Below are 144,179 nucleotides of genomic sequence, written 5' to 3' on the forward strand. Positions count from 1 at the left end.
CAGGTTTCCTATACTTTAGATGTTATGACTTCTTATATTTGTTTCCAAAATACTCCATAAATTGCCCATAGGATTAAAATCCGTGGATCGGGGAGGTGTTTGAATCACTTTTGGACGGTTATATGGCATCCATTCTCGAAAAATGTGTGATTTGTTCTTGGGATCATATCTTGATACAATTGGAATGTTGTCCCAAATCCCATTTTTTCAGCGCTACATTTCAAATCATCCTTCAGAATGTTTAAATAATATATCTTATCCTTATTTCCTTTGATAAAAACAAGATTCCCTACACCGGAAGCACTCATACAACCCGATACCATAACAGAGTCTCCTCTGCTTTATGGTTGGAATTGTGTGTTTAGGGCTCAAGGCCGTATTTGTTGCACGCCATACCATAATTGGTTCTTCCGACCAAAACATGCTGTTATTTATGCCAATGGAAGCAAATTTAACCTGTTTGGTTTGGTTAGTTAAATCCAATGGTGGGCAAATTGCGAGAGACTCATGTATTTTTTACACTTTTGTGTGTGAGGCCGAGCATTTCTGCCCAACAGTGGTTAAATCTTTGCCAAAAAGGCTAAAAGCTATAAAGGATAACAGAAGATGTCATACCAAGTGCTAAAACCCTAAGAAATCCTTTTTGTTTCATAAAACTTTTAGAGTGGATACTTTTCACTGTGAGGTAGCAATCGATGCTGTTCAACAATTTTTATTTTTTTATCTAAATTTACCCGAATTTCGTTAATTTTATTTTATTATATTTAAGACCCTAATGTAAAATTATAAAAAAGAATGAAATCGTTATCATTAATTAATTCTTAGCAATCGCAGTTTTAATATATGAAATTGAAATGGATACTTTTGACTGTGATTCACTGTATAATAAAATTAACGAAATTCAGGTGAATTTAGATAAAAAAATAAAAATGGTTAAACAACATCGATTTCTACCTCACAGTGAAAAGTATGCACTCTAAAAGTTTCATGAAACAAAAAGTATTTTTTTTAGGGTTTCAGTCCTTGGTATGACATCCTTTGTTATCATTTACAGCTTTTAGCCTTTTTGGCAAAAATTTAACTAAATTTTCGGTGCACGATATCTGAATTTTTCCCCATCCTTCCTGCAAGGCATTTTTCAGGGTTCCTATACTTTAGATGTTACGATTTTTTATATTTGTCTCCAAAATACTCCATAAATTATCTATAGGATTCAAATCCGGGGATCGGGGAGGTGTTTGAATCACTTTTGGACAGTTACATAGCATCCATTTTGGAAAAATATGTGATTTGTGCTCGGGCTCATATATTGATAAAATGTTGTCTCAAATCCCATTTTAGCAGCGCCTAATGCTTGGTTTACATTTACGAAATCCACTCGATTTCAACTGTCAAATCCATAGGTTAAACGTCAAATGAAATCCAGATGAGATTTCATTTGACGTTTGAGCTATGGAATTGACAGTTGAAATCGAGTGGATTTCGTAAATGTAAACTTAGCATAAATTTCAAATTAACCTTTCAGAATGTTTAAATAATACATCGTATCCTTAATTCCTTCGATAAAGACAAGATTTCCTATACCGGAAGCACTCATACAACGCCATACCACAACAGAGTCTACTCTGTGCTGTACTTTTGAAATTGTGTGTTTGGGGTCCAAGGTGGTATTTCCCCTATGACATACCTTGATTGGTCCATATGACAAAAACAGGCTGCCAATGAAAGCAATGAAGACAACTTTAACCTGTTTTGGTCATATGGACCAATTAAGGTATGTCATAGGGCAAATACCGCCTTGGACCCTAAACACACAATTTCAACAGTAAATCACAGAGGAGACTCTATTGTGGTATGGCGTTGTATGAGTGCTTCCGGTGTATGAAATCTTGTCTTTATCGAAGGAATTAAGGATAAGATGTATTATTTAAACATTCTGAAAGGATAATTTGAAATTTGGGCGCTAAAAAAATGGGATTTGGGACAACATTCCAATTTTATCAATATATGAGCCCGAGCACAATATTTTTCCAACTGTCCAAAGTAACTGTCCAAAAGTGATCCCAACACCTCCCCGATCCCCGGATTTGAATCTTATAGGCAATTTATGGAGTATTTTGGAGACAAATATGTATACGAATTTATAACATCTAAAGTATAGGAACCCTGAAATATGCCTTGCAAGAAGAATGGGGAAAAATTCCGATATCTTGCCCCGAAAACTTAGTTAAGTCTTTGCCAAAAAGGCTAAAAGCTGTAAAGGATAACAAAGGATGTCATACCAAGTGCTAAACTCCTAAGAAATCCTTTTGGTTTCATAAAACTTTTAGAGTGCATACTTCTCACTGTGAGGTAGAAATCGATGTTTAAATTTTTTTTTTTATCTAAACTTACCTGAGTTTCTTTAATTTTATTTTATAATATTTAAGTTAAGACACTAATGTAACAATATAAAAATGAATGAAATCGCTATCATTAATTACCACTTAGAAATCGCAGTTTTGATGAAAGAAAGTGAAGAGGATACTTTTGACTGTGATTCACTGTATATGTTGGCGTCGAGCAAATACATATCTTTGTTCCAGAACTAAAAAGCGTTCCCGTACACAAGTTGTTAAATGTTCACTTCTCTGATTGGCTGATACGCCGACTTTCAAATTTTTCCAGTTTTTTGACGTATTTTCCAGTTCCCGAACTATTTTAAAAAACTTGTGTGAGAACCAATTTTTTGCAGTTCTCTTTTTTACGAGTTTTATATTAAAAAGTACGGGAACGAAGCTCATATTGTGGGGAAAGTGAGTTTATACCATATGCACCTGACCTGACGGCATTTAAAGTTACTTACCCTGGATTACTAATTTGGTTCCAATTCTCATTTCCGACTAAGTGAACCAGGGTTATAAGGCTTATACTTGCATTTAAAGTTAAAAATGTTAAAATGAACATTTATCTCTTCACATTGGTTTAACTAGCGTTTAATGTTGACCAAAGGGTAGCGACTACAAATATGAACTTTTTTTCAGGTGGTGGTGGATTTAATAATGGAGAACAAACTGCGGGTTTTGATTTTGTTCAAAATAGTTTAGATTTTAATTATGTAGATGTAGACTGTAGCTTAGCAAATAATTCAACAGAATAAAATAAAAGGACAACTTTTAAGAGATCAGATAAATTTTCTTCTAGAAAAAGTGTCTGTTCTTGAAGGGCAAAAACAGTCCCTTCAAGAAAAGGTACATTCTCTTGAAGAAATTAACAAATGTCTTCAAGACAGAGTACTTGTACTTGAAGAAGGAAATACCTGTCTTCAAGAAAAAGTTGACAACCTTAATGCGTGTGGCATATTCCCTGGCGTAAAGGCAGCATAGCATTTTCTAAAATCATATGCGACTGCTCTTCTCCACCATACAACGAGGATGAAGTCTGGATTTTGCAATACACCTTCCTCTTTTCACAGAGTTTTTATAAATTCACGATAAGTGTATTAGAATATGCCCTACCCATTCCTAGTTGTATTTTTAGCAGTCAACCTTTAGTAGTAGGTATTGATAACCACGTTATGGAAGTATTGCGCACACAATTTCTGAAAATGACTGCAGAGCAACCTCAGTGCGCTTTACAGTTTGACCAACTTGGAGTAACGGATTCGGACGACAATAATGTCGCTACACTTGCATTAGGGCTGCAAATAATAGGTTTTTATAGTGAATGGAAATTACTTGTAGGATTCGTTCTTACAAAGGAATATAACACCATGGTACTAGAGTCTATACTTCGGATTTTTTTCCAAAATATAGAGCCCTTGCACTTGTACGTTATTCTTTGCATTTTCGATAGACACAGTCTAAATTTATAAAGCAATACCAAAACTCTATTGTACCAATTATTTCTTTTCCTCCAAATTCTGAGGTTGATACACGTTGTATGTATGACATGTGGGGAATGCTAGTAACTTTAATGAAAATTTTTTTTGGAAAATAATGTTTTTATAATAAGCATGTTGGGAAAACAACGGGAAATTGCATCTCCCGCCTTTATTTCTAAAATTTTTAAATTAGATTCCGTTTTAGAACCTAGCGGTAAATTATGTCCACAATTAAGAAAAACCGTATTGCGCCCCAGCTATTATAAGGGGGGGCATCAGTTCGAAAGAGATCCTGTGGGCAGAGCAGCTGCACTTTTTAGCCAAAATGTGCTTCATGCTCTGTCCGTAGTATCATTTCCTGAAAGAGATAAGTCAAGCTTAGACGCAACAATTGTAGGACTTTGTTGTAAAAGTAAAGACAGGTTCGAAACTAGAAATATTTGTTTTAAAGCTACTGATTTTTTGCAACATGTGGATTGCGGGGATACCACCCAAAAGCTCCAAATGTCATTATCATCTTTGTCTTCCCTGTTGATGGAGTATCCAGATGTTTTATCTAGCATGTGTGTGAATAGCTCTATCGAAGGCGATTTTGTTGAGATTCGCAAACGTTGTGATGGAAGACCTACTTTTCAGGAAGTATGTAATGTTAAGGCAAAATCCGATTATATTATTACATAAACCGGTTCACTTGACCGAACATTATTATGGGCGGAAAAGAGTTTGAAGTCAAACCAAAATCTTTAGGGAACTATTTTTACAACATGCTAGCTTAATATTGCTTGCTTTTAATTAGTTACCAAATTTCGATTGCTTTTTAAATTGTTTGAATTTTGAATGTAGTTGTATACTAACTACGTTAACAACTTTTTCTCGGAAATTGTTTTGTATGTATGTATGTATCAAGGCGAATGTAACAAGATGATACAAAAGGCGAATTCATACCGTAGTCTTCATTTGCTGTCAACAAATTTTGCGCGAAATATCCACAAACCGTAGAAGAAAACTGTGAAATATTCTTCACGAAACTTAAATAAAGATATTGTACACAGATATTCTTTATAGACGAGAAATATTTGCAATTTTTTTTTATACAGTAGAACTTCGATAATTCGTAATTCAAGGGACCAGCTAATTTTTACGAATTATCGAAGATTACGATTTATCGAGATTACGAATTAACGAGGTTAAAATAAAAAAAATACGAATTATCGAGGTTATATAAAAATTCTGAAAAAAAAACAAAAACTGTTATTCATACAGCTTAAATAAGTACACTTGATTTGAAATCTAAAATAAATGAAATTAAACATGAAAAAAGTCTGTGATATGAGGTTGTTTAAGGATATTTTCTCGTATTTTATCTACTGAGTTTTCTATATGTACTAAATAGTTAAATAATGATTCGTCATGACTTGATAAAAAAGAGAGTAGTTATTGAATTGATGATTTTTCATCTTTATGTGTCACAACTTCTTCGTGATTGTCACCATCACTTACTTCATTTTGCCCTGAAATTTGTTCCAAAATATCGTCATCTCCTAAATTTCCAATAACACCAACGTCATTATCCACATTTACGTATTCTTCAAAGGTAACGACATTCTCGGAATTAAAAGGAATACGTTGAAACTCGTTATTGATATTTACAATCGATTCATCGCATAAATTGTAGATCAAATCCTTAACAAAACCGCAAGCTCGGGAGCAATTTTGAATACACGATTTGATTATGTTTACCCAACGGTAAAAGCCGTTGACAACGCTTAGTGATCGTGTAATTTCGCACGAATTTTTATGAAATTTGAAAATGTTTTGAGGTGAAAAAATTACGAATTATCGAGGGGACCAAAATGCGTGTAATTTTTACGAAATATCGCGATTTTTTCAAGGGACCGGCAGTTTGTTACGAATTATCGAAGATTACGAATTATCGAGGTACGAGTTATCGAAGTTCTACTGTACCCTCCACCATAGGATGGGGGTATATTAAGTTTGTCACTACGTTTGTAACTACTCGAAATAATCATTGTAGACCCCACAAAGTATATATATTCTTGATCAGCGTGCAATTCTACATCGATATAGCCATGTCCGTCCGTCTGTGGAAATCACTCTAGCGTCCGAACGGATTGACGTAGGTTGATGAAATTTTGGGAAAATATGTTATATTTACGTAGGACTTTTGGCATTGAAAGCGGGCTATGTAGGTCCACGCTTTCGTATAGCCCCCATACAAAGTGACGCGTCGTCGTTTTAAGGAATTTTTAAGATATTTGGCCCATTTTACCACCGAATTGGTTGTAATTTGGTACTTTGTGTCTCCAGAGGCCAAAAAATATTCCTACCAAAGTTGGGTTATATAGGTCCACGTTTTGGTATAGCCCCCATATAAGGTCCCATATAAAGTACGCGTCACTTTAATATATTTTGAATGTATAAGACCCATTTGACCACAGAATTAGTTGTAATTTGTTATTTTGTGTCTTCAGAGGCCAGAAAACATTCCTACCAAAGTTGGGTTATATAGGTCCACGTTTTGGTATAGCCCCCACATAAGGCCCCTTATAAAGTACGCGTCATTTTAATATATTTTGAATGTGTTAGACCCATTTGACCAAAGAATCGGTTGTAACTTTGTATTTTGTGTTTCCAGAGGCTAAGAAACATTTCTACCATAAAATATATATGTAGGTCCACGTATTGATATAGCCCCCATAATGCAATATCTCCCGATTTTCGACATTTTGAACGTTTTAGCCTCATTATCACACCGAGATGGCTGAAAATTGGTATTTAGTCTTCTTTAGGCGTATACAACTTTCCCCCAGAAATTTGTAGGTATAGGTCCACACCATCATATAGCCCCCATAGAACGGTACCTTCCGAATTTCGGTATTTTGAAGGTTGTGGCCACATTAATCCACCGAAATGGCTGAAATTTGTGGTGGAGGGTACAAAAAGTTCGGCCCGACCGAACTTAACGCTTTTCTTACTTGTTTTATTTAAAATATGTATGTTTTGACAGCAAATGATTATTGTATCACATTCTTTCTTGCACCATGGTAGTTATTTTTATTGACATAACAGAAAATGCCAGCTGATATAACTTTAACTGCCAAAATATGTTACTGTAAATTAAGGGCCTGTTTCTGTATGTCGAAACGAAAATGTGTGCGAATGAAACACACCCAAACTTTAGCTTTCGAAATATTATTACCTTTGCTTTTGCTTCAAAACAAAAACAAATTTGAAAACACACACACGAGTTTGGTAGTTTTTCATTCGCACACATTTTCGTTTCGACATACAGAAACAGGCTGTAAATTCTCATACAAAATTGAAATTTTAAATTTAAAATTTAAATTTTAATTTTCGAGATGCATCTACCCTTTTGTCTAAAGTTTGACATTTCTCTAACTCACAGCGAATTCAAATGACAAATATGAATTTTGACAGCTCGAATAGAAATCAGCTGATTTTGGCGGAGAACCCGGTGGTCCAACAAAATCCTGTGAAAGTGTTGAAAGAACGAACACATAAAAGTTGTATCAAATATAAAAATGTAGGAAAAAACAATTATATGGAGTAACTGTCAATATAACTTCTTTAACACACCCAGGATTATCTTAAAACTTACATTTAAGATTAATTTACGTTGGTAGTGGTTAGAGTGCTTGTTCTTACCTGCCGACGGCTTAACTTTACGCTTAAGGCTCGGATCGCGCTGAAATTGTTGTCATGGATAGATCTTGTCTCCCTGATTACGACAATACATATGTATTTTTTGGCTGGGACGTAACCGGTTATTTGATCCGCACGTTTAAATATGACATGGGTATCCTATGAAAGCTTATGAAAATACCCATCGAATAATATAAGGGTTCACACCCGTCATATAACCGGTTCGACAGATATATCAAAAAACCGTTTTTAAAACCGGTTATTTTATAACAAATTATAAAACATTAAAAATACCGATTATGAAGTACATCCAAACACCACGTAGTTGATAGACTACACTGTAACTTTTCTAATGCGATCCTTTTCGCAGCGGTACCTTATATGGAGCCGGAGATATTAGTCTGCAACTATTTGCATTATTCTTTCTATAAAACAAGTAAAAAAGTATCAGTCGGCTTTGCCGACAGATATATACCCTCAGCCTGTCCAAATTGAAACACTTTTTTCACAAAAAAATTATGTATTTGGGGGGTTTCAAAAATTTGGTCGTATGAACCAACAGAAATGTTGATTAGGATTAAAGTTCAAAAATTTTGCGGAAAAGGTAACTAAAGGAATGGACCGACATAGACCATGGGGTGTTTTTACACCCTTCGGGCTGTTGTCAAGAAGTATGGAATTGCCCCTGAAACAACTTTTGCCATCGTAATTGAGGCAGCGAATGTAAGTTGCTTCAACAAAAATCAAAGTGATTCAATAGCAGGTCTTAAAGTGAACTTATACAAAATTTTGTGTGGGAGGTACGGGATGGAGTGGACAAATGTAGTCCATATTCGAACCTCATCTATATCTGGTAGATATTATGAGAATGTGTAAAGTATGGACCAAATCGGCCACTCCCATCAAGAGTTATCGTGCGCACAATTTTTCCGAATATTTTTGAACATTTGTGGGGGAGGTACCGGAAGGAGTGGACCGATATAATCCATCTTTGAACTTGAACTAAGTTTATACAAAATATTACGAAAGCCATATTTTGGACCGAATCGGCATTTCCGTTCGAAAATTATCTTGCGCTTCCACCCATAAACATGGTGTCATAGGGTTTGTTTTTCAACTTTCAGGCTATTTTTTCAGGAAGTATGGACTTGCCCCTGAGGAAACTTGTACCTTCGTGTAGGGGACAGTGAATACAACTTGCGTAAACAAAAATCAAAGCGATTCGAGACCAGGTCCTAAACTGAACTTTTCCGAAATTTTGTGTGGGAGGTACCTGAAGGAGTGGACCGATATAATCCATCTTTGAACATGAATTAAGTTTGGACAAAATATTACGAAAGCCTAATTGACCGAATCGGCAGATCCGTTCGAGAGTTATCTTGCGCTCCAACCACTACACACGGTGTCATAGGGTTTTTTTGTAACTTTCAGTCCATTTTCTCAGGAAGTATGGACTTACCCCTAATGAGACTTACAGCGTCGTATAGAGGACAGCGAATACAACTTGCGTAAACAAAAATCAAAGCGATTCGAGACCAGGTCCTAAACTGAACTTTTCCGAAATTTTGTGTGGGAGGTACCTGAAGGAGTGGACCGTTTGAGTCCATATTGGAACCTCATCTAAGTTTGGTAGAAATTACACGATGTGCAAAGTATGGACCAAATCGGTTATTCCCTACAAGAGTTATCGTGCGCACAAGTTTTGCGACAATTTTTGAACATTTGTGAGGGAGGTACCTAAAGGAGTGGACCTTATGGCCCATCTTCGAACTTAAATCTAATCTGGACAAAATATTTCGATACCGAATTGATTGATCCGTTCGAGAGTTATCGTTCGCACCAGCCTGCTAGACAGACGGACGGACATTGCTAGATCTACTCAAAATTGTCTGAAACGGATATCGTACAAACATACTTGGGGTCTAAAACCATTATTTCGATGAGGCATAGTTTTGGTCGTATCAAAGTGTAAATACCCTCTTTAGCCTAAAGGCTGAGGGTATAAAAATTACAATATAATGCCATATTAATGCAATGAAAAAATGAATTCAGTAAAACATTGAATTGCGTAGCCAGTTTTTGGACATACCCCAGAAGTGAAAATCTTAAGCCCCGGCCGAAGGCCGGCAGTCTAGAAATACTTTAAGATATAGGAAAAACTTGGACGTGGTAAAACATTGGATCGCTTAGCCGTTTTTTGGACATACCCCAGAGGTGAAAATCTTAAGTCCTGGCCAAAGGCCGGCAGTCTAGAAAAACTATAAAATATACATAGGAAAAAACTTGGATGTAGGAAAACTTTGGATCGCGTAGCCGCTTTTTGGACATACACCAGAGGTGAAAATCTTAAGCCCCGGCCGAAGGCCGGCAGTTAAAAATTTCAAAATATAGGAAAAACTTGGACGTAGGAAAACTTTGGAAGTAAATCGATCCGTGGGATGTCCCTAAACGAAACTTAACTTACATCCCCATTCTGTCCACGAATAACCAAGGCCACCGCCAAAAAAACAAAAGCTGTGTTCCTTTACTTACCTGAAGTTACCATTTTTCCCATTTGTTACCATTTTTAACCTGCAAAGCGTTCCTTAACCCCGAAAAGTGGCAAAACTGGAAGCAATTTTTCAGAGAGTGAGAGTGGAGAGGGAGCGAAAATGGCTTTCTCTTCTACCACAGGCTACCAGCAAAATTTCGGCAGGTAAAAAATGGCAGAACTGATTTTTCGACTTTTGTTTGACGATTATTTCACAAATAGACGATATACAGAAGAAAAAGTCGAAAACTAAATTAAAAACTGTGAAATAAAATACGAAAATTGATTTTTTATGTTTCTTTTTGACATTGCTGCCAGATATACCATTTTTCCGTTCCTTTACTTTTCTGGTAAAAATGTTCATGAGAGAGCAATTTTGAGCAACTTTGACACTTTTCTCTTTTACCACCCTTACCATTAAAAAAGTAAAGGAAAAAAACCTAAAGGTACGGCATAAAATGTCGTACTTACTACAAAAGAAAGTAATGCGGAATACTACCCAGTGAATAGTAAAGCTATAGGTGTGTAGCAAACGATACGATACCGCTTATCTTTCATTTACCGGAAGAAAAATTTGATAATTTTAACACAGATAGTGCTTTTCATACCGATTTCAACGATGTATTACTTTTGTTTCTAAAATTTATACTTCGCGAGATATGGGTTCCACAAAGGAATGGCAGGCTATTTTGAGCAAAATTACGATTTAAAAGACAATTTTGTTTTCTGTGAAGAGTTGGTAAAGGAAATTTACTTACTTAGCTGGCCTTTTACAGAACATTTGTTCCATAAGCCGAACTAAGAAAAAATCTCCAATCCTCTCGGTTTGCTGCTGTATTTTCCCAATCTGGGATATGTAGCTTTGTGATATCTCGTTTCATTTGTTCGCTCCAACGAAGCTTTGGCCTTCCAGACCTGCGAGAACCTCCATGCGCCTTTTTAGCGGGTTCATCATCACTCATTCTTATAACATGACCTAGCCATCGCAATCGTTGTATCTCGATTCGTTCAACTATATTGATGTCATTGTATAGTTGATACAGCTCGATGTTGGGTGACGTAGGGGATGGAAGTTACCAAGGAACGGTCCTGACCGGTTTTAACATGGCAAAGCCCAGGATTTATCTTGGTCCCTCTTTCATCTCAAGTGGACACTGACCTCCCCGTGGTGTCACCTGGGGAACTGCCTTTAACACCCGTAAAAGGTAGTGAGCTAACATGTGCCGCGCGTTCACCCATAAGAACGTTAAAAACTTGGGTTTGGGCGTCGGGTTAGTAACCCTCCCCTAGAAAAAAACAGCCTACTATGAAAAAACGAAAGAAAAGAAAAACAAAAAGGAAATTTACTCCAACGATATTTATATTTGGTAGTATCTATGTCAGTAATGCAGGTCTAATTTTAATTCTACTTCCATGATTTAACAATCCATTCAATATGAATTCCGTCAATACTCCACCACAATTAACAATAATATTTATGAGAACGGTTTGAAAATATTTTGTGAAGAGAAATTCTTCGTAGATAAAATTGTAAGTCAAATCTACTATGAAGAGCTATTATGACCTTCATATCCACCTTTATACATGTTCAATCGGTTCAAATATGTCTCTTCTGTTCTCAAAGAAACGGACACGATAACATGTTGTCGATAACCAAAAATTAATTAGAGAATCCCAATTATAGATTTTAAACGCAACCCACGCTACGTTTCTCATTATTGAAGTTAAATTACATTTTATTAATAAAAAAGTAACTCTATTGCCATTTTTCGTGAGAAATAAATATGGACATATTGCTCATTTACTCAAAGAGTAACATAACTCAAAAAAATATGTTTTCTGAGTTAGCAATTTCTATTTTTTCTACAACTTCTACTTTATCATGTGTCAAATTTGCATGCTCATACCTCTTAAAATCAACGGTAATTCAACAAAGAAGTTTTTAGTTTATGAAGCAATGAAACAAATCTTCAAATCTTTTTCAAAATATGGTCCAAGTAGTTATTGTATTTTTTATGTAATAATCTTTTTAAGTTAAGAAGTCAAATTTTAAACTTAGTGATTGAAATTCGTGTTTTACTCGAAACTCAATTTTTGAGATGTTGCATTCTTTGAGTAAGTGAACGATTTCCTTAATAAGTTTAGCAATATTTCGGTGTATTTAATATTTGTTTTATTTGTATTTGTTATTAAATTTTACAGTAGTGTATTATCATTGTTTATTTAAAACTGTTTATTGGTTTTAGGACATTGTATTTATATGCATTTAATTTAATTGATTCCTATTGAAATTAACTTCAAATAAAGTAAATATTCTTTTTTCATTCATATTTGCTTCTTTAAGATAATTGAGTTTTTTCGCCGCTTTACTTTTTGGTTTATGTTCTAATAAAGCTTTATAATAATTATACATATGTAGTTCTTGTTCTTTTTCCACTATGACTATAATGATGACCCGAATTATTTGTTTTTTTTTATTGAACTCCATTTTTTCTAAATATGTCAATTCTGAATGTGAAATTTGTTGTTGGTATACATTACTGATTTTAAGCTGTTCTAAACTAAAATGGACGTTATTTATTTAACAGAAATTGCTAAGAAACCAGAAATGTGCGAAAAGCCAAAAGTTATATATCAATGAAACTCTTTGATTTATTTTTTATAAATTATATTTTTATATACATACATTTATTTACTAAATTAAATTTCTGAAACCAAACAAATTTATAATAAATAAAAATAAATCACATTAACATCAAAATTTTAGAATTGTTTTAGAATTTTTAAATAAATTAAATAAAATTTTAACTAATTTTGGTTTGTGTATATAAAAAACATATAATAAATACAATAACAATAAAGGTGTGTCTGAGTGTTAATCATACACAATCCCTCCTTCTCTCGTTTTTTAAATAAAATACAACGACAATGTGCCACAGAGAAAAAATAATAATAAATTACACTAATCAACTTTGTTTATTACATTTAATTTAAATAACTTCTTTTAGAATTTTGTTAAGAAAAAATCTTTGGTTGAGGACTTGTAATGTTTTGTTTTTTGCTTTAACCTTTGAATTAGTGTTAGAGTTTAAGGAACACTTTAACATTGATTATGTTAAAATTAGTGGTGATATCTCCTTTAGTTTTTAAAGGGCCCCAGAAAGCCTATCACTAATGAAATGGTTAAAGATAGAGGTTGCCAAACATTTGGTACAAAAAAAAAAAACGTAAAATGCTTTCCATATAAAGAACCTGCTTTGAGTTTTATAAACTATGATTATATCTTACGTAGTGGTGATCGGGAAAAGGGTCTCATCTATGGTTGCTGGAACCACGTTGACGGAGTTGTTCAATCTTTTGGTTGGGGTATTTATGTTAATTTGGTTGTCATGTTGCCTACAAACTTCTACAAAAATGTATTATATTTATTGGTGAATTTGAATCGAATGGTTTAATTTCTATTTTACTTTGTTTGCATTGCTAAGATTATTGAGTTGAAATTTTAAATCAGAACTGATGAAATCAAACTTTTTTTATTTTGCATATGTGTGATAAAATCGTATTTTTCGTTTCTTGAAATTATTGCTTTCGTTTGTTTTATGATATAAATGTGTGTGTGTGTGTAATTGTGTTTCTGTGTGGTGAATGTATTTCATCTCTCTTCTCTTTTAGAATTCTATATTTTAAGACTTCTCCGCTTTCTTAACATATCATCTATTTAGTGTTAAAAGAGGTACTAATTTAATTTATTATTATTATTTTATAATTCTGTTACTGCTCTTGTTTTATTATAATTTATATGTTGTTGTTGTAGCTATATAGTCTTATCGTGTATATTTTTTCAGAGAAAAAGAAAAAAAGGAAACAAATGAAAGAAAAGTCGATTATTGAGAATTTCTAAAAATTGAATATTTGCAGCCTGTTTTCTGGTTTTTGTTTTTTTTTTCTTGATAGGTCATAAAAATAGTTTACTTTTTATTTCTTCTTTAGATTATTATTATTATTAAAATTATTTGTAATTATTGTTTTATAATTTCTATTTTTTGGTTTTTAAGTTGATTATAGTTTAAACAAGGATTTGACAGCCTTAGGCCAGATGTTTATACATATCCTCCAACTGGGGTTTAAAGTAACTCTTCAGTTGTGGCCGTTTCGATTTGAAGGTAGGGGTCAGCAAGCCATTTTGCACCGAGAATGGATCGGGATGTAGATAAATGTCTTTAACCTGAAAATAGTAAGAAGAACGTAATAATATTAATCGAGATTAAACATGGAATATATAAACGTATGTATTTGATAAAGGTGCGCTTCAACACTCCTAACTTGTTCATGACAAATAGACTATGAAGCTGATCTTGAATACTGCTACTGCTTTCAACTCGCTCATAAATACTTCCTTCACTTCGTCTTTTAGACTTCTATTACTTCGTTTGCAAAGAGACTCTGCCGTTCGCCAGTAAGGACTCAGTTAAGCTCCTCTAATAAAACTGCAATCATCAGCTCATATGTACAACTCATTTTTATGCTCGCTTTAGCTGCTCTATAAGACCTCATTTTATTTGCTTATAAGAAATCCTTTCATCAATAAAGACTCCATACATGCTTTCCTAGGTGGACAGTTTGTAACTATAAACATTCCTTATAGCTCTTCTATGCAAAGAGTCCCAAACCACCCTAAATGTCGTCTATATAAGGATTTCTTTTCAGCTCTTCCAAAAAGATTCCCCCCAGAACTGCTAAAAAAGTTTCAAACAGCTTCAGCTCGTCCAAAGTGTTTCTATAGCTCATCACAAAGTTTCCACGCAGTTCGTCTATACAAAGGATATTTCCATTCTGCATTTATAAGAACTCCCTGCAGCGCAGCCTTATAAAAAATCCATACAACTCTATATAAAGACTCCCAAATCTCCTCTATAGATGTTCGCTAGCTCAACAATAAAAACAGATTTCAATACGTTTAAAAATAAAATACTTTTTTCATTGATTGTTGTCTGGAGTACTACCCCAATGGCTTAAACTTCATCATTACTTTCTGCTACAGAGAGTTATGTTTTTCAAAACGAACTGACAGGGTTGCAAAATTGTACTGATCGCTACCAATATCATGATTTCATCCCGGCGAAGGGAATTATCAATTGGCTTTTCAGCTTTTTGAAATGATGCCTTTTTTAGCGAAAAACCGAACCGAGCTCTTTAAGTGTCTCGTATTCTCAAATAAAAGAATCACACTCACTTTTCGGCTTTCCGGCTTTCCCAAAAAAACATCAGAACAAAAATATTTGCAAACAACTATCATTTCATTTTTCTCGCTAAAAAAGTATCCTTTCAATTCATTATAATGACAGCTCCTTCTCTTTACTTACTTGTTCAAATGATTTCAATCCACTTTGTTTACCCCATTTCAGCATATCCGTCATAATGAGTTCTTTAACTTGAGAATTATTGCAAAGTACCGACAGTGTACCACGTACACCATTTTCCATGGCCCATTGTTTCAGAACTTCGACATCGGGCACAACCACAGCCACAATACAGCTCTGCAAAAAAACGAATAATTTTAGTAAAAACAATCTAGGAAATATATACCATCAGCAGAACTCACCTTCAGACTTTCGCCGTAGACAAAGACTTGATTAACGTACTGACTTAAGGTATAAATATTTTCGATTTTCTCGGGTACAATATATTCACCCTGACTCAGCTTGAAGATATGCTTACGGCGATCAATAATGCGTAAAGTGCCATTTGGTAACCACATACCTACGTCTCCGGTATGATGCCAACCCTCAGGGTCAATGGCTTCGGCAGTTTTTTCAAGATCTTTGTAGTAACTGGAAATGCAAAGTCAAATTATTACAATATGTGTAAGTTCTCAAGAAGAAACACTATATCAATGAGGATACAATAGTCATAAACTTTTTTTTGACACCTAGGACTCTACACATTTTTTCAGCTGAGAGAATCCTTTAGATAATTATTCTAATAAAAATGAGAATTTTTATTTTAAGCCAACATACCCATGGAACACATTTGAACCTCGAACACAAACTTCACCCGTATTTTGATTAGCGTAGTATTCCATTTCCGGCACATCTACCAACTAAGAACAACAATTTAAAAAATATGTGTTTTTTTTAATTTCACCATTCTCAATTTGATTACCTTAATGGCATTACAGGACACTGGTGGTCCCACATGATTGGGTACATAGTCGCCTTGTACAGTTAATGTTATGGCACCGGTACATTCAGTTTGACCATAACCTTCTACTACCAAACATCCCAAAGCACAGCGCATAAAAGTCAAAACATTGCCAGCCAAGGGTGCTGAACCCACCACCATTAAACGAAGATTTCCACCAAAAGCTAAGAATGAAAATTAAATAAATTATTTATTTTTCAAAGCGAGTGTAACTTGTTATCTTACCTTGATGCACTTTTTTGAATACCAACTTGTCCCAGCAACCGTTACGTCTCAATATACCTCTGGATATTTCTTTCTCCTTGGCTTTTAAAGCCATATTAAATAAGGCTCTCTTTATGGACGAGGCAGCAATTTCATTTTGAATTTTATCGTAGACACGATTCAATAGACGAGGCACAGCCGGCATAACAGTTGGCTTTAACATCTTCAAATCATTGTTCAGTTCTTTGATGTCGCCCGAATAGAAGCCAACACTACCTCCGACATAGTACATGCCATTCTCACAACAGCGTTCGAACATATGAGCCAACGGCAGGAACGATATCATAACATCACCAGCACGAATGCGATGGTCACCTGTAATGGAGACAAAAAGTAATGGGATATTAAGAAGGATTATACAAAGGGTGTGTTGTTTCCATATAAAGTTATGGCAGAAATCTGTTAACTGTACAAACATATTCTTTTTCAGATGCCTACGCCCATTCCATTTATGAAATGCCCTCAATTTGCTAAATTGTGGACATATTAAAATGGACAGTGGATATATTCCACCGATATTGTGGAATCCAGCAATTTCAACTACTATTTCCGGAATATTTTACTTACCCAACTGTAATATTACCGCACATACTCCGGCCACAACATTGCCATGTGTCAGCATAACACCCTTAGGATTGCCCGTAGTACCAGACGTGTAACACACCGTACACAGATCTTCTGAGGTAGGCGGTACTTCCGGATGATTACTTTTGGCACCCAATTTTTCTACATCGATAAACGAAAGGATTTGTATGCCTCGACTACGAGCACTCTCCAATGTGGCTGGCCTTACAGGCTTTATGGCCACCAGAATTTTCAGCGAACGTGGTGCTTTGTCCAGAAGCATGGTTGCTTTGGCATCATCCTCCACCACCACAATTGACATTTCAGTCTGACGTATAATAAAAGCACAGGCATCTGGTCCAAGAGTGTCATAGAGCGGTACTACCACCAACGAATAACAGTAACAACCCTGCTCATACAGAATCCATTCTGGACGATTTTGTGAATAGATGCCCACCAATTGTTTGGGACGTACACCCATGGCAAGCATGCCTGAGCCAAAGTTTTTGGCCCGTAGCAATGCCTCATCATAATTGATCCACTAAAAAAAAAATTTCCATTAAGGGAGATGTGTATTCCTTTATTTTCATTCCTCTTACCTGATATGGAGATGTTAAGGTTTCACGCCATCCCAGACAGGGTCCATTATTTGAGGCATAGGCACCTTCACGAAATGTTTGATACAAAGTCCGCACATTCTCTGTGATGTATGAAATGAATTTGCCATTTTTTGATTCTTTGTAGAATTTGGAAACGTGAATTTGTTCAGGACCCTGTAAGCAAAATGGTGTTCGAAACGACAAGAAAAAAAGAAGAGAAAAAATATGGAAGAACAAGACAATGATGAGTGAAAGGTGGTGCATAAAGAAAATCATGTACGCTTTGTTGTTGTTGTTGTGAAATGTAAATTCAATTATATATTGGCATATTTTAATACGCGAGAAGGTTATCCCCATTCCACAGACACACACACACACATGTCGCAAGGCATAAATCCTTCGTGTAAAGACATTAATCGGTTATTTATCGGCAAAAATTCTAAACTAAACGAAAATTTATGACCAGCCAACGTCAGACGCATGAAATCAATTGTTGTTTTTTTTTCGAGCGTGTTGCGTCCAAGTATTTGCTTCTATGGTGGTCTGCGCAATTAACAATCAATACTTTTATTGACTTTTGGTGGCAGTTTTATTGTTATTTGCCTTTGACGACGATAGACAATAACATGACGTGGCTTTGAATAGCCAATTTTCCTTGCACACAGCCCCAGTCAAGAGATATAGCAATAGTAAGAATAATATTGGATCAAATTTAGATAAATTATGCTACTACCACTTGGTATGCCAAATACGGTGACGTTCGAATGCGCCCGCCCCCTTCAGATTATTACCAGGCACTTAGCGTTTCTGAGTCTAAAACGCTTTTAAACAATTTTGATGTGCTTAGTGTTGAAAAATTCATTCCATTTAACGGCATTATGTTAATATTCAACAAGTGTTGATGGATACGGATGCCAAGTGATCAAAAAGATTCGCCTATTTTTGTTTTTATTTTTCGATTTAATTTGCTGGGTTGTGGTTTGGGGTGGTGTAATAGCACAAAAGGGGCGTCGCACTGTCCATCGGCATAACGGCAAATTAAACAACTGCTATATTTTCAAAGAATAAGTGTATTCGCTATTTGGGAATGTGAATGTATGTGTGTGTGTGTGGTGTATTCGTAATATGGAATGCAGACCGGTATGCAAAAAATGTTTATACCTGTCAAAAAGTATGAATTCATCATCACCATCATGAATATGATCGATTTATGGGCACTCTTCAGGCAAGGAAGTGCGGGGCAAGTCATCGATTTTGAATGATTGACAATAACAAGTAATTCATGCCATTTATGTTTTCTTTTGCCTAAACGTATTTTGTTTACGTTTTGTGCTGTGAAACGTAACGAATTCTCTTTGAAGGCAACAAATGATTTGAAATACCCGCTGGGTGTAAAAGGGTGGGTATCCGGGAAGTGGTATTTTTTCCCCAATTTAAAAAGAAAACAATACAAAAGGCATAAAGGAAATACATTATGTGTTCTAATTTTCCTCTTGTTAACAATGCGAGATGTCATTTTATCAATTTCTATATATTTTGAAAATTGTATACAATGTTTGGTGATTAAACATTACAAGCGAAACACTAATTTGACGTCAACATCTAAAATCTTTAGACTCTTAATGGATTTCTCAATGTTAATTCCAAAGAAAAAAGACCGCCAATATTGTTTTGTAAATTAATTTGCATTAAAACACAAGCAGCATCTTTACATTAATTGAATTTTTAAACAAACAATTTAAAGTGTTTTTTTATAGAATGTATCTGAAATGCTTCAATATGATATTGACCACATGTCTTGTGATGAAACATTTCCCATCGATGGATTGCTAACAAGTGGAATTTGTATTTTTCTCTCTTTGAGAATGTCATAATACAGCCAGCTGTTGCAAAATTACATATTTCATATCAGATTTTAAAATTTAAAATTTAAATACATAATATTGAAAACTACACACTTTTACAAAGTATATTGTTGTTAAACAAATAACAATTGAACGTCTATATTTATTATTAGAATATCATGTGAGATTTTCCAGAGCATTATAAATCAATTTTACCCCAAAAATATTTGTTTATTATAGTAATCTTTGTATTTAAAAAGAATCAATTTTACTCTTTGTAAAATTTGTTATTTACTATCATGAATGGCAATGTTAACAGATCGGGTTGCATTAGAGAAGTATCTCCTTATTCCCAGAAGGAATTTGCGAGGAATATCGTAGTAATCTTGTCAACGATCAGCATCAACGAAATTTAATATTTTCAGATTGCTTTTAAGCAACATTAACAAATTCATCATATTCTTCATCCTATTCCTCGCTCCATCATTGTGAACAAATGTTGACTCAAGTCTATTAACTCATTTTTAACACAGATGCAGTTGACCAATCGAACTAAAATATTGTACACTGTTCAGATTTGGATGACAATACATGAATATGTAACCAAAACCAATATGCGTCTGTTTTTTCCTATAGCCCCATATAGCGGTGCAATCCGATTTCATGTATTTTGATGTTTGTATCTACATTTTTAGTCCGAATTGGCTGTAAATTAGAGTTTCCATTGGTCCAGAAAACTTCCCCACTAAAACTTCCCCACTAAAACTTGTACGGTTTCCACCCGTTTTCAGGTAATTTGAAGTTTTTATCTACATTTTCGGCCTAAATTGGATGTAATTGGGTTATGGGGTTCTCAGTGGCCAAAAAATGCATTTACTAAAAAATAAATAATTAAAAAAAAAGTAAGGTGCAGTGTTTTATTTATAAATGCACACGGTGCGCCTTAACTAATCTGGGAAGTTTTTGCAGATTCTAAAACTACAATGCTCATAGATGAGAAATATCAAGAAACAAAAAATATCGCCGGAGGGATTTTCAAATAAATCGCGATTTAAGTTCACATTTTTAGGGGTTCTTTAGGTTTTCACGATTTTGCTTGGAAACCGCGAGTCCTTACAAAATGGGCCTAAAGAAAATGTTGTAGCTGTGAAAATTCTCCACAAGATTGACCTTTACGATATTTTCGTAGTTTTATCGTTTTTGAGATATAGAAGTTCAAATTGAGACAATGCACTGACTGTATCGCCTCCTTATAAAACAATGACATTACTGCAATTTCCCAAATTAAACTTATGTATCTTGAAGATAGTACAACCTACGAAAAAATAAATCATACAATCTTGTAAAGAAGTTTCACAGCTTCAACATTTTCTTTAGTCCCAAGTAAAATCTTGAAGACTTAAGATAAAAACCTAAAAATTTGAACTGAACCTCTATATCTCAAAAATGGTAAAACCTGCGAAAATATCGTAAAGGTCACTCTTGTAGAGAATGTTCACAGCTACAACATTTTCTTCAGACTCATGTCGATACGACTTGCGGTTTCCAAACAAAATCGTGGAAACCTAAAAAACCCCTAAAATTGTGAATTTTCATCGCGATTTATTTACAAATCCCTCCGGCGATTTTTTCTGTTTTTTTATTTTTCTTATCTACGAACATTGCTGTTTCAGAATCCTTGAAATCTTCCCATGTGTAAGCGGTTTTCATCAAAAGTTAGTTAAGGCGCACTGAGCATGATATTGTTTTGTAAGGAGGCGATACGGTCAGTGCATTGCACAGTGGATCCACTTGTATGGAGAAAGTGGCCAAAAATATTTAAAGTGTAAAAATCAAGCCAATGCCCCGGTTACAGCTTTGTGCTGCTGCGAAGAGTGTTTTAAGAAACCACGAGCGTGACATTCTCCCCCCTTTCCCCTCTGGAGGGGGTATACGGTAAAAATTTTTTTAGGCGGTTAATACAAAATGACATGAACAAAGGTCCGATTATCTTATGATGCAAAAATAGGCTTAGGGAAACAAAAAAATTTTCTCAAAAACAACATAAAATCCAACCAATTTAGCGGATTAAAAAAATCAATATTTTTATCTAAAAATTGGCAAAATTTCTAATATAGATCTTATAGCGTTCTTACTGGAAGGCACGTACCGCCAACGTAAGTCTAATTTGGAAGAAGATTTCTTCATCTTGCCACTGATGCCAATAATGTTAATGTACGTGGTCAGATAACAGAGTTATACCCTAATATATCCATAGAAACCCTATTATAGGGCAGCTTTAGTCAGCGACCCACCATTTATAGTCTGGCACTAGATGGCAGCTGATTTTAATACTGAATAATCTTTAACGCATGACCTACTTTGGAAACTTATTCCCGAGGTGGGCACTAGTGGGCACCATGAATAAAACCTTAGGTCAAATTTAAGTATATGATCGAATTGGCATTACAAAATACACTAAGAAAATATGCAGCTAACTAGAATTCCACACCACGCTAAAATACTATTTTTTAATCAAAATTAAGCTATTACCTCATCCTTCAAAATCCACTGTAATATTTTGCTATACGTATTAGTTTCGCGATATTTTGAATATATTTACCTGCACTTAAAAATAGGTCGTACTCACAACAAAAAATTTTAGTCAACTGCTCCGTCTTTTGAAGCTATTCTTAAGAAGATCGCGTTCGAATGAAACAAAAACTAATATATTTTAAAAAGGTCCATGTCATAGCGGATGTTGTACCAAAAAACCAGAGTTGCCAGATGTTGTACCAAAATTTTGACATTAATTTTTTTATTTTTGGCCAATGTTGTTGTTGTAGCAGCATTTTATGCTGGGTTGGCAGCCGCTGGCCGAAACACTTTTGGTTTCGGGTCAATCCGGTACGTAAGAACCCGCTGCCGTGGGATTGGTGGCCAATGGGTGGATCCACTGTGCATTGTCTCAATTTGAACTTCTATATCTCAATAACGGTAACATCTACGAAAATATCATAAAGGCCAATCTTGTGGAGAATTTTTACAGCAACAACATTTTCTTTAGGCTCATTTACATAGGACTCGCGGTTTCCGAGCAAAATCGCGAAAACCTAAAGGACCCCTAAAAATGTGAACTTAAATCGCGATCCCTCCGGCGATTTTTTTGTTTCTTGATATTTCTCATCTATGAGTATTGTAGTTTCAGAATCTGCAAAAACTTCCCAGGTGTAAGCACCTTTCATTTAAATTTGGTTAAGGCACACCGTGTGCAATCTTTATACATAAATATCAAATATCGTTCGTTGGTAATGGCATTAGTTGAGAAAATTTGACCATGCCCACTTTTACGCCCACTTTTTTCATTTTTCTATTTTTATCTTTTCTTCAAACAAAAACTTCTGAACCGATTTTCCTGAAATTGCCAGGGAATGTAAGGGCGGGGAAATTCCCCTATACCCTACTTTTTTAAAAATGTTATATGTATTTACAATAATTACGAATGTATCTATTTGGAAGTTAATTTGCGAGACAATTGTGGTTGTGTCTCCGACTTTACCTACTTTTTTAGGAACCACAGACTTGACCATACCCACTTTTTAAAATATGTTACATCTACAAAACTACTGAACCGATATTCGTGAAAATGTCAGGGAATGTACAGGCATATTTTCTTGAATTTTGAAGAGGGCATATTTAAAAAAACGCCTTACCTTTATGAATAAAAATCAAATGCCGTCATAACCCAACTTAGGTTTTTTGGAAAGAAAAGTTTACCACGCCCCCGAAAACAGGTTACATATTTTATTGAATTCCAGAGGGGAAGTACCTTCCCTATGCGATATTTTTAAACAAAAACACGTTATATTTGCAAAAATTATGTATGTATCGGAATAAAAATTTACGGATTAATCTACAATCTAGGTACTTCTTTGGGGCCTATAGGCCCGACCAAGCCTGTTTTTTTGTAGTATGTCATAACTCCAATACTACTGAAGGGATTTCCATAAAATTTGCAGCAAAAGCTCAATGTTTGCCGTTGTTATGTGGGGTACCTTCTCCATGCCTTTCTGTTAAACGCTATATGTATAAGCCAAACTTATGATTATATCGGTTTCAGCATACATTTTGGTAGGCAATGAAGTTGTGTGAACCCTAGGACCGGACCAGGCCCACTTTTTTTATTATGTTATATCTTGAAAACTGATGACCACGCCCAATTTTTTCAACAAATTAGTTTTCGAGACAACGGCGGTTGTCCCCCGATCAAGAAAAACTATATATTTACAAATGTACTTAAATGGTGAGGTTCAACGTTCCTTCAGCCATGAAAAGCTAAAACATATAGGATAAAGACAGTGACATGGACGATAATAAATCCTAAAAGGCACAAATTGGCGAAAAATCCGACAAAGCCCGTAAGAGAAAAGAAAGGTTACAGACAAAATCTGTTGATAAATTTAAAATCCTTCTCGGTTTGACAATGGACCGAAGAAGTGAGGTAGAAAATACCTAATTTTGAATTAAAACTCATTACGACGGGCCAGCAACGCGGACCGGGGTCTGCTAGTAAGTATATAAATATATACTTCATGATGCGATCTCTCAAATAAAACGCTTGCATCATGGTATAAGAAAGAAGGTGATACAGTAATACCAACTGATGTCTTCATTTGCTGTCAAAATAATTTTTAATCAAAAATAAATAACAATATTTTCACTTCTATCAAGAATTTGTGTTTACAACATCTTTATTTAAGCTTAATGAAGAATATTTTACCGTTTTCTTCTACATTTTGGGGATATTTCGCGCTGTGGTATGGTGTCTCTTGACGTTTTGTTTGCTGACTGTGATTCGTTCACCCCTGTCAATCCGCAACCTGCCTGTAATCCGTTAGTTTCTGACGATTCTTTCACTCCTCTTTAACTCAATTATATCACTCACGATCATTCACCGACCGACTGATCTATCGGAAACACCGTCTTTTACAACCTGTAGGCTAAAATGCATTTAGCGGTAATCCGTCCGAATTTCTGATGTTTCTTCCGGACTCGGAACCGAAATCGGACCAAATTAATGATACATGTAGAGTTTGAAATCATTTTGGAACAACATTTTGGAGAGAAATCGTATGATTTTGCCGACACTTTCATTCCAAAATCGAAAGAAAACCTTGGGTAATTCGAAAAGGACATTATTCGTACCGAATACTGATCAAATTTGAATGCAATATCTATACGATTTCGGAAAAAATATCGTATGAAAAGCGGATGTACCTTCCCAGCAAACCAAATTTTGGATGTTCGAAGCCTCTGAACAATTTCGGATGTATATTAAGAATCTTCATTCCGAATTCGTTCCGATTTCTAAGCGATTTTCTATACAATTTGTATCTTGTTTAAATAACATATAAAAAGTCACTAGACCAAATGTGACTTTATGGAAACAACTGAAAAGGGCCTAAGAAAACGTCCCATGTTAAATTTAAAGGCTATATTTCAAAAATTGACCGATTTATAGCATAATCGGTGAAGGATATATATGGAGGCTATATCCAAATCTGTAGCGATTTTTGCGAAATCAAATCAAAATCGTTAAAACTGAACAGGGGCCATGTTAAATTTGAGCGATTTATAGCAAAATCGGGGAAAGATATACAAATCTGAACCGATTTTTGCGAAAATTGGTGAAACAACTCAGGGGCCTAAGAAAATATCAAATATAAAAATTGAAGGCTATTCGATTAAAAGTGACCGAGTTATAGCAAAATCGGGGAAAGATATATATGGGGGCTATATCCAAATCAGAACCGATTTTTGTGAAAATCGGTGTAGCTATTCAGGGGTCTAAGAGAATAACACATAATAAATTTGAAGGCTATTCTATCAAAATTGAACGAGTTGTAGCAAAATCGGGAAAATATGTGTATGTATATGTGGGGGCTATATCCAAATCTGAACCGATATGGACCAAAGGTGATATTTTTCATTCCTGTGCCCTCATAAGTACTTGTGCAAAAATTCATCAACCGTTGGCCTTCTATTTTTGTTCACTTTTGTATGAAAGCGGTAACACTGTGCATCCCTTGATGAATGTTTTATACCGATGGGTGCAGCCGATAACAAAACACACGATAAATGTCATATGTCCTACTTTTGGTATAGCTTCGATACATTTAATTCGTCTTTTTTTTTTTGGAGTAGAAAATCTTCAAAGGTGTATGTTTTGGTAGTAAACAAACTATACGGCATGGTTGACGGCCTTCGATGGGTCAAGTCAAACCATTACAGTTCGGTCGCACGGCCGCTTTTGGTTCAGTCCTTGACTGATATTCGATCAACAGATATTTGCAAGAGGCTGATGATATCCCGGAAAATTATCTCAACTACCCGAGGATCTGTGAGGACAGATCTTTGAAGATGTGGTTGGTAGATTCTCTGAACATCAGCCAATCAACTTTTCAATAGTTCAGAAAAGTAGGGCGGTCAGGGGTTATGAAGTTCGTCAATTAAGGGAGATAGCCCTATAATTAAAGCATTTATACAGTGGCACAGATAAGTATACGTACACATTACAAAAATGAAGTTTATGCTAAATCGTTGGGTTTCTTATAGCAACAACTGCTCTGTGTGGTTCCTTGGGGACAAAATAACCATAATAACACAAATTTATTTTAATATAATGCGTATATTTATTACAATTAAAGAAATTCAATTTTCACATTTCAGTTTCACTAACTTAAACACATTGGGATATGTCCATTTGGTTTGTAGTAGGTTCATTTAATAAAATTTCACCGAATAGGCAAGTTTATACGTATTTTTCATGACTGGGGATGACATGTCCGGTCCCAGGCTCGTTTGAAAGCGATTTTCTATGTTTCACGGCTCCTAACTATAGATCTTGAAATCTCATCTGAAATCCATTGGATTTCATTTGACATTTAACCAATGGAATTGACACTTGAAATCGAGTGGATTTCGTAAATGTAAACCAAGCATTTGATCAGTAATAGTTAGATCTCCATGTTGTATACGTTTCGTCAATACTTATACGCAAACGAGTACCGCTCTATTCCCATTATACAATTAAAGAAAAAGCGCTTTGTTTTTATCTGTTCAATTTACAAATATAAGTATGTATGTATCTCATAAATTACAAAGCAATAAAAATATATTTTGAAGATATATCTCTCGAAATAAAATACCACTTCCGTTATAGCCCGAAAGCCTATGGTTTGTTTCTTCTACTACTGATAATGAAAGGAACATGCATGCTGATGCTACCATAACATTGATTTATGCAAATGTTGGAAAATTATGTGTTGCCAATGATATGGGCCTACCCTGCGATTAATGTCTAAAAGGGGATCATATTTTATCTAAAATAATAATGGAAAATATGCCAAAAAAAATCAAGAGAAAAAAAGAAGAAAACTCGGCATTAGTTTGGAGCAATGATTAGCAATTGCTGCTGTTGTTGTTGTTTGCAGTAACTAAAACAACAACCACTCTGTGGTATGTGTTGAGCATATTTAATTTAAATGCTACTCACTCACATACCCAGAACTATTTTTCTTTTGTAATTTTTCATAAACCCATTGAAAAGTATAAACACATATTTTTGTTAATTACCTTGAGAATATCACTCTGGCTGGCCATATCAATGGGCGGACGTATGGTGGTGATTTGACCACAGCAGGACATCTTGAATGGTTATTTTTCACAACTACTCTGTTAAAACACTTGAAGATACAAAATCGTAGCCCACATACAAAACACCCTGGCTTTCTCGCTTTGGCGAGTTGTTAATTATTTATTTCTGTTTTGCAAAAATTTTAATAATGTATTAAAATTATGTTTTTTTTGTTTATTTGAAATTAGAATTTGTTGTATTTTATGACGTGATGGTGGTTTTCTTTTTAACGCTGTTTTGTTATTGGTTTTCTGGACGCACGTTTTTTGCTTCACTTTCTCGCTTACTTTAGAATTAGAGGTAATCTCTGTAGCTTTTCAGCACATGTTTGCCAATTTGTTAAGTTGTTTAAAAAAATTGTTTTTGTATTGTAAATTAACCAAAATAAACTGCTTATTTATTGTTTTGTGGTGGCGTTGGTTTTTTTTCTTAATTATATTCGAAACAACAATTGGCTATGCAATGAAAGAGCAACTAAACCAACAAAATCGATTAACAAACTCCTTGGGGGATATATCATTCAACGCGATGTGCAATGAAACATTATTTCTGTTTATTCTAGATACAATCTACAAGATATTTAAGTATGAATGTATGTATGGCTGATTGTGAATACGGGGATTAAGAAGGGATATCTATAGCAATTTGTGTTGTATTTGTACGAAATATGTGTGTCTGTGATCTAAAGACCAAACACCTACTAACAGCAGACGAATATATCTCTAGATTACTTCTTGATTGTATCACCAAAACAATAGCGAAATGTTTTTCTTCTTCAAAAAAAAAAAAAAAATCTTATGATTTTATATTGTGGCAAAAAAATGCCAAAAATTAATATATGTGTTGTTCAACTTTGACGTCATATACATGTTCCAACTTACGTGTCTACATATTTAAGAAATTATGTTTTTCTCCTATCGTCACCCTGCTCATTTATACACAAACCTGAAGGTATAATCAATTTATGAAAGCGTTTGCAACATGAGGTAACGTATGTATGATGATCATACTTCGCTATTACCAGGTAGCGTATGAGTTACAGAAACAGCTACACGTTCTCAAAATACCATATCATGTAATAGTGGCAAAGCTTTGGATTTTAGATGTTGAAAAGCATATTTTTAATTGCAAAATTCTGCAGGTAGTCTCATTGAGAGATGGTGTATACTTTACGACAATAGTTATACGCCCTCAATCACTTCTGCAATTTCTATTTACAAAAGTTTTGAAAATAAAAATGTAAATAAGTTCCAGGAGGAGACTCATTTCAAATGGAATATTGCAATATTGTACACTTGAAGCAACGAATGTTAGAAGTAGAGGTTGTTTGCATGTCGCATATTGACAAAGCATTTTCATATCTATTTTTATCTTCCTATTCGATGATGGTGACAACAATATTTTTTTCCAATGGTCTCCTTTGGCATTATTGTTGTTTTTCATCCATTTTTGTTGTTGTTGTTATTTTAGCGAGGGACTGTGAAATTCAAGGTCAACAAATTAACTACATTTGCGCCAGTCTGGGACGTGCCCCCTTTAGGTTTTTTTCTTCGTGAATTTTACACAATTCAAAATGACAAACTTGTTTGCACGTTTTAAAACAGAAATACATAAGTTTGTCTCTTTTTTTATAAATAACAACCTTAATATTTATTTAGTTAACAAAGGCCTTGTGAAAGTTCAAATGTGTGGTTGTAAAGAGCACTTCGACAGAAGGAAAAACAAATTTACAAAATAGAAGGTAAGGTAGGAAAAAAAGTGAATTACTTGTTCATGCCAATGCGAAAAGAAGTGAATGAATATTTTAAAAACTGTACAGACAAACATTTGTATGTAGCTATGATATCGATCGATGAGCTCATTTGTCATATGATTTAGAAAGTCTGCTTCTTTTCACATCAGTCTATTTTTGTCTAGGGTCTATCGTCATACAATAATATCAAGTGTTCTGAGAGCAAATTATATTTCCTTTATTTTTGTGATTGTGGGAAGCATTTCTCTTTGCAACCAACCCATGGGAACAACGACTATATATTGCTAATCAATCCAATGAGTCAGTAAAAAATAAATTATTGATTTTTCAATAAGGAGAAACAATTCTAGAAATGTTGCGGAATTAAAAACATTTGTTTAAAATAAATCATAACTTCAATAATGATTTAGGATAAATATTAAACGAAAATATTGACAAATTAAATAGAATATAATTAAATGTTATTGTGGTACTTAAAGTATTGGATTTAACATGTCCGCATGGTCTATGGAGGTCGCGGCGCCTTTGAGTCTCGTAACTACATTTCCATAGTATTGTAGGTGTTGTAGTACTATATTCGACATCGCATTCCGAATCGGACTATCGGCCTGCACTCTTAAAAAAACATTACCCAGATTTTCTTTATGTTGTTGAGGAAATTACAACAAAAATAATTTTTTTTATAAAGGGTTTTGTCTTTTCATATTCGAACAGCTGCTGTGACACTACATTGGTAATTGTGCCATGGTGTATATTTTACATATACCCAGCCAGCATTTTTTGAAAATTTTAATCAAATTCGAGTCTGATCATAAATGACTCATTTGTCGGAAGGAAAACGTAACATCAGGCGACTCTTCTAAACAAATCACAAATGAGCCTTCCTCTCCATTGGTTTCGAGTCATTTTTGCCCATTTTTATAACCTCAGCCTTTAGGCTAAAGAGGGTATTTACACTTTGATACGACCAAAAATGTGGTTTTAGACCCCAAGTATGTTTGTACGATATCCGTTTCAGACAATTTTGAGTCGATCTAGCAATGTCCGTCCGTCTGTCTGTCTGTCTGCCTGTCTGGCTGGCTGGTGCGCACGATAACTCTCGAACGGATCAATCGATTCGGTTCAAATTTTGGGTATCGAAATATTTTGTCCAGATTTGATTTAAGTTCGAAGATGGGCCATATCGGTCCACTCCTTCAGGTACCTCCCCCACAAAAGTTCAAAAATGTTCGGAAAAATTGTCCGCACGATAACTCTTAAAGGGAGTAACCGAATTAGTCCATACTTTGCACATCGTGACATTTCTACAAGACATAGATGAGGTTCCAATATGGACCCTATTGGTCCACTCTTTCGGGTACCTCCCACACAAAATTTTGCTTAAGTGCAGTTTAAGGCCTTCTCTCGAATCGCTTTGATTTTTGTTGCAGCCACTTGTATTCACTACCCCCATTACGACGATATAATTTTTTTCATGAGCAAGTCCATACTTCCTCAGAAATCAGCACGAAAACTGCAAACAACCCATATAATACCATTTGCCGTGGTTGGAGCGCACAATAACTCTCGAACGGATCAACATATTTGGTTCAAATTTTGGGTCTTTCAATATTTTGTCCAAACGAAGATAGACCATATCGGTCCACTCGTTCCGGTACCTCCCCCACAAAGGTACAAAATTTTTTGCCAAGATTGTGGGCATGATAACTCTAGGAGGGAGTAACCGAATTGAGCCAAACTTTGTTATGGGTAATATTACTTTCAGGCATAGATCGGGTTCTAATATGGACTATATCGGTCCACTCATTTGGATACCTCCCACAGAAAATTTGGAAAAAGTATTGTTTAACAACTCCTCTCTGATCTTATTAATTTGTGATGCAGCAGGTTGCACTTGCGGCCCCTGTTTCGACGTTGTAATTTTTTTCGTGGGCAAGTGCATACTTCCTGAGATAATGACCCAAAAAGGTCCAGAAAATCCTACCGGTACCACCTAAACTGGCTAATGTGTAAAATAACCCTTTAAGAGAGAAATCGATTTAGCTCAAACTTTGTAAATTGAAAATTAAAAATATAATATATTTAAATTCACAATATTAAGTACAACATTTTTAATTATATAGTCTGTAAGGAAAATATCCATAGACTAATAAAGAAAAAAAAATTATTTCCTACAGATTTGTATTAGGTCCGAATATGTACTACATCGGATCACTCCTACGGGTACACCCTACCCAAAGTTTGGAAAAAATGCACTCGTCTTGGATCATTCTGAATATTGTTGCAACATGTAGTTTTTTGCTGCCCTTTCCATCCTGGAAAATTTTCCCAACAGCTAAAAACCCTACAGAAGTATTATGTTAACTTTTTTTTCTTCGGGTACGTGGCTGATGGTATATCTCTGTCGGCTCAGCTGACTGATACTTTCTTACTTGTCTGATGGTATATATAGTCTTTTTCGAGTCGTATTTCAATCCTTTATTGGTGATTTGTTGATTAATTTGGGACTCTTTGTCGAGTCTTTTTTGAGTCATATTTATAATCGTTTATGAGTCTTTAGAGAGTCATTTATGAGTCTTTTTATTAGACGTAATAAATTAAAAGAATTTTCTTTTTATTATTTTATGTTTCTTTCCTTTGTTTTATTGTCTTTTCTGCTTTGTTATGTCGTCTTTTAATTATCCTTTATGTTGCGCGGTGGTTAGCTTCTTCATTTGACTTGGCAAAACCTGAACATTTGTTGTGTTTGTCTATACACTTAATATTATACGTTACATTTATATCAAAGTTTTATAGAAAGTGTATATAAGAATTATTTACAACCAAACAAAAATAAAATAAAACAATCAGTTTTTAATCATTACAGGGAGTCACTTTCGAGTCCCTTTCTGATCATACAAGCGACTTAATCAATTTTTAGTCACCAAAAGGACTCTAAAAAGACTCTGCAATGTGAGTTTTGAAAAAACAATCTTCCAAATGCTAGCTGGGTAAGGTCTATGCCCCATAAAATATTAGGGGCGAATGACTCGTTGGATGAACTGCTGAAGTCAAGATTATGAAACTTTGCATGAGGGGTGATATTGATTGAAGTTGTGGCATAAAACGGGGACAATGTTAGAGTACAAAAAACGCTTGCGAATATGATATAAAATTCGCATTTTTCAAACTAGAAATAACTGAATAAATTAATAAGAAAAAAATTAAATCATTTAAGATATAGGAAATGTCAAAAAAATTATCTAAGAGTCAAAAACGTGTTGTCACGTCGTGTTGGCGTTTAGAGCCAAACACATAGCTTTCCAAGACTACGTTAAGCGTTTGTCATGGAAGTCATACAACACGGTTCTCTTAAGTCAAATTTAAATGGATGGTGCTTACACCTGTGAAGTTTTTGCGGATTCTGAAACTACAATGCTCATAGATGAGAAAAATCAAACAAGTAAGTCAAGGCTACAGTCGGACGGGCCGACCATGTAATACCCTACACCTTTCCCCTCGGAATTAGCTTTCCACATATCAAAATTTCTTTATGGAACAAATAAACTCATGGTAAGAAGTAAATTTGTGGATTCTGGTACCGTATCACACCAAGCTTAAATAATAACATAATAAATGTTTCACAAACATCCCAAAAGGGCCAACGCTCAATGATATGGAACCCACAGCTTATCTCCGAGTCCAAACGGCGTGTCCTAAGACACCAATTGTAGAGTAGTTTTACATGACTGAAATACTCAGAAAATGTCGCAAACCTTACTGAAGGATATTTTGCAACCGTTGAAAATTAGATTTTGCATGGCTGGGGAATCATTTTGAAAAAAAGTTGGCAAAGCGACCCATGCTGCAATGTATGTATAAAAATCCAATTGTACAATTAAAACGTTGGGGCACCATGTAATTTGCAATAATGCAACAACTGGGAATGGGAAAATGTAATTCTCTACACAAAACCCATTATATATTAAGCAGTAGGCCCGTTTTCTAGCAGACACTTTATTGCAATTTTCATCAGGGGGAAGATCAGTACTTCTATTAGTCTACTTTGCCGGTATATGCTCTTCAGCCCCCCTATTCTGTAACTTTTTAACAACTTTACTCATTGTTTATTTTACAACAATTTCATTTGTTTGTTTTGTAGTTGTTGCAAAAACAAAAGAAATTTTAACAACTTTTCAATCGATAAAAGTTACAGAATAGGCCTACAGGAAATAAAATATAGACCAAAAATATTTTTTTGTATTTTTCATACAAAAGTAATGGTCTATTTCACCCGCTACATAATATCAGATAACCATCCAAAATTGTAAGCATCTTCCTCTACCTAACTCCTAACCTCGTGCAAAATTTCGTGATTATTGAGCTATAATTGCGACCTCTAGCGTGTTTATGATTACACTACAAACAGATAACAGGCTACATTAGACTGTAACTCTGTTATCTTATCATATACGCCAACACAACTGACATCAATAGAAAGGTCAAGCGATCCTCTTCCAAGTATAGCTTACTTGCCAGGAATAAAGATATAAGCTGTATATTAAAAATTTCGTCACGATCGGTCCATAATTGCGGCCTGGAGTTTGATTACAATTTATAATGGACAGACGGACGGACACACATCTCAAAATCGCTTTATCTCGCCGAGATATGAAGATTGGTGTACCACATTGGGGGTCTCCGACGAATATTTCGCAGTGTTACATGAATTTTTACCAAAACAAACTTATAATACCCTTTCCACATAGTGATGTAGGGTATAAAAACAAACAAAAAATCGCCGGAGCGCTTTTTAATAAATCGCGATTCAAGTTGACATTTTTAAGGGTTGATTAGGTTTTCACGATTTTGCTTAGAAACCGCAAGTCCTATCAAAATGAGACTGAAGAAAATGTTGTAGCTATGAAAATTCTCTACAAGATTTACCTTTACTGTATTTCGTAGGTTTTACCATTTTTGAGATATTGAAGTTCAAATTGGGACAATGCACTGACTGTATCGCCCCCTTATAAAACAATGTCATGAAGGGTGCGCCTGAACTAACATTTAATGAAAACCGCTTACACAGGGGAAGTTTTTGTGAATTCTGAAACAGCAATGTTCATAGATGAGAAAAATCTAAAAACAAGAAAAAATCGCTGTAGGGATTTTTAAATAAATCGCGGCCAAAATTCACATTTTTAAGTGTTTTTTAGGGTTTCACGATTTTGCTTGGAAACCGCAAGTCCAATCGAAATGGAGCTAAAGAAAATGTTGTAGCTGTAAATATTCTCTACAGGACTGACGTTTATGATTTGTTCTCAGGCTGTACCATTTTTGAGATAAAGAAGCTCAGTTTACATTTTTAGGTTTTTTTGTTAGGGTTTCGCGATTTTGCTTGAATACGGCAAGTCTTATCGGCATGGGACCTGAGAAAATCTTATAGCTGTGAAAATTCTCTACAAGACTGGCTTATGTAATTTCTCCTAGGTTGTATCATTTGTTTTAGATATATAAGTTTAAGTTGGGAAATTGCAGTAATGACATTGTTTTATAAGGAGACGATACAGAATTGAATTGAATTGTCCCAATTTCAACTTCTATATCTCAAAGTTGTAAAACCTACGAAAATATCATTCAGGTCAATCTTGTAGAGAATTTTGATAGCTATAACATTTTTCTTTATTCCCATTTTGATAGGACTTGCGGTTTCCAAGCAAAATCGCAAAAACCTAAACATCCCCTAAAAATGTCAACTTGAATCGCGTTTTATTTAAAAAGCGCTCCGTCGATTTTTTTTTTAGTTTTTTTGTTTTTTTTTTTTCATCTATGAACATTGTAGTTTCAGAATCCGCAAAAACTTCCCATGTGTAAGCACCTTCCATTTAAATGTGATTCAAGAGCACCGTGACAATGAATAAGCAAATATCGATCATAATAAAAGACAAATTGAATTTGAAAAAGGAAAAGTTAGATGATAGCGAAGCCGCGAAGCACAGCCGATATGTCTGATGAGCCTCTACCAAAGGCGAAACATTTCTCAGGAAAGCCGACGATTCGAACTCACACAACCACCACTAGTTGTGTGGGTTCGAATCGTCGGCTTTCCTTTTTCACTCGCAAAAATCATCGGTCATTAAGCTCGACTCCAACGAGATATTAATTAAAACCAAATATTTTTTATTGCTCAACCATGTTCAGCCAGTCCTCGCATTAAGCTAAGTAAATTTTTAAATGTTTTTTTTAGACTTTTGTCCCTTCCCCTGATTTATTATAATCTCCAAGTGAGATTATTCACGAAATATTCCTCTACAATTTAAATTGTTTTTTAATCACTAATAACCGCTATCTTGAAATAGAATCATCATTAAAAATATTATAAGTGAGTCATACAATTGTTTGTATAATTTTAAATAATTACCTAAACTTTAAGCGCTTGGTAGCAGACCAGAAAAAGGTTATATCCGGTTTTCCCTCATTAGTGTAATGGAAGTAGGGTTGCTATTAAAAATCGATTACATGTGTGTTTGGCTATTTTTTTAGGTTTTATGCTTTCCATAATAATATGGTGGGTATAATTAACCTTGTCATTCCGTTTGTAACACAATGAAAGCGAACATCATAGAATTCAAAGTCTAAATGTCCGTCTGTCTACTGAAAACATGATACGAAATATTTATGATAGAGCTTTGTAATTTCGTACAGAAGCTTCTTTCACGCCTAGGATGTTTGGTATTGAAAATAGGATATATCGGTCCACGTTTCGATATAGTCCTCATAGATCGGTACCTCAGATTTTTGAGAATTTTAAAGGATTCATTATCATTATCATTCATTATCCAACCGAAATGGCTGAAATTTAATTTCAATACAATTTATGGTGGAGGTTATTAAAACATCTGTCTGGCCGAACTTAAAAACGTTTTTACATGTTTCCATTATAGTTTATTTATTTTATATTATCTCTTATTTGGGATTATGGCTTGCATATAAGTACATTAGGACACTAACAAAACACCTCGCCACTATCATTTGATAAGTAATATATTGAAGGAATTTGGCAATCGGGGCATAACAGAAAAAAGAAAATGATCTTGGACTAAATACAGCGAAACTCTAACTTTTAGTATTCACTAAGAAGCGTATGTTCCATGATTTTGTGGTACAGAGTGAAGCTACACCTCACTTCAAAATCTAAATACCTAGGTATAATGCTAGACTGTTAACTGCGATGGAAAAGAAACGTTGAGGAGAGAACGAAAAAATATGTAATCGCACTGAGCCTATCAATTATGCACTGCACCGTGGCCAATTTTCCGAAAAAGCTGACCAAAAATCGAACAAAAAATGTATAAATTTACACTAAATAGTGTTAAATATTGTTTATAGGATCCCACTGTGTGTAGTTATGAACAAATATATACGTTTCTTGTTTAGTAAGTGGGTAGATCAAAGTAACCCCATTTCAAAATTTACTCGCAATATTTAAGTTGTTTATAAAACTATTATAATATCCGAAACAAACAACGTGGTTTAAATACTAATTTTTTACAATTATAATAAAAGGTATGTGAATCGTATTTTAAATATTCAGTGTCACCAATGAAATGTGCGTTTTTTATAATTGATTTCAAACATAACCATACTTGTTGATTTATTTCAATATGTATCAATTGCCACAATAAATTATGAAAATAGTTTTGAGTAAGATCGAATTGGACTGTATGCCTTATCATTTCATAAAAAGGGAAGAGTATTTTAACAATTTCCATTGAAACATCTTGCACGAATTTGCTCGTTTTGCTTTTATGTCCTTTTTTCAAAAATTATTAAATTAAAAAAGGACGTTAAAAATTTAACAATTTTTGAAAAAGGTCCAAATTAACCCCAAATGCCTCATAAAGACCCTTTTAATGACCCGCATGAGGGTTAATTATTTAACAAAAATATTCCTGGCGTTCTAGTCAGTAAAGATGCCAAAGAAAGCATATACCTAATGTGCAAGGGTTCCAAGGAATCTTAACACAAATATTTTCAAAAATGTAGAAATGGTGTTTGGACGAAATGTGTTTCAGACAATTTGGAGACATTTTGGAGTCGTCCGTCCGTCTGTCTATCTGTCTGGCTGGCTGGCTGGAGCGCACGATAACTCTCGAACGGATGAACCGATTCGGTCAAAAATTTGGCTTTCGCAACTTAGTTTAAGTTCGAAGATGGGTTATATCGGTCCACTCCTTCCGATACCTCCCCCACAAAAGTTCGCAAATGTTCGGAAAATTTGTGCGCACGATATCTTTTAAAGGAAGTAACCAATTTGGTCCATACTTTGCACATCGTAAAATTTCTACCAGCTTTAGATCGGTCACTCCTTCGGGTACCTCCCACACAAAATTTCGGAAAAGTTCAGTTTAGGGCCATCTCTCGAATCGCTTTGATTTTTGTTTTAGTAACTTGTATTCACTGCCCACCATACGATGGTGCAAGTTTCATTAGGGGCAAGTCCATACTTCCTGAGAAAATAGAATGAATGTTGCAAAAAACCCCTATGACACGGCATGAGGTGGTTGGAGCGCAAGATAACTCTAGAACGGATATGGGGATTCGGTCCAACAGTTGGCCTTAGTAATATTTTGTCCAAACATAGTTTCAGTTCGAAGATAAGCCATATCGGTCCACTCCTTCAGGTACCACCCCCACAAAAGTTCGAAAATGTTCGGAAAATTTGTGCGAACGATAACTCTTGAAGGAAGTAACCGATTTGATCCATACTTTGCACATCGTGAAATTTCTACTAAACTTAGATGAGGTTCCAAAATGGATTGAATCGGTCCACTCCTTCGGGTACCTCCCATACAAAATTTTGGATAAGTTCAGATTAGGATCTGCCCTCGAATCGCTTTGATTTTTGTTGCAACAACTTGTATTCATTGCCCCCATACGACGGTACAAGTTTCATCAGGGGCAAGTCCATACTTCCTTAGAAAATAGCCTGAAAGATGCAAAAAGCTCCTATGACACCGTGGTAGTGGATGGAGCTCAAGATAACTCTCTAACGGATCTGCCGATTCGGTCCAAAATTTGGCCTTCGTAATATTTTGTCGAAACATAGTTTAAATTCAAAGATAAGCCATATCGGTCCACTCCTTCAGGTACTTCCCCCACAAAAGTTCAAAAATGTTCGAAAAATTGTGCGCACGATAACTCCTGAAGGGAGTGACCGATGTAATCCATACTTTGCACATCCTAATATATCTACCAGATATAAATCAGGTTCGAATATGAACTATATTTGTATACTCCTTATGGTACCTCCCACACTTTAAGACCTGCTCTCTAATCACTTTGATTTTTGTTGAAGCGATTTGCATTCGCTACCTCCATTACGATTGTAAAAGTTTTTTCAGGGGCAAGTCCATATTTCTTAGGAAAACAGCCCGAAAGGTGTAAAAAAATCCCTATGTCATATGTGGCTGTCGGAGAGCGCGATAACTCTTGAACTGTTCAACCGATTTGGTCCAACATTTGGTCTTCGTCATATTATATCCAAACTTAGTTTCATGGGGCAATACCGGTCCACAACTTCCGGTACTTCTCCCCAATATTTAAAAAATGTCACTAAAATGCTAGGACGATATCACTTGAATGGGGCAACCAATTTCTTTCAAACTTTGGATCTCCTAATATTTTGTCAAAATTTAGTTTAGCTTCTAAAATGTCCCATACCGGTCTTCTCTAAGGGTACCTCCCCCACAAACGTTCAACATTTGTGTCTTAGTGAAGTTAATTCCTAATCCACATTTTTGTCGGCAAGTTCGAATGTCCAAAAAGGGCCACAAAATTCTGAAGAGACCTTAAATACATTCGATTTGTCCGTAGGTGAAAGTTTCACTTCACATTGGCTGAGGGTCTATATCTGTCGGCAAAGCCGACTGACACTTTTTTACTTGTTTTTTTTTTCTGCAAAATTGAAACTGATATTTTCTTGATAATGTGAGAAATGAAATCAGCGACTCAAAAACATCGATTCATTTTGGCCGGGTTTTTCGGGAAATTGGCCACTATGCACTGTATTTATAACACTGTGCTACGGTCCACATATCCTGCGATTGTCTACTCTGGTGGCACTCATGACGCTGCAAGTCGATTTTTACCAAATTATGAAAACGTCCAAGTTTGGAGTTGGCAAAATTAAACTGTAAAAGTTTATAAAACTATGAACCGACATTTTAGTGGGTGGAAAATACTTTTGGGGATCCACCATGTATCTGACCACATTTTCGGTTTTATGAGAATTCAATTTATCTGATATTTCAAATTTTAATGTTCTCTCGGAAGCCGGTTTTTCATATTCACAAAGTATTCACTATAGACAGCTTTAAGGTATTACTGGGCTAAGTCTAAATACCTAACGAATTATGTCTGCATTCATTACTTTTAGCCCGATATAATAGGGAAGAATATAATAAAATAATAAAACTTTTTAAACCACTAACCTAAATATAAAAAAATACTATCAACATCATTTTTATATTTGTATTTTTTAGCAACCACTAAAACCGACTAAACAAAAATAAGTGTTAAGTATTTTCTTCGCTATTTTTTGTGACAAAATATTTTTATATGTGGTGTATACATATAGAAAAAATAACAAACAAAACACTAATACAGTAACATGGGCGAAATTTTCTGATTTTTTTAATTCATAACTGAGTCATTTTGTAAGATAATGAAATCAAGAATAAAATCATTCGGAAGGAAATTTCGAAAAACAAAAAAATGGTTGTTATTTTCTTGAATTTGTCTTCATTTTCACTTTTTCGCTTCTAAATGGCAGACAATTTAAATTTATTCATTCATATATCAAAAAGTATTAGAAGTAGAAGAAAATAAAACACAACAAGCCATTCGGTGGAATTCATTCGCTAATGTTTTTGTGCTGGTTTTTTGTCAAGGAAATATTAAAATTTTTTTAAGTTTATGAAATATTTTCTAGATACAAATCGAATTGTTATGGAACACAAAAAATCCCGCAGCATTAAAAATGTAATTGTTGATTTTATTAAAATTGTTTTTTTTCAGGTTTGCAAAATTGTTTATGGTCATTTTTTATTAGATTTTTATATTTAGGCGACAAATTGTCAGGTTGTTTCGCAGAGATTTGGTCGAAATAAATAGTGGCCAAAAGCAAAGGCCACAATCAATTACGTTATTTATGGTGGTCATTTCTTGCTTTGTTGGTTGGTTGCACTTTCTTGAGGTTTTACGTAATAAATAAGATGGCAAAGCAAAATTGTCACATCCCCATATAAAAATGTATTGAGGCTTGATATCTTTTTTCTAAAAATGTTTTGCATAGACAATGGATTTTTTTTCATTTTCTTCTCTTGAATAAAAATAAACCACTTTATTTGCCACATTTATTTTGGAATTTACATTTTATTTTATTGAAATACAAAATACTTTTATTTTTAATTCTTTTGATTTCTTTATTTTAGTGCAGCGTTCGAAATTTTCTTAATTTTCCGTTTATTTGAAATTCACAAAAGATTTTTACGCGCGTCTCAGCAGCACAATAGGAAAATTTCGCAACACCGTAGACGTTCAAAATAGTACTGAGCGGAAGATCTTTTGGTCTATCGTTTTGGTCTGTCTGCCAGCCAGACAAACTGTTTACCGCCTCAGTTCATCGTCATCTTCTTTTTGGCCCAAAATGATCTTCTTTGAATATATCCAAAGAATATTTAAAAAAAATAAAGAGTACCCGTAAAAGAGATGATTGTTTGAAAGCGAGAGATGGAGAGAGTGAGAGCAAGGCGATGAACGCCACAATCAAATCCCTCAATACAAGTGAACATTTAATAATTGCATGAAGATCACATGCAAATAACTGGGGAAATCCTTAACACCCCAAACACAAACACACCTACATAAGAACACACAAATCATTCGCATGTGACTTAAGTGGCAGGTGGTAAACGTTGACCTGTAAGATACCTTTCCATACCAAAATAGTGCAGATTAGTCAGTTCCTTAATTTTAATTAAATGAAGTGATTAATTTATTTCTTTGGGCTATAATGTTTTGAACAAATTAAAATTGAGAACTTCATTGATGCCAAAGTTTGAACCACCACAAAGTTTCCCACCACAAATTGTGGACATGGAACCACGTTTTGGTTTAGCAGTATCACCCGATTTTTTTGGGTATTTTGAACGTTTTTGCTAAGGTTTGTGACGGAATTAGTTGTAATTTTATTTGCGGTTCCTAACGTTCAGAAAATGTCTCCACCAAAAATTTGGCCACAGCTCCACGTTTTGGTATAGCTCTTATATATCGGTCCCTTTTTCGTCCCAAGTGGACACTGACCTCCCCATAGTGTCACATGGGGAACTGCCTTTAACACCCGTTAAAGGTAGTGAGCTAACATGTGCCGCGCGTTCACCCATAAGAACGTTAAAAACTTGGGTTTGGGCGTCGGGTTAGTAACCCTCCCCTAGAAAAACAGCCTACTATGAAAAAACGAAAGAAAAGAAAAACAAACCCCTCTAAAGTTGACGAACCCCGCAAACGTTTTAAGGACCATGATCTGCGAATCTGCACCTGGAATGTTCGCACTCTTTATAGAGAAGGTGCAGTCTTCGCATTGGCAGACGTACTTGAAAAGTACAAGGCCGATATTACTGCCATACAGGAAATACGATGGATTGGGAAAGGCGTCACAACAACACCTAAAGGTGACGCACTGTATTATAGCTGCCATGACGTAAAGCATGAGTTTGGTTGCGGATTTGTAGTTAGTCGGAGGCTAAAACATCTGGTATCAAGCTTCACCCCAGTGAATGAAAGACTTGCTGCAATTCGAATAAAAGCTACATTCTTCAACATCAGCTTTATTTGCGCTCATGCTCCCACTGAAGAAAAGGACGAACAGACCAAAGATATATTTTATGACCGTTGTCCCGCCCATGACATTAAAATTATTCTTGGCGATTTTAATGCCAAAATTGGAAAGGAAAATATCTTTGGCCCAACACATCTGACAATGGTATGAGGCTGATAGACTCTGCAAAAAACATGGTAGTTAGCAGTACAAGATTTAAGCATCTCGATATTCATAAGGGCACCTGGCTGTCTACAGATCAGAAAACAAGAAATCAAATTGATCATGTTGTGATAGATGGAAGACATTCATCGAGCGTGTTGGATGTATGATCGTTCCGAGGCGCAAACATTGATTCGGACCACTACCTTGTTGCAGCAAAGGTACGCACCCGCTTAAACGTAGCAAACAAAGTACGAACAGACACAACACGAAAGTTAGACATCGGTAAGCTGCAATCACAACAGATAGCCACAGCATATTCCACTCAACTAGCCCAATTGCTTAATCAAAGCACTCCTCATCCCGATAACATATCAGCGCAATGGCAAAGCATTACCCACTCCATGCAAACAGAAAAAATCCATACTTGGATACCAGAGACCTCCACCAAGGAATCCATGGTATGATCAGGAGTGTCGTGCTGCCACCGAAGAGAAAAATGCGGCATATATGGCTACTTTACAATCCGTAGCAAAGCGTAGCGCACGAGAGAGATACAGGGAGAAAAGGAGAGAGGAGAAACGTCTTTTCCGCAGGAAAAAGAGAGAGATGGAAAAGCGGGAGTGTGAAAAAATCGAGATGTACAGGAGCCAGAATGAAGTCCGAAAATTCTACCAAAGCATCAAACTGATGGCTGTGGTACAGGCACATCCTCCTGTAGAGACCAGCAAGGTAATTTGGTAACTGATACAGATAGTGTACTCAGGATATTGAAAGAACATTTTTCAAAACTGTTGGTATCCAATAGCAGCGAAGACGCGAAGATACCACAGATCCAATCCCAGAAGATGGCATTGAATGTATACCGCCCAGTAAAGACAGCTATAAATCGGCTGAAAAATAATAAGGCAGCAGGAGCTGATGGCTTACCAGCCGAGCTATTCAAAAGCGGAGGCGACACGCTGATAAGGTGTATTCATCAGCTAGTTAGCACCATCTGGCAGGAAGAACGAGTACCCGACGATTGGAACCTGAGTATCCAGTGCCCCGTCCACAAGAAAGGAGATAAGACTGTATGCTCTAACTATAGGGGCATAAGTCTACTCCCTATTGCCTATAAGATCGTGTCAGGGATATTGTGCGAACGACTAAAGCCAATGGTCAACGAGATAATTGGACCATACCAATGCGGCTTTAGACCTGGCAAGTCCACCATTGATCAGATATTTACCCTGCGGCAAATCCTGGAGAAGACCCAAGAGATGCAGATCGACACCTACCACATTTTTGTCGATTATAAAGCAGCCTTCGATAGCCCGCTGTGTTCAAAGGAATTCCAAGCCATGTCTGAATTTGGTATCCCCTCAAAGCTCATCCGGCTTTGTAAAATGTCTTTAACTGACACGAGGTCCTCAGTTAAAATAGAAAAGAACCTCTCCGAAGAGTTTTGTACCAAAAGAGGTTTCATACAAGGAGACAACCTTTGTGTGATCTGTTCAACATCCTGCTGGAAAAGGTTATACGAGAGGCAAACGTCAAAAGAAGTGGCACAATCTACACCAATAGCCACATGTTACTTGCTTATGCTGATGATATAGACATCATGGGACGATCAGTAAAAGAAGTAACTGATACCTTTATGCATGTCGAAGGAGAATCTGCTAAAGTGATTCTGGCGGTAAACGGTGAGAAGACCAAGTTGATGGTGTCGACGCGCAATGCGTCCATTGAGCTCGGACCAACTGTGGAAGTTGGTTCCTATAATTTTGAGGTAGTAAAAGATTTCGTCTACCTCATCACCTCCGTAAACACAACAAACGACATCAGTTGTGAAATAAAAAGAAGAATTGTGTTGGCCAACATATGCTACTTTGGTTTAAGTAAGCAGTTTAAAAACAAAGCCTCATCTCGTCAAACAAAAATAACGCTCTACAAAACACTGATACTACCCGTGCTGATGTATCGCTCCGAAGCCTGGGTACTTGCGCAAGCAGACATGGCAGTGCTTAGCGTGTTTGAGAGAAAAATTCTTCGAAAGATCTGCGGACCAATCTGCGTTGATGGTGAATATCGGCGTCGCATGAACCACGAGCTGTATCTGCTATACAACGACATCAATATAGTTAAACGTATCGAGATGCAGCGATTGTGTTGGCTAGGCCATATCATAAGAATGGGCGAAGATGAACCCGCTAAAAAGGCGTATAAATACGAACCGCTTGGCTGTGCACGCAGAATTGGCAGGCCAAGTAATAGATGGCGCAAACAAGTGGATGAAGAGATGAAAAGGCGCGGTATTCCAGAGTGCATAGCAACAAATAGAGAGAATTTGAGATCTTTTCTTAGTTCGTACAAAAATTTTTAAAATCGAATCGGATTTTGATATCCAACAATCGGCCAAATATGCATATTGGAGCTATATAAAAATCCAATCCGATTTTCACGAATTTTTGTAATAGTCGTATTTTAGCCACAACAATGAACTGGTAAAGTTTTTTCGTTGATTGGACCATAATTGCGGCATTTAGAGAATTTTGGTGAAAATGCACCTTTGGCCCCATACAAATTACTATGGAAACAACGATCGCTAGGTTGGCACGGGTTAACCTTAACCGATCGTTCGTCATAAAATTTCATATATTAGGGTTTTAGGGGGTAGGAAATCCAAACAATTTTTTTTGGTCACTCTAATACCCCTGTTAAAATAATTGCCCAGCAAACCAATCGTACCGACTTCGTAACGAAATCGGAACAAAATGTCGGACGTATCGTCCGAAATCGTAACAATATCTTAACGAAAGTTGTATGAAGTGGTTGACATAATTTCGGAACAAAATGTCGCAGCGACATCGGATCGATTTCGGTCCGATTTCGTAACGAAATCTGAAGAAAATCCTTAAGAAATTCGGAAAGGAAATTTCTATCCGACATTCGTTCCGAAATCTGAACGAAATCGGTACAAAATCTAAACTATTTCCTCTCCGAAAAATCGTTTAGAAATCGGAACGAAATCTGAACGACTTTGCTTCCGAAATTGTTCAGACGTGTCGGACATCAGACATTTGGTTTGCTGGGTGGTTACTGGATCAGTAGTGGGATTTTTGGTTAACGACAAAAATCGGTAAAATTAAAATGCTTATTTTATTTCGGGAATAAACGAAATTTGTCGGTAAGTTAGCAACTAACATAAAATTGTCGTTAAGTCCTACCGATAGCAACAGTGATGCCAACTTTTATTCATACTTTTCATTCATATTTTCGCGTTTTAAATTGGCCGTTTTTTGTAGGTAACCAACAATTGGGATTCTCCCTCTACAGTTTATTTTATAAAAAGTTGTTGGTTTGTGGGAACATTTTTTATCGATAAATATCTATTTCATTTGATATGTAATGACCTAATTTTCATAGGATAGGGACATTGGAAACATACCGATAGGGGAAACATTTTTTTTTTTGTGGAAATATTGAATCTTAATATATCACAACAAGTGGTAGTAACATACATATGTATGTGAAAATAACAACATAAAATGTCGCCCATGCCTACATAAAAATATGCATTTATACATATATAAATATGTATATATAATAGCTCTGTTCCAGAACTAAAAAGTTTTTACAATTTTTACCACTTTTACACATTTTGCGTTCCCGTACACAAAATTTATATGAAAATCGTTTACGACTTTTACAACTTTTACGACTTTTACCACTTTATAAAGTGCGGGAACAGGCCAAATATGTGTAAAACCATAACAATTAATTGCTGTATTCGAACATCTTGGTATTTTATTTATTTTATTTGTTATTTGTCTAAAATGGATGGGCACAGACATGTCGTATAAAAATAGCCCCCCCGGGAAAACGTAAACTTTTGCGGCGTTCAACTGTCTGTTAGGCAACAGCAGGCGATTCAAGAGAATTTCCTACATTTTACACATCATCTTCACGATGAATTGGGTTTTTCATCATTTTTGTATTTTGTGTGGTGTTTTTCTCATAAGGTTGTTGTTTTTATTTCGCATCTTCAACATGAAAACTAAATTCAATTTAATGTACAATATTAGTGGACCGCCTTACATAAAATTCATTCATGCAAATTTTTGTGCAAAAGTGTGGTTGTTACAATTTCAACGTCATCGAAATGATGATGATTGTGTTGTCTATTCAGCTCTTGTTTGCATTAGAAAATATTTCCATAAATAAATCGAAATAAAATTTAAAACAATTTTACATTTATGGACAGAGTGGAAACAGCGTATTGTTATTTTAATGGTTATAGAATATGGAGTATTAGGGTGACTAGTGATATGTGGTTCTTAAACAAATAAAAAAAAAAACAAAATAGTATTTGGTTTAAAATGATCAAATCTATAGGTTTCATTTTATTTAAAAGCCATAAAAAATTATGTTTTGAATATGTTTTGAAAGCCCATATACATATATCATGAATGTATTTTTTACTCATACACCCACCTAATACCAGATGTGATTAGCTGCAGTACTTGATTTAATATGCAAAGTAAACATGTAATAACATTTATGAATATTGTCTTGTCAATTGCAATCTTTTAATGAATTGACGTTTATTTGTTGTTATGTACGTATATAAATATACCCTGGAGTAAACAAATATATAAACGTACAGGCTGTTCCAAAACTGCTACATTTTACTAATTCTAACAAAGCAATAAAACAACGAAATAATAAAATTTGCAACAAATATTTTCAGTGCTAATAACGACATGACCTACTTCTCTCCCCTAACATATGGTTTTATACATCTTGTAATGTTAATTATTGTCCACCCTTTAACTTTTTCCTACATGCAAACTCATTCGTATGCATTCGAAGAACTTTATTCATAGATAGCAAATGAGTTCAGTAGTCCGACAAGTGAACACACAATTTTCGCATCACATACCAAATTACATTATAAATATTTGAGGCGTATCATGATTGATGCAACTATATGCTCATTAGTATTTTACATGAGATCCCTTGTCGTATTTGCTCCTCTTTTTGTTTTTTATTCTTTTCAAGAATATAACAAAACAAATTGTAATTATTTGTACAAGAGCAAGTGTTTACTCATAAAATGTAATTCACTTTGAATTTTGGGTATACATTGGAATTAGCGGGAAATAAAATGTCTTGAAGAGGAACGGAGATGCACACCAATGGATCAAGTGTAAAAATTGATTTTGTTTTAGTTTTCTTGAGATCTAAAATTGTATCCGTCAGGACAGAGTATCATTAAAAATGTTTAACAGGCTCTCCCATTAAAATCGTTAGTCGATTCATGTCTGCAATTCTGAATACAAACTTTTTGCTGGGTATTTATTTTACCCTCCGCCTTTATGCGGCTCATACACTTTGGGCATGCAGGACAGCCTTTGTAATATTATTAGTAAATTTTAAAGTATTTGTCAATGTATGTGTGAATATTTCAAGCAGGATAGAAATCAAAATGATTTTGAAAATGAAACCATTTCAATCCAATGAATTTTGTTTATTTTTCAAGTAACAAACAATTTTGCAAAACAACAACTATTATTTGTGAGGAAATGAGACAATAAACTTCAACTCAAAATAGAGTTTTTAGAGGAAGAAATATATTTTCTGAAAAATGGATTGAAGCGATGTCACACGCGTACACAAGGGTTCATCGACAGCTGTCATGCATGCCCATAGTGTATGGGCCGCATTAGGCTAACGAGGGTATACACTAGGGTGACCCAAACAAACAAAATTTCTTTTTATACCCTCAGCATTTTTGCTAACGAGGGTATATGAGGAAAAGTCAAAATTTTTTAGTTTCCATGAAGCCAAGGTTTGCACTGTTATAATACGCGAACTATTGTAGTTTACCAGTAACTATGACTATTGCTGGATTATTTTAGCTGTTTTTGTACAAAGCTCAAAAATTTAGCAAAAAAATGTAATTTACGTGGTAGTTACGACCGCGTAAAGGAAAAAACATAGGTAAAAACACATTGAAGCTAAACAGGTTTTTTACATTGCTATTCGATTTCTGATTAAACCATTCAAATGACGGACATCTGTCCAAAGTAAAAGTAGGAGAATACAAAATGAAGATAACACTTCTAATGTATCACTTTCCAAAATTTCCACTGCATCCACCTTTTATGGATGCTGACATTTTGAAGCCGGATTTCAGGTGTTTTTTTTATTTTTTATGTAACTGGGACGCGCATTCGGATATTTCGAAAAACCAATTATAGGATTAAATAACTCGCGATTTCGCATAATCTGATATGTATATTGAGTATGTAGCCCACACAGCAGCCGAGTAATCTACTGCCAAAGGCCAAAATTTAGTGTGATATTTTTTCTAAAAAACCTATTTTTTGGGTACAGTATTTACAATATCGTTTTGAGTGTGCTGGTACCCCACGATATTTTAGTTTTTCGACGATCCGGATCATATGAATCACAGATCATAAAAATCCATCTACTAGAACGGCGGAAATGGCTACTGCAAAAATTGAAAAATTTGCGAAAAATGTTTTTCAAAATATCGCTGACTAATTCGCGTTTTATGTGGATCGTTTCCATTTCAATGAAGAAAGTGAATCATCACTCGCGTTTGTGCGAAAACAGCGGTTTGAAAAATTTAGTGGCGTGGGAGCTGTATCCGATTTATCCAAAAAATACTGTGTGATGCTACATCCACGGTTCTTGATGGATTTTATTGAAATATGTTTAGATCGATGTATTTTTTCACGGTTGATAGTGAAATCGGATGCGCATAAAAAGTGTATGCACTTTGTGCAAAATATAAGCGTTATATAGTTTGTTGCACACTAAACTGCAGACGATGCTACATCTTAGCGGCCAAAGTAAATCCTGGCAAATGTGTACAAATTAAAAGAGAAGAATTCGCTGTATTGGTAAACCGCATGCGCATCAAGTGATTTTGAGGATTTCGCGATTTACACGCATTTCAAAATGAACATTACCCGATACAATTTTATTTCAAGATTATACCCCATTTAAAGGAACCCAACATTTATTTGAAAGATATCCATATCTTCTGCTAGATGTTAGCGTGTTTTCGAGAAGTGATTAGAATAAAAAATGTGATTTATTGCATGAAATTTAACTAAAATAGAAGAAAAACTCCGACATATTTTTCTTACATTTTGTTCAACTAACTCACAAAATAAATTTTAATAAATATTTTCTCTTACAAAAATTTTATAAATTTCCTCAATATATTTTTTTTGTTTTCGCTATAATATGAAAACCACTAAACGGATTTGTATAGTTTTGGTTTCATTTGAATCATCGCGATGTATAGATTACGTACATATTTTTTATATATTTTTCAGAGGCATAAGCAGGTTGAATTTTATTAAAACAAGTTGCAAACTACCAATTGTTTGGAATTCTTTCCTAATTTCCGCGAAAATGCACAACTTTTTCACTAAAGTTATGGGACCTCAGTAAACATATAGTATGTAGGGAGCCCCTAATTAAGAGATTTTCTCAATATAATGATTAGAGTCTTTTAAAGATTTTTTTCTTTTTATCAGAATTGAAACCGCCATAACTTTTGCGCGCAACAACCAAAATTAGTATCACGAACAGATTTAAGAATGGCATTTTTTTCCCAATCTATGTACCAAAAATCTTTCATGTAGTTAAAAAAAAAAATTAATTTTTTTTTTATGGAAAACTAAAAAATTTTGTCTTTTCCTCATATACACTTTCATACGGGCAAAATGTGCCACATCAAATTAATGGTTTTAGACCCCAAGTATGTTTGGACGAAATGTGTTTCAGACAATTTGGAGTCGATTTAGCAATGTCCGTCCGTCTGTCTGTCTGGCTGGTGCGCACGATAACTCTCGAACGGATGAAGCGAATTTTGGCTTTCGCAATATTTTGTCCAAACTTAGTTTAAGTTCGAAGATGGGTTATATCGGTCCACTCCTTCCGTTACCTACCCCCAAAAAAGTTCGAAAATGTTCGGAAAATTTGTGAGCACGATAACTCTGGAAGGCAGTAACCGATTTGGTCCATACTTTGCACATCGTGAAATTTCTACAAACTTAGACGAGGTTCCAATATGAAATCAATCGGTCCACGCCTTCGGATACCTTCCACACAAAATTTCGGAAAAGTTCAGTTTAGGACTTGCTCTCGAATGGTTTTGATTTTTGTTGTAACAACTTGTAATCACGGCCCCCAATATGGCGGTACAAGTTTCATCAGGTGCAAAACCATACTTCCTGAGAAAAGAGCCTAAAAGGTGCAAAAAACCCCTATGACACCGTGTGTGGTGGTTGGAGCGCAAGATAACTCTCGAACGGATCTGCCGATTCGATCCAAAATTTGGCCTTCATAATATTTTGTGTAAACTTAGTTTAAGTTCGAAGATAAGCCATATCGGTTCACTCCTTCAGGTACCTCCCCCGCAAAAGTTCAAACATGTTTGGAAAAATTGTGCGCCCGACAACTCTTGAAGGGAAGCACTGATTTGGTCCATACCTTACGCATCCTAATATATCTACCAGATATAGATCAGGTTTGAATATGGACTATATTTTTCCATTTCTTCGGGTACCTCCCACACAAAATTTCAGATAAGTTCACTTTAAGACCTGCTCTTGACTAACTTTGATCTCTGTTGAAGCAACTTGCAATCGCTGTCTCAATTACGACGTAAAAGTTCTTTCAGTGGCAAGTCCATACTTCTTGGGAAAACAGCCCGAAAGTTGTAAAATACCCCTATGGCACCATATGTAGTAGCTGGAGAGTACAATAACTCTCGAACTGATAAACCGATTTGGTCCAAAATTTGGCCTTCGTCATATTTGGTCCTAACTTCTAAAATGGCCCATATCGGTCCTCTCCTTAGGATACCTCCGCCACAATGGTTCAACATTTGTGTCCAGGTGTAGTTTAGGGTCTGTTCGGAGATCCTTTGAAAATGTATACCGATGATGTTTTTTGTGGTCCTGTTTACCGCCATATTATATTTTCCGTTGACAAGCCCATGCTTCCCGACATACTGGTCCAACAAGTATACGATAACCCACTGAAATGACTAGTGGGCGCGATATCTATCGAAAAGATATGACTCTATCGAAAAGATATGACTCTCAAAATCACTATGTCGGTCCATTCCCTCCTCCGCAAAACTTTTGAACTATAATCCTAATCCCCATTTTTATCAGCAATTTTAAATGTCCAAAAAGTGCCACAAATTTCTGAAAAGACCCTAAATACATTCGATCTGTCCGTAGATTAAAGTTTCAATTCACATAGGCTGACACTTTTTTACTCGTTTTTTTTATTTCCTACGCCCTAATTTTTTTTTCATTGATCCAAAAATGATCCAAAAACTTTATATACGAAATTTTATGGCGATCGGTTAACGTTAACCCGTGCCAACCTTGCGACCTTTGTTTCCTTAGTAATCTGTATGGGGTCAAAGGCCCATTTTCACCAAAATTCTCTAAATGCCACAATTATGGTCCGATCGATGAAAAAACTTTTCCAGTTCATTATTGTAGCTAAAAAACGATTTCCACAAACAATTTTGAATAGCAGACTGTATAGCAGACTGGTTCAAATTCGTCAATGGTGAAGGTTCTCAATGAAAATGTGTATATTTTAGACATTTTCGTTAGTGTTCTATTGGAGATAGTATTCACGCGTTTGTTTTTTTAGAAATTGTGATTCTCCTTTAAAAAACTTTGATTCGCTTTATATACCAGGGTTAAGGTCTCAAATACTTTTTCATTTCGAATGTGAGTTTGTAGTTGAAACTATCTTGAAATTGGGACGCATTGAAATGATAGTCGCTTCTAATGCTTTGTTCGTTTTTTGCCAATCATCTGCTAGACAACATAACGCCGAAAGTAATAGGTTTATCTCAATAATATAATTTTGTTTCTACAGAAAGTATAAAATATGAAGGTTTCCCATTTAGACTGGTACCAATGAACTTTAGGTCTGAATTACAAAATGCCAGAGTTATGGAGAAATGAGGGCATGTATTAAAATATTTTTCTTGCATTTATAGGTAATCATCTTCTTGGGGACATAACCCCAAAAATATGCATATATCGCAATACGCTAACCGATAGCATTTTTCATATTATGTGAAATACTTTCATATTTTCATTAAAAAACATCTCCAAAATCCCAACAAAATTGTATTAATTATATTATCACCTAATATTCCTTGAGCTTCAAAAAGTACTTTCTTACTTGCATACATATATTGTAAACTACCCACACCATTTATTATCCTGCCAATTTGTTTACACCTTGTCATTAAAATACACTAACACAAAGAAAGCTAACCGATAAACACCCCTTATTAAGTACTTATAAAAAACAATAAAAAGTGGAGCACATCAGGTGGCAATCGATCATGGATAAATAATGTTACATAAGTATGTTTAAAGTTCACATCAACTTCCGCCAACAATTTACCTCTGCTTTGCCCTGAGAATTGGATAATTTCCAAATATTTGTTCTATTACAACAATGGCATTTATTATTTGAACATATGACGCATAGCGACATGTGCCTGCCTCCATCCCCCCGTTCTTTTTGGTGCTCAAAATAAAAACATAATAATTATGTATGCATGTACTTACTTCTAATATAGGCGATTGATTTTCCAGAGGCACTAATGGTTTTTCCGGTATCGGCCGGGATGTAAAATAATAAGCCGAGGCTGCGGCTATGCCGGTTAGTGTTAGCACACCAGCTGTACCACCGAAATAATAAAGATAGCCATCGATTTCATCAACTGTAATTAAAAAAACGAAAAAGTAATTATTAAAAAAGCTATTTAATAGACAATTGGTTTTAAAGCAACCATAAAACACAAATACACCAAACAATAAACAATACTTACACAGATATGAAATGTTGCTCATAATGAAATGATTCAAATAGGCCCAAATTGACTTTTCTGGCGACATATGTAATTGATGTTATTTTGTTCTTAGTTTTTCTTGTTCTGTTCTTTTTTTGTTTTACTACTACTAAAGTTGAAAAAGAAAAGGATTTTATTTGGCCTTTTGTTGTTGTTGTTGCTGCTGTCTTAGTTCAATTTCTTGTTGTTCTTATAACTGTTATATATAATATAATATTTTACTTAGTATTTGATTCTTAAAAATTATGCATCGATGATGTTTTTGGTTTTTTTTTTATTATTATTTTATTCTTTTACGTGTTTTGAGTTCCTGAGTTTGTTGAATTGAGATGATTAATACGAGTTTACCATTTAAAAATTATTTATTCCTATATATTAGTTGATTAACGGCAAATCTGAAAAGAAAAAACATAAAGTGGTTTTATTAAAAATATTAAAATTATTAAGTATTTATAGTATGTACGAGTATATATAGATTCTTGCAGGTTCTTGAACAGAGGAATTATAAGGGCATGTTTCACTAAGGCGACTCGAATTCAAATTTGCTCTGTTCCAGAACCTGCAAGAAGCTACTATTTGTTACTACGATAGCATTTTTTCCTTTATGTTATCGGAAAAAATAGTAAAAATTAGTAGATTCTTGCAGTTCTGGAACAGACCAATTAATTCGAATTTTTTGAAAAATGTTTGCTTCGTTTGAGTTTTCATTTACACAAACATTTTCTGCAATAACAGGAGTTTGATAGTACTTCGAACGAATTTGAATTCGATTGTCTTAGAAAACAGGCCATTAATCCTTAGTCATGGAAACCACTAAAAACCTTCTCTAACAATATAAATTTATCGAGTTGTTCACAATTTACAATTTGTGTGTTTACTGTACTTTAACTTTATAGTTTTTAATTGCCCTTGAGTTCAAATCAACCTTAACCACAACAAAGAAAGGCATGTATGTAATTTAAAATACATTGTTTTTCGTTTGTTTTCCATGAAACAACTAATGGGAACTTCAGCATGTGTATGACATTAATAAAACAAGTTAAAAAGTATCAGTCGGCCTTGCCGACAGAGATATACCCTCAGCCTGTGCAAATTGAAACACTTTTTTCACAAAAAGAAACTTATGTATTTAGGGGGTTTCAAAATTTTGGTCGTATGAACCGACAAAAATGTTGATTAGGATTAAAGTTCAAAAATTTTGCGGAAAATTTACTTAAAGGAATGGACCGACATAGACCATGGGGGTGCCATAGGGGGTTTTTACACCCTTCGGACTGTTTTCTCAAGAAGTATGGACTTGCCCCTGAAACAACTTTTACCATCGTAATTGAGGCAGCGAATGTAAGTTGCTTCAACAAAAATCAAAGTGATTTAATAGCAGGTCTTAAAGTGAACTTATCCAAAATTTTGTGTGGGAGGTACGGGATGGAGTAGATATTTGTCCACTCCATATTCCATATTCGATCCTGATCTATATCTGGTAAATATTATGAAAATGTGTAAAGTATGGACCAAATCGGTCACTCCCATCAAGAGTTATCGTGCGCACAATTTTTCCGAATATTTTCGAACTTTTGTGAGGTAGGTACCTGTAGATAAGTCATATCGGTCCACTCCGATATGGCTTATCTACGAACTTAAACTAAGTTTGGAAACAATATTACGAAGGCCAAATTTTGGCCGGAATCGGCATTTCCGTTCGAGAATTATCTTGCGCTTCCACCCATAAACATGGTGTCATAGGGTTTGTTTTTCAACTTTCATGCTATTTTTTCAGGAAGTATGGACTTGCCCCTGAGGAAACTTGTACCTTCGTATAGGGGACAGTGAATACAAAATGTTACAACAAAAACCAAGGCGATTCGAGAGCAGGTCCTAAACTGAACTTTTCCGAAATTTTGTGTGGGAGGTACTCGAAGGAGTTTACCGATTGAGTCCATATTGGAACCTCATCTAAGTCTGGCAGAAATTTCATAATGTGCAATGTATGGACCCAATCGGTTACTTCCTTCAAGACTTATCGCACGCACAAATTTTCCGAACATTTTCGAACTTTTGTGGGGGAGGTACCGGAAGGAGTGGACCGATATAATCCATCTTTGAACTTGAACTAAGTTTTGAAAAAATATTACGAAAGCCAAATTTTGGACCGAATCGGCAGGTCCGTTTGAGAGTTATCATGCGCTCCAACCACTACACACGGTGTCATAGGCTTTTTTGTAACTTTCAGGCTATTTTCTGTGGAAGTATGGACTTGCCCCTAATGAAACTTACAGCGTCGTATACAGGACAGCGAATACAACTTGAATAAACAAAAATCAAAGCGATTCGAGACGAGGTCCTAAACTGAACTTTTCCGAAATTTTGTGTGGGAGGTACCCGAAGGAGTGGACCAATTGAGTCCATATTGGAACTTCATCTAAGTTTGGTAGAAATTACACGATGTGCAAAGTATGGACCAAATCGGTTATTCCCTACAAGAGTTATCGTGCGCACAAGTTTTCCGACAATTTTTGAACATTTGTGGGGGAGGTACCTGAAGGAGTGGACCTATATAGCCCATCTTCGAACTTAAATCGAATCTGGACAAAATATTTCGATACCCAAAATTTGAACCGAATCGATTGATCCGTTCGAGAGTTATCGTGCGCACCAGCCAGCCAGACAGACAGACAGACAGACGGACAGACAGACAGACAGACGGACGGACATTGCTAGATCAACTCAAAATTGTCTGAAACGGATATCGTACAAACATACTTGGGGTCTAAAACCATTATTTCGATGAGGCACATTTTTGGTCGTATCAAAGTGTAAATACCCTCTTTAGCCTAAAGGCTGAGGGTATAAAAATAAATTAATCACCTAGGAAATTACTTTCAAGCTCATGTATTAATATTAAAGGTGTGTGGAACATTAGACATCTGCTAGCAATGGCCACTTTAAAACGTTTATTTTATTAGCCACAATTTAATGATCACTTTAGTTGCTTGTTTGTGTATATGTTGTATTTTCGACAGTCAAATTGAAAACTCATTGAACCCTTAAGAACTTTAAATACCACAACAACCATCTTTTTTAATTTTTATCAAATATCTGAGAAACACGCAATGTATGAAAACAGCATATTTTACGCTTGAGTCTTTTTTCGGCCTTTCTGTGTTTGCTGCTTATTTCACATACAAAGAACACATCCGCAACACTTGTTATGCGGACAAAGAAGATGCCAAACACACATATTTCCATGTATTCCACAGCTATCGCAATATAAGACTGGAGTCATAAATTCTGATTTAAATTTCTTATTTGCAGCTCGCTAATCATTGTTTTTGTTTTGATTCTTTCTCGTCTCACTCTATGAATTTAAAGCTAAGAATAACAGGCACTTGGTTATCATTTGATTTGACTGCTTGCAAGCAAGCGGGCGGGTTTTTTCACCCTCCAGCACCAGACGACAATAACCACAAACAAGTACATAATGCTGAAAAATGCAAACAAAACCAGTCTAAAGTTCTTTTGCGAATGAAAAATGATAAGAATTTTATTTGTAGATTTAATTTGACCTCAAGAAGGCAGCAGCTAAGAGCAAATCTATGTCAAGAGGAATCGAATGCTCTTTCCTGTATCAAAAGTCATTTGGAGATAGGAAATTAAATAGAAATAAATGATTATCAAGGATAGAAAAAAGGAGTAGAAAAGGAACAATCTAAAGAGTAGGATTTAAAAGGAACGGTCTAAATTCAGATTAAAATTCTACAAAAGTAGTGAGTTTAACACTTAGACAATAATCAAGAAACACATAACAGGGGTTATACGGGCCTATATCTTTATGTGGATTAAAAACGACGATTTTTTTTTGCAAGAAAGTCTGGTCCACACTTTGAACTCTAAATACCATTATATCGTGTGAAAAATGTGACAACATGCATACAATTAACAATTGACAATTCTTTTTTCAAAATGATGGGAAAAACCGAGTAAATTATGAAAGTACAGCTAAAACAATTAAAAAAGTGTCAGTCGGCTTTGTCGACAGATATGTATATACCCTCAGCCAATGTGAAGCGAAACTTTTACCTCCGGACAGATCGAATGTATTTAAGGTCTCTTCAGAATTTTGTTGGCCTTTTTGGACATTTGAACTTGCCGACAAAACTGTGAATTAGGAATTAACTGCCCTAAGACACAAATGTTGAACTTTTGTAGGGCAGGTACCTTAGGGAGGACCGATATGGGCCATTTTAGAAGTTAAACTAAATTTTGATAAAATATTAGGAGATCCAAAGTTTGGACCAAATTGGTTGTCCCATTCAAATGATATCGTTCTAACATTTTAGTGACTTTTTTTAAATATTGGAGAGAAGTAGCGGAATTTGGGGACCGGTATTGCCCCATGAAACTAAGTTTGGATATAATATAACGAAGAACAAATGTTGGACCAAATCGGCTGAACAGTGTGAGAGTTATCGTGTTCTCAGACCGCCACATGTGGTGACATAGGGGTTTTTTTACACCTTTCGGGCTGTTTTCCCATGAAATAGACTTGCCCCTGAAAAAACTTTTACCGTCGTAATGGAGGTGATCCAAAATTTTGTGTGAGAGGTACCAGAAGGAGTGGACAAATATAGTCAAAATTCGAACCTGATCTATATCTGGTAGATATATTACATACATACATATGTTCCCACAACATCCCTGAAGGGACAAGGGAGACTTCTCTCATATCAATGAGTGCACGCCGATTCATATTGGCTCAATGATATGGGACCTACAGTTTATCGCCGAGTCCGAACGGCGTGTCTTACGACACCACTTGTAGAGAAGTTCTTCATGGCTGAAATACTCAGGAAATGTCGCCAGCATTACTGAGGGTAGATATATTAGGATGTGCAAAGTATGGATTACATCGGTCACTCCCTTCAAAAGTTATCGCGCGCAAAAGTTTTCCGAAAATTTTTGAAGTTTTATGGGGGAGGTACCTGAAGGAGTGGACCGATGTAGCCCATCTTCGAATTTAAACTATGTTTTGATAAAATATTACGAAGGCCAAATTTTGGACCGAATCGACAGATCCGTTCTTGCGCTCCAACCACTACACAAGGTGTCATAGGGGCTTTTTGCACCTTTCCGACCATTTTCTCAGGTAGTATGGACTTGGCCCTGATGAAACTTGTACCATCGTATGAATACATGTTGTTGCAACAAAAATCAAAGCGATTCGAGAACATGTCCTAATCTGAACTTATCCGAAATTTTGTATGGGAGGTACCCGAAGGAGTGGGCCGATTTAGTCCATATTTGAACCTCATCTAAGTCTGGTAGAAATTTCACGATGTGCAAAGTATGGACCAACTCCCTCAAGAGTTATCGTGCCCACAAATTTTCTGAACATTTTGGAACATTTGTGGGGGAGGTACCGGAAGGAGTGGACCGATATAGCTCATCTTCGAACATAAACTAAGTTTGGACAAAATATTACGAAAGCCAAAATTTGAACCGAATCGGTTCATCCGTTCCAGAGTTATCGTGCGCACCAGCCAGCCAGACAGACAGACAAACAGACGGACGGACATTGCTAAATCAACTCCAATTTGTCTGAAACACATTTCGTCCAAACATACTTGGGGTCTAAAACCATTATTTCGATGAGGCACTTCAGGTGACGATATACACTTCGATACAATAAAGAGGTTACTCATCGAAATAATGGTTTTAGTCCCAACATGTGCTTAGAAGAAACGTTTCAGACAATTTTAAGCTATGTCCGTCTGTCGGTCTGTCTAGCTGGCCTAATATGTTGTTCAAAATTTCAACATTTTTGGCACAAGTGCAGTGTAAGGACATATCTCTGACAGTTTTGAAATTTTTTTCAGCAGGTTGTCCTCGCGGTCCCAATTACAACGTTGCAACTTGTTTTTTCAACTTTCATATTTCATGGGCTAATGGCTCTAAAATAAACCCTGCCTGAGTGTACGATTTTATTGAAACTTTGCATATCGTAAAATTTCTTCCAAAAGCACCTCACGCTCCAAGAATGTCTATATCGGACAAAACCTTCGGGTACTTGCCTCACAAACGATTAAAATTTTCGCTTAAGGGCTGTTCGAGGATCGTTTTGAAATTTTTACTGAATGTACTCCTGTACATAACCAACATAAATGTCTTGTTGTCACGATAATCGAAAGAAAGGACTCTCAAACGTGGATCGAGTTCCAAAAAGGTCTTTATCACAAAACAACTTCAGGTGTCACCCTCACTATAGTTCAAAATTTAGCTTAAGTGCAGTTCACTCTTGAAGATAACCTTTTTGGTGTGATTTATCTTGTACCGCTTCCAATTTTTGTTGTTTTGTTCGGTACATCGGTAGAGTATCTTCGAAAACAAAATCCAAAAGCCCAACAAAAAACATCCAAAATCTAAATGATTTGAGAGGATCCGTTGACATATCTAAAAATATTGTCTTCGCCATCTTATCTATCAAACATTTGAAATTAATGAACAAATTATTGAATTCCAAATAATTTCAATTATGTGTGCCCTTCTTGTTTAGACAGACGGTCGACCCATTGCCAAAAATAGCATCCAAAATATTGAAGGTTGCCTTATTTCGTTCGTTCGTTTGTTTGTCCTTTTACCTTACTTTCTTGTTAGCCTAAATACCATATAAGGGTCTGTTTTGTAGGCTGTGGCTATTATCTCAGTTTGTTTTCTTTTTTTTTTCTAATTCGGTATTTTTTATACAGACATTTTAAGGGAGATATGTATGTTGTTTTTTTTTTTTTTTAACAAACGCAAACATAGTGTGGATAGTGTATGGTTTGGATAGGTTAGGTTAGGAGACAAACTTGTATATAAAATCGTTAACAAATACATTAGTTATATCTTTATTTATTTGTGTGTGTCTGTATGTTTGTTTTAGCCACAGGCTACTTTTGTTCATGCAACAACAACAATATCACACATTTATACAAACAAAAAGGCTGCTGCTGCACTCAATGCGCCTTTGTTACCAATTGAAACACCCACCTCCCCTTATTTCCTAGTATGTATCCAAGTACTACCCCTATGAGAGGGAGTGTGTGTGTGTGTGAGTGTTGCTTTTGTCTTTTCTGTCGGCATTGACTTTGCAAATACAATAAGAAAAATCAATACTATTTGGTCATTTGTGTAAACACTACATTGTTAATAAGTCTAAGTAAAAGAAGAACTTGGCATAGGAAGAAGAATGAAAAATGCATAAATAAATAATAAACCGAACGCCCTCGCTGTTATTTTATTCCTCCAGAAACTAAAGGTCAAACTTATTTGAGAAATATGTCCTAGATTCAGCTAAAACAATTAAATACCAAAACAGGAACTTACCGCTATTGTTGTTGTTGTTAACTGTGGCCTAGGTTCTTATATCCGGTTGATTTGCTTGGAATTTCTTAATTTCGTTTCACTTGTTTTTATCTACATTTGCACAAACATTTTTAGCGGATATTTCTTATTATTTTTTCATTTAGGATATAACGATTTGTGTGTTTACATCAAACGTTTCACGACACAAGGTTTTGGCTTATTCGATTTCTTTCGTTTAATTGTGAAATTTTTTTATTAAAAAACATTGATTTCAATTTTCTTCTTATTTTCTAAAAGCGAGCATTGAAGTTGCAATGGTTTGTGGTCTGATTGGCTTTTTAGGCTTTGAACTGGCTAAGAAAAGGAAGGTAATAACAAACAATAGAACAAAAAAGTCAATAATATAGTATAAGGTATGTAAGTTTGTGTTAGTTTGTGTATGTGTGTATTGAGCCGTTTTATTAGTTCAAGGATAATTTTTGTCAAAAATTGTATGTTTTTCTTGTACTTTTTACACTTCTGACATTCGTTGGTACGCACAGACGACACACACACACTCAAAACTTCAATGTTTATTGGTAAGATGACTGTGCAATCATGTACATATGTATATGCGTATTTATGTACATATGTATGTATTTAAGAAGCTTTGCCATGGCAAGTTTCAATTTCTTACCAAAAGTTTCTTTGAAAGCCGACCAAAAAATATCAAAATGACAATTACAATTATTACAAGAACTGAGTACAAGAACTGAGTACTGATATAGTTGCTGAAATAATGCAATGTAATTCGAAAATTTCAGTTCGTTAGTTGCAGTTTGTCCGAAAAGGAGCAACGTGACCCATATTCAAAATAAATGTTGATATTAATGTTGTTCCCAATATTTATCCCTCAAGCCCAATTGGCTTACACATCAAGGAAACGTCCAAATTAGAAATGTTTTGGGCAAAAATTCCTTAACGGCAACACTCGATGAACATATGTATATATGTATATACAATTATATACATGTACCTGTATGTATTAAAAGTTGGGAAATTTTCTGCTGACTTATATAAAACATGGTTGGTACCATTGGCAAACACGTGAGTCCTGGCAAACAGACAATACCACTCGCTAAGCTTAATGGACAAGAATCATGCATATGTATGTATATGTATGTAGATATATGTATGTATGTACATGTGTTTTATTGCCAAAATTTCCCCCAAAACGAAAACAATTCATACGCATAGGTGTATAATCCAAGAGCTTATAACACATTTGACCGAATAACGGTCAACAGTCGTCGTACCTACAACGAATTCCAACGAAAACTATATCCAAGAAATTCAGTAATGTAAGGAGACCGACCACTAGGCACTTTTATACCGGAATACTTTTTTTAAAACAAACACATACACATATGTATGTATGATGAATATGTGTGTTATAAATAGTATCTTACATACACAGATATTTGTATCCTTTTAATTTTTAAATCACACGCGACATTATGACACACATAATTTGTTAAATTTTTTGTGCAATTTGCTTTGTCCTTGATTTTTGTACAGCATTTTTAATTTTGCCTTAATTTCCTTTTTTTATGTCTGCACAAACTGTCATTGGTCTTTCCTTTGACGGTGCGTGGTGGTGGTTCACAACTAAGCCAATTCCATTACCACAAAAGCAATCAAATACAATGATGACGTCGAGACTCCTTGTTTTTTTTGCTGGACGTTTAGAGGTGATTTTATTCTATTTCGAACAAAAATCATTAACAAAACGACAAACACAAACTGTGAATACCGAAAAAAGGAGGACACTCGCTAAAACAAAATATCGACAATAAAAATGTTTATTTTAACACCTCCACCGATTCCAGGATATAGAGAATGTATATATTATTTTTTAACACACAGAAAAAACACAACACAATCTAGTAAAAAATCCAACGTCGTTAAAACTGAGACGACGTTTTAATACTGAAATACAATTCCATTTTGTCCAGACAAAAAATACTAATTTTTTTCGCCCACAAGAGAGGGTTGCTATAGAAGCAAAACATGTCTCAAAACAATGAGTGGTGCTTGGTAGATGCGCACAAGTATACAGTCTCTCTCCCTCGTTTATTAAAATCATTGACAATTTGTTTGGGACTAATACATAGTAAACACAAGAGGGAAGAAGAAAACAAGGACAAAATACGAAAGAGAGAAAGAACCATGCTTAGGAAAAAGCCGGCTCTCGAACGTATGACGTTTCCTGTCATTGAAATCCAAACGGCGGCTGGCTTTCAGTTTGAGCGGCATTTAACGCATTTTATATTGTCAAAAATAGTTTGCAAATATTGCCACTTTTGGCCATGTATTAAATCTATAGTTCTCAATTTCCCATTGAGCCTTGATCTATGGCTAAACTTATTTACTAAAAATGATAGGAAACTACACTTGCGGCATAACATTTTAAATTCAAGTTCCAATTTTCAATTGAATCAAAATTTGTTTGTTTCGAAGAATTTGGCTATTGGAGTATTGTAATTTGTTTTATTTTTAATGCAATTTATATTTTATTAATACAAATAAAAATGTGACAAACAATTTAAACTAATTTTTTAATTAACCGAAAAAAATACAGAATTCAATTTAATATAGAATGCTTAGTTTAATATACGTATTGGTATATTAAATATTTAAATTTGTGTATATTAGTATGTTGTACATAGTATGTATTATTAAATTTCGCCCAAACAGCCAAAAAGTATGCTTTAATTTGCTTATTTTCCTAAATAGTCATTCTTTTTCTGTATTTATCAATTCACATAAAATATTGTAGAAAAGTATAAGAAGAAGCAGCAAACTTATTTTAAGATAAATTCAAATTTGAACAGTTGCCATTCAGACGTCAAACTTTTTAGACTTTTTAGGAAACGTTTACCACAATCGAGAAATAAAAGTTCTGTTTTAAATAATGTTATGTTTAGGGTGACGTAGGGGATGGAAGATACCAAGCAACGGTCCTGACCGGTTTTAACATGGCAAAGCACAGGATTTATCTTGGTCCCTCTTTCATCCCAAGTGGACACTGACCTCCCCGTGGTGTCACCTGGGGAACTGCCTTTAACACCAGTTAAAGGTAGTGAGCTAACATGTGCCGCGCGTTCACCCATAAGAATGTTAAAAACTTGGGTTTGGGCGTCGGGTTAGTAACCCTCCCCTAGAAAAAACAGCCTACTATGAAAAAACGAAAGAAAAGTAAAACAAACCTCTCTAAAGTTGACGAACCCCGCAAACGTTTTAAGGACCATGATCTGCGAATCTGCACCTGGAATGTTCGCACTCTTTATAGAGCAGGTGCAGTCTTCGCGTTGGCAGACGTACTTGAAAAGTACAAGGCCGATATTACTGCCATACAGGAAATACGATGGATTGGGAAAGGCGTCACAACAACACCTAAAGGTGACGCACTGTATTATAGCTGCCATGACCTAAAGCATGAGTTTGGTTGCGGATTCGTAGTTAGTCGGAGGCTAAAACATCTGGTATCCAGCTTCACCCCAGTGAATGAAAGACTTGCTGAAATTCGAATAAAAGCTAAATTCTTCAACATCACCATTATTTGCGCTCATGCTCCCACTGAAGAAAAGGACGAACATACCAAAGATATATTTTACGAGCGCTTAGAAGAAACATATAAACGTTGCCCTGCCCATGACATTAAAATCATTCTAGGCGATTTTAATGCCAAAATTGGAAAGGAGAATATCTTTGGCCCAACAGTCGGGAAATTCAGTCTCCACAGTGAAACATCTGACAATGGTATGAGGCTGATAGACTTTGCAGCTGCAAAAAACATGGTAGTTAGCAGTAACAGATTTAAGCATCTCAATTTTCATAAGGGCACCTGGCTGTCTCCAGATCAGAAAACAAGAAATCGAATTGATCATGTTGTGATAGATGGAAGACATACATCGAGCGTGTTGGATGTACGATCGTTCCGAGGCGCAAACATTGATTCGGACCACTACCTTGTTGCAGCAAAGGTACGCACCCGCTTAAACGTAGCAAACAAAATACGAACAGACACAACACGAAAGTTAGACATCGGTAAGCTGCAATCACAACAGATAGCCACTCAACTAGCCCAATTGCTTAATCAAAGCACTCCTCATCCCGATAACATATCTGCGTAATGCAAAGCATTGCCCACTCCATGCAAACAGCCGCAAAATCCATACTTGGATACCAGAGACCTCCACCAAGGAATCCATTGTATGATCAGGAGTGTCGTGCTGCCACCGAAGTGAAAAATACTACTTTACAATCCGTAGCAACGCGTAGCGCACGAGAGAGATACAGGGAGAAAAGGAGAGAGGAGAAACGTCTTTTCCGCAGGAAAAAGAGAGAGATGGAAAAGCGGGAGTGTGAAAAAATCGAGATGTACAGGAGCCAGAATGAAGTCCGAAAATTCTACCAAAGAGTCAAGCATCAAACTGATGGCTTTGGTACAGGCACATCCTCCTGTAGAGACCAGCAAGGTAATTTGGTAACTGACACAGATAGTGTACTCAGGATATGGAAAGAACATTTTTCAAATCTGTTGGTATCCAATAGCAGCGAAGACGACGAAGATACCACAGTCCCAATCCCAGAAGATGGTATTGAATGTATACCGCCCAGCCAAGATGAGGTAAGGACAGCAATAAGTCGGCTGAAGAATAATAAGGCAGCAGGGGACGATGGCTTACCAGCCGAGCTGTTCAAAACCGGAGGCGACACGCTGATAAGGTGTATTCATCAGCTAGTTAGCACTATCTGGCAGGAAGAACGAGTACCCGACGATTGGAACCTGAGTATCCTGTGCCCCGTCCACAAGAAGGGAGATAAGACTGTATGCTCTAACTATAGGGGCATAAGTCTACTCCCTACTGCCTACAAGATCGTGTCAGGGATATTGTGCGAACGACTAAAGCCTATGGTCAACGAGATAATTGGACCATACCAATGCGGCTTTAGACCTGGCAAGTCCACCATTGACCAGATATTTACCCTGCGGCAAATCCTGTAGAAGACCCAAGAGATGTAGATCGACACCTACCACCTTTTTGTCGATTATAACGCAGCCTTCGACAGCCCGCTGCGTTCAAAGGTATTCATCTCATCCGGCTTTGTAAAATGACTTTAACTGACACGAGGTCCTCAGTTAAAATAGGAAAGAACCTCTCCGAAGAGTTTGGTACCAAAAGAGATTTCAGACAAGGAGACAGCCTTTCGTGTGATCTCTTCAACATCCTGCTGGAAAAGGTTATACGAGAGGCAAACGTCAAAAGAAGTGGCACAATCTACACCAATAGTCACATGTTACTTGCTTATGCTGACGATATAGACATCATGGGCCAATCAGTAAAAGAAGTAACTGATACCTTTATAAAGGTCGAAGGAGAATCTGCTAAAGTGGGTCTGGCGGTAAACGGTGAGAAGACCAAGTTGATGGTGTCGACGCGCAATGCGTCCATTGAGCTCGGACCGACTGTGGAAGTTGGTTCCCATAATATTGAGGTAGTAAAAGACTTCGTCTACCTCGGCACCTCCGTAAACACAACAAACGACATCAGTTGTGAAATAAAAATAAGAATTGTATTGGCCAACAGATGCTACTTTGGTTTAAGTAAGCAGTTTAAAAACAAAGCCACATCTCGTCAAACAAAAATAACGCTCTACAAAACACTGATACTACCCGTGCTGATTTATGGCTCCGAAGCCTGGGTATTTGCGCAAGCAGACGTGGCAGTGCTTGGTGTGTTTGAGAGAAAAAATCTTCGAAAGATCTACGGACCATCTGCGTTGACGGTGAATATCAACGTCGCATGAACCACGAGCTGTATCTGCTATACAACGACATCAATATTGTTAAACGTATCGAGATGCAGCGATTGCGTTGGCTAGGCCATATCATATAAATGAGAGATGATGAACCCGCTAAAAAGGCGTATAAATACGGACCACTTGGCGGTGCACGCAGAATTGGCAGGGCAAGGAATAGATGACGCAAACAAGTGGATGATGAGATGAAAAGGCGCGGTATTCCAGAATGCGAAGCAACAAATAGATAGGAATGGAGATCTTTTCTTAGTTCGGCCTATGGAACAAATGTTCTGTAATGGGCCAGCTAAGTAAAGTAATTAATAGTATGTTTTAATTTAAATAATTGGTAAATAAAAGAAAATTCACTTGATATTAGCATTTTCGAATTAACACAAAAGATATCTGATAATTAAACATAAAAACAAACGTATAATACATCTTAACACTAATTTATTGTTATTAATAGATGTGTCTGGTTATTCGATGCTTTGTAAGAATTTGTACAAAATGTTAATAAATGTTGCAAGTGTTTAAAGGAGAAATTTCTTCTAGCAAGATCTTACAAATAAACAGACACACTTATTATTCTGACTGAGTTAAAGGTATGTTTAAATTTAAATAATTGGTAAACGAATGGAAATAGTCTTTGGAAGTATCCTAATCGAAATAAGACAAAAATATGTGAAAATTAAACGTTAATTCCGCGCGAGTTTTCTCACTTTCTCCTTTAAGTTGAAACGGCAGACAGACAAAAGTCACGGGGAATTTTCCTTCAAAATAACCCTCATAATATATTTATACCCTCAGCCTTTAGGCTAATTATACCCTCAGCTTTTAGGCTAAAGAGGGTATTTACACTTTGATACGACCAAAAATGTGCCTCATCGAAATAATGGTTTTAGACCCCAAGTATGTTTGTACGATATCCGTTTCAGACAATTTTGAGTAGATCTAGCAATGTCCGTCCGTCTGTCTGTCTGTCGGTCTGGCTGGCTGGTGCGCACGATAACTCTCGAACGGATCAATCGATTCGGTTCAAATTTTGGGTATCGAAATATTTTGTCCAGATTCGATTTAAGTTCGAAGATGGGCAATATAGGTCCACTCCTTCAGGTACCTCCCCCACAAATGTTCAAAAATTGTCGCAAAATTTGTGCGCACGATAACTCTTGTAGGGAATAACTGATTTGGTCCATACTTCGCACATCGTGTAATTTCTACCAAACTTAGATGAGGTTCCAATATGGACTCAATCGGTCCACTCCTTCGGGTACCTTCCACACAAAATTTCGGAAAAGTTCAGTTTAGGACCTGGTCTCGAATCGCTTTGATTTTTGTTTACGCAAGTTGTATTCGCTGTCCTCTATATGACGCTGTAAGTTTCATTAGGGACAAGTCCATACTTCCTGAGAAAATAGCCTGAAAGTTACAAAAAACCCTATGACACCGTGCATAGTGGTTGGAGCGCAAGATAACTCTCGGACGGATCTACCGATTCGGTCCAAAATTTGGCTTTCGTATTATTTTGTCCAAACTCAGTTCAAGTTCAAAGATGGATTATATCGATCCACTCCTTCCGGTACCTCCCCCACAAAAGTTCGAAAATGTTCGGAAAATTTGTGTGCACGACAACTCTTGAAGGGAGTAACCGATTTGGTATATACTTTGCACATTATGAAATTTCTACCAGACTTAGATAAGGTTCCAATATGGACTCAATCGGTAAACTCCTTCGAGTACCTCCCACACAAAATTTCGGAAAAGTTCAGTTTTGGACCTGCTCTCGAATCACCTTGGTTTTTGTTGTAACATCTTGTATTCACTGTCCCCTATACGAAGGTACAAGTTTCCTCAGGGGCAAGTCCATACTTCCTGAAAAATAGCCTGAAAGTTGAAAAACAAACCCTATGACAACATGTTTATGGGTGGAAGCGCAAGATAATTCTCGAACGGAAGTGCCGATTCGGTCCAAAATTTGGCTTTCGTAATATTTTGTCCAAACTTAGTGCAAGTTAAAAGATGGATTATATCGGTCCACTCCTTCCGGTACCTCCCCCACAAAAGTTCAAAAATATTGGGAAAAATTGTGTGCACGATAACTCTTGATGGGAGTGACCGATTTGGTCCATACTTTACACATTCTCATAATATCTACCATATATAGATCAGGTTCGAATATGGACTATATTTGTCCACTCCATCCCGTACCTCCCACACAAAATTTTGGATAAGTTCACATTAAGACCTTCTATGGTATCACTTTGATTTTTGTTGAAGCAACTTACATTCGCTGCCTCAATTACGATGGTAAAAGTTGTTTCCGGGGCAAGTCCATACTTCTTGAGAAAACAGCCCGAAGGGTGTAAAAATCCCCTATGGCACCCCCATGGTCTATGTCGGTCCATTCCTTTAAGTACCTTTTCCGCAAAATGTTCGAACTTTAATCCTAATCAACATTTTTGTCGGTTCATACGACCAAAATTTTGAAACCCCCTAAATACATAATTTTTTTGTGAAAAAAGTGTTTCAATTTGCACAGGCTGAGGGTATATCTCTGTCGGCAAAGCCGACTGATACTTTTTTACTTGTTTTAATCTAATATTCGCATCAACATCGGTTAAGAGGTCCACAGTGTAGTACAAAATTTCTTAATGTATTCCCGACTGCTTAAACCTTCTATGTAGATTGGGAATCTTAGTAGTGGAATTCTGCAACTCATTCTTCGAGTTACCGACAAAAATTGGTAAAATTAAATAAAAAATGCTTATAGTTTAGGCAATTAACGAAAATTTTCGGTAAGTTAACAACCAAAATAAAGTCGTCGCTAAGTCCAACAGTGTTGTCAACTTTTATTGATAATTTTCATTCATAATTTTACTGATTTTTGTCGGTAACTCAAAAAATTGGTTACAGACTTCCACTACAGAATGATGTACAATGAACATAAAACTTCTTCAGTTCCGGTGGCCTTGTTTTAATTATGTACTTATACTTTCATATGCAAAGTATAAAAAAAGTCTCCACTCCAGGTTGTTATTTGTATTATCATCACAACCCGCTAGAAGCCACAATACTATGGTTAGAAACCACAAAACGAAAAAAAAGAATGACATGCTAACAAAGAAGAACTGAAGGCACAAAACAAGGCATTTCTTTTACATAAAGTTTTTGTATTTCGAATTGTTTACATGATCGACAAGTGTTTGTTCCAGTGGAGGAAAATATTTTAAAAGTGTTATGGCAAAATTGTTAGCCGTAAAAAAAGAAGAAATGTCCACCTTATCTGCATCGGACTCAGCTTCATCTGCAGAACAATCTGTAGAAGATGATGAATTGAGCGACTCAAGTGAAAAATGTTGTAATGAAAAAGAAAGTATGGCTACTAGTGTTGGAGCCAAGAAAGGTCCGTCCAAGCAACTTGGGAATCCTTACAAAATTACAATTGAAGATCCAAATGCTGTTAATAGTTATGCTGGTAACAAAAATATAGCTGAAGGTCTAATGGATATTTCACTGTTGGCAGCAAATGCCAATCAACTGCGTTTTCTAATCACCTACAATCATGATGCCTCAACTTATTATATAAGCATGGCTTTGGTGTCGTTATCACTGATTATGCAAATAACTGTTGGTATAGCTTTAATATTTAAGGTGAGTTGAAGAAGTTATTTTTTTTTTCAAATATGACCACTAATCTATGTCTTTAACAGCGTCGTTTCCGTCGTTGCAGAAATAAACGTTACAACGAATTTATATTGGGTGGAGTTTTTGTCATTACAGTTGTGAATATTCTTTTGGCTGCTTTTACCACAACCAAGAACGATGTGAAATGATTGTTACCTCAAAGAAATCAAAATGAAAAACTAAACAAATATGATTAAAATTAAAGTTTTAAATACATTTTTATTTGTGTAAATTGTTTAATACAAAAATAAATCACTGTTACAATCCTTATTTACAAAAACAATATACAGATATCACATGGTGGCATACCATTTACAATGGACGGCCATTCAGTGATGTCCAATAAATGCACTGTTGGTATCTGTTACGATGTATTATTCTTATCGATGGAAGGATGGTCTTTCAATACTAATCACTAGATTTTACATGCACGGCATGTGTTTACCGTCTAAGAAGAGTATTCCTTCTTGATGAGCTTGGCAATTGTGCTGAGTTGCATGTTGGTGGTACCTTCATAGATGGCGCCAATCTTAACGTCACGGTAGTATTTTTCATGGGGGAAGTCACGAGTGAAACCAACACCACCCATCCAGTCGATGCACTTCACGGCAGCACGTTGAGCAACTTCGGAGGCATAGTATTTGGCCATGGCGGCTTCCTTGGCGAATGGAACACCATGTTCAACCATACGGGCAGCATTGTAGGTCAACAAGCGTGCAGCTTCAATTTCGGTAGCAACAGTGGCGATTTGATGTTGCATAGATTGGAAGCTGTAGATGTCAGAACCGAATTGTTTACGTTCCAACAAGTAGGGGATGGTGTGGTCGAAGATACCTTGGGCCAAACCAATCATTTGAGCGGCAATGCCAATACGGCCTTCGTTCAAGAAACCAGCAGCGTATTTGTAACCATGACCGAATGTACCCAAAAGGTTTTCTTCGGGAATGCGAACATTTTCGAAGGTTAACATGCAAGTACCGGAAGCACGAATACCCAATTTATCTTCGGGCTTGTTGATGGTGAAGCCGGGGGTATCACGTTCAACAAAGAATGTGGTAATGCCACGGTAGCCATCTTCAGGCTTGGCATTGGCAAATACAACGAATACGCCAGACAAATCAGAGTTGGAGATCCACATCTTGGAACCATTTAGGATGTAATGGTTGCCGTCCTTCTTGGCAGTGGTCTTCAAAGAGAAGGCATCAGAACCAGAGCCAGGTTCAGTCAAGGCAAAACTACCAGGCTACAAAAGAAATGAAAACGAAAATCAAATATAATTTCACATCCGTGTCCAGTCATCTAATGATATACTTACATATTCTTGGGCCAATTTTGGCAAATATTTCTTCTTTTGTTCATCGTTGGCTACCTTAATGATCAAGGAGTTGACCAAAGTGTTGTGAATATCAACCAAAGCAGCAACAGCTGGATCGACCTTGGACAATTCTTCAACAGTCAAAATGGTGGTCAAGAAATTGCATCCACTGCCACCCAATTCGGTGTCGATTTCAATACCCATGAAACCGTTATCGAACATAGCTTGAACAACAGAGGGTTCGAATTTGTGTTGTTCGTCCATTTTCTTGACATGAGGAGCAATTTGTTCCTGGGCAATCTTGGCGACTGTGGGAAAAAAGCATTGATAAAGTTGATTAAATTTTTAATTTTTTTTCTCTGGTAAAGAAATGTCGTTTGTATGCTTCAATATGTCAAAGTAAGTAGATAGTAATCGTAGATGCAGCATGGGAAGTAAAAGATCCAACTAAAAACAGTGGAAGACCTGACTCAACAATAGCGTTGATGTTCTTTTGAATAATCTAAAGTTAAAATACGATTTTAAAAAACACAAAACAAATATCTAGCCAACAATGTTTGCAAATCCAATTGGGTTCAATGGTTCGCCTTCGAAATGGAAAGTTGATGCGTTACTAAGGTGCATTGATATAAGTTTAATATTTTATTAGCCGCACAATAGAACAACAAACATCCAAGTCAAATATGATTGACTGACACCCAACATGTGTTATTGCTTTTCACTTGATAAGAGATAAGAAATTAAGTAAAATATTTTTTTTATTGTAGGTTGCATAATAAAAAAAAAATTATTCCCAAATGTTTTTGTATAAATCTTGAAATTGAAGTAATTAAAATTTTATGTAGTTTTTAACAAATTTGACTTAAATTATATAGTTCTACAAAAGGCTGGATCGCATTTTGAATTTTAAGAAATTAATTAGAAACGTATGATTTGTGTTAAATAAAAAATGAATTTCTATGAGAATATGTTAATAACTAATAAGTAAGATTGGGGATTATTCCAGCTTTTTTTGGGGAACATACAGAAAAAGTTTTACAATTTTATGGGAAGCAAATATAAACGTTAAATGTTCATAATAAAATGGCATGGACCGCTATTTATGCACAAGAATTGCTATACTGTTTTTACGCTAAACTAAAAGCCATATAAGAAGAGGACTAGAGTTCTTTATTTGGAGTGACTACTTCTCTTTTTTTTTTTCAAAATAGTTATTGAAAAAATAAAGTAAAACAAAGCTAATAGCTTTATAATAATGGGTCTGTACGATAACTTCGCAAGTAAAAAAGTTCTTGCAAATACGAACAGGCCTAATGATAAACATATATCGCACCTGTTGAACAAAAGGTAGTAACTCAAAATTTTTAAATGTTCCCTTTTTATTAAAAAACGATACATAATGCTCAACTCCGCCCACTGTAAAAATCTTAGTTAGTAGTAATCTATCAACAATAAATTTTGAGTTACTACCCTTTTGTTGAAAAGATGCGATGTGTATGTATTATGTATACTCGTATAGTACGCAATAAGTGCGTTGGGGGCATTCATAATCAATATTTTTGATTTCATACCTTGGGCTTGTCACAAGAACAAAGGCAAAATTATATTATGAAACAAATGATAATTTTTATGGAAAATCTTACTAAATGTTGATAAGATAAAAATGATGTGTGGTAGAAGAACGGCAGAGCCAACCAAATAAATATGTAGTTCCATATCTAACTTTTTTGCCATAGAGTATATACATTAGTGCGGGTCAATTTATGTGGAGTAAAAAATATGAAACTATTGCTAAATTATATGGAGTTAATTTCAAAACGATATTGCTTTTAAACTATCATGACAGAAAACTGTTACCCACTTTTTTTGAGTGGAACCATGGGGCATCAATTCCGAAATCTGAAATATTTTTAATTTGTGTTACAGTTTTAACGTATTTTAATACTAAATGTAATTATGTATATATGGAAATTTGTTTGAGTATTACATGTTCGGTTCATTATTGTAATTATGATCGCGATCGAGCCTGTTTAAAAAGGCATATGATTTTATTTGTAAACCTACTTTGAATCCGTTGTATTTTACCATATTTATTACGGACTCACCCTAATACATTCGTATGTAGGTAGGGGTTTGTTTATATAATAAATTAAAATAAATGATTGGAATAAATTTGTCAACTTTCCAACTAAGAATTGGGCCGATTTAATTTAAGCCAACAATTCAACTCTCTAGGAAAGTTACGGCTTTCAACATCACAATCCACGTGAGTCCACTAGAACAGTGAACGACCACAGGCGCAAAGCTGAAATCCTAATTTGTTCTATCACAAGTGTAACGCCGTTTAAACACTAAGATTCGTTCCAATCCGCAAAGAAAGGAAACCCATTTAAACCGCTGACTAGGCTTGTGAATAATTAAACATCAATCATGATGTTTTGTTTGTTTGCCATCATACAATGTACAAAACAGCCTCAAGCGTGTATCGAACCCCCAGTCACAAGAATTTAAATCGTACACACTAGCAACTGGTGCCCTGCCTACCAATTCACCCAATTCACCTAACGTATGCTATATCGTTCGAACAGCTAAGTTTCATACATCTCTTATCTTTCCATTCTCGTGCCAGCTAGTTTCTCTGTGAGTGAATGTATGTGTATGTATGTGGGCACGTGTGTATTCAAATATACCTACATAGTTTTATTTATAGCGACAGAAATCAAATTAAATAAAAAAAAAAAAACATCTAACAACAACGTTATTTATTCTAGTTAAATGCAAATAGTAATAATAATTTTTATCTAAACGAATGTCAGTCTTTTGTTGGTGAAATGTGTTAATTTAAGCTTTTTGCCCAAAATGGATAGAGTTGAATGCAAACTAACAATATGAGCGATAGTGATAATTTGGGCCTGGGTTCGAATCCCAGGTGAAGTGAAAAGATTTCAGAAAAAATATTTTTTTTTGTTATTTTTTAATGAGATATTTTTTTTATGATCCGCTTTCACCAACAAATTAATAATATAAAATAAAAATATCAGGTCAACGAAAATCAAAAGCTATAAAATCTACAATTTAAAAGAAAATGACATAAGATAATATTCAGAATATTTAATAATACAAATTTTAGGGTCATTGGAAACAATTAGAACCTCAAAAGAAAAAAATCAATAAAAAATATAACTAATAAACTTTAATAATGAGCAACCTAGGTGTAAATTCGAAAGATAAAATGAAACTGAACAATGTTTAACCATCATAGAGATTTCAGAAATTGGATAATTGAATTTGTTATATAATTTAGATTTTTTATCTTCAGATATGTTATTTGGCCGTTAAAGCTTTGTATTATGTTTGAATCCTGAAATAAATAAATGTAAAAATTATATCTATGAAATATGGAAACATTTTTATAAAAGAAAATCTTTCATTTTCAATGCACTTCAAGTAGCTACAATTAGTACTTATTTTCAAAAATATATGTAGTTAAAAATATTTAAAATGAAAACAATACATTTATCTCAAAAGCGACCTATCCTCCAGTGGGAGTTAAAGTAATAAAATAATAGCTCTGTTCCTTTACGTGCAAGAATCTTCAAGTTCTACCACTTTTTACTCGAAAAGCGTTCCTTTACTTCAGACAACAAACAATTCATATGGGAGCAGTTTACAACTTTTACTGCATTTGCCGGTTTTACCAATTTCAAAAGTAAAGGAACTGACCAAATAGCTAGTCTTCACTAACTGAAGTGTATTTGAGAGCCCAGTAGTGGAATTCTGTAACTCATTTTTTGAGTTACCGACAAAAATCGGTAACATTAACACGAAAAATTATGAATGACAAGTATCAATGAAAGTTGACTACACTGTTGCTATCGGTAGAATTTAGCAACAGCTTTATTTTGGTTGTTAACTTCGTTGATTACCGAAATTATAAGCATTTTAATTTTACCGATATTTGTCGGTAACTCGAAAAATGAGTTACAGAATTCCACTACAGGATACAATAATCTGAAAACTTTATTTTCAAAAGTAAAAGCTTGCCTCAAAAGTAACATTTTACAATAAATGCTCGCCATATCCCACATACTTTCAAAATGAAATTTCCAAAAATAATATAAAAACTACCAAAAATGTTTTCTATAGTCAGGACAATTAGGAAACTACTTAACAAAAACAATCAAATGAGCTAACCTTTTTGTTGAGTGTTACTATTTTCATTTGCGATAGGTACGGTCAAAGATAACATACAAGAATACAACAAAACAGGTTAATAATAATTGCATTCCAGTACAGAGATTAAAATACATAGTATGTAATGATAAAGTTGTTGATCGTATATTGTTCACTTTAGCTGCAGAGGCTAAAATCCATGAAATAGGAATTTAGAATTCCTTTCCATTTTCATTCGACTCCTCAAATTATGGCAGAAGTATTATTTTCTTAAGGTATTTTGTATTTACTGTTATATAATGTAATTGATAACTTTGATATTGTGTGGTTGTTATTTTCTTACTACTGTTAATTGACATTCATTGGGGCCGCCTAAGTTTCGCTTGTTTGTGTGTATATGCTGGGCATGAAAGTCGGTAGGTAGGGTAGACAGACTATGCATAAATTATTCTCTTCGATTTGATATGGTTTCGTTCTATAAATTGCCTTTCTTGAAAACCAACGAATCGGCATAACTGTTGTCTTATGTCTTCCAAGTGAATGTGTCTAGAACATTTAATTTATATGAATGGCAAAAAAACTTTACTAACATTTTAGTTTTTTTTTTTTTGTAAAATTGTAATCTAGTTACAAGAACAATAATGAATGTGTGTAATTTTATTACAACAAAAAACAAATAAAAAGTTATTCACACTTCTTTGGATTTTGTGTAGCTGGTCATTGAACTTAAAAACATAATTTTCAGAAAAAAAAAACATTTTGGTAAAAGTTATTTTCTTTAAATACGACGCAATAAAGTTTCTTGTATCCATCAGTATGAATGTATGTTTAAGTAATACAAATCCAAATTTCTCTTTCTTCTTAAGATAAACAAAGAAGCAAAGTGGAACCTAACAATAGTTACGTAACGGTTTAACGAAAAAAAACTTCTGGATCAAATTTATGTCGAAATATATTCAACCACTTTTTAAAATTCCCCTACATGCTAACTTTCTACGGCTTTACTAATCCACGTAGACATCTTAAAATTTCCACTTACCGGTTTCCTTCATCATCTTCTCATCCTCAGTAAGGAAAGTCAATGGGGTGGGAGTAGTGGCAGTGCCAGAGGACATAGCGGCACATTGTTGTTGACGCAAAGCATTGGCGATCTGTTAATAGATATAAACATAAAAATTATTTTGAATATTACATAAAATAAATGTTATGTTGTTAATTGTAGTGCTTGTCGTTATTGTTCTCTTTCCTGGAGAACAAGTTTTAATGTTGTTATTTATCTTTTGTGGAAAATTTAAATTACTTACCAAACGTGTGGGCAATTTTCTCAAAACATTCATGTTGGTATTGTTGCTGCTTCACTTAAGAATATTAAAGAATTAATTCAATTTATTGGACACACACACGATGGTGAATGGTTACGCACACACACGCGCTGTCAACTAAACGATCAATTGATGGCCTTTTTTAAAAGTTACGATGTGCCGAAACTGGAAGGCGAACCGTGCAAACACTACGACCTCCAACGTCTGACTGCTGACACAAAACTGATCTAACCAGATCCTCCAGTACACGTATGAAGCTCCAAATTCTCACTGTGGTGAATTTTATTGTTTGATGTTAAGCTAACAATAAAGCACATGAAGAACAGCATCGCCCCACTTCTCCGCCATCGTTAGCACAATTGTCCATGTTTTTGTTGCCATTTCATGTTGTTGCTAATATTTGCCTACAATTCGCTTGATAGGAATAGTCGTCGCATGCTTTCTCGTTATTAGAACTGAGCTTGTTCAGAGATATAAGAGAGCGGTAAAGCACAATCACACAAGCACACTCACCCAGGTAATGAACGACCATACCTCCCAAACACTGTCGACATAATTACTTAACTCAATCAAAGACGACTTTGAAATGCTCTACAAAAATGGTTTGCATAATACATACTCGTATATTAGACATTTATCAATTTTTATTTAATTAACAGCAATTAATGGTCATAACAACAAATATATTATTTATGTACATGCATATCGTCATCATAAATACCCGAAGTCGTATCTACAAAAAAAATCGTTTGATTGAATCTAATACATAAAACCAAAAAACGGGCTCCTGTAAAATTTCAAGCTTCTATGTTAAACAAGTGAGCCAAGGCAATAGTCGGGTCGGGGCCGACTATGTGATACCCTACACCACTACCCCTGTTCATAAGCATTTTTTTATTTTTTTTTTTTTATTTATTATTAATCCATTTAATAATACTAAAGCCTTCAAGGCCAATAAATAGTATTACAAAAACATTTTATGCTCAAAGTAGACTAAATTAACATCTATATATATTTATATTCATCAATTAATTAACAAAAGCAAATTTATTAATTTCTAAAGCAAAGGAAAAAGATTGGCTCCCCAGCCATAACTAAAGAAGTGAAAAATTATAAAACAGGATGTGAAAAGCAACAAGCGATTTATTAAAAAACGCACTCAAATATGTAGAGTACTCGAAACATACGTTCACAACAAGGATCATCGGAATCATGCTATGAGATATGAGGGCTTGGAGACAAAAAATGATTCAGTAGTTTCAATCGAAACGCATTGTTCGACTGCGAAAATATTCTTAGTTCCAACGGTAAATAATTCCAAATCCGAGCAACTCGTATCACAAAAGATTTCTCAAACCAAGAATTGCATATCCTCGGTATAATTATCTGCGTACTCCTAGGAAACAAGTTAAAAACAAACATGCTCGTCAGGAAAACTGGTGAACCCCTCCGAATAACTTTATAGAAAAAACATAATACCCTACTAGCCACAAAGTGCTCAAAATTCGCACCCAAAAAGTCCTTAACATAGTTCGAGACATGCTCACGACGTCTAATCCCATAAACATAGCGCACAATAGAATTTACAGTACGTTGCAACCTCAAAAACACCCGTTCCAGTGACCCAGAAATGACCTCTAAACCATAATTAATATGTGGCATAAGAAGAGCATGAGCTAACCTTTTTCTAACCCAAGGCGGTACGAATAAATTTGTTGAATACAACCTCCTTAAAGTCCCATACACCCTTCGCTGGACGACGTCCATATGATGATCAAACAAAAGTTTATCATCAACAAATATGCCTAGAAACTTATGACAATCCACAATACTTACTGGACACTGGTCAAGAAAAATGTTGATTGTGTGGGTCTGGCTGCCAAACATTTGACTAATAAAATTCAAAATATTAAAATTGGGATAGCTTAGCGTCTTTGCTCTGAATGTCTTCATTAACACAGGTCATTTTTTTAAACGCATTTAAGTGCATCGACAGTACAACCCAAATAAAAAATGGAAAAGTGGTATGTATGCCAACCATCAATAGGCATCTTTCTCTGTTAGACCCCCATCAAGCCCCAAAATTTCGTGAGGATGCGATCAAAATTTCGTAGTGTGATTGCACAAAAATGGAAAAAGGGATGCATTACCGTATATTGCGATATCTCCGTTGTTTGACCACCAATGACAACCTACTTCACATCCTTGTAAAGGTGATATTTTCTACTTTCCTTGCCAGGTTTTGCTTTCGATATACCTCCTACAGAAGGGAGAACTTTGAAATAAAACGTTGGTCTTTTTTCCAAATATTTTTTTTGTCACATTCCGACCCCTGAATAAAATCCGACCATTATCAAAAATCAAAAGGGTTTTTCCTCTGTGGAACCCCCAATAACACCCAAAATTTCGTGACGATCCAATTACAATTGCGACCTGTAGCGTGATTTCCAAAGAAGTGGAAAAATGGGATGTATTACCGACTATTGCGATATCTCCGTTATTTGGATACCTTCACCAACCTGCTTTACATCATTGTAATGATGGGATTTTTTACTTTCATTGCCAGACTTTGCTTTTGGAAGTTCCCCAACCGAAGCTGTGATATTCGTCATTATTATTAAAATCGCAAAAATAAAAAGTTGGGTTCTATTAGAGGCTATTGCGATATATTCGTTGTTTGCACCCCTACGAGAACCTACTTTACATCATTAGAAAGGCGATATTTTCTACTTTCATGGCCAGGTTCTGCTTTCGGTATACCCCATATTAAAGCTGAGATATTCGCCTAGGAAAAAACGTTGTATTTTTCTCCAAATAAGTTTTTTGCCCATTACGACCCCTAAATATTATCCGACCATCACCAAAATCAATAGGCTTCTTCATCTGTGTGACCCCCATTAACCCTCAAAATTTCGTGACGATCCGATCAAAATTGAGACCTGTAGCGTGATTTCCAAAAAAGTGGAAAAATGGGATGAATTGCCGACTATTGTGATATCTCCGTTATGTGGCCACCTACGCCAACCTACTTTGCATCACTGTAAAGATGGGAGTTTCTACTTTCATAGTCAGGCTTTGCTTTTAGATAGTCCCCAACCAAAGCTGTGATATTCTTCATTATAATTAAAATCGCAAAAATGAAAATTTGGGGTTTATTTGCGACTATTGTGATATCTTCGTTGTTTGATCACCTACGAGAACCTACTTTACATCATTAGAAAGGTGATATTTTTTGCTTTTATTGTCAGGTTTTGCTTTTGGTATACCCGTATAGAAGCTGAGATATTAGCTTTGGAAAAAAAACGTTGTCTTTTTATCCACATAAGTTATCCGACCATCACCAAAGTCAATAGGCTTCTTCCCCTCCGGGAAGTAATTACAAGGTTTAGATGGACAGACGGACGGACGGACGGACTGGCGGACGGACGGACTGACGGACGGACACACATAGCCATAGCCACTTTTTGGCCAAAACCAACTTATAATACCCTCCCCACATAGTGGTGTAGGGTATAAAAACGATCCTATCCAAGAAATAGCATTTCAGAAAAGAAAATGGGATAATATTGCAGATTTTGTTGTAATGACGGATCCCAAAACCACCAAGCGTTTACGCGGTTTTAGTTTCATTACTCCTCATAAGATTAATCTATATAAATAAAAATCAAATGTCGTTCTTTGGTAATGGCATCAGTTGAGAACGGCTGGACCGATTTGGATAATTCTTTCTGTGAAATGCTCGCCATAACCCGACCACTCCGCAAAGAAAAATTGACCACACCCAATTTTAAGCCCACTTTTGTCATTTTTCAATTTTTATCTTTTCTACAAAAACTACTGAACCGATTTTTCTGAAATTGTCAGGGAATGTACAGGGATGGCCCCCGGTGAAAATAGTATGCATATTTTCTTGAATTTTGAAGAGGGCCTATTTAAAAAAAACGACTTATCTTTCTGAATAAAAATCAAATGCTGTCATAACCCAACTTAGGTTTTTATGGAAAAAAGTTTACCATGCCCACTTTTTCCAATTTTCAATTTAAATCTTTTTCTGCAAAAACTACTGAAATTGTCAGGGAATGTACAGGGATAGCCCCCGAAAACAGGCTACATGTTTTATTGAATTCCAGAGGAGGCGGGGTACCTCCCCTATGCGATATTTAAAAAAATTTACGGATTAAAAAATTTAAAAAATTTACGGATTAATCTACAATGTAGGTACTTCTTTAGGGCCTAAAGATCTGATCACGCCTGTTTTTTAAATATGTCATAACTCCAATATTAAATTTGTAGGTTTCCTAGAAATATTTTTAAAAATCCACGAGCCTTTGTAGGTTTCCTAGAAATATTTTTAAAAATCCACGAGCCTTTGTAGGTTTCCTAGAAATATTTTTAAAAATCCACGAGCCTTTGTAGGTTTCCTAGAAATATTTTTAAAAATCCACGAGCCTTTGTAGGTTTCCTAGAAATATTTTTAAAAATCCACGAGCCTTTGTAGGTTTCCTAGAAATATTTTTAAAAATCCACGAGCCTTTGTAGGTTTCCTAGAAATATTTTTAAAAATCCACGAGCCTTTGTAGGTTTCCTAGAAATATTTTTAAAAATCCACGAGCCTTTGTAGGTTTCCTAGAAATATTTTTAAAAATCCACGAGCCTTTGTAGGTTTCCTAGAAATATTTTTAAAAATCCACGAGCCTTTGTAGGTTTCCTAGAAATATTTTTAAAAATCCACGAGCCTTTGTAGGTTTCCTAGAAATATTTTTAAAAATCCACGAGCCTTTGTAGGTTTCCTAGAAATATTTTTAAAAATCCACGAGCCTTTGTAGGTTTCCTAGAAATATTTTTAAAAATCCACGAGCCTTTGTAGGTTTCCTAGAAATATTTTTAAAAATCCACGAGCCTTTGTAGGTTTCCTAGAAATATTTTTAAAAATCCACGAGCCTTTGTAGTTTTCCTAGAAATATTTTTAAAAATCCACGAGCCTTTGTAGTTTTCCTAGAAATATTTTTAAAAATCCACGAGCCTTTGTAGGTTTCCTAGAAATAGTTTTAAAAATCCACGAGCCTTTGTAGGTTTCCTAGAAATATTTTTAAAAATCCACGTGCCTTTGTAGGTTTCCTAGAAATATTTTTAAAAATCCACGAGACTTTGTAGGTTTCCTAGAAATATTTTTAAAAATCCACGAGCCTTTGTATGTTTCCTAGAAATACTTTTAAAAATCCACGAGCCTTTGTAGGTTTCCTAGAAATACTTTTAAAAATCCACGAGCCTTTGTAGGTTTCCTAGAAATATTTTTAAAAATCCACGAGCCTTTGTAGGTTTCCTAGAAATATTTTTAAAAATCCACGAGCCTTTGTAGGTTTCCTAGAAATATTTTTAAAAATCCACGAGCCTTTGTAGGTTTCCTAGAAATATTTTTTAAAAATCCACGAGCCTTTGTAGGTTTCCTAGAAATATTTTTAAAAATCCACGAGCCTTTGTAGGTTTCCTAGAAATATTTTTAAAAATCCACGAGCCTTTGTAGGTTTCCTAGAAATATTTTTAAAAATCCACGAGCCTTTGTAGGTTTCCTAGAAATATTTTTAAAAATCCACGAGCCTTTGTAGGTTTCCTAGAAATATTTTTAAAAATCCACGAGCTTTTGTAGGTTTCCTAGAAATATTTTTAAAAATCCACGAGCCTTTGTAGGTTTCCTAGAAATATGTTTAAAAATCCACGAGCCTTTGTAGGTTTCCTAGAAATATTTTTAAAAATCCACGAGCCTTTGTAGGTTTCCTAGAAATATTTTTAAAAATCCACGAGCCTTTGTAGGTGCTCCAAAAACATTTTTAAAAATCCACGAGCCTTTGTAGGTTTCCTAGAAATATTTTTAAAAATCCACGAGCCTTTGTAGGTTTCCTAGAAATATTTTTAAAAATCCACGAGCCTTTGTAGGTTTCCTAGAAATATTTTTAAAAATCCACGAGCCTTTGTAGGTTTCCTAGAAATATTTTTAAAAATCCACGAGCCTTTGTAGGTTTCCTAGAAATATTTTTAAAAATCCACTAGCCTTTGTAGGTGCTCCAAAAACATTTTTAAAAATCCACGAGCCTTTGTAGGTTTCCTAGAAATATTTTTAAAAATCCACGAGCCTTTGTAGGTTTCCTAGAAATATTTTTAAAAATCACGAGCCTTTGTAGGTGCTCCAAAAACATTTTTAAAAATCCACGAGCCTTTGTAGGTTTCCTAGAAATATTTTTAAAAATCCACGAGCCTTTGTAGGTTTCCTAGAAATATTTTTAAAAATCCACGAGCCTTTGTAGGTTTCCTAGAAATATTTTTAAAAATCCACGAGCCTTTGTAGGTTTCCTAGAAATATTTTTAAAAATCCACGAGCCTTTGTAGGTTTCCTAGAAATATTTTTAAAAATCCACTAGCCTTTGTAGGTGCTCCAAAAACATTTTTAAAAATCCACGAGCCTTTGTAGGTTTCCTAGAAATATTTTTAAAAATCCACGAGCCTTTGTAGGTTTCCTAGAAATATTTTTAAAAATCCACGAGCCTTTGTAGGTTTCCTAGAAATATTTTTAAAAATCCACGAGCCTTTGTAGGTTTCCTAGAAATATTTTTAAAAATCCACGAGCCTTTGTAGGTTCCCTAGAAATATTTTTAAAAATCCACGAGCCTTTGTAGGTTTCCTAGAAATATTTTTAAAAATCCACGAGCCTTTGTATGTTTCCTAGAAATACTTTTAAAAATCCACGAGCCTTTGTAGGTTTCCTAGAAATATTTTTAAAAATCCACGAGCCTTTGTAGGTTTCCCAGAAATATTTTTAAAAATCCACGAGCCTTTGTAGGTTTCCTAGAAATATTTTTAAAAATCCACGAGCCTTTGTAGGTTTCCTAGAAATATTTTTTAAAAATCCACGAGCCTTTGTAGGTTTCCTAGAAATATTTTTAAAAATCCACGAGCCTTTGTAGGTTTCCTAGAAATATTTTTAAAAATCCACGAGCCTTTGTAGGTTTCCTAGAAATATTTTTAAAAATCCACGAGCCTTTGTAGGTTTCCTAGAAATATTTTTAAAAATCCACGAGCCTTTGTAGGTTTCCTAGAAATATTTTTAAAAATCCACGAGCTTTTGTAGGTTTCCTAGAAATATTTTTAAAAATCCACGAGCCTTTGTAGGTTTCCTAGAAATATGTTTAAAAATCCACGAGCCTTTGTAGGTTTCCTAGAAATATTTTTAAAAATCCACGAGCCTTTGTAGGTTTCCTAGAAATATTTTTAAAAATCCACTAGCCTTTGTAGGTGCTCCAAAAACATTTTTAAAAATCCACGAGCCTTTGTAGGTTTCCTAGAAATATTTTTAAAAATCCACGAGCCTTTGTAGGTTTCCTAGAAATATTTTTAAAAATCCACGAGCCTTTGTAGGTTTCCTAGAAATATTTTTAAAAATCCACGAGCCTTTGTAGGTTTCCTAGAAATATTTTTAAAAATCCACGAGCCTTTGTAGGTTTCCTAGAAATATTTTTAAAAATCCACGAGCCTTTGTAGGTTTCCTAGAAATATTTTTAAAAATCCACGAGCCTTTGTAGGTTTCCTAGAAATATTTTTAAAAATCCACGAGCTTTTGTAGGTTTCCTAGAAATATTTTTAAAAATCCATGAGCCTTTGTAGGTTTCCTAGAAATATTTTTAAAAATCCACGAGCCTTTGTAGGTTTCCTAGAAATATTTTTAAAAATCCACGAGCCTTTGTAGGTTTCCTAGAAATATTTTTAAAAATCCACGAGCCTTTGTAGGTTTCCTAGAAATATTTTTAAAAATCCACGAGCCTTTGTAGGTTTCCTAGAAATATTTTTAAAAATCCACGAGCCTTTGTAGGTTTCCTAGAAATATTTTTAAAAATCCACTAGCCTTTTTAGGTGCTCCAAAAACATTTTTAAAAATCCACGAGCCTTTGTAGGTGTTCCAAAAATATTTTTAAAAATCCACGAGCCTTTGTATGTGCTCCAAAAATATTTTTAAAAATCCACGATCATTGCACCTAAAGTTGAACTGACTGCCGAATTTTTTGTTAAAGATAAAATATTCAATGTTGGAAATCTAAATGACGAATTGAAATCTTTCAATTGGCTCAGAAATCTATGAAACATAATTGCAATATTAAAGCCCATTGCTATCAAAGACCTTGTATTATAAATGCCGAACCTTATGATGAATTGTCAGTCTGCAATTGGCCACGTAAACAAAAGCCAGTTTGTCATGCCAGAGATTTTCCGGGCAAAAGGTAAGAGGACTACTTTGTATTTAAGATTTTTTGCTTTGTATTGAAATCGTAATTGTCTTTGTAGTACAAAACCATTTGAGCCAATTTTTAAACCATTTGAGCCAATTTAGGAAAACATCGAAATTCCTATGGATTTTCATATCATTTTCTGTTATTTTCAGTTGTTCTTCAAATAATACCCTAACATCTGCAGGAATTTACGACCTGACTCAAGATCAAAGTCTTTACATGGCTCACATTCAACATGGGCATGGCGATTGTTGTGAGCTGTGTCGTCAGTACAAGGAAGTTTTTATGAGATAAGACAGGCAGATTCTAATAAAGATTTTGAAAACAACAATCGAAGTTTTATTAATGGGCCGATTCCGTACAGCGAGGCGAGTCGTGTCGCGTTGTCATATGCAATTTTTAGATTCCGTATGGCAATATCACCTGACGTCGTCAAATTTTGTCGCCGAAATGTTCATTTTCCGGCGACAACAAATTAGCTTTCGCCGTACATTTTTACTAACGAATAAAAATAAAATAAAAAAAATAATTTGTTATCGACGATTATTTTCTATCGCTGTACGTAGTGCATTTTTTAAATTTTGTCACAGAGACGATAGACGACGCGACATGACTCGCCTCGCTGTACGGAATCGGCCCATTAATAAAACAGAATTTAACAAAGAAGAAACTTATTGAAAAAGTTCGATGCGAAATAATGACGGAACATTGGAATAAAATTTCCTGCGAAAGTTTTTCTTTTCATCATTTCAAAAAATATTCCCATATAAAAAAGCTTCCCTATTTATTTATTTATTCTTCAGTAATATCAAAGCCTTCATGGCCAAAAAATATATTACATAGCATATAAACCTGAAATCATAAATTTAACATGTTCCTATTGTTGGCTCCCCAGCCTTTATTTACCTCAAGCTACTCGATTAAATGTACAATATGAAGGTCCATTGGCAGAAACATTACCATCAAATCATAATGTAAATTAGAGTCATTGAAACATACACAAATAAGTTCTAGTTCACAATTCTACGAGAGAAATGCCTTATAAGTTTCAAACGAAACGCATTGTTAGAGTGTGAGAAGATTCGTAGTTCAACAGGCAAAAAGTTCCAGCATCTAGCAACTCGGACAAGGAAACAATTCTTTTAAGAGGTTTTCAATACCAAGACAGAAATTTTAAATAAATTTGTCGTTGTGTATCAGTTGGCTTTGCCGACAGGAATATACTCTGAACCTGTAACAGAAATCGTTTACATTTAAATAGCTAAAATAACCAGCTAAAATAGCTGTTGGGCACGATAATTATCAGAAGGTCTTACTGACGTTGCACATCGTAATATTTCTCTCAAATTAAAAACAAGTTCGAATATGGACTATATCGGGAATCCCTTCAACCAAAACTTCAAAATTTCTCTCTCAAAGCATAAGGATTGCTCGATGATTCTTTTGAAATTTTCATAAAATGAATAGAATGTTTTCGTGGACAAGTTCATGATTTAATTTAATGTTTCCAAAGTTAGGACTATGTCGGGCCATTCCTTCAGGTACCTCCTTAGCAAAAGTTCAAAACTTTATTCGGAACGTCCACAAGCGTTGAGATAAACAGCACAAAAGTTCCCAAAAGCACTATAATTTTGTCGCCACTATTTTGAATATTCCGATAGGATTTCGGTTGTATAGCCGGTATTCGATCTGTCATGAAATGAAATTCTCAATTCGCATTGACTGACACACGGTACTGATACTTTTTTACTTATTATAAAGGTATGTTAAACTTGTTGGTTCCAGGACTGCGAGCATCCATCTATCTGTTCTAAATGGGATTGTCATTATCTGAAGTACAAAAAATAGTATTAAGCTATTCTTTGAAACTTTCCATATGCATCGTTTTCATGCGTAATGAAGTCAAATGAAAAAGACATTCATTTAACTGGAAGGATTGCATGAATTGGAAATCATCAGATTTAAGGGGTTACCTAAAGTCGGGCAGCCTAAAAACCAAATTCTTGTTTTTTTTTTCTTTTAAAAAATTGACAGATCTAAAAACTCACATCTTGACTCACCGGATTATAAAAAGTAAATAAGGTAAAGCAATGTGTTCAAAAAATGCAGTAAAATTACATGTTTCTTTTTTGACAATCTCAGTGTTGCCACTCATATTGAATTTGACTTCACATTAGATTGTCATCACTTGCAATGCAAATATTGCATTTAATTTATTTCACATAAGGAAACCCAAGCCTAGTCTAAGATGTGCTCATGATACAATAAGAAGGTAGCATTATCAGCCCAGCTGATGGTAACATAATGTGTCAATTGCATTGAATTTATGTCAAATTTTGACATCTTATGTTACCAAAAACGGCAGTTGCTCTACCTTCTAATTGTATCATGGATGTGCTATTTCAGTTCCTTTGAAAAGAATTTATAATTTATGAAAAACGAGTTTTTGGTATGCACAACTGGATTACCCCTTACAGTTTCTATATGCTACTATATACAAATCAGAATGAATTTCTCCCTTCCACGCTCATACCCAACCAATTTTGTCCCAATCGTCTATAAAAATTGTCTACTTGCACGTAAAATTACTTTTTTATTATTATTATTCGGGCATAAGATGAATGTAGTGGCTGGGCTCAGAAAATTTTTAAATTTTGTCCACAGGTAGATCTTGGAATGTTGATTACGATAATATATCTATTATGTTTGGGAAGTCCGTATTCCCGAGATATAGGCTTCGATAGCTCCGACAACCCACATGATTTTTGACCCAAAAAATAATTTAAAAAATATGATCGCGTTAGCCCTTTTTAGCATCTGTCCATAGGAAAAAGTCTTAAATCCCGGCCGAAGGCCTGCTATTTTCGACAAAAAATTAATTTTTGAAAACTTTCTGTGGAAAAAGTTTCAAACCCAGCCACTACATTCAACTTTCTCCGTTAAAATATGGTTGAAAAAATGCTCCCTAGTCAAACGGTAGAATACCCTCCATCAACGTTGACATACAATTCCTTTGGATCTAATTGATTTCATACCAAAAGAATATTGGGAACAAATTGAATACTCCAGCTGGGGGAAAAAATCTGAAATTTTTTTTTTAAATTGTAAGTTTTTTCTAGTTAGCCAGCCTTCGGCCGGAGATTTGTGACACGGGAATAACATTTTTTTAATTTAAATTTTTTTTCTTGCTTTAACAACGGAATTTTCGGAACTTCAGAGACCCATATCTCGGGAAGTATGTACTTTCCCACAACAAACTTTATATTTTTGTAATCAGGACGTAAAGATCTACCCGTGGTAAACATTTCAGATTTATCCGCCAGCTGGTAGAGTATTCAATTTGTGCCGAATATTGTATATACGTCTAATTTACGGAGACAAATGCCAAAGCAGATGAGCTTGGGATTGATGTAAGTAAGGGCTGTGAATTTATCGTAATGCGGAGTATCCAGGGGGAAAAGCAACCAATGCCGGCTAAGCCAGCAAAAGTCTTTCCAAGAAAACTTTATAATCCTACTTTTTCTACTCGACTCGGTTATTATATCTGCAATTCTGGTACCAGAGTTGAATCTTAATATAAAAAACATCAAATGTTTGTATCTAATGATGAAGGTTAATATAGAAAACTCCTTAATCCATTTTCCCCCTAAATTCTTTCATATAAAAGCAAAGTGATTATGTGAGATTTTACATCAATGCACTACATTAGCCAATTGCAATTGATAGGCTTACCGTTTAGCATCTCTCTGTGCATTCGTTTCCTTCCATAATACTATCCCGCCACAAAATATAATTGCTTGTTGTGTTCTTAATTTTATAAAACAGTTGCTTTCTTTATTTTAAAGAAATCCTGTGGTTTTTATTTTAATAAAAAATAAATCGATGGCATTCAACAGTCACTGACCGCAATATGCCATCATCCTCCCGATAATTGTGTTGATGGTTGTTTGTTATTTTGTTGTTGTTTATTACACAGCACAACTATGAACTAATCAGGTTTAAGCAGTTTCCATGGGTTGGGCAGCGGTTTCTTCAGTGTATTTGCCCTTGTCCTTACCCAAAGCAGCCAAACGTCCCTTGCCGCGACGTTCCAAGATAGCTTTACGATCCTTGTCCAATTTCAATTTGACAATCAAGCACTTGGAGGGATGGATGCCGACGTAAACATTGGTACCATTGGCGTTTTCACGTTGGATCTTTTCAATGTAGACGACGAACTTCTTACGGTAGGCTTGGACAACCTTGCCGACTTGGTTACCCTTGAAGTGGCCTCGTACAACTTGTACTTCATCATCCTTGCGAATGGGCATGGAGCGAACGTTGTACTTTTGACGCAATTCCTTGGAGAGGGGAGCCGACATAAGGCGACGGCGAATATGGGAGGGAGCCTGGAAATGGCGCTTGCGGTTCTTTCTGCGGGAAGAGGTCACAAACTTGTTCAATTTCATTTTGGATGTGCTTTGTTGGGTTCACTGCAATGTACAAAAAAGAAAAGAACACATTAATATATTATTCACCAAATAAATCACTTTGTATTAGGTGTAACATAAATTGTAAGCGTTAGTGAAAATGATGGATCTTTACACCATCTAGCACTTTGTTTATTTTCGTACAAGGAAAAAACATAACAAGTCAATCTCTTTTTGTTAGGCGGCATCGTTGCAGTTGGTGTTGTCTCATTTTCATTAACACTTTTCCGTGAAATTTTCATATTTTCTAATTCTTTAATTAATTGGTTATTTTTTTTAAAACGTTTTTTATTTCAATTCTTTTCGTAAGGCACGATGTTTTTTGATTTAAAAAATTCACAGGGAAAACTTACACCAAACAACTATCGTAAAAATACGAAAAAGAAAGAAATTGACAGTTGCGCTGTCGGAAGTAGCAGCGGCCAGTTGTCAAAGAAATTCGTTAAGTTTGACAAATGTCATTGGTAAAATACAACTCTTAACTGAACGAAAGCAAGTATCAGAGTTGTAATTTAGGTTGGATTTATTTTGTTTTTCAATAAATGAAAAGAATTTTCTGAAATGTTTTCAATATTTCTGTAAAAAAATGTTCGTTTGATGGAATTGTTTGATTTGTAGCTTTAAAAGTGCCAAAGAACAGATAAAAATACTTTTCTCTTCAATGTAATCTATTTACGGCAAAGATGAAGGAATAACAAAAATTTGTCAGTACAAATGTCAAAGTAAAACGAAATACAAAAAAACAAAGAAAATCAAGGTAGCAGGAAAAGTAAAAAAAATGATTTTGCTGGTAAATAAATTAAATAAATGAAAATATAGACCAATAGATTTTGTTATCGTAAAAGTAACATACTAATTATTTTATTATGTTTATATAAATTTAAAAATTAACTTTAAATCACAAACGTCAGTGTTTCCTAGGTTTGGCAGTCGTGGTTTTTGTTTTGATTTTGATCTTTATCGAGTCATTGAACATTGTTTCTTCTTCTTTCTTTTGTAATTTTATACTTTCACGTGGAACGTGGATAATTAATAAAAATTATAAATTTTAGGTTTCAGAAAAAAATTAAATAATGGCTGAGTTAATGGTGCGTAGTTCAACTAAAATACATTTACGAAATCATAATAAACTTATTTATAACTCGTTTTCAGCATGGAGCTTCTTTATTGTCAAGACCGGCTGAAGAATTTGGTAACGATGGACTGGTGGAGGAGATGTGGGCAGTAAAGGCCATGGATCATGCCGAAGTACACTTTAATGTAGGTATTATGATGGAATACAAAATTAATTTGAAAACATTTTAAACAATTTAGCTATAGTTTTTAGTTTGATTATTCTATAAACAAAGAAATTACAATCGAGCTAAACTTCCGAAACGTCAGTTGCTTTGCAATTTTTAGATTTTGACAAAATATTTCAAGTTGCACACCATTGCATTGTTCCTCGCATGCAACTAAATGCATCAGCAATATAAATGATATCCATCGATTTGGTAGGAAATTTACAGGCTCGGCAATATAAACACTGTTTCCTAAAACAAAGCAAAAAATTCTATTTATACGAATAATGTAGTCGCTAGTGGGATTCTCTAAGGCATTTTTTTGTTACCGGCAAAAATTGGTAAAATTAAAAATCGGTATTTAACGAAGTTTATTTATTTATTTCCAAATAAACGTATATCAAGATAAAAAAACCTGAGTTATAAAATAATAAATTCAATTCAATTCACTTAAATACATTAATATATAACAATTAATTATTATTTAAATGCAGATATATTTCTTCGCCTCCCCAGCCATAAAAACAGTTAAAGACGAAAAACAATAATGGGTACTTTACACGATATGTTTTTTACATATGAGTTGTCACTTCGCATATACATTTTATATGGGAGAAGTGACAACTCATATGCAAAAAACATATCGTGTAAAGTACCCATAACAAAAAAAAAGTCCAATGAGTAGTAACTCAACATGTGCTGATTTTTCAAAGACTGACTTATATATGACTTGTATAAATATAAATGGATTATTGTACAAGTGGCCTTTGCATGTATCTAAGGCAGTGATGGACACCAACAACAACTTTCCTATGCCCGCGGGCATACGACACACACGTACACTGTAAACACATTCGTTCGGTTAACGCATTGTTTACGTTTCCACTTACACTAGCGCAATTTATAATCTGCAAATGTGTGTTTTTGGCCATCACTGATCTAAGGATTTTCAAACGAAAAGAGTTATTTGTGTTGGAAAAATACGTAGTTCTATTGGTAAAAAATTCCAAAACCGAGCGACTCTGACTAAGAAAGACCTAGAAAAAAACATCTTTCCAAATCCTAGGAATAAAAATCTGAAGATTTCTAGTAGAGTTTAAACAAGTAAATATCCTTCTAAGGGCAAAAGGCATATCATTTTTAATAAGATTGTAAAAAAGAAACACACAACGATATTTGACAAACATATCGAATGAGCACCCTAGGAAACGAATGACATGGGCAGACACATGACTACTTCGTCGAAGATTAAATAAAAAACGTGTAATAGTATTCACAAAGTTTGTCGGTAAGTCCAAACTAAAGTTGGCGCTAGGTACTACCGACAGCAACCATTTTGTCAACTTTTATTGACACTTTTCGTTCATAATTTAGCGTTTTAATTTTACCGATTTTTTGTCGTTAACCATAAAATGCGGCAGAGGAATCGAACTACTGCGATTTTTGTTATGACACCTGCACTTGTTCATTCTGAAACATTTTCACCTCCAATATGAATAATTCTATACAAACTATAGATATCAAAAAGAGTGTGACTTTTGTACATAGAATTATTTTTAAAACAAATTTCTATTGCAGCTGATTACTAGTGTTCATCCCTCATGTCTCAGGCTTACACCCTACGATGATCAGATTTACCAAACATTTCGCCAAGATTTTCCAGATTTAAAAGTTGACATCTTATCGGATGAAATTTTAAAGTCTCCCGAGGCAAAGGTTGCTTGGCGTAACTTCGCTGAGAAATTCAATAAGCTCGAAGATTATTCGTATGGAACTTTAATGCGGTATGTGTGAATATTTGGTTTTATATTGCATTTATTTTTAACACATAATTTTATTTGCAGGGCTGATGCTTCAAAGGAATTTTCTCCAGAAAATTCACTACTTGTAGTTCGGATTCAATTCTTGGCTATTGAAATTGCCCGCAATATCGAAGGTTATAACGACGAGGTATATCGCAAATTCCGACCCGCTCCCAAGTCATCGCTGCCAAACGAAAACAATGGAAACCAACAGCAGGAAGTTTCCCAGTAATTTGAAAGGCATACAGTAGGTTAGCTTCGTAATAAGGATATTTTTACAACAAACACTATGAAGTGTAGTGTTGTATGTATTTTTTATAACTATTTAAGTAAAACTTGTAGAATGTAGAAAAAATAAAAGCTTGGATCTTTTTCAACAGAACAAAAAACGACACTATTCGTTAGAAACCCTTTACATATGAAATAACTATTTCACACGAATATTCCAGAATAGATCTCTTCCATTTCACGAGTGTAACGCATACTCTTTTTAACTTAAGGGTCGATTATGGATAGCAACTCAACTATAGTTGCGTTGCCAGAAGAGAAAATCATACAATTAAAATAAGTTAAATGACACAAATTATAGTCAAATTCATTAAATACTAGTTTTTGAACATTGAGCTACAAATTTAATTGTAAAAAGTATGAAATTTCAATGCGGAAACGGAAATTTCTGTTATTAAATTTGCTGTCGGCAACGCAACTGGAGTTGGGTTCCTATCCATAATCGAACCCTTAATCACATGTAACCTTCTTCTTATTACCGAATTAGGACGGCGTGTCGAAGACAATAAGGCTGACTTCCGTATCGTCAGTTGCTTTACAAAAGACTGAAAATCAGCGAAGTATTCAGTCCAAATATGAATATCGGCGGTTATCATGAATGAATTGAAGAAAGTAAAAAAAAATCAAGGGGAATTGCCGTTCATGATAACCCTCATCAACTCCCCGCGAGTTTTCTCACTTTTTCCTTTAAGTTGAAACGGCAGAAAGACAAAATGCACGAGGAGTTTACATTCATCCTTATTACGGTTGGCGTTGTCGTATCCGCAATTGCAAACTGACGTGTCGTCACGTCTAATTGGTAATATGGACATATTATGTATGTATTTTACGGCGTTTATATTATAGTTTTTTGCAGGGTTAACCTTCTTTGTGAGGATTAATTTGAAGTATACACAATGGAAATGGCATTTGAAATCCAGACCCACTGGTTTAACACGGTTATATGTAAACGGCCTTTTTGAAAAAAAAGCAAAAAATTTAAAATTTTTAAAGAATTCTTTTGCTAACAAAAATTAATAGTATTATTAGAATTATTAGTAGATCATTTTTAAACTATTAATTCAGAAGAACAACTAACGCTGCAGTTTTTACAATCAAAATAAATGTTCGGCGTAGACGTTTTTGTGGTCGTTTGCGTAGTCGTTGTCGTGGGGATATTTTTTGGTACCACCTAACATTTACGACAACGACAATTTTTTTCTGATACAAAATTAAAAAATATATATTTTTTTATTGTAAAACAATTCGTTTGTTAATTCGAATTATTCCATTTGAAATTTGAATTATTCCGTTTGTAATTCGAATTATTCCATTTGTAATTCGTATTATTCCATTTGTAATTCGAATTATTCCCTTTGAAATTCGAATTATTCCATTTGTAATTCGAATTATTCCATTTGTAATTCGAATGATTTCATGTGTAATTTCAAATAAAATAATTCGAATTACAAATGGAGTAATTCGAATTTCAAATGGAACAATTCGAATTACAAATGGAATAATTCGAATTTCAAATGGAATAATTCGAATTGCAAATGGAATAATTCGAATTACAAATAGAATAATTCGAATTACAAATAGAATAATTCGAATTACAAATGGAATAATTCGAATTACAAATATAATTCTCGAATTACAAATGAAATGTTACGAATTACAACTAAAGTGTTTCGAATTACATCTGAAAAAGGTGTAGTAAAGTTTGTATTTATTATAGTTAGTTTCCAATATATTTTAATAATCATTGCCAAAAAATCTTTTGAAATTGATTTGTTTCTATTTTTATATGCTGTCGTTTACGAAATACCCATTTGTCGCTTTACGCCATAGGTAATACCGATTTGTCGTATCAAAAAAAAAAAAAATAAATAAATAAATGTTATATATATTTAAAACGAGAAAACGACAACGTCTACGACTACGCCAACCGTAATAAGGGTGATTATGGAGATTATGTGTGTTCGGTTAGTCAAAATTCGTACAAATTGCTACTGGATGTTGTTCGTTTACTCTGCAGTACAATGCAAAAGACCTTAGTCGATTACAAGAAGTTACTGGACTTGTACAAATTGTTGAGTAAACGAACACACCTATTCATAATCACCCTGATTATGTTTCTTTACGCCGATGTACTTAACAACTGCGAAGCTACGTGTTTCAAAACATCAAAAATACGCGTTTTTAACGCAGGTAAAGAGCAAGCATGTATCACTTTTATTTCTGATACATTTAATGTAACTTCGAAGAAGAATGTATGAGTGTGCAACTGAAATATTTTGACGAAGAATTTGAAGTATTGTGGCGTTTTTTTATTGGGATATCGTTTGCAATTTTGTTTTTTTTTTTTTTCAAAATGGTCTGGCTTAATCCCATTGTTGTTGTTTTGATGTTTTAAAACAACTATTTTATTAGTGGAAAAGATTTGGCATTGTTCGCCAAGGGGTAAGGCAGGGAATACTATAGTTTCGATCCACGCCACTGGATCTCATCAGTTCCCTTGTTTCTTGTTTGTGGATATTCTCCACCGAAGTTATTTTTCAATAAATTCTTCAACAAGAAACTTTTTATACCCAAACATCAATCGTCAGCTCGAAGTATAAAGGTAAGCAAAGAAAAAAGTTCAATGAGAAGTTTTTCCTTGGCAACCTCATACAACTCCGACGAAAGTGTCTGCGAAAACAATTCAAACCTCTTCCACTTGTATGTGTCGTCGAATTTCGACGAATGCACACACCAAAATTTGGTTGGTCTGCTTTACAGCAAAAACAACACACGAAGTTTAAACAACACAAAGCAATTGACGCTTCCGTATCCGCTTAAATGTAGAAAAATTGTACATGCCTGAAATATTTATGAAATTTAGTTACAAAGATATGATACTGTTTTTCTCGCAATTAAGTCCTTCTGCTTGTAAGAAGGTCATGTTTCCTTTTGAAATTTGTTATTCTCACCACAAATAAAACCGTTATGTATCAAAGGGATAAATATGCTTTATTCGTATTATTCATGAATGGGTTAGTAGGTATAAGATAACAATGAAGTGATTAATATCAATCTTAGATGAAATACATTGGATTACATTCCATAAAAGCAGGCTTTATAAGACGCTTCTCATATTCTCGTTTCAAGTCTTTTGCAAAAGTTCTGGCGCTAAAATGAAGTAAAACGGATAACAATCAAATGTTAACCCTTCAATATAAATCTCAGTGTCTTACCCTTCCAAATAAACACGACCACGAAATGCTACTAAATGAGCCAAATATGCAGGAGCCGGATATGAAACAACCCGATTACAACGTGGAAATAAGTGGCACAAATTGTACGTAAGTTGTTGCAAAAGATTTATATCGAAATTCGATTCGTCCATAATAACATTGTAGCGTGTGGGCTTAGCTGTTCCTTGTATCGATTGATGGGAAACCATGAAAAATTGAACTTCATTCGGATGCGTAATGTGCTGGTCGACAACTGTGCCTGGATCAACATTGTTAAAATCACGATCATCCCGTGGTCTTGTCATAGGGAAAAACCTTGTGTGATGCCGCTTAACAACGATCACACAGGTCAGTTTCGGATTGCATTTCTGTTTAAACAAGGGGAAATGTATTCGAGAGATTTTATTTAGAGATTCCGCTAAATATATACTTACCAATTTAGCACAGGCTCTTTTAATAGCCTTTAGTTCAACATTTGTAATAATGGGAAATTGGCCATCAGAGACGCCATCTCTGTAGTAAATGATCTGAGACGGAAACTTTTTCATATATTGGAAATAGACCTGCAAGTGTCGGGTCGCAATCGATTCCATATCTTCGATATCTTCTCGAGTAGATGTTTGTAATCTGTATTGCATGTTGTAACATGCTCCGAACGGATCGTGTGAAGCTGTAACTCCAACAACACTTGGAATGTGACGTTGATCGGGAGAGGGATGAGTTACATCTGCACCCATATACATGACATTACTAATGGGAGTCATCAACTTTTTCATGTTGTTATCTCGGTCTAGCGATATTTTGTGATTGGTGCCATTAAGTTTTCCGTTTACCTTCAAAAGAATATTTGAGAAAACGGTTGGATCTCTTCCAGCTCGGGAAACGGTGGCCTCCTTTATGCACTGCGTCAAGATTCCAACTTCTAATTCAGCGTTCTGCTTAATTTGCGCATAAGCATTCCTACCAAGGACTACAAAAACAAGGGCATATTTTTGATTTGCCAGTTCTCTAAGTGTGGCCTGAATGTTCTGATATTTCTTAATTTCTGCATTATTTTCAAGATTCATATTTAACTCCTTGGACGTAGTCAAAACCTGTCAAATTTCAAAAGTTTCTCAAATCTTTCTTTTTTAAATTATGTGCAGCCAGTACTTACTTTGTTCTTGAATTGGTCCAAATCCTTAAAACTCAGTCTGGATCTTGGGTTGTCTTCGTATATTATACCCCATTTATGGCCTGATCCGCCTTGTGGCTTAGAACAATCCAAGAATTTTTGTCTATCCATACGCCAGGCACCGCGATTTGTCGTGACTGTTTGGCCGTTCAAGTACTCCATAAATGGAGTTGGTAAGATTCGAATTGGTACTTTAATAAAACTTGAACCAATTTGAATGCCAAATGACTGGACTATTCTGCTGGCATTGTGTTCAAAATACTGCAACATATCCATGATCTTTTCCTTACGACGATTGGTCGATGTTGCAGCGAAACGAATCATCTTCTGTACTTGTTTGGATTCGTCTTTTCGCTGCACAAATATACGGCAGATAAAAACAAAGACTTATAATCAACATATTGTATACTCACATTCAAAGCTTGGCCTTCGGCAATGGAACACAATTCCATTGGTAGAGAAATTGAACGGACAGTACTTCCTACTTTCAAGCAATTCAAATTTGGATACTTCAGCTGATATCCTTTCGATGCGAAATATGCAGCGACAGTCATCTCTGCACCGTCGTCGTTTTTGAATTTTAATCTCGATGCAGGATCTCCTATGCCTAAAACTTTATATTTCTTGTCAAAACTTCCAAATGATGCTGGTGGTTTATACACAATATCAATTCCCCTTAGATAGCGTTCCACATCTCTATATTCATAATTTCCCAAAGGTTGGTCTAATGGGATTCTTTGATTGTACAAATAATCAAGAAGGGTACATTCTCGAGGAAATGATTTATGGGATATATCGACATTAAGGAATGGTTGTTCTCCTAAAATTGCAGCCTGAAACAAACCAGTCCAAGCCTCATACCCGTCTTCCAAGTCAAATGGGTTACTGGGTTTACAAAAAAAGGAACGGCCGACACGTATGCCACGTTCATGGTTAGTAGCAGACAATATTACATCCAAAGCTTGTAAGGCTCTCATCGGCTTGTCGGAAACTTTATCATTATGATATCTGTAAAAAGAGGAAATATCACAGTAATCAACACTTCTTAATGTGTTTCCATCGACTCACGTTCGAAGAGAATTAAGGTCCACGACGCAATCATTTGTTTCCTTTATTTCAACTTTAAATTCTTTCATGCGATTTCCGGAGTCTGGAACCTGTAAAACATTCCTGTAGTTCCGGAATTCATACCTTTGAAATTACCTACCTGGACTGTATATATGATTGGACCTGGAAGACGGACTGGCGTGTAACAACTCTTTTTGCCATCATATGCCGCTTCTATACCTCCGAAAGCTTCACGTACACACTGTTCAAATGCAGGACGCAAGAATTTTTTTGGACGGTCTGGTGTTATTGTAACGTCATAGTGATATGCTTCATTGGGCATTTTATCCAAAAATAAACGCAAATAGTTTACTTCAACAGCCCCTGGTCTGCCAAGGGTACCTCTAACAACGCCGGCACAAGATTTAGGTTTTACTGGTAAAACGTTTTCTACAAGAAGTTATGTAATGATGGAGTTAACGCTTGTGAAATGGAGTTATATGGAAATTTGATATACCTTCTGAGACCGACAAGTTCTGGAATGATTGTTGAAGTCTCTGTTGTCCACCTGGTTGTGGGCCAGGCCCACGTTGCTGTTGTCCACCTTGTTGCGGACCAGGCCCACGTTGCTGTTGTCCACCTTGTTGCGGACCAGGCCCACGTTGCTGTTGTCCACCTTGTTGTGGACCAGGACCTCGTTGCTGCTGCGATTGTTCACCTTGTTGTGGGGGACGTTGCTGCTGTCCCCATTGTCCTTGTGCAGATCCCTGACCACCTGCTTGTGGACCGGGCCCTCGTTGCTGTTGTCCACCTTGTTGCGGACCAGGCCCACGTTGCTGCTGTCCACCTTGTTGCGGACCAGGCCCACGTTGCTGCTGTCCACCACTCCATGTTCCTTGTGCAGGTCCCTGACCACCTTGTTGTGGACCGGGCCCACGTTGCTGTTGTCCACCTTGTTGTGGACCAGGCCCACGTTGCTGTTGTCCACCACTCCATGCTCCTTGTGCAGGTCCCTGACCACCTTGTTGTGGACCGGGCCCACGTTGCTGTTGTCCACCTTGTTGCGGACCAGGCCCACGTTGCTGCTGTCCAGCCCCCCATGCTCCTTGTGCAGGTCCCTGACCACCTTGTTGTGGACCGGGCCCACGTTGCTGTTGTCCACCTTGTTGCGGACCAGGCCCACGTTGCTGCTGTCCAGCCCCCCATGCTCCTTGTGCAGGTCCCTGACCACCTTGTTGTGGACCAGGCCCACGTTGCTGCTGTCCATCTTGTTGTGGACCAGGCCCACGTTGCTGCTGTCCACCCCCCCATGCTCCTTGAGCTGTACCCTGCTGCCCACCTTGTTGTGGACGTTGCTGCGGGCCACCTTGTTTCCCAGGTTGTTGTGGACCAGAAGCAGCCTGTCCTCTTTGTTGTTGTCCCTGTCCTGCTTGCTGTTGCTGGCCACCACTACCACTTTGGCCTGTGTAAAAAAATTAAGTGCAAATATTTTGAATAATTCAATAACCAACTTTTTTCATGCAATAACCAACTAAGCTAAAACACTTGCAACCGTAATCGTACCTGCTTGGGTTGCATCTCGAGACGTCTGAGGGGCATTTTGTTGTTGCGGCTTCCCATCCCCCTCACCTTGCTGCTTAAACTCTACGAACAACAACAACAACAAAACAATTTGACACAAAAGTTGGGGAATTTCATCATGCAAGCCAAATGAACGAATTCAAGGCAAAAAGCATCAAAATACTCACTATTCTTTTTTCCCATTGCTGGTGTAAACTTGTTTAAAAATTCTAATTTTAGACTTGTTTACTATAAAAACTCTAAAAAATTCTAATTTTAGACTTGTTTACTATAAAAACTCTGAAAAATTCTAATTTTAGAGAAAATTGATTGATTGAAAATTGGATATTTCGTTTTTGTTTTCTCAACGATGCGTCGTACTTCTTTATCGATGAAGTAGTCGAGTATTTGTGTTTGCTTCAGTGGTGAGTTTGATGTATTTATATTTTGGTCTGTTCCAGTACTGCAAGAATCTACTAATTTTTACTATTTTTTCCGATAACATAAAGGAAAAAATGTTATCGTAGTAAAAAATAGTAGCTTCTTGCAGGTTCTGGAACACAGCATTTATAAGCGGATGTTCAGGGTTGTCATGCTGTTATTTTCCACCATGTAATCATGTTAATATTTTGTGAGTTTATGCTTGTACATATATTAAAATTAATCTGTAATAATTAAATATATTATTTGAACTTACATAATTTCTATAAATACCGTATTTGTATTTGTTTTTATATCTGACTCTTGTATATATATCTTCTGATTTGGTGAACACAATCACCTGAAAATTGGCAACCCTTTTTGAGTTGAAATTACACTCAGGTTAAGGTGAATCTACGCCCTATTTCATCAAAAAGTGTGTGAGTCCCCGAATTCGTTTCATGTATATGTAAATATATATATAGTATATATAACGAACAATTTAATCCAAGCGCATCTGATTTTGCTCCATCATCCAAAAGGTTTTTTATGTTGCCTTTCCATCACTAGTTCAGCTTTGTTGTTGTTGTAGCAGCATATAATGCTGGGTTGGCAGCCGCTGGCCGAAACACTTTTGGTTTCGGGTCAATCCGGTACGTAAGAACCCGCTGCCGTGGGATTGATGTCAAGGTAAGCAGGAGAGGCAGCTTATGTACGCAGGCCTTTAGAACTTCACTGTCTATATGTTAAAAGTAGCAAATATAGTAAAAAATGAAAATTACTTTAGCTAGGCTCCAGAATATTGTTGCTAGAAAAGTGTTCCAAAAATAGCAAATGTTGTAGCCTAACTTATGGCATTTTCTACTTAACAAGTTTGGCTGAAATAACATCCGATTTGCAGATACATTTCACCTAGAATTTTTACAAAATAAATAAAAAAAATCGCTTATCACATAAAATTGTTCAATTCCCGTACCTTTCAATTAATATCAATATTTGACGAATCGTTCTTTCGCAATCATTACTATAAAAAAAAATCTTCAATATGTCAAATGTTTGTTTACGGTTTCATACAATTAATTCAAAATAACATGTCATGTTACGCCACCTTATAATTTCATCATGAGCGGAACAATTCACCGATGCATCTACCTTTATTATTGAATAATGCCAACAACAATAAAAAATGTTAACCCTGCTCATGGCACAATCATAAAGGTTCCTGCATACTTTTGAAAGAATAGGCGCCCCAAGAGCGCTTTTGTGGTAGGATGGTGAATTATTTTAGTACGTCAAGTTGAATCCCAGCAAATGGAAGTTAAAAAAAAATACTCCTTTCTTTTTTTTCCTATTGTTGGTGTAAACTTGTTTATAAAAACTCTGAAAAATTCTAATTTTAGAGAAAATTGATTGATTGAAAATTGGATATTTCGTTTTTGTTTTCTCAACGATGCGTCGTACTTCTTTATCGATGAACTAGTCGAGTATTTGTGTTTGCTTCAGTGGTGAGTTTGATGTATTTATATTTATAAGCGGATGTTCAGGGTTGTCATGCTGTTATTTTCCACCATGTAATCATGTTAATATTTTGTGAGTTTATGCTTGTACATATATTAAAATTAATCTATAATAATTAAGTATATTATTTGAACTTACATAATTTCTATAAATACCGTATTTGTATTTGTTTTTATATCTGACTCTTGTATATATGCATATCTTCTGATTTGGTTAACACAATCACATGAAAATTGGCAACCCTTTTTGAGTTGAAATTACACTCAGGTTGAGGTGAAACTACGCCTATTTCATTAAAAAATGAAGGCCCCGGCACATACGGCGCGTTGAGCTTCGCGTTACAACAACCACATGAAAACTTCAAGAACAAACTTCGCATCACTCACACATTTTTCATGTGGTTGTTGTTTTCAACGCGCAACACAACGGGCCGTATGTATTTGGCCCATGAAGGCCGCGGCCACATTAAAGTAACCAAAGCGAGCAAAAATGTTATATTTTATTAAAAATAAAAAAAATAACCCAAAAAAGGAATTTTCCATTCTGCGACATTGTTCTCCAAAAAAAAAAAAAACAATTAGGCTTGTTATTTTCGCAATAAAATTGTTTTCCATTTGCACAAACATTCTGGATGTGATATTCAATTTCAATTCAATGGCTCCATATGAGAAGTCCAGTTTTTACAAGGACACACAATAAAGCGAAATATAGTAACAACCAGATTGTACATTGCGGATATTATGAAACATAAGGATGTAAGGTCATGTTTTTATTATAGCCTTTTGCAGGGTTAACCTTCTTAATGAGGATTTATTTGACGTATACGCAAAGGAATTGGCATTTGAAACCAAGGGGTTTGTTAAATCCGGTTATATATAAACGTACTATAACGAAAACATTACGTACATTCAGGAGGTAATTGATTGATATCAGACAAGTCTCCGAAGTAAACAAAGTTATGTCGCGATATTAACTTCTATGTAATGCAATGTAACTTCTCATTGAATATAAAAAAAGAAAAAAAGCGAATCTTTCGCTAAACTCCTCAATATATTTTTGTTCGGATTTATTATTACAATGTGATCTTAACCTCCAATAAGAAGAATTTCACTTTCTCCATTCTCTGGCGTACTTTTGAGGATTTAAGTAGTCCTTGCCGCCGTAAAATAGTAAGTATTTCAGTGAAGTGGTGTCGCTAGACAGCCATTAGGACTCGTCGATTAAAATGATGTGAGAGAAGTCTCCTTGTCACTTCCGGAGTTTCTGGTAAATAGAAATACATACATACATGTGCGCATATGTAGGATGTGGAAACATGAAAGCTGCTTTTCTTGACATTTTCTATTTTTCTTGCTAATGTTCTGTATTCTTACAAGGACTCAAATTTACAGATTGATAATTAACAAAATCCAATCTTTAACTTCATAAAACGAGAGATTCTGCTGACTTTATTGATATTTTTCTTATCTTCGAATTCGCCAACAGTTACGATTTGTAGCAGGGACATTTCTAGTAGATCCGCATAAAAGTTGTTGTCCTGTCCAGTAAACAAATCTTTATTAAAGTTTAAAGGCGATTTCGAAAACTGAATATGTATATCGTTCCAATCATTTTTAACACATTTCATTAATTTTAGAATTTGAATAAAATATGAAATAAAACAAACATTAACAAAAAAACAACTTGACGTTTGTGACCATAGACAATTTTGAAAGGAGGCGGGCATACGTGTAGGTTTTGTGATTTTCCATAGTTTTTTTCGAACTACCTTCCTTATTGTACCATGCATGTTTGTAACATGGTACAAATACACAGGTAGCCGCATCGGCAATTGTTGGCAACATAAGTGGTCTGTTCCTTTACTTCTGGAAATGGTAAAACCGGCAAAAGTAGTAAAAGTTGAAAACTGCTCCCATATGAATTGTATTGTGTCTGAAGTAAAGGAACGCTTTTCGAGTAAAAAGTTGTAAAACTTGAAGATTCTTGAACGTAAAGGAACAGGGCTAAGATGTCAAAATTTGACATCAATTCAATGCAATTGACACATTATAGCTGTGTCTTTTTACGTGATAATTAGTAATAATTATTACTAATGTTGCAGATTTTGACAGTTGTGTAAAGGAAAAGTTCCTGAGAAAAATGTTTCAGCAACATTTAGTAAGTAAAAAGACACCCCTTATGTTACCACAAAGACATAAATACAACTAAGACATGACAAAATGCATGCAACAAAAAAATGTTTACGAAACTTTGTATAGAAACATTACCCTTAACAGGTTGCAGTTAATTCAAAATCGCAACCAAGGGGAACATTTCATGTAATGGTATCAGAAACGAAATTTATGAATTCAAGGATCTATTCAAGAATAAGTCTATGTGAATTGGATCGATAAATTCGGTTAAATACGTAAAAATGTATAAAAGAAAAAAATGTTATATCACCATATCGTGATATAACATTAAGTCTGTCTGGTTACTTTCCCAGCAAGAATTGTCCAGCAAGAACTTTCTCAGAGAGTAAGAGGTTTTTATTCTCTTGTGCTAGAAAATTATAAAAAGTAAACAGACACCTTCCCAGCAAAAACCAGCAAGCAATCAGCTGACTTGCCAAAACAGAACAATTTGTCCGCCAACAAAGGAAGCAAACACGTTGTATTTTATTAAAAATAAAAAAGAAAATGAAACAAAAAAGTATTTTTCCACTTTACAAATGTGTTCTCCATAAAACAATACAATTAGACTATGTTATTTTCACAATTAAATTGTTTTTAATGTTCACAAACATAAATCAACAAAAAACTAAAAACGGCTGATTGATTGTTTTCAGGAAGAAGAAGTGCTTGCAAGTGCTTGCTAGAAGAAATTTGTCCAGCAAGAATTTGCAAGCTCTCAGTGAAAGAACTGTCAAAATGTCTCTCTCGAATTGCTCTCTTTTGCTGGTTTTTTGTGTTAACAGACGACTTCCAGCAACAATTGGTACAAATTGTTACAAATTTTAGGGTAACCAGACACAGCTATTATGTTAAATTCAAAAGCCATTCACTGAAGAATGATAGCAAAACAAATGTCTTATCTTGTTGTATTTATGTCTTTGGTTACCATCAGCTGGCATGATAATGCTACCTGTATTATTGTACCATGGTTTGAAAGCCCGTGTTTAGACACACAAATTTATCGGGAAAGTAAATTCAGTTTTTAGGCAATAGGGGGTAGGAAAGAGTATTGAGGAGCTCTTTCCTCTCCGCTCTCTCCCAAAAAACTCAATTTACTTTCCCGAGAAATTTGTGTGTCTAAACACGGACTAAGCAAGGTACATTTAGTACAAGTGACAATCATCTGTATTCTTACTTTTTTTTTGTAAATTTCATGGCACAATTACCCAGGTAGTGGCATCGTAAAATTTTGAATATGTTATGTCAAAACTTTCTTTATGTTGTTGGGGAAATTACAACAAAAATAATTTTTTTTATAAAGGGATTTGACTTTTCATATTCAATCAGCTGGTGTGTGGTGTGTGAAACTTCGAAATTTGCTACCAAAATACTGCTTTTCATCCTAAACGTGTAATAAAAATTACCTATGACAGTTCTGAATGCTTTATATTTACATTTTGATTCAAATTTGCTATATTTTGGAGGATTTTTAAAATGTTTTTTGGAACGACCCTATTATTCAATATTTTCTTTGGCAATTAATCTTCAATAACAACAATGTTGTTTTTGTAAATTTGTTAGTTGTTGTAATTCATCCATATACCTTATTTGAAATTTTGCCTTGTTTGTAATGGCCCCGGCACATACGGTGCGTTGAGCGTTGCGTTACAAAAACCACATGAAAACTGCAAGAACAAACTTGGCCTCACTTACACATTTTTCATGTGGTTGTTGTTTTCAACGCGCAACGCGTCGCACAACGGACCGTATGTATTTTGCCCATTAGTTTTCTCCGCTTTGATTTCATGAAGATTATCAGGTATACTAGTTTTCATGTGGTTGTTGCAACGCGACGCTCAACGCGCCGTATGTGCCGGGGCCTTAAAATTATTTCTTCCGTGTGTGTGAAATCAAGTTCGGTATTCCCTGTGTAATAGAAGACCGTTCGCGGAAGTGAAACATTGGGTATCCTGCATTCACCCGTTTCCTTTCATATATATTGGTTTCCGGCATGTTGGGTGTGATTTACTTTTTTTAGTCCTTGAATTTATTATAAGTAGTTAATCATTCTGTTTTTGGAACTAATTTTTATTCGTTCGTCTACATTCGTAATAATTTGGGCATCCTTACTAAGCTCAGCCTCGAAAATGAAAAATTTACAATTGAAGAAATATTTTGTTCCCGTGCCCTGTCTATAGCAGAAAGTTTTAAATACCCGGCCGAAGGCCGGCTTTTTAAGAATAATTTACATTTTGTTCGCGTAGTGCGTAAACTCGACTTGTTTCACCTAATTGAGTATTTTTTCTCAACCGGACAGATTCCAATAGGAAATCCGGAAATGTATGTACTTCCCGAGATATGGGCTAAGAAGTTCCGAAAATTCCCTTGTATTAAAAGAAACTTACAATTAAAAAAACCAAACTGTCGGCAAAGGAAATTTGTAGCTGGAAATGTTCCACCTTACCTTCTTGTCAATGAAAATAAGAATTGTCAACATTATGATTTTGTGGTTGTATGCAAATTTTGCCTGATTTGTGTGTTTTGTTGTTGTTTTATTATTGTATATATTTTTTGTTAATATAATAATTCAATATTATAATAATCATAATGTTTTATTATTTTAATGTGTATATATAAGTTAAATAAATTACAAATACTCACTAGTAAAACATGTAAAACGGAGTAGGGGTTTTCACTTTTCAAATTTCTTTGTTGTTTTTGAGAAAGTTTCACTACAAAAAGTTGGAGCGGTTCTCCGCTCCGTTTTTTTATACTAAATATTGCTTGCTTCCTTTGTTGGTTTGTGGTTGTGTTGTAGTTGTTTTTTTTTCTAGCTTATAAAGGATATTACATTTTACTTTATCTCTTTTCCAAATTGTCATTAAATTTAGTGGGTTTTAAAAACTCACTTCCAAAAAAATGAAAACAATCATTTCGTTTAATTTCCCTAAACAAATTCATTTGGTTTTTTTTTTTTCATTACATAACTGAACTTATTCGTAAGAAGACTTAACATTGAAAATAAGATATAGAAGTGCTAAAAACTGATGTCGTCCCGAATTGTTTTGATTTTCCTGTTTTAATTTTCATGATGCCTGTGGTTTCCTGGTAGAAAAAGTTATTTGTTAATGTCTGTAGGTGAAGATTTCAATGAAAAATTGTTGGATTACGTTGTCTTTAGGTCAGGATTGAGGGCGATGTTTAATACTTAATAAATGCTACAAAAGCTTCGGTTGCTTCTTATTGTTGTTCGTTTTTATGGTTGTTTCCTTTTCTGTTTTAGCATGAATAAAGTGTAGTAATAAGTTTAGAAGGTGGTGGATCAACACAGTTGATTTGAAAATCGTACAACGATTTACGTATGAACAACTTCAACATAGTTTGCAGGATACAGACCAACGCGACCATTCATACGTCCCTTACACCAACCTTGTTCATCTTCATCCTCTAGTTTTTCAAACACATCACCTGTAGGATAGATGTAAAAAATTAATTCCCAAACAAGTAGGTTTCCGATGAGTTTTTTGTGCCTACCTTGCTTGAACGTTAATTCGTCGCTTTCAGCGCCATCATAGTCATAAAGGGCTTTAACTGGAACTCCAGGTTCACCATTATCAACCAAAACGTTGTCACCTTCATCCCACTCTTCTTCCTCTTCGAAGGGATTGGCATCGGTTGAATTCGACTTGCCATTACTGATGTGTTGTGATCATCGATTGCAAGTGGATGACAAAAGCCAAAGTAAAAAACGTTCGTTTTGTAAATGATATGTCGCTCGCTGGCTGATGTTGTAATTAATTTCAATAATACTTACGTTACGCTCGAATTGCGAGTATGTGTTGTTTTATTGGTAGCTGCCGTTGCTGTTGTGGGCGAGGTAGCTGTAGAGGAAGAATCTGGTTTGCCCGATGATTTCAAAGTTGATGAATTATTGGATTTTTTCAAACTAGATGTGCCCGAATATTCCTAAATTATTAAAGTAATTATTATTAATAAATAATTACAATGGATACGATCATTAATGATGCTGCGTGTACTTACATGTAAATCTTCATTAACCGGCCTTTGATTGATCAATGTAATTGGTGCTGCTGGTAAGGCTTCCTTTGATTTACTACCCTTTGCTATATCTCGGAATTCCTCGGTATATTCCTGCAAGGAGACGTATGTTATATACTATTCTCTATTTTACCAAACTCTATTAGAATACTTACTACAAAGGCAGGCCAGTTCATAGCCATGTTGACACCATGATTATTTGACCACCATTTCAAATCTTTCTGATGATCCGCATTGTTAATTGTGTGGTAGAATTCTTCATAGATTTGTGGTAAGCTGTGTAAAATGTGACCAGATATTATTGTTATTATGGTGAAAACAAATCTACTGAGGCGAGCTATCGATAACACTTACCTGGGTACCTTGGTTAGATCTAAGACAGCGTGCAAATTGAATAGCACTTCCTTAAAGAACTCCAGTCGAGTCTTCTCCATTGCTTGGCACTTTTCGAACACAGATGTCATATCTTCTATATACACGGAATTGTATTTTGTTATCTCAGCAATAGCCTGTTCATATTTTTCTCGGCACTTCTGAACCTGATCTTTAGTCTTTTGAACTCGGTCGTGCATTTTTTTCACCTAAAAAAGAACAAATTTGTGTGATTGAAAGTGAATATTTGAATTAATTCTCTTTCAAGTTGAGCTGTAAATATTGTTGTAAGTAAAAATAAAAAAAATAGATATGGACCGAGCTTTTTTAATATTCAAAAGGATACTGGATCTATAAAAACTATTTTTCCTTTTACCTAAAAAGTCCGAAATGTGAAATATTTTTCGTCTCGTATGGCAAAATTTCAATAATCTTCAAAATACCATAAATCGGTAAATTGTATTTGAAGTCTACAAATAAAAAACTTCTCTATAATTAGTATCTTCCTATGATACAAAGGCATTTCATATTCGGAGATAAAACTAGGTAGCATTGAACTGAAAAGAGAATTGTCCTACAGTTCCACAGAGTTCACAGTTTGACAGAGAAGTTTTCTTTTTCGGAAATTTTGAAAATTGGTAAACTATACTACCAACTTCTCTATACGTACAACTTTTTCAGATGTAATTCGAAACATTTTAGTTGTAATTCGTAATATTTCATTTGTAATTCGAGAATTCTATTTGTAATTCGTAACATTCCATTTGTAATTCGTAATATTCCATTTGTAATTCGAATTATTCCTTTTGTAATTCGAATTATTCCATTTGTAATTCGAATTATTCCATTTGTAATTCGAATTATTCCATTTGAAATTCGAATTATTCCATTTGAAATTCGCATTATTCCATTTGTAATTCGAATTATTTCATTTGTAATTCGAATTATTTCATTTGTAATTCGAATTACAAATGGAATAATTCGAATTTCAAATAGAATAATTCGAATTACAAATGAAATAATACGAATTTCAAGTGGAATAATTCGAATTACAAATGGAATAATTCGAATTACAGATGGAATAATTCGAATTACAAGTGGAATAATTCGAATTACAAACGGAATAATTAGAATTACAAATGGAATTCTCGAACTACAAATGAAATGTTACGAATTACAAATAGAATTTTCGAATTACAATTAAAATAATTCGAATTACAAATGCCACTCTTTGAGTAAATGAGCGATATGTACATCAGGGCTAAAACCAAAAAAATACCACGCCAGTACCATGTGCGGAATATTGTCCTGATAACGAAAAAGCGTGTTTTAGTTTGATTCGGTGAAAAAAGTTTCCGCACCGACTGCGATTACTAAAGCGCCTTTGATATTTTTTCTATTTAAACATTTTAATTTTCTTTGTTTGAATAAATATAGAAAACAAATACGATTCTCACAGGCAAAGCCCTTAAAAACAGTCTGTAAATTTCGCTATTTCGTTGCAAATGACTACATATTCTGTTGTCCGATAGGTATAATATATATAAACATAAAATTCGCGACTTTATAAAGAAAAACAAAAAAATTCAATATTGTCAAAGGTGCATTAAATGCTCTGGAATATCGCGATTTCATAACAAATTTGTCCAGAATGGTTTGATATCGATTTTAAATTAGATTAAAACTATTAATAAATTATTACGAAAAGCGTATATGTTATTATAACAAATAAAAATAAATAATGCATTACTGAACTTCAATGCATTTGGTGCGGAAACTTTTTCGCGATAGGGGAAAAATGACACCGTATTTCATAATAGTTTTTCATGCTCTACGCGGCTGGCTATGCGGTGGTATTTTTGATATATGCAAAAATTGTAAAAAAGTTATAACCCTAATGTACATATTTCCAATGATTGTCGAAACTGATGAAAGCCTTCAATTTATGAGGCATATCTTAAAAGAAGTCTAAAACATAATGTAAAATGAATGTGAAAAAATAAAAATTTCGGGTAGTTTATCGGTATAGAAAATTAACATATTACATACACATCACATGAATCGTGGACCTATACTTTCTATGTTATATACGGACGATCCAAGATAAAACCTGCTCCTTTGGAATAATAGCGTTTAACTAAAATATTTTCTAAGAAATACCAGCGCATAGCATAAGGGATACTTCACTAATATTTGTGAAACTAATTCAAATATGATATGAAAATCCTATATATCACATGGTCTCCTCCAGAAACTGTACTATCTACTAATTTCCCTTATAAATTTGCAAAGTTTTGTGTAGGGGAACACATACATTGATTTTTATTGAAAAAATTTGAATAAAATTTAAATTTTCTCTCAAACAAATTTCATCTGTATCTTCTACGAAATTTCAAATCTTTTCATATTCCTCCTTTTTCTTTTGCTTCTATTATCCTCAGATATTTTTGCCATTTAAGCTAAACTTTCTCATCTTATATTAACTTAACTATAGAAATCATCTATCTCTGTTCTTTTTTACAAAACATTTTAAAGTTTTTGCTTATCTGTGTGGCGACCTTCACACCAAATCGTACCCTATGACAGATAAGCACTCTCTAATACTTTGTCGTATCATTTTCTTAAGATAAGAATAAACGCGTAAGATAAAATCCATTAGGGTTTACACATACCTGATCAGGCGACAGTGAGCTATCGGCGGTGGCATTGCGTTCTTGATTTGTGGCACTTTTTTCTGTTTTACAAGCAGCATGATATTCCGATTTTGCCTTTTCTACTTTCGCTAATAATTTTGCCCATGTTTTTTGGGCCTTCTTGAATAGATCCTCCATATCTTTGCGTTCCTTGATCTGCATCAACGTATGGTGATAGTTGTCTTTTTGCCATGCTTTAATTTGGCTGCTTACATCACTACACAAATTCTCCTTGATCTTCATGTGAACATCGGATATACGCTCTGACTCTGTTAAAACGCCTTTCCAGGCAGCCTCTGTTGTGCCATATTCTGGTCCTATAGTTATGGAAGAAACATAATGTAAACAATTCATAAGCGACATGATGATGCATTGCATTGTCAACGTCAATATTGTGTAGTCTTGATGTTTTTCCCTAAATAGAACAATAGAAAACCTTAATTCCCTAACGGCAAAAGCCACGCCACGGTATCACTTGAGAGGAGAGCGAGGGTAGGACGTTTGTACTTTCTAATATTCTATCTGGGTGTCATTGATTTTTGAAACCTTTTCCGTGTAAATACCACCATCCATGTACATGTAAAGCAAAGTACAACAAAAATAAAGCAGATGATAACAAAAGGAGAACAAACCACCGCCCCTACTTTTTCCTTGCATTAGTGACATACACAATACGCCATAATAAAGCTTTCGTTAATGTTGTCATTTAAGCGTACTACCACCTAAGCCCTACCACACACCCGGTCAAATAATACCTGTCACCACCAATATATTTCGAGCTGTTGCTTCCAATGCTTATTGATCAATTGAGATTCTCTGAAGGCGGCATGGGGAACTCGTCTTCAAGATTTAAGATATTCGGTCCACCTATTGGGGGTGGGTGGTAAGGTTAAACAAAAAAGAAAAAATATACCAAGATTACTAATATTTTGTTGTTGTTTATTTTAAAATCGTTGTAGTGCTGCCGTGGTGGGAATTTGTTTGTATGTTCGTTCAGCAGCAGTATTATTACGGTTGCTATTTTCATCATTCAGTACCTATTACTGGCTAGTTATTATGCATTCATTGCGGCCGTTTTTTTTTTGTACATTTGTCTTTTGTTTTGTACATTTGTCTTTACTTTTGTCGTCTTCGAAGCAAGTGTGTCTGTTGACTATTTACAGTATTTAGTATGACGTAACATTAATGATGCCTGGCTTTGAATATCGACAAATGTACACAAATATTTATGAGTTGCAATCACAAATTTATTAATAAACACTAAATGATAACATCAAAATTGTACGTAAAGGTATTAATACAACAACAAATTTTTTGTGTATGCTCATTAAACACATTCCATAAAAAGGAGGGGTGCTGGTTTGCAAATATCGAATATATTAATGTACCTGACTCTGAAATATATTTTAATATTCGTATAAACCTGGTTAGTATCGAAAATATGTATTTACTACATATTGTAACATTACTATGTTACTACATATTATAAGGATCATTCTATATCAGCAGTTATAGCTATTTTAAAACATTACAAATTTACGAATTTTTAAATACAAATATTAAGTATTATTAATCCTATTGCGTTATTCAGTTAATCTTGTTTTGTCGAAAATGTTTTAATCTATAGGTTACATTAAAGAAAAATTGCTCAACGGTTAAAGTTTGTGTCAACTCTCTTGTAACTGGAAAACATTAAAATATTTTTTTGCCATCCTCTGCATTCATTAACAATTTTTTTTAAGAAAAGTTCGATGATATGGAATGGTAGACGAAGAAAAAACGTGTCCGAAAATGTGCCAAAAATTCCAATCGATTGAGAAAAGTCATAACAATACAAGAATGGGCCTAACTAAACACTCAGAATGTCTAGTAGTCTACTAGTTGGTATAATACGAGGGGAAACAAGCATATCTTAGTCAATGGCAAACTTCTCCACGTTGTTGTTTTTGTTGTTACTTCTTCGTCTTCAAGTTTAGCAAGTTAACACAACAAGAAGAAGACGAAACTGATAACGATGATGATGATGGTGACGAAAGTTGCTGCTAACAAAACAATAACAAACTACAACAACGTGTTTATGAGGTATACTGCCCAATTCTATAAGAAACTTTGATTTCACTCATACCAAAGCCAACTCGCTGCTGTATCAGCTAAGGAAATATTCGTAATGGCTTATCACATGAATGTGGTCAGTAAATTTTAAAATAGTAAATGATGGTGGTAGCAAAAAATTCGAACAGATATAAATTCTTTTGCCAAACAATGGTTGTCGTCCACAAATAGAACGATAACTAAAAGTAATTGGGAGTGTTTGTTGGTTCTGTCAATAATGTTTTCGTGTTTTTGTTTACCTTTTTCTATTAATTCAGCCCATTTTTTAGACCATGCACGCAAACTTTTGGCATATGATTTTTCTATATCGGCTCTTTCCTGTATAAGTGTTTGTAAGTCATTGCACAGCCTAAATTTACATGAAATTTACAAAAGAAAAAAAAAAACAAAACAACATCAAATCAATAGGTGTGAAGTTGAAAGTGACAAAAGAATCAAGCTATTCTGCTTAGACTCGTACATATCTGTAATTGTTTTACTCACTTGTAACCATCCTCTATACGTTTGGTTGTTCGTTTGTAGTTGCCAGGCTCCCAAAACGATTCACTGCCAGCTTCTAATAATTGATCATCGCTGTGGTGCGACATTTTCTAAAAGTGGATAAAAGTAAATGAAAACAAAATGAATTAAACGAAGTTCATTACTCAGGGCTAAAAATTTGTTTTATTTTTAATCGTCTAGTATGGTTAAAGTGTGTGTGACTCATTTCTATTGGGGGTCAAATGGTGGTGCTTTCTAGTTATTTACTTTCAGTTTTAAGCAAGTTAAGACTAATTTGCAAAGACAGAAATCAGGAGCATGCAAATTTTGCCATTTACGATTTTGAAAGTTATTTGTTATTTCTTTAAGTTTGAGCATTCTTTTTGTGCTTTCTGTGCTGCAGTCATTCGTAGGCATTCCCGCTTTATACACAGAAGGTTTGTGGTTCAATTCCTGACCGGAGCATCCGATTTTTGGTCTTGGCAAATCGCTTTGCAAAATGCTAGTCACATTTTCTGATTTATTCGGCTATGAATATCTTCTCCATAAGTGGTGTCGTATAAGTCAATTTCAATGAGCTAAAAATAGAATCGGGCTCCATTCACTCACTTTATATGGAAACACTCTCGCCTTGTCTATTCCAAGATGTGCGTATATATGCTTTCATGGGTTACCTCCACTTCTAAAGAAGAAGATCTGAACAAAATTCACTGAAATATATAATAATATAATTGTTCCACAAACATCCCAGATGGGACAAGGGAGACTTCTCTCATATCAATGAGTGCACGCCGATTCATATTGGCTCAATGATATGGGACCTACTTTTTATTGCCGAGTCCGAACGGCGTGTCTTACGACACCACTTGTAGAGAAGTTTTTCATGGCTTAAATACTCAGGAAATTTCGCCAGCATTACTGAGAGGGAATTTTGCCACCGTTGAAAATTTGATGTTGCTTGGCCTGGGATTCGAACCGCAGACCTTCTGAGTGCAAGGCGGACGTGCTAACCATTGCACCACGGTGGCGCCCTGAAATATAAGTGTTGGAATTTGTATGTAGCAGAGAAACTTAAAACGAATTTTCTCGAATTGGCCTTATCAAGGACATCAAAAACTAGTCCTTCATCGATTGATTTAATTTTTAAAAATGTAATTGACCTTTTTAAGACAAGAATTTAAATTTTGTCTTTTTGGTTTACAAATTTTTGTAAAACCTCATATTTTTTAAAACATCGATCTGTGAAGGTTATATCTTTATGTTCTAAAGCATACAAAAGTATATAACAAGTAAGTACGTATCAGTCAGCTGTGCTGACGGAGAAATACCCTCAGCCACTGACCAAGAAAAAAAAACGAAACCAAACACAATAATTATGCCGTATATAAAATATATTGATATTATATCACGAGTTTGCTTTAAAATCTGTAGGTACCGTAACGTGGGCTTATACCAAATCATTGACATATACCAAACATTTTTGGAAACCAAACTTCCTCATAAAGGACTCAAAATATTAAATAATGTTAAAATAAGTTTGAAAGAAATTTTTGAAAAAGTTTTAGAGTTATCTTGCACAAATTCCGACAGGGTTTTGAAGCTTTTGGGCCATTATCTTAGGAAGTATTGACTTACTCCGCTCCAACAATCTACTGAAAAAGAGTCAAAACGATGCGAGAGGAGCTCCTAAACTCCACTTTATTCGAATTTTGTGTGGGAGGTACTCGAAGGAGTGGACCGATACAATCCATATTCCAACCTGATACATGACTGGATGAAATAATACAATGTGCAGAGCCTGCACCAATCAGAAATTCCCTGCGAGGATTATCTTGCGGATTTGCTATTTTGGTTGGTGCCGTCAAGGTGTCTTGGAGCTTTTAGGCCAATATCTCAGGAAGTATGGACTTCCGCAAGGAAAACTTACTGAAAAAATTGCAAAACCTTCCGAGAGGAGCCCTTAAACTTCACTTTATCCGAATTTTGTGTGGGAGGTACCCGAAGGAGTAGACAGATATAATTCATATTCGAACCAGATCTATATCTGGAAGGAATAATACGATGTGCAAAGTTTTAAACAAATCGATTGCTCCCTTCGAGAGTTATAGTTCAGACCATTTTACAGAAACATTTTGAACCTTTGTGGGGGAGGTACCAGAAGGAGTGGACCGATATGGTCCATCTTCGAACTTAAACTAAGTTTGGACAAAATATTACGATACCCAAAATTTGGTTCGAATCGGTTGAACTGTTCGAGAGTTATCGTGCGCACAAGCCAGACAGACATTTTTCGTATCAAAGTGTATATACCCTTCTAGCCTAAAGGCTGAGGGTATAAAACAGGATTTGCTAGACGGTCGATTGTTTTGTGGCAATATTAGCAATATTAGAGTAGGCAACAATTAAAAAGTAGATTAAGATCTGCTCTTTCATATCAAGCGAACACCTTCTAAAAACGTTTCATAGTTTTCTTGGAAAAAATTCATTAAAAATGACTGGGGGTCCCCCTTAATCCACAAGCATTAGTTGGCATATGAATCATTGGGATTCCTTGGTTACTGATTTATTGAAATTTTGTATAGTTTACCTTTTTAGCCATTATACCTATTCAATAAAAATAAGTTTTTTGTTACTGAACAAGGACAATTTAACTAGGTAAACACGAATCCAGACAGTAGATAAAACATGTTTCATATAATTTAAATTAAAACTTTGTACATAGTAGGTATATACTTCCATGTTCCAGCAGCAATAGAAGGTGCCAGCCGGACTTTTAGTCTCACATTGTTTATTGCACAATATTATAGCGTTAATTCAAAGACAAAACTTATACGAAATAAATGTTTTGCTTTTCATTTATAATAACAATGCTCGTTTTAGTAAACATTTTTCTCTCTGTTAGAGTGTATTTTACGATGTATAATAGTTAAGAAATCTATATTATGTATGAAATCTAATCGGTATCATTTTATTAGAGCACTAATGTTATTTTTTGTATCAACAATTTAGCTAATAAATTCCATGAGACAACATTGCTCTCAATATCGAAGGATTTCTTAAAATATGCCATATTTCGAAAAGTCAAGAATACAAAATTTATTTATACACAAATTAGTCAGCACATATTTCTGTAAAACAACAATTCCCACGAACATCCCATTGAATCTAGACAATCAGGTGCTGCAATGCGGGCTGGCTAACAACACCACCGTGGTAGCAAAATTATTTATTGACTATATTTGTTTTAAAAAGGTCACTTTTTAATTCAGTATGAAACTTGCTATAATGCGAGAATCGATCAGAGGCGGCGTCTTCAATACTCAAAGTATAGAACAAAAATCTCCTGAAAATGAATGCAGCTACTTGTACAATAAGTATTTGCATGCAGTATTTAAGAGAGTGTGCTTGGTTAGTTTAAGCATTTTTACTACACAACTCGTAATTCGAAATATGCTTTTTTAACTATATTCTTTCAGTTGATTTCTCTTCATCTGTTGCTGATGCAAATGTCTTAAGCATCCTATTCCGTATAGCAGTGATACAGAATTAATGCGATGTACTTTATTCCAATACGTCGATGTTTCGCATTTGTAACACAGAATACACTCAAAATACCCAGCAGGTATAAAACGGATGCTTTAGGTAGATTTTGCAACGGTGTGCATTAAAAAAAATAATTGTGGCCTGTTGAGTGATTTACTGAAAATTCGACTTTGGCCCCCGTACAAAGTACACTATAGAAGTAAAGATCGGTCAAGGGCACGGGTTATCATTAATCGGTCATCATGCAATTCTATAGAAATCGTTGTTTAGCCCCAATAATGAACTGGTATAGTTTTTTTAGAGATTTTTTTATGAAAATTCAACTTTGGTCACATATAAATTACTGCGGAAACAAATATGGCTCTGGTGGCCGACTTAACGTTAACCGATCGCCAAAAAAATTCAAATAAAAAAATATTTGGTAGGTCTTCCAAAAAATTGTTTGTCGTTTTTTTGGCCGGCCTAATGTACATGTAGCAACATTTTGGGCTTAAGTGCGGTTTAGACTCCACCTAGGGCTTCAAATAGATAGGGCTTATAGTCCTTATACGGCTCATCTCTTATAGATGAAGAGATTCATCATTTTGCTAAACATTACCGCGCCTTTAACGAAAATCTGGCTTATCTCTCTTTTAGCCGCGTAAGACGGACAGGCGAACTTCCGGCTCTTTTGACATTTTTACCACAGATAGGTATCCTGAATACAACAATATGTGCGAAGTCCATACTTTCCGAGATATAGGATGTTATAGTTTCCAAATTCGAAACGAGTAGCTTTCTTTCCACGCAGAAGTCCTGCTATTGAGAAAATATTACAATTTATAAGAAAAATTTGGGCTCAAGGTCGGTTCAGGCGCGACCTCGCGATTTCCTTGAAATGTTTTTTGTCTGGGGGAAGTGCATACTTCATGTAGTAATGGGCCTTGAATGTACAAAAAATCCCTCCTTTAGCAACAACTCGCAGAAAAATTAACCACAGAGAGTGCTTTTCATATTGCTTCGTAAAATAAAACTTAATGTGTGCCAAGTTTGCTATCACTCTTTGGAGATAGTCTTAAATCACGGGAGAAATCGGCCTTTGTAATAGAGATTCCAGTGCGTAGCGAAGTTTGGCATCTGCTAATAGGAGAAGTCTTAAAATTAAAACTCGGCTAGAGTTTTGAGATTTTAGTTAAACGGAAATCTTACGTTGCCAAGTTTGCCATCTGTCCACAGGATAAAGTCTTAGAAGACCGGCTATGCATTCGAAATTCTAGTTTAAGGAGAAATATTATTTCTGTTTAAGTTATAAGTTGGGGTATTTGCATAATTTTCGAGGGCTATATCTAGGGAAATATATACTTATATCCGTAACAAATGTTATATATCGTTGGAATCTGCATGAAAAACACTATCTGTGGAAAAGTTTACTTATTTTTTAGCAATATTGTTCCAAATATTGTACATAGTCTGCATTCACATTTTGTAGCTAAAAACTCTGATAATACCGCGGTTACACTAGAGCTTTTTGGGGTTAACCCACTGCATGAGGATTTATTTGACTTTTGCGGTAAGGAATTGACATTTGAAACCCAAACCCACTGGGTTAATCCGGTTAAGTGTAACCGGGGTATAAGTCTGGATGAAGTTGTCATTGTCCTTTTTATATATCTCTCAAATCAAAATATGCCTAGATCATTGTACGTACTCTTCCCCATCTATTTATGAATAGACCACACTCAAGAGTTCGGTTATTTTTCTATGTGCCTACCCCAATGAAGATGACTAGACTTTTTCCAGTGAATTTTTATTAGCTAATATTCATTCACCTTACCAAAATTGACAAATCAAGGTGATCGTTAAACGTACGTTTAGGCATATCAATTGAAAAAACTCTCTCTCCATCTTTCATTCTACAAATATTCTCTACGTTTTGGGGCCATATCTCTCCACATACCCACTTGAAATAATCTTCAATTAAAAATGATATAGAATTGTTAATGGCTGTTATCAGAGACTGCGGTCCTACTCTATGGAATTTAATTAATTTTACAATGACAAATAGCACAGCACCAGAGCTGAGAGTGAATAGCTTGCACCACAAACTCTATATTTTATCGGTAGGTAGTCGGCATTACTAATCATCGTCAGCTGGCTGGGGCTATCTTGAAGATACGATATCTTTTATTTAAACAAAGTATATGCGAAATGCGATTGGCGCCGCTAACAAATTCTTCAAGAGTTTAGAATTTGATAATCTCTTCACAATACCGTCTGCCTCCTGCTTCCCAGCCCACCCGCATACGCCCATTAGCCGTCCTTCAGTTCGGAATGGAATGTACACTTACATAATTTACTGCTGGAACTGCTGGGTAGAGTGTTATGTTATTATTTTAAGCAATTGAGACGGTATTTGAATTCAAATCAAGTCGTGCTTAATAGTAGAGTAAACGTAGAGTATGTCGTTGTCGTTGACACACAAATTAAAATAACAATCGAAGAGATGATGATGATGTCTGTCCAATAAAAACAAACAAAAAATTTGTTTTTGGGCTGAAAGAAATCAAAATGTTTGGCTGAAGTTGTAAAAACAACAAGTCTAGTTTTTTTCGTTACAGCAAACAAGTTTAGTTAGTTTAGTTTTTCCACACAATATAGCGACAACGACGACAGAGACCGACAACAACTACAACATCACAGATCGATTATGCGTTTCACTGACCAGCAACCGCACACCGTCGAATATAACGAATATAATCAATTGATTTGTGTTTTATTTTTTAACTTTTCCACGTTTGGACTTTTCAAAACTTTTAATTTTTTCTCCTTTTCTGCCTTACGTTTTATCTACACTTATGCTTGTTTTGGACTTTCTTCTTCCGACGTTAGCAATATTGAAAAATGACTATGGGTTGGTCGGCGAAACGTAGTCTAAAATAATCGAAATGTAGAAAAAAAAATATTCTCACAAAATTCCGTCGTTGTCAACGTCAAGCAAAAACAATAAAACACGACTAAAACAAAACACAAAATTTGTTCTATGAAAAAAGCAGCGAGAAAAGTGAAAATCTCTCACAGCAAAGAAACACCACATATACGCTTCATACAATCGCAAAAAATTGAACCGACTAAATCACCACAATATTTTTAGTAAATAGTATACAAATCTTTTAAAATGCACACAACTTGTTGAATTGATTAATTGCGGGTTGCGTTTCAATTAATTAATTGTTGTTGGAACAAACCTTCCTTCTCCTAAATTTATTTAAACACAAAAATTGCAATTATATTCCCTCTCTTTGCCGTCCGTTTGCGTTGGAATTTATGTATGTTGCCAGTGCTGCCTATAATACTGAACTGTCAAGTATTTCACATCGCCACCCAAAGGTATTTGTCAAATTTAAATTTACTTAAATCGGAGCGTATGGCTGCGACGCATGGCGTGAAAATATGCAGCTTCAATCACGAATTAATTGGTCTGTTCCTTTACTGTTGAAAGTGGTAAAACCGGCAAAAGTAGCAAAAGTTGTAAACTGCTCCCATATGAAGTGTATGGTGTCAGAAGTAAAGGAACGCTTTTCGAGTAAAAAGTGGTAAAACTTGAAGATTCTTGTACGTAAAGGAACAGAGCTAATATTCCGTACCATGGTGGAATAAGGTGTTACATCAACTCATAGGTCTTCGCAAGTGAAAAGTACTTGCAAGTACTCAGCAAGCTCTCAGTAACCTCAGTAAATCGAACAGCAATTTGCCAACACTTGCAAGAAGTCAGCTGATTTGATAAACAAGAAGAAGAAGTTGGCGGAAAAGATTAAATAAAATAAATAAAAAAAAATAGTCACCACAAACTACAAAATGGTAAAACCGGCACGTTGGGACACGCGTTGTCCCAAAACAGTTATATTATGTTTAACTTTAATGCGTCAGCCATATTGTTGTTTTTCAAAAAACTTGGCTTCACTTACACTTTTTCATGTGGTTGTTGTAACGCAACGCACAACGCACCGTATGTGCCGAGCGCTTAAACGGACCGTATGTACCGAGGGCTTTAGAAGCACTGGCATAAAGATCTCTATAGGCACAAGCCAATTTGTTGATCCCTACAAAAGACTTCGCAGTCTTTTTTCCAAATATAAAGATAAAATTCTAAGAACTTGTTTTAAAAATAAAGAAATACAAACTAAAGTTCGCTTTAATAAGGCAAAAATAAACAAGTAAAAAAGCATTAAGTTCGGCCGGGCCGAACTTTTCATACCCTCCACCATAAAATATTCATTCCTGTCCCCAACTTTAAGTGAGTACGTTAAAATGTCAGATAATGTACATAAAATGCTTCATTCGGGAGGCCCTTTTTTATGGTGCCTATATCTAACTGTTGACAATTTTTGGTGGGCTAGAAATTGGGAGGTACTGTTATATAGGGGTTATAATAAAACATGGGCCTATGTTGACAGTTTTTGATGGGAGCCTTTAATGTCAAATAACTCCTAATTCGGTTAAAAAATTTAGCTAGAATCCTAAAAATATCGAAAATCGGTACATAACGTGGGAACTTCAAATGTCATTAACAGCTAGTTCGGAGGTATCTGGGCTATACGAAAATATGAACTTAAATGAACAATTTTTGTTGACTTTTAAATTTCAAATTACAGAAAGTTCGTCCAAAAAATAATGCTAAGGTACGGAAAATCGGGAGGTTTGTTTTGGGGCTATACAAAAACATGGACCTACGTTCGGTTAAACATTTTAAGTAAAATCCTCAAAGTACCGAAAATAGGGAAGTATCGTTATATCGGGGCTATGTTGAAAATTGTTGATGCAGATGTGTTGTGACCACTACAACCTTCAAATGTCAAATTACAGTTAGTTCTGTTAAAAATTGTAGCTAAAATTGCCAAATTACTTAAAATTGGGAGGTACCGTTACATGGGAGCTATATCCGAACATGGACCTATGTTGACAATTTTTAATGGAGAGGTGTTGTGACCACTAAGAACTTCAAATGTCAAATTACTGCTTGTTCGGTTTAATATTGTAGCTAAAATCATCAAATTACTGAAAATCGGGAGGTACCGTTATATGGGGGCTTTCTTGACAATTTTTGGTGGAGAGGTGTGGTGACCACTAAGAATTTCAAATGTCAAATGTTCAAATTACAGATAATTCGGTTAAAACTTCTTGATAAAATTCTCAAAATACCTGAAATCGGGCGGTAACGTAATATGGGGGCTATTCCAAAACATGGACCTATGTCCACTAGTTATATAAGTTTATTGACATTTAAGAACCCTAAATGTCAATTGATAGCTAAATCGGTCTGAAAATGTAGATAAAAACGTCAAAATGCCGTAAATCGGGGGGACCGTTATATGGGGGCTATACCAAAACTTGGACCTAGGTCCACAACTTTTGTTATATAAGTTTAGTTACACTTAAGAACCCTAAATGTCAAATTACAGCTATATCGGTCTGAAAATGTAGCTAAAAACGTCAAAATACCGTAAATCGGGGGGTACTGTTATATGGGGGCTATCCCAATACGTGGACCTATGTCCACAACTTTTGTTATATAAGTTTATTGACTTTTAAGAACACTAAATGTCAAATTATAGCTAAATCGGTCTGAAAATGTAGCTAAAAAATACCGTAAATCGGGGGGTACCGTTATATGGGGGCTATACCAATATGTGGACCTATGTCCACAACTTTTGTTATATAAGTTTATTGACATTTAAGAACCCCAAATGTCAAATTATAGCTACATCGGTCTGAAAATGTAGCTAAAACGTCAAAATACCGCAAATCGGGGGTACCGTTATATGGGGGCTATACCAAAACGTGGACCTATGTCCACAACTTCTAATTTATAAGTTTATTAACACTTAAGAACCCTAAATGTCAAATTATAGCTACATCGGTCTGATAATGTAGCTAAAAACGTCAAAATACCGTATATCGGGGGGTACCGTTATATGGGGGCTATACCAAAACGTGGACCTATGTCCACAAGTTTTGTTATATATATTTGTTGACACTTAGGAACCCTAAATGTCAAATTATAGCCAAATCGGTCTGAAAATGTAGCTAAAAACGTCAAAATACCGTAAATCGGGGGGTACCGTTATATGGGGGCTATACCAAAACGTGGACCTATGTCCACAAGTTTTGTTATATATGTTTGTTGACACTTAGGAACCCTAAATGTCAAATTATAGCCAAATCGGTCTGAAAATGTAGCTAAAAACGTCAAAATACCGTAAATCGGGGGGTACCGTTATATGGGGGCTATACCAAAACGTGGACCGATATAGCCCATCATCGAACTTGACCTGCCTGCAAACAAAAGACGCATTTTCCCAAAATTTCAGCGTCCTATCTCTATTGTGGACGCTAGAGTGATTACCACAGACGGACGGACGGACGTGCTCAGATCGACTTAGAATTTTACCAAATGAGTATTTCAATGCGTTACAAACGGAAAAACAAACTTAATATACCCTCCATACTATGGTGGAGGGTATAAAAATAAAGTTGCGAACATTGCCGAAATTCACGAGACGGAAATTAGTTTTGGAGTGAAGTTGGAGTAAATTTCGAAATCTGAGCTGGAGTGGGAGGACAATATGTATGAAAAACCCTTTGGATGATGAAGCAAAATCAATTGCGATGACATAAAATGCAGAGCAGTGGAAGTAAACTCGGTCACGATTAAATTTAACTGAGAATTTGTATAATTTGTGTTTATTATACATTTAATTTTCATATTCAAGCATAGAGGGCGTTTATGTATAACAGACAATTAACAGAAACAAAAGCGTACACCAATGTGAACTATGTTAAATATAACATAATTCATGTCACAATATTGTAACTTCACATTATGTTAGACCACCAGCACCATCTGCCGATGTATAGTAGCAATGGAAATGTCTCATCTTGTTATGTTATACATCTTTGACAAAGACATACAATCTTAAAGATTGGACATCATGCAAATTTTTTTTAATTTTCATATTCAAGCATAGAGGGCGTTTATGTATAACAGACAATTAACAGAAACAAAAGCGTACACCAATGTGAACTATGTTAAATATAACATAATTCATGTCACAATATTGTAACTTCACATTATGTTAGACCACCAGCACCATCTGCCGATGTATAGTAGCAATGGAAATGTCTCATCTTGTTATGTTATACATCTTTGCTGTTTTACTCTAATAAACTAGATGGCAGTAAAGCAAAATAATGTGTTAATATATATTTTTGTAGGGAAATGAATATTACGTTCAAATCAATGATGTTGAATGAAAAATATAAACAAATCACTCATATTCTCGCTTTATTTTCATCTGCCGTGTTTTAACAAGGAAAAGTTCACTTACCACTACCAATGCACGAAATATTTTGAGTACCAGTGGTTTAAATTAATTAAATTAAGCTCATCGTTGGAATATGTTTGTACCCAAAATGTGAAGAGCTATATAATGTAACTAACTCCAGACGGATCCTTGAATAAGTTTCTTTCTTATTTGCAGTTTTTTATACCGGAAATGCAGTTCTTTATAACGACGAAAATTCGTCCCAACGGCATTGAAAGTTCACCCTTTTGAAAATGTTCATTTTTCATTTAAACAACCCCCTTTACTTTGGGATATTATTAGTTTGTCGAATGCGGAGATATATGGTAACCTATTAAGATGGGATTCATCCGATGATGGTTTGGCCACACCCTTTTTAGATTGAAGCAGCACGTCAGACATAAGTTTTCGATTCCATAAATTGCCTTCACTTACGACTAACTTCCCTCGTGATGAGACCGAATGCCAAATAAAATGTGGTGGGTTTGTCATTGAAATAAAAACAATGTGAATCGAATTTATATTATTTTAAATAAAAACAAGTAAGAAAAGCGTTAAGTTCGGTCGTGCCGAACTTTTTATACCCTCCACCACAAATTTCAGCCATTTCGGTGGATTAATGTGGCCACAACCTTCAAAATACCGAAATGCGGAAGGTACCGTTCTATGGGGGCTATAATATTTTGAGTACCAGTGGTTTAAATTAATTAAATTAAGCTCATCGTTGGAATATGTTTGTACCCAAAATGTGAAGAGCTATATAATGTAACTAACTCCAGACGGATCCTTGAATAAGTTTCTTTCTTATTTGCAGTTTTTTATACCGGAAATGCAGTTCTTTATAACGACGAAAATTCGTCCCAACGGCATTGAAAGTTCACCCTTTTGAAAATGTTCATTTTTCATTTAAACAACCCCCTTTACTTTGGGATATTATTAGTTTGTCGAATGCGGAGATATATGGTAACCTATTAAGATGGGATTCATCCGATGATGGTTTGGCCACACCCTTTTTAGATTGAAGCAGCACGTCAGACATAAGTTTTCGATTCCATAAATTGCCTTCACTTACGACTAACTTCCCTCGTGATGAGACCGAATGCCAAATAAAATGTGGTGGGTTTGTCATTGAAATAAAAACAATGTGAATCGAATTTATATTATTTTAAATAAAAACAAGTAAGAAAAGCGTTAAGTTCGGTCGTGCCGAACTTTTTATACCCTCCACCACAAATTTCAGCCATTTCGGTGGATTAATGTGGCCACAACCTTCAAAATACCGAAATGCGGAAGGTACCGTTCTATGGGGGCTATATGATGGCGTGGACCTATACCTAAAAATTTCTGGGGGAAAGTTTTATACGCCTAAAGAAGACTAAATATCAAATTTCAGCCATCTCGGTGTGATAATGAGGCTAAAACGTTCAAAATATCGAAAATCGGGAGATATTGTATTATGGGGGGCTATATCAAGACGTGGACCTATATAAACATTTTATGGTAGAAATGTTTCTTAGCCTCTGGAAACACAAAATACAAAGTTACAACCGATTCTTCGGTCAAATGGGTCTAATACATTCAAAATATAGTAAAATGACGCGTACTTTATAAGGGGCCTTATGTGGGGGCTATACCAAAACGTGGACCTATATAACCCAACTTTGGTAGGAATGTTTTCTGGCCTCTGAAGACACAAAATACCAAATTACAACCAATTCTGTGGTAAAATGGGTCTAATACATTCAAAATATATAAAAATGACGCGTACTTTATATGGGGCCTTATATGGGGGCTATACCAAAACGTGGACCTATATAACCCAACTTTGGTAGGAATATTTTTTGGCCTCTGGAGACACAAAGTACCAAATTACAACCAATTCGGTGGTAAAATGGGCCAAATATCTTGAAAATTCCTTAAAACGACGACGCGTCACGCGTCATTTTGTATGGGGGCTATACGAAAGCGTGGACCTACATAGCCCGCTTTCAATACCAAAAGTCCTACGTAAAAATAACATATTTTCCCAAAATTTCATCAACCTACGTCAATCCGTTCGGACGCTAGAGTGATTTCCACAGACGGACAGACGGACAGACGGACAGACGGACAGACGGACGGACATGGCTATATCGATGTAGAATTGCACGCTGATCAAGAATATATATACTTTGTGGGGTCTACAATGATTATTTCGAGTAGTTACAAACGTAGTGACAAACTTAATATACCCCCATCCTATGGTGGAGGGTATAACAAGGGCATGTGATAAGTAGCCTCACTCTCATAGAGAAAAAAGTAGGTCGGTGTGAGGGTTGATGCTAAACAATTTTTTGTGCAGGGGGATAATGCAATAATTCTTCATTTTCGACACTCCTAATCTTAACGGCTAAAAAATGTAAGGAAGATTAAAATTATATAATAAGCCAATTAAAGACAAATTGAGGATTACAATCTTTGTTTCAAATTAACAATGAACTAATTAAACATTTTCTATGCCAGAGATAAATGCCCGCATTTTTAAATATTTAGATCAATATATGATTTAGAATTCTTTAATGTTCGAAGGTCGTGTGTCATTGAAAATTTACTTTAAGACCATGATATTTTAAATAAAAATGCAATTAACCCGCGAAGAGATCAATAAGATAGAAAAATCGATTAATTTCTATAACAACGGCATGAGAAATGTGCAAGAGAAGGGATTTTAATATTGAATCTGCTAAAATCAGGGTAAGCTATTTCATACTGAATTGAAGGAAGTTAAAGAAGTCAATTTGTATTCAAGGCTGACCCTACCTACATCAATGTAAATAAGTCTCTAATAGGGGCGCAAGATGGCTGTGATCTCGCACATTCCATGTTCTCATGAAATCAGGGCATGCTGAATTCTCTGCAAGTATGTTCCATACTCAGTTTGCAATTGGCTATGTAGAAGTAGGTCAATAAGGAAATCGAGCTTTTATGAGAACAATTTTTAACTGTTTGGACCATATAAGAGGACGTAAAAATCCTACTAAAAACCTTCAACCACAATTTAGTGGAATGGAAGAATGAACAAATCTTTCTGGGCTTTTCTTTATGTACATACATACATATGTATGTCACGGTACATCTGAACTAACATTAAATGAAACGGTGCTTACACCTGGGATATTTTTGCGGATTCTGAAACTATAATGTTCATAGATGAGAAAAACAAAAAATTACCGGATTTTTAAATAAATCACGGTCAATGTTCACATATTTAGGGTTTGTTAAGGTTTTCAGGATACATTCATTGCTGTAGCTCTGAAAATTCTCTACAAGATTGACCTTTATGACCTTTTCCTAGCTTTTACCATTGTTGTGATATAGAAGTTCAAATTGGGACGATGTCATGCTCGGCCTTAGCTATCTTTAAATGAAAAGTGCCTACACCTCATTTTTTTTTGAGTTACCTACAATTGTTGGTAAAATTAAAATGCTTATAATTTCGGTAATTACCGATGTTTTTCCGTAAGTTAGCGACGAATAAAAAGCATTGGAAAAGTTCTACCGATGGCAAGAGTGTTGTCAACTTTTGTTCGAACTTTTCATTCATTTCTGCATTTTTTATTACCCTAAAAAATTCATCAAAATCCGTTTTATCCCTTTTTTAAATCTCAAGTGTTTTTGTAGTCAGATTCATCAAAAACCATCCTTCCATATGGATCTACTCGACATTAAAACTTGTTCGCCAGCTGTTTTAATTCGCTTTCTTGACAATTTTTGGTGGAGAGGTGTGGTGACCACTAAGAATTTCAAATGTCAAATGTTCAAATTACAGATAATTCGGTTAAAACTTCTTGATAAAATTCTCAAAATACCTGAAATCGGGCGGTAACGTAATATGGGGGCTATTCCAAAACATGGACCTATGTCCACTAGTTATATAAGTTTATTGACATTTAAGAACCCTAAATGTCAATTGATAGCTAAATCGGTCTGAAAATGTAGATAAAAACGTCAAAATGCCGTAAATCGGGGGGACCGTTATATGGGGGCTATACCAAAACTTGGACCTAGGTCCACAACTTTTGTTATATAAGTTTAGTTACACTTAAGAACCCTAAATGTCAAATTACAGCTATATCGGTCTGAAAATGTAGCTAAAAACGTCAAAATACCGTAAATCGGGGGGTACTGTTATATGGGGGCTATCCCAATACGTGGACCTATGTCCACAACTTTTGTTATATAAGTTTATTGACTTTTAAGAACACTAAATGTCAAATTATAGCTAAATCGGTCTGAAAATGTAGCTAAAAAATACCGTAAATCGGGGGGTACCGTTATATGGGGGCTATACCAATATGTGGACCTATGTCCACAACTTTTGTTATATAAGTTTATTGACATTTAAGAACCCCAAATGTCAAATTATAGCTACATCGGTCTGAAAATGTAGCTAAAACGTCAAAATACCGCAAATCGGGGGTACCGTTATATGGGGGCTATACCAAAACGTGGACCTATGTCCACAACTTCTAATTTATAAGTTTATTAACACTTAAGAACCCTAAATGTCAAATTATAGCTACATCGGTCTGATAATGTAGCTAAAAACGTCAAAATACCGTATATCGGGGGGTACCGTTATATGGGGGCTATACCAAAACGTGGACCTATGTCCACAAGTTTTGTTATATATATTTGTTGACACTTAGGAACCCTAAATGTCAAATTATAGCCAAATCGGTCTGAAAATGTAGCTAAAAACGTCAAAATACCGTAAATCGGGGGGTACCGTTATATGGGGGCTATACCAAAACGTGGACCTATGTCCACAAGTTTTGTTATATATGTTTGTTGACACTTAGGAACCCTAAATGTCAAATTATAGCCAAATCGGTCTGAAAATGTAGCTAAAAACGTCAAAATACCGTAAATCGGGGGGTACCGTTATATGGGGGCTATACCAAAACGTGGACCGATATAGCCCATCATCGAACTTGACCTGCCTGCAAACAAAAGACGCATTTTCCCAAAATTTCAGCGTCCTATCTCTATTGTGGACGCTAGAGTGATTACCACAGACGGACGGACGGACGTGCTCAGATCGACTTAGAATTTTACCAAATGAGTATTTCAATGCGTTACAAACGGAAAAACAAACTTAATATACCCTCCATACTATGGTGGAGGGTATAAAAATAAAGTTGCGAACATTGCCGAAATTCACGAGACGGAAATTAGTTTTGGAGTGAAGTTGGAGTAAATTTCGAAATCTGAGCTGGAGTGGGAGGACAATATGTATGAAAAACCCTTTGGATGATGAAGCAAAATCAATTGCGATGACATAAAATGCAGAGCAGTGGAAGTAAACTCGGTCACGATTAAATTTAACTGAGAATTTGTATAATTTGTGTTTATTATACATTTAATTTTCATATTCAAGCATAGAGGGCGTTTATGTATAACAGACAATTAACAGAAACAAAAGCGTACACCAATGTGAACTATGTTAAATATAACATAATTCATGTCACAATATTGTAACTTCACATTATGTTAGACCACCAGCACCATCTGCCGATGTATAGTAGCAATGGAAATGTCTCATCTTGTTATGTTATACATCTTTGACAAAGACATACAATCTTAAAGATTGGACATCATGCAAATTTTTTTTAATTTTCATATTCAAGCATAGAGGGCGTTTATGTATAACAGACAATTAACAGAAACAAAAGCGTACACCAATGTGAACTATGTTAAATATAACATAATTCATGTCACAATATTGTAACTTCACATTATGTTAGACCACCAGCACCATCTGCCGATGTATAGTAGCAATGGAAATGTCTCATCTTGTTATGTTATACATCTTTGCTGTTTTACTCTAATAAACTAGATGGCAGTAAAGCAAAATAATGTGTTAATATATATTTTTGTAGGGAAATGAATATTACGTTCAAATCAATGATGTTGAATGAAAAATATAAACAAATCACTCATATTCTCGCTTTATTTTCATCTGCCGTGTTTTAACAAGGAAAAGTTCACTTACCACTACCAATGCACGAAATATTTTGAGTACCAGTGGTTTAAATTAATTAAATTAAGCTCATCGTTGGAATATGTTTGTACCCAAAATGTGAAGAGCTATATAATGTAACTAACTCCAGACGGATCCTTGAATAAGTTTCTTTCTTATTTGCAGTTTTTTATACCGGAAATGCAGTTCTTTATAACGACGAAAATTCGTCCCAACGGCATTGAAAGTTCACCCTTTTGAAAATGTTCATTTTTCATTTAAACAACCCCCTTTACTTTGGGATATTATTAGTTTGTCGAATGCGGAGATATATGGTAACCTATTAAGATGGGATTCATCCGATGATGGTTTGGCCACACCCTTTTTAGATTGAAGCAGCACGTCAGACATAAGTTTTCGATTCCATAAATTGCCTTCACTTACGACTAACTTCCCTCGTGATGAGACCGAATGCCAAATAAAATGTGGTGGGTTTGTCATTGAAATAAAAACAATGTGAATCGAATTTATATTATTTTAAATAAAAACAAGTAAGAAAAGCGTTAAGTTCGGTCGTGCCGAACTTTTTATACCCTCCACCACAAATTTCAGCCATTTCGGTGGATTAATGTGGCCACAACCTTCAAAATACCGAAATGCGGAAGGTACCGTTCTATGGGGGCTATAATATTTTGAGTACCAGTGGTTTAAATTAATTAAATTAAGCTCATCGTTGGAATATGTTTGTACCCAAAATGTGAAGAGCTATATAATGTAACTAACTCCAGACGGATCCTTGAATAAGTTTCTTTCTTATTTGCAGTTTTTTATACCGGAAATGCAGTTCTTTATAACGACGAAAATTCGTCCCAACGGCATTGAAAGTTCACCCTTTTGAAAATGTTCATTTTTCATTTAAACAACCCCCTTTACTTTGGGATATTATTAGTTTGTCGAATGCGGAGATATATGGTAACCTATTAAGATGGGATTCATCCGATGATGGTTTGGCCACACCCTTTTTAGATTGAAGCAGCACGTCAGACATAAGTTTTCGATTCCATAAATTGCCTTCACTTACGACTAACTTCCCTCGTGATGAGACCGAATGCCAAATAAAATGTGGTGGGTTTGTCATTGAAATAAAAACAATGTGAATCGAATTTATATTATTTTAAATAAAAACAAGTAAGAAAAGCGTTAAGTTCGGTCGTGCCGAACTTTTTATACCCTCCACCACAAATTTCAGCCATTTCGGTGGATTAATGTGGCCACAACCTTCAAAATACCGAAATGCGGAAGGTACCGTTCTATGGGGGCTATATGATGGCGTGGACCTATACCTAAAAATTTCTGGGGGAAAGTTTTATACGCCTAAAGAAGACTAAATATCAAATTTCAGCCATCTCGGTGTGATAATGAGGCTAAAACGTTCAAAATATCGAAAATCGGGAGATATTGTATTATGGGGGGCTATATCAAGACGTGGACCTATATAAACATTTTATGGTAGAAATGTTTCTTAGCCTCTGGAAACACAAAATACAAAGTTACAACCGATTCTTCGGTCAAATGGGTCTAATACATTCAAAATATAGTAAAATGACGCGTACTTTATAAGGGGCCTTATGTGGGGGCTATACCAAAACGTGGACCTATATAACCCAACTTTGGTAGGAATGTTTTCTGGCCTCTGAAGACACAAAATACCAAATTACAACCAATTCTGTGGTAAAATGGGTCTAATACATTCAAAATATATAAAAATGACGCGTACTTTATATGGGGCCTTATATGGGGGCTATACCAAAACGTGGACCTATATAACCCAACTTTGGTAGGAATATTTTTTGGCCTCTGGAGACACAAAGTACCAAATTACAACCAATTCGGTGGTAAAATGGGCCAAATATCTTGAAAATTCCTTAAAACGACGACGCGTCACGCGTCATTTTGTATGGGGGCTATACGAAAGCGTGGACCTACATAGCCCGCTTTCAATACCAAAAGTCCTACGTAAAAATAACATATTTTCCCAAAATTTCATCAACCTACGTCAATCCGTTCGGACGCTAGAGTGATTTCCACAGACGGACAGACGGACAGACGGACAGACGGACAGACGGACGGACATGGCTATATCGATGTAGAATTGCACGCTGATCAAGAATATATATACTTTGTGGGGTCTACAATGATTATTTCGAGTAGTTACAAACGTAGTGACAAACTTAATATACCCCCATCCTATGGTGGAGGGTATAACAAGGGCATGTGATAAGTAGCCTCACTCTCATAGAGAAAAAAGTAGGTCGGTGTGAGGGTTGATGCTAAACAATTTTTTGTGCAGGGGGATAATGCAATAATTCTTCATTTTCGACACTCCTAATCTTAACGGCTAAAAAATGTAAGGAAGATTAAAATTATATAATAAGCCAATTAAAGACAAATTGAGGATTACAATCTTTGTTTCAAATTAACAATGAACTAATTAAACATTTTCTATGCCAGAGATAAATGCCCGCATTTTTAAATATTTAGATCAATATATGATTTAGAATTCTTTAATGTTCGAAGGTCGTGTGTCATTGAAAATTTACTTTAAGACCATGATATTTTAAATAAAAATGCAATTAACCCGCGAAGAGATCAATAAGATAGAAAAATCGATTAATTTCTATAACAACGGCATGAGAAATGTGCAAGAGAAGGGATTTTAATATTGAATCTGCTAAAATCAGGGTAAGCTATTTCATACTGAATTGAAGGAAGTTAAAGAAGTCAATTTGTATTCAAGGCTGACCCTACCTACATCAATGTAAATAAGTCTCTAATAGGGGCGCAAGATGGCTGTGATCTCGCACATTCCATGTTCTCATGAAATCAGGGCATGCTGAATTCTCTGCAAGTATGTTCCATACTCAGTTTGCAATTGGCTATGTAGAAGTAGGTCAATAAGGAAATCGAGCTTTTATGAGAACAATTTTTAACTGTTTGGACCATATAAGAGGACGTAAAAATCCTACTAAAAACCTTCAACCACAATTTAGTGGAATGGAAGAATGAACAAATCTTTCTGGGCTTTTCTTTATGTACATACATACATATGTATGTCACGGTACATCTGAACTAACATTAAATGAAACGGTGCTTACACCTGGGATATTTTTGCGGATTCTGAAACTATAATGTTCATAGATGAGAAAAACAAAAAATTACCGGATTTTTAAATAAATCACGGTCAATGTTCACATATTTAGGGTTTGTTAAGGTTTTCAGGATACATTCATTGCTGTAGCTCTGAAAATTCTCTACAAGATTGACCTTTATGACCTTTTCCTAGCTTTTACCATTGTTGTGATATAGAAGTTCAAATTGGGACGATGTCATGCTCGGCCTTAGCTATCTTTAAATGAAAAGTGCCTACACCTCATTTTTTTTTGAGTTACCTACAATTGTTGGTAAAATTAAAATGCTTATAATTTCGGTAATTACCGATGTTTTTCCGTAAGTTAGCGACGAATAAAAAGCATTGGAAAAGTTCTACCGATGGCAAGAGTGTTGTCAACTTTTGTTCGAACTTTTCATTCATTTCTGCATTTTTTATTACCCTAAAAAATTCATCAAAATCCGTTTTATCCCTTTTTTAAATCTCAAGTGTTTTTGTAGTCAGATTCATCAAAAACCATCCTTCCATATGGATCTACTCGACATTAAAACTTGTTCGCCAGCTGTTTTAATTCGCTTATTTTTTGATTTAATATCCTTTGATTTTGTTTTTATTTCGCTTTAGCCTAACATTACAATTGCAATTAGAGTGGTTGAAATTAGAGCAACCAACCCTCCCTTCCTCCCTAAAGGAAAGGTGGTTGTTGCAGGCCTATTGTTATGATAGATTAATCATTCGGTAAACAATGTGACCTTGTTATAAAAACTCGGTTTCCTTTCGGCAGCAATAAAAAAACAATACCCTATCCTTTTTCTCAATTAGTTTCAGTTGCGTATTTACCCAAAACAAATTTAACCGATACACCGAATGCAATTGTCAGCGTTTTCAAGCGAGCACATTCATTTGTTTCTCATCTCCAGTACGAGATGCAGCAGGACGCGCCAGGTTGTACAAAACAAACCCTTTTTGTTATGTTACTGCTAATGTTGATGGTAACAAATTTTCAATTTTCCAACTCCATTATCAGATTTAGTTTCTTTGTCAATTGAGAGAATAGTGTACGAATTTTCGACATTCGGTGTGTTTATGCATAAATTGTTGGTTAACTAATTTGGTGGAAATGCTTCATGCTTCATATACGCAACATAACCTACCCAATGGCAGCAGCTTCCCTTTGTTTTTTCTGTTTTTATTTTTTGTTATTCTTTATTCTCTATTCAAAGTGGGTTAATTTATGCAAAGTTGCGGTTGTCAAAAACAAAAAATAAACGGGGATTGATGAATGGAAAAATTCTAAGAATCTGGTCTTTTGAAAAAAAAAATTGTTGGTCCCATTCATTCATTACTCTACTAGCCATAGTAATATGCAAATAACTTTCAAAGTCAAAGCCAGATACAGACTATTATTAAAAGACTCATCCCGTTTTGCTGGGAAAATTGTCACATGTCAAGTGGCAAACTTTTATTTTCAAAAACCACAGAAAATAAAAAATTCTTTATGGTGGAAAATTATGTAAATTTATTTGATCGATTTGAATATTGAAAACTAGGTTAGGTATTGTCGGATTTGAATGAGTATGTCCTATCGAATGTCCTATATATGTATGTATCTACCAATATTTCTAAGGTACCTATTCTGACAATCAATAGAAAGAAAACCTTCCATCAGAAAACTTAAAATATCTTCTAAGGAACTTCTGCAGGTTCAATTAAAAATTCATTTCTTAAGATCTGTCAGTCTTCGAAAAGGTTTTATACCTTATATGACCTCGTGCCTGGCCATCATATTTAGGTAGCTCTAAGAGATTTGTTTACGAAATCCCTAAGTTCGAATTATATTCTAAAATAGGTCGTACCTCAAAGACAAGAAATATATATGACCATGTTTGCATTGTCCGATCTTTCCTCTGAAATACCTATACTCAAACATAAGGTATTTAAGTTCAGGCAGATATGAGTTTTTTTATCCAAATTGAATCTAATTTTTACAAACTAGTCTGGCTATCCATTTTAGTGGATCAATTTGGCACAGTTCGCCAAAGGGGTAAAGCAGAAAAGACTATAGTTTCGAACCTCGCCACAGATTCTCATCAGTTCACTAAAGGAACGTTGTCATTGTAGATAATGAATCTCAGTGAGAGGTTATAAGTATAAGTCTTGCATAACTTTGATCGCCTGCTCACAACACTGGTTGGTTCGGGTAATGTTGACTGGGAATTTATCTTTGTGGGTCTTCAAGCATTTCAGCGCGAAACAATTGATAACTGAAACAATGATCAGCCCATAAGTAAGAAATTAATGAACAGATTTTATGCAACATGTTCCGAGTTTCAGGCATCAGAATAAACGCAGGAAAAACTAGATCCTATTATTCCATTTTACTCCAAGGAGGAGATTAGGGCCACAATAAAGTTATTCCATTCTAACCTATTTTATGCTGAATGTTTTATTTCACTTCAACTTCGTCCCATACTCGCTGCTTCTGCATCATCAGCCCATCTCCATGTGTTTGCACGTCTACCTCTCCTGTGGGTGCCTTACGGGTCCGTGGGGTATGGCATTTCCATTTTCTCATTTTTATTTCTAATCTGATTGGTTCCCCGCCATAGTGAAATGTTGGATATGGTATTAAGCCAGAAAATGCCTATGATTCTTTGCAAACACTTGTTTATAAGCAGTTGCAGCGGTTTAACCTCATTGCATATACAGTGTCGGCCAAAACTAAATTTCTGGTCCTTTGTGATCTTATATAGAATCGTAATACAGAATAAATTATTCCTTTTAGAGAAATTTGATTGTAATTCTCTGACCTTTTACTTTCTCCCCTCTTAGTATTTCCTTACATAGAGTTTGAATAACAATTCACAGTGCATCACTAATAACTACTCCCTGTTTAGACACACTGGAATATGATTCCTATAAGCGAAAGTAGAAAATTGTACAGATCTGTTGCTAGGATCGAATGGTATATTTCATATTTTTTATTGATTGACAAACAAGGATCATAATAAATAATTTACGGTCTCACCCCAAATTGCAAAGTCAATACAATACCTCTCTAAAAGGGGTTTCAGGGGGTTGACTTATAATAAACAAATTGGCCATATTTTCACAATCTATTGGAGGGTTGTTTTATGTGGTGGCAAAAATAATTGCGCGGTTTCCACAACTGAAAGTGAAAGCTAATATTTTTATTGAACACATTTTCCAATTTTAATAATTTGTTCAATTTCATCAATGCCCGTGATGTGTGTGTTCCTTTTTTTTCAAATTTAAATTTTTCATAACAGGTGTCTTTTATCCGAGTACTGAGTGATGGGATTGGATTAAGAGTTATTGGAAACTCTTTCGTTTTGTTCTGTTAATTCGAAAAAGAAACAAAAATTGCAGCAGATGTTAAACATGTGCGTTAGCCCCCTTCTTTAAATTTTTGGAGGAGGCCAAATGCAGTAGCTGGTGTAATCAATACGAAAGTGTTGCTAGACCCACAGGAATCTGTTAAAAAAATCGATGAAAATTAAGAGCCTTATAATGAGTTGACAATTATTTGAATATTTTGTTTTATTTTCTTTTTTGGTGAACCTTCATCTATTTTTGTGTGTAGAATTTCCTGGAATTCTTAATCTCACGTAACCTCAATCATCTTGTATCCTAAAACAACAAATGCTGTGTTGATTACTTCACATTTCTATGAAAAGGTAAAAAACTGTAACAGGAATGGGGGAGAAGAAAAACGAACTAAATCAATTGTTGTGTTGATTGGTGATCGTTATCTGTGACCAAAAAAAAAAAACAACTAAAGAAGGATCTTTCATGTCTTGAAATGCCCTGCCATAAGAAATGGTAACATTTGTAGGGGTTAGATGTTGTTGTTGTTTATTAAGTATAGCGGGTCATAGAAATAAAAAATGGAATCCAAAGAATGTAGCATCAGGCGAACAAACATGAATTGACAAGTTTTTGACATGCCAATGCAATTAAAGTTACCTTTTGTCGGTAAAAAACACAGATCTTCAAAGTCAGCTGATGAAATCTTCTCAAATTGATCAATGAAAACGATCTAGGATTGTTGAAGAAAAATAAAAACAACAACAAGAAAGAGAGAACAAAAGGATTATGTGTATTAAAGTAGCAAATAGGAATTTGTTTTAATTAGAAAAAAAGGAGAATGCCGAGCGACAGATGACAAATCAACAATTGTCTGATCATTTAACATTTGTATGTTTACAATGCCCGATAAATATCAATGAAATGAAAAAAGAAAAATAAAATTAATTATTTTAAGGCTCTAATCTTTTTTAGAGAATTAGGATATTGATTTAGGTACATTTTTGGGGGGCACTTAACAAAACTGAGAATATTGGCCTATGTGCGTGCATTCAAGTCTAAATTGTTTTAAATTGTTTTAAATCTTCCCAAAATGAAAAATATGAAGAAATTCCCATTTTTTCCAAATATTTATTCCGCATATTTTACCAACAGTTTAGGATTGTTGTAAAACTATCAAAAATTAGCAGTAAACATTTTTCTGCCTAGCCGATTTAACAACAAACGTTTCTTCAGGATCAACCTGGGATCTAAAAAAAATAATTTCGTGCAACCGCTCAGCCAGCTTTAAGGTAACTTAAATATTGTTTGCTCATTGCTTATTCTTGGTGCATTTGAGAGCAATGAGTGCGACTTATGCACGTCCAGATACAAGATTAGTCCATTTATGGCAATTACGCTTTTACAACAAGCCTAAACCTTGAGCCGCAGCAACAGTTGTGGCATCTATCGAGCGCGTGTGTGTGTCAGTGTGTTTGTATATTTTATGTAGTTACTTGTAATATACCAAATAAAACAAAAAACACATAAAACCAAAACGTTCATGAAGAGTTCAAGAAGCATTAGTTATCAAATGCTAAAATCTATGGCGCGTATTTAAAGGCTGTTAAACGCGTTCTCTACGTTTTTGTGGGCTTTTCTTTGGGCATCTTGCCGCCCCGACTCGGTTCGATGTGTTCATGTTTTGGGCAGGCAGCGTGTCTTTTGCTGGCTTTTGTTCTCGTTCTTTAATCAAAGTTGCATGTGCAGCATTTTCAACTTTGAGCCATGGCTACGGCTGCTGTTGTTGCAGTTGTTTTCTTTAATGTTTTCTAATAATAAAAAAATGCTCGAAAAAAAAAACACTGCCAACGTTGAAAAGCCTTTCAACGACGCATTTAAAAGATGATTTAAATCTTAAACGCGTGTTGAAATTCTAATGTTTTTCTAGGCATTTTTCTTTTCGTTTATTCTCAAAAAAGCCATTCGATTAACATCGTAGTACGTGGTTTTCCGGTTTTCTGCATTTTTTGCTCTAATTCTCTCCTCTAATTTTGTACAGCAGCCAATCACTCCCTACTGTTTTTTAAAGAAATAAAAGTTATTCCATTGAAATATGCTAAATAACTCTTTTTTAACTTTATCAATGAAAACAGGCCTAAAATTTAAAGTTTTTTTATTTTTAATTTCAATATCTGAGTATTAACTTTATTCACTCTGTCCCAAGTTTAGATATTTTCTATTACTACACAATTCACTGAGTTCATGATTTAGCCTAGGGGTAAAAAAGGCTTTCTCAGATTCCTTAGCAACGGCTTCATTAGGTTCGGTTTGGTTGAACTTACTAATCTTTAACTTATCTATGATTTTGGTGGTATTCCCTACCATAAAGTACTGACGTTACTTGAAGAAGACTGATATCACTTTGTATGCGCCTGATTCTCAAATGAACATTAAAAGTTTCAGATCGAAAAGCATAATACAATGACAATATTAGGAAACGTTCTATTAGATTTCCATCGGGACTCGCCATCGTTCCTATTCATTGATAGAGTATTCAGCATTAACGCACATTGGTCTATAAATGTTTCGACGATTTTTTCTCTTAAACACACCAATTTCTGACATATGTATCTGCTTTTGCAAATACCCATGCTTCAGATCCATACATAAGTACGGGTAGTATGTTTAATTAATGTCATTTTTGTTTGACGAGAGATGGTTTTGCTTTTAAAATTTTAGCTTGGACCAAAGTAACATCTGTGGGACCATCATTATCCTTCTCTTTATTTCAAAACTGATGTTTTTTCTTTAACATATAGAGGTACCGAGGTAAAGTCAAAACTACCTCAAAATTTTACTTTTCTTTCGCGTTGATACCATAAACTTGCTCGTTCATACCGCGTTGGTATGATCGATTATTACATTGCACGGTTCACCTGGGAAGGTTTTGCGGATTCTGAGAAAAAAAAACAAAACAAAAAAACAAACTCGCCGGAGCGCTTTTCACGTTTTTAGGGTTTTTAGGTTATCACGATTTTGCTTGAAAACCGCGAGTGCTATCGAAATGGGACCAGAAAACATGTTGTAGCTGTGAATATTTTCTACAAGATTGACTTTATTGATGATTTCGTAGGTTTAACCGTTTTTGAGATATAGAAGTTCAAATTCGGACAAAGAACTGACTGTAAACAATTTCATGTACGGTGCGCCTTAACTAACTGTAAATAAAATCTGCGTACACCTGGGAATTATTTGCGGATTCTGAAACAGCAATGTTCATAGATGAAAAAAATCCAAAAATAAGAGAAAATCCCTGGAGGGATTTAGAAATAAATCGCGGTCAAAGTTCACATTTTAGGTTTTCGCGATTTTGCTTGGCTAAAGAAAATGTTGCAGATGTAAAAATTCTATAGAGGATTGACCTATATAATTTGTTCCTAGGGTTTAACTTTTTTGAGATATAGAATTTGAGGTCACATTTTTTGGTTTTTTTGTTAAGTTTTCACGATTTTGCTTGAAAACGGCAAGTCTTATTGAAATGGGACTATATAATAATAGCTGTGAAAATAAGGAATGGGCTGTAGGGTTAAATATCTACATTTGTAATAAATAAAATCCAATTACTGAAATTTGAGATGCGGAGTATATTCGGGTTGCAGAATCCACAGGAAAGTTATTCTCCAAACGTGGTCGGACAATTATTCAGCACAAGAATATATCGTTATTGGGCATCGAATAAAAGACATGGGCAGCGATTTAAAATTCTGATAGGGTTTATTTGCTGAACCTCATCTTCTGACTCCAAAATGTAAAGTCAAAGATTCACATTTAATGCGAACTATGCATCTGACATTTGCTTACTTTTGTAGCTTAAAGATGTAGTTTTTAAAATGACAATTCACAATAATATTTCTTTAGAACTGGAAGTATCTGTGATTATAATGAGCAGTTACAGATTCTAATTATTTGAAATTCAATTTAAAGAAAAATATAAAGTTATTATAATACACTAAGTCTAAACATTTTTAGACAATTGGCTTTTGTAATTTTTTCTCATGTTGTACCATTTTTGAGATATATACATATGTAAGTTTAAGTTGGGAAATTACAGTCATAACATTGTTTTATAAGGAGGCGATACAGTCAGTGCATTGTCCCAATTTGAACTCAAAATTGGTAAAACATACGAAAATATCATAAACCAAATCCTAAAAAAAAACATACAAATGTGAACTTTGACCGCGATTTATTGGAAAAGCGCTCCGGCTATTTTATTTTTTGTTTTTTGATCTTTCTCATCTATGAACATTGTTGGCCTGTTCCCGTACTTTATAAAGTGGTAAAAGTCGTAATAGTTGTAAAAGTCGTAAACGATTTTCATATAAATTTTGTGTACGGGAACGCAAACTGTGTAAAAGTGGTAAAAACTTTTTAGTTCTGGAACAGAGCTTGTATTTTCAGAATCCAAAAATCCAAATCTACACACAATACGCTCGACGACAAAATTTGATATGCGACTGGTAGGAGTCTTATGCCTCTGTAGTCAGCACAAACCGTGTTGTCTCCCCTCTTGTGCTCAGGCTAAGGTTCCTTCGTTGGGTATGCATTCGCATGGCCAACGATTTCAAAAGTTCGGCTGGCTGTTTATCAGCTGCCTTATTGTTGGGGTATCTTCATCGCCGTCCATGTTTGACACAAAAAAAAAAAAACAAAAAAAAAAAAAATTGATAACATTTTCTTTTAGGATCTCCAGTAAGATACCATATATGTATCCGTTACCAGATTCTCTTCGTCATCTTTCGCAGGAGAATGTACTCTGGAGTATACTGCGATAAAATTTGGGGAATTTATTCTGGCTCCAGAACATCTCGAGTTTCTCACGCTAACCTTATTCCTGCACTTTATTTTTTTCTGACTAAAATACGTTTCCCCCTTTCTCCCGATATTTTTCCTTGACGTTTCCCCCTTTCTCCCGATATTTTTCCTTGACACTTCGTGTTGCAACTGACTGTAGGGTTGTCCTGTATGCCGTGATCGTATCATTCTTTGCCACTGCGCGTCCAAATTGTCGAGACAAAGATTGACGTCTTTCAGCATGGAGGCTTGTGTTATCTGATGTGTTTGCAACCTTTCTACATCCAGCTTCCTTGCTGTGTGAGTTTTCACTTTTGCCGCAGCATTGAGACGACTGCGTATCTTGAAATGGTTCGAATAGATGTTCGCTCCTCGAATCGATCTGACAGTGTGTTAGGATGTCTTCCGTCTCTCGCAACATGATCGATTTGGCTCCTAGTTTTCCATCTTGGGACACGCGTGACCTTGTGTCTACCGAGGTGTTGTTCACTACCATGTAGGCTGAACTTGCCGATCGTGGAACCAAAGATATTTTCTCTAACAATTTTATTATTAACAACTCCTAGAGCAATATCAATGTCGTGGCCACTCGGTATATGCAATCTTTAGAAGCTCGTAGATTTAATACCTTTGGTCTTCCTCGTGGACATAAATGCAGCTGATGTTTTACGAGGACCTAGGACCTCAATTGTTTGTGATATTTACATTGGTCCAATTCCATCGCATTTCCTGTAAGGTGATAATATCGTTTGTACATTCCAGATACACTCGCCAGTGCGCAAACCTTCTTTGCAAAGAGTCTTAACATTCCTGGTGCAGATTCGCAGATCATGGTCCATAAAACGTTTGTAGCCCTCATCAACTTTAGACGGGTTTGCTATTCTGTTTCATTGTTTTTCATAGGGTTGGGTTACTAACTAGCTAACTAACTTTAACGGATGTTAAAGGCAGTTCCACAGGTGACACCAGGTGGTAAATGCCCAGTTGAGATAAAAAATCGTCATGTTAAAGCCGGTCATGACCGTTACTTGTTTTTTCAGACACCTACGTCATTGTTGATACAGTTTTATTAATCCCAAACCTCTATGTGTAACCAGCATCCATGACGCAGCTATTGCAGTTGCGAGACATTGGCCTCAATTCTTCCACTTACTGACAAAGATCTGTCCATCATATTCGATTGCCTTGGTTTTAACTTTGATGTTCTTTTTGTGATCAGACATATCCCAGGAAAATGTTCGATGACAAATCATGAGTTGAATCATAGGTGCAAGTGACATGTCATAGGTGAAAATTTAGGTGAATCACCAATGAAATTTACAAGGGAGTGACACATGATTTCACGAATTCATTGTCATAGCATTTTGCACCAGTTCATTGTCATAGCATCTTGCACCAGTTCATCGTCATAGCATTTTGCACCAGTTTATTGTCATAGCATCTTGCACCAGTTCATTGTCTTGGCTTCTTGCACCAGTTCATTGTCATGGCTTCTTGCACCAGTTCATTGTCATGGCTTCTTGCACCAATGCTTTGGATCCGGATTTTCGCCAATCAGAAATGAAATTCGCAATACAATTATGTAATTTGTTGAATTAATAAGAATACAATGCGCAGATGATTTGTATCGCCAGATTTTATTTTTCTTTATTTTGTATGTAATTTTCAAAATTATACATATATTATATTAATCTGCAATATCACATTTATCTCTTCCGATGGCTGCAAGATATTTCTTTCAACTTGGGGGGGTTCCGTTTTTCCAATATTCGATAAATTATGTGTCAATCTCTGAACCAAGCTCATCGTTTGGGAAATCTAGTATAAATTTGAACTCTGTTATTTTATTTCAAAAGAAAAGGCTTATCCTGTAATAGTTACCATGTTATGGTCTCTTTTATACTTATTTTACCGATCTTATACTTTGCTTCTCTAACTTTGCATGGCATGTTTTGTGATATCGTCATCTTTCCATTGGAGTTTTGTTCCCTCGGGTCGCATAACGTCAAATGGCTCGTATTCATATGCCAGTGGCATCTTTATACATCCTGTTAACATGGCCCAACCAACCCAATAATTGCAGCTCGATATGTTTTACTATATCGGTGTTGGTCGGCTGGGCAAGCTCGTGGTTTATAGACCGAGTCTTTTTCATACTTCTTTTTAATATCCACAAAACGAAACAGGTTTCCAAACACAAAATATATTTTTCTCTTGTTTTATATCAATTTACATTGTATTTTTAATTAAAATATATACATTTTGCCACTTTCGACCACTTTCATCTGACTTATTTTCATTTTAACAATTACTTTTGCAAGTACACAATTATTCGGGTATATGAGTATTTGATAATTTATTGTGCGGTTACTTATCAATTTATTTGAACTCATGACAATATTATGACAAAGATCGGATCTTTCACCACTTCAATTTCACTCA

The 144,179-nt window shown here is 35.1% G+C and overlaps 7 protein-coding genes across 81 annotated transcripts; 2 read left to right on the forward strand and 5 right to left on the reverse strand.

Annotated features, from left to right (window-relative positions):
* Positions 1-13,845: 13,845 nt before the first annotated feature.
* LOC141401226 (long-chain-fatty-acid--CoA ligase 5) lies at positions 13,846-62,282 on the reverse strand. 50 transcript variants are annotated; one of them, XM_073981277.1, is made up of 14 exons: positions 62,116-62,232; positions 61,715-62,003; positions 60,284-60,490; positions 53,270-53,316; positions 52,901-53,117; positions 52,638-52,792; positions 17,705-17,878; positions 17,109-17,646; positions 16,503-16,856; positions 16,239-16,441; positions 16,094-16,176; positions 15,679-15,907; positions 15,440-15,613; positions 13,846-14,301 (listed from the first exon to the last, which is right to left on the reverse strand). In XM_073981277.1, the coding sequence occupies exons 5-14, from the start codon at positions 52,965-52,967 to the stop codon at positions 14,164-14,166; spliced, it is 2,115 nt and encodes a 704-aa protein (XP_073837378.1). In that variant the 5' UTR covers positions 52,968-53,117; positions 53,270-53,316; positions 60,284-60,490; positions 61,715-62,003; positions 62,116-62,232; the 3' UTR covers positions 13,846-14,163. The 50 variants fall into 50 exon arrangements, with proteins under 50 accessions (XP_073837378.1, XP_073837368.1, XP_073837366.1 ...); XM_073981267.1 differs by having other exon boundaries at positions 60,284-60,612; XM_073981265.1 differs by lacking the exon at positions 61,715-62,003 and having other exon boundaries at positions 60,284-60,616; positions 62,055-62,282.
* Positions 62,283-69,354: 7,072 nt separating this feature from the next.
* On the forward strand, positions 69,355-69,949 carry NijB (Ninjurin B). The gene is made up of 2 exons (XM_073979936.1): positions 69,355-69,760; positions 69,820-69,949. The coding sequence occupies exons 1-2, from the start codon at positions 69,380-69,382 to the stop codon at positions 69,940-69,942; spliced, it is 504 nt and encodes a 167-aa protein (XP_073836037.1). The 5' UTR covers positions 69,355-69,379; the 3' UTR covers positions 69,943-69,949.
* Positions 69,950-69,992: 43 nt separating this feature from the next.
* LOC141400640 (short/branched chain specific acyl-CoA dehydrogenase, mitochondrial) lies at positions 69,993-77,479 on the reverse strand. The gene is made up of 4 exons (XM_073979935.1): positions 76,586-77,479; positions 76,321-76,432; positions 71,109-71,416; positions 69,993-71,036 (listed from the first exon to the last, which is right to left on the reverse strand). The coding sequence occupies exons 1-4, from the start codon at positions 76,616-76,618 to the stop codon at positions 70,242-70,244; spliced, it is 1,248 nt and encodes a 415-aa protein (XP_073836036.1). The 5' UTR covers positions 76,619-77,479; the 3' UTR covers positions 69,993-70,241.
* An 11,229-nt stretch (positions 77,480-88,708) lies between these two features.
* RpL26 (ribosomal protein L26) lies at positions 88,709-89,841 on the reverse strand. Its single transcript, XM_073987559.1, has 2 exons — positions 89,702-89,841; positions 88,709-89,351 (listed from the first exon to the last, which is right to left on the reverse strand). The coding sequence occupies exon 2, from the start codon at positions 89,325-89,327 to the stop codon at positions 88,878-88,880; it is 450 nt and encodes a 149-aa protein (XP_073843660.1). The 5' UTR covers positions 89,328-89,351; positions 89,702-89,841; the 3' UTR covers positions 88,709-88,877.
* A 223-nt stretch (positions 89,842-90,064) lies between these two features.
* Positions 90,065-92,819, forward strand: LOC141401229 (protein PBDC1). 2 transcript variants are annotated; one of them, XM_073981303.1, is made up of 5 exons: positions 90,065-90,138; positions 90,401-90,436; positions 90,501-90,608; positions 92,207-92,412; positions 92,473-92,819. In XM_073981303.1, exons 2-5 carry the CDS (start codon positions 90,422-90,424, stop codon positions 92,660-92,662), a joined length of 519 nt encoding a protein of 172 aa, XP_073837404.1. In that variant the 5' UTR covers positions 90,065-90,138; positions 90,401-90,421; the 3' UTR covers positions 92,663-92,819. The 2 variants fall into 2 exon arrangements, with proteins under 2 accessions (XP_073837404.1, XP_073837403.1); XM_073981302.1 differs by lacking the exon at positions 90,065-90,138 and having other exon boundaries at positions 90,279-90,436.
* A 2,871-nt stretch (positions 92,820-95,690) lies between these two features.
* Positions 95,691-101,672, reverse strand: LOC141401225 (protein argonaute-2-like). 10 transcript variants are annotated; one of them, XM_073981236.1, is made up of 11 exons: positions 101,596-101,672; positions 99,903-99,984; positions 99,718-99,798; positions 98,672-99,616; positions 98,315-98,604; positions 98,176-98,264; positions 97,521-98,115; positions 97,090-97,461; positions 96,368-97,027; positions 95,934-96,301; positions 95,691-95,868 (listed from the first exon to the last, which is right to left on the reverse strand). In XM_073981236.1, exons 2-11 carry the CDS (start codon positions 99,916-99,918, stop codon positions 95,775-95,777), a joined length of 3,510 nt encoding a protein of 1,169 aa, XP_073837337.1. In that variant the 5' UTR covers positions 99,919-99,984; positions 101,596-101,672; the 3' UTR covers positions 95,691-95,774. The 10 variants fall into 10 exon arrangements, with proteins under 10 accessions (XP_073837337.1, XP_073837338.1, XP_073837342.1 ...); XM_073981237.1 differs by having other exon boundaries at positions 99,903-99,974; positions 101,596-101,635; XM_073981241.1 differs by lacking the exon at positions 101,596-101,672 and adding an exon at positions 101,485-101,515 and having other exon boundaries at positions 98,672-99,599; positions 99,728-99,798; positions 99,903-99,916.
* A 4,726-nt stretch (positions 101,673-106,398) lies between these two features.
* Synd (protein kinase C and casein kinase substrate in neurons protein Synd) lies at positions 106,399-120,426 on the reverse strand. 16 transcript variants are annotated; one of them, XM_073987380.1, is made up of 12 exons: positions 119,884-120,058; positions 119,392-119,619; positions 114,131-114,203; positions 113,525-113,631; positions 113,281-113,390; positions 110,909-111,246; positions 108,219-108,445; positions 108,020-108,140; positions 107,847-107,957; positions 107,620-107,771; positions 107,340-107,500; positions 106,399-107,273 (listed from the first exon to the last, which is right to left on the reverse strand). In XM_073987380.1, the coding sequence occupies exons 4-12, from the start codon at positions 113,626-113,628 to the stop codon at positions 107,161-107,163; spliced, it is 1,437 nt and encodes a 478-aa protein (XP_073843481.1). In that variant the 5' UTR covers positions 113,629-113,631; positions 114,131-114,203; positions 119,392-119,619; positions 119,884-120,058; the 3' UTR covers positions 106,399-107,160. The 16 variants fall into 16 exon arrangements, 12 of the variants coding, with proteins under 12 accessions (XP_073843481.1, XP_073843483.1, XP_073843479.1 ...); XR_012412948.1 differs by lacking the exon at positions 114,131-114,203 and having other exon boundaries at positions 106,510-106,910; positions 106,976-107,273; positions 119,392-119,559; positions 119,884-120,059; XR_012412946.1 differs by lacking the exon at positions 114,131-114,203 and having other exon boundaries at positions 106,510-106,910; positions 106,976-107,273; positions 119,392-119,596; positions 119,884-120,059.
* Positions 120,427-144,179: the final 23,753 nt, after the last annotated feature.

The sequence above is a fragment of the Musca autumnalis genome, unplaced genomic scaffold (genome assembly GCF_047663935.1).
Source record: "Musca autumnalis isolate F117 unplaced genomic scaffold, ASM4766393v1 scaffold_4, whole genome shotgun sequence".
Taxonomy (NCBI): Eukaryota; Metazoa; Arthropoda; class Insecta; order Diptera; family Muscidae; genus Musca; species Musca autumnalis.

Coding starts and splice junctions, on each gene's coding strand:
- LOC141401226 (XM_073981265.1), bottom strand. CDS start 52,967: ATGTCGCCAGAAAAGTCAATTTGGGCCTATTTGAATCATTTCATTATG. Junction 17,879..52,637: donor ATCAATCGCCTATATTAGAA/GTAAGTACATGC, acceptor TTTTGCTTACAG/GGTCCTGAACAAATTCACGT. Junction 15,614..15,678: donor TCTACGGCGAAAGTCTGAAG/GTGAGTTCTGCT, acceptor GTTTTTTTGCAG/AGCTGTATTGTGGCTGTGGT.
- NijB (XM_073979936.1), top strand. CDS start 69,380: ATGTCCACCTTATCTGCATCGGACTCAGCTTCATCTGCAGAACAATCT. Junction 69,761..69,819: donor GTATAGCTTTAATATTTAAG/GTGAGTTGAAGA, acceptor TGTCTTTAACAG/CGTCGTTTCCGTCGTTGCAG.
- LOC141400640 (XM_073979935.1), bottom strand. CDS start 76,618: ATGAATGTTTTGAGAAAATTGCCCACACGTTTG. Junction 71,417..76,320: donor GAAGATGATGAAGGAAACCG/GTAAGTGGAAAT, acceptor TTTTTCCCACAG/TCGCCAAGATTGCCCAGGAA. Junction 71,037..71,108: donor CAAAATTGGCCCAAGAATAT/GTAAGTATATCA, acceptor TTTCTTTTGTAG/CCTGGTAGTTTTGCCTTGAC.
- RpL26 (XM_073987559.1), bottom strand. CDS start 89,327: ATGAAATTGAACAAGTTTGTGACCTCTTCCCGCAGAAAGAACCGCAAG.
- LOC141401229 (XM_073981303.1), top strand. Junction 90,609..92,206: donor ATGCCGAAGTACACTTTAAT/GTAGGTATTATG, acceptor TTTCTATTGCAG/CTGATTACTAGTGTTCATCC. Junction 92,413..92,472: donor TCGTATGGAACTTTAATGCG/GTATGTGTGAAT, acceptor TTTTATTTGCAG/GGCTGATGCTTCAAAGGAAT.
- LOC141401225 (XM_073981236.1), bottom strand. Junction 98,605..98,671: donor GAACTTGTCGGTCTCAGAAG/GTATATCAAATT, acceptor AACTTCTTGTAG/AAAACGTTTTACCAGTAAAA. Junction 96,302..96,367: donor AAAGAGCCTGTGCTAAATTG/GTAAGTATATAT, acceptor TTGTTTAAACAG/AAATGCAATCCGAAACTGAC.
- Synd (XM_073987371.1), bottom strand. CDS start 113,628: ATGTCGCACCACAGCGATGATCAATTATTAGAAGCTGGCAGTGAATCG. Junction 113,391..113,524: donor CGTATAGAGGATGGTTACAA/GTGAGTAAAACA, acceptor ATGTAAATTTAG/GCTGTGCAATGACTTACAAA. Junction 111,247..113,280: donor GGCTGAATTAATAGAAAAAG/GTAAACAAAAAC, acceptor CCATAACTATAG/GACCAGAATATGGCACAACA.